The 144,179-nt window shown below is 43.4% G+C and overlaps 3 protein-coding genes across 7 annotated transcripts; 2 read left to right on the top strand and 1 right to left on the bottom strand.

Moving 5' to 3' along the window:
* Positions 1-13,019: 13,019 nt before the first annotated feature.
* PATZ1 (POZ/BTB and AT hook containing zinc finger 1) lies at positions 13,020-45,841 on the bottom strand. 5 transcript variants are annotated; one of them, XM_089653263.1, is made up of 7 exons: positions 45,705-45,841; positions 41,970-43,153; positions 29,209-29,272; positions 28,806-28,871; positions 24,682-24,853; positions 17,022-17,159; positions 13,020-13,949 (listed from the first exon to the last, which is right to left on the bottom strand). In XM_089653263.1, the coding sequence occupies exons 2-7, from the start codon at positions 43,112-43,114 to the stop codon at positions 13,426-13,428; spliced, it is 2,109 nt and encodes a 702-aa protein (XP_089509389.1). In that variant the 5' UTR covers positions 43,115-43,153; positions 45,705-45,841; the 3' UTR covers positions 13,020-13,425. The 5 variants fall into 5 exon arrangements, with proteins under 5 accessions (XP_089509389.1, XP_089509390.1, XP_089509392.1 ...); XM_089653264.1 differs by having other exon boundaries at positions 45,691-45,802; XM_089653266.1 differs by lacking the exon at positions 17,022-17,159.
* An 8,407-nt stretch (positions 45,842-54,248) lies between these two features.
* On the top strand, positions 54,249-113,036 carry DCST2 (DC-STAMP domain containing 2). Its single transcript, XM_089653166.1, has 14 exons — positions 54,249-54,708; positions 86,973-87,143; positions 93,416-93,517; positions 94,792-94,980; positions 95,359-95,424; positions 95,660-95,873; positions 96,055-96,212; positions 97,243-97,407; positions 97,525-97,692; positions 101,330-101,430; positions 103,990-104,120; positions 106,201-106,407; positions 112,141-112,374; positions 112,862-113,036. The coding sequence occupies exons 1-14, from the start codon at positions 54,249-54,251 to the stop codon at positions 113,034-113,036; spliced, it is 2,541 nt and encodes an 846-aa protein (XP_089509292.1).
* Positions 113,037-115,422: 2,386 nt separating this feature from the next.
* On the top strand, positions 115,423-142,805 carry DRG1 (developmentally regulated GTP binding protein 1). Its single transcript, XM_089653262.1, has 9 exons — positions 115,423-115,583; positions 121,053-121,176; positions 124,977-125,152; positions 125,237-125,306; positions 125,384-125,553; positions 130,311-130,441; positions 130,541-130,708; positions 131,668-131,790; positions 142,599-142,805. Exons 1-9 carry the CDS (start codon positions 115,542-115,544, stop codon positions 142,696-142,698), a joined length of 1,104 nt encoding a protein of 367 aa, XP_089509388.1. The 5' UTR covers positions 115,423-115,541; the 3' UTR covers positions 142,699-142,805.
* The last annotated feature ends 1,374 nt before the right edge of the window (positions 142,806-144,179 follow it).

The following is a 144,179-nucleotide window of genomic DNA, read 5'->3' as shown; positions in this document are numbered from 1 at the left end:
GAAAACTTCAGACGGGCCCAGAAATGTACTGGCTTAAGCAGGGGGACACGTCTGGCACTGCAGGATCTGAGTCCCTGGCGGCGTAGTGTGTTACTGATGGTAGCCTTTGTTACGTTGGTCCCAGCTCTCTGCAGGTCATTCACTAGGTCCCCCCGTGTGGTCCTGGGATTTTTGCTCACCGTTCTTGTGATCATTTTGACACCACGGGGTGAGATCTTACGTGGAGCCCCAGATCGAGGGAGATTATCAGTGGTCTTGTATGTCTTCCATTTTCTAATTATTGCTCCCACAGTTGATTTGTTCACACCAAGCTGCTTGCCTATTGCAGATTCAGTCTTCCCAGCCTGGTGCAGGTCTACAATTTTGTTTCTGGTGTCCTTCGAGAGCTCTTTGGTCTTCAACATAGTGGAGTTTGGAGTGTGACTGTTTGAGGTTGTGGACAGGTGTCTTTTATACTGATAACAAGTTCAAAAAGGTGCCATTGATACAGGTAATGAGTGCAGGACAGAGGAGCCTCTTAAAGGAGAAGGTACAGGTCTGTGAGAGCCAGAAATCTTGCTTGTTTGTAGGTGACCAAATACTTATTTTCCACCATAATTTGCAAATAAATTCTTTTCAAATCAGCCAATGTGATTGTCTGGATTTGTTTTCTCATTTTGTCTCTCATAGTTGAGGTCTACCTATGATGCCAATTACAGGCCTCTCTCATCTTTGTAAGTGGGAGAACTTGCACAATTGGTGGCTGACTAAATACTTTTTTGCCCCACTGTAGTAAGAGGAAAGTCAGAGATGGATTTCAAAGTAGAGGTTGGAGTGACCCACTTGCAGCCCCTGCGGTCTGAGGTCTCCAAAAGGGCTAAAAGTCTACCCAATAATTCAGACATAATGGTTGGGAACTCCTCTCTGGATAAACAGGATATGGGTGTTCCTGAAGAATGGCTTGTATGGGGGACAGCAGTCATCACTAACAAAATTGGGACCTTTTGGGGAGATATCAGAGCTGTTAGCTGAGAGTAAGCTGGCATGGCTCAATGACCCATTCCCCTTATGCCTATGATGCCACCATGTATAGTGAGGAATATCCCATATGGGTGCTCACAACCAGTATTGCAGAGTAAAAAGGGTTAAGCCTTCTGCTACCAGTCACTGTAGGCAGTGGCAGCCCAGATTTGTTCAAGAATTGCTAAGCTGTATAGCAGTAGTGAGAAAGGAAGTAGAGAAGAAGCTGGCCACACGCATTTGTAGGTAGAATGGCATGTTTATGTGTTGTTAGTCACCATAAAAAGGAGGTTGCGCAGGCATAATGATGACCCGGGCCTGGAGACCGAGGCAAGCAAACAAAATGGTGAAAGCTACAATCATATCATACTGCCTATTCTGGATGTAGGTTGCATTCAAAAATTTCAGGTGGTGCTCGATAGGGACTGTAGCATCAGCACCCTGGGCTCCCAGATAGAGATGTAGTCCTCCCGGCAGTTGAGGAAGGATGTTAGGGACCAAGCCTCATCCAAATCTTTGCCCTTCTGGAGGCCTACCTTTTAAATTGTCTTCAGCAACAGGGTTCCACCTGCAGATGGACCATGCCTTGGGCCTGTACAGCACCCTACTGCTAATCCATTAATGCTTAATTTATTACTTTCTGTGGTGAGTGCCTTACATGGGATCCAGTGCCTGAAGCAACATTACAGGCAAGCTGCCATTACAGGCCACATCTTCTTGCTGGTGGGGTCTTTGTACAGTCCCCCAAGGCTCAGCCAAGGAGTCAACCGACATTAAATGCTATGAAGAAAAAGCCATAGTGGCTTTGTAGCAGCTAAAAATCTTGCTTGAAGAGTCTTGATGAAAATATATTAGAAGGAAACAGTTTGCTTTTCTCAGAGCAGAGAGAAGACATCTGTTGACCTAAGGACTCTTGGATTGAACTCTTGGACCCTTGGATTAAACTCAACCTACAATCTCAAACTAGAGAAACAGGCTAACATTCTCCAGTGTAACTAACAGATCGATATTTTATCTACCTTTTCATCCTCGTTAGAAGGACTGTAACAATGCATGGTGGACTAAAGATTACCTATTTTACACCCTCCTTTCAGGTAGCTGCAGAGGACCAATTCGAGTGCGGGACAGTGAAGGAGTGTTTCCCTCCTTTGTCCACCATGGAATCCCCTCCATAAGAGCTTGTAGGTCCTTTACTGTTGTTAGAGTTGCTGCACTAGGAAAAATACTTGCATACTCGCTGATAGTTTTGGGTATTTTCTTTTAACATATGAAGTTCTCAATGCGTTCTTCTCAAATCTATGCATGTCTGTGCCAGAGGGAGTCTACATGCCCTCTCTTTCAAAGGATCCTTTCCAGGGCTGTTTTCTTGGAGAGTCTCCTTTACTCCTGGAACTTAAGGTTCCAGGTCAGGTAGTCAGCATGGGACAACCAAATGTTCATTTTATGTTAAAACATTTTTTTGTTGATCTGGCACCTGTTGCTCTACAATTCAGGTGTCTTGTTACTAATCTCTCTATTCTTTCTTCCAGCCTTTCTTGTTTCTCTTCTTTGAGGGCTGCTCCCAGGTCTCGCAAGCCACTACATCACTCCCATCTAAGGAGGGTCCATATAGGTAAGTACATTCATCTCTTTCCACACATCTCAGCTAATACGATCTTGCATAATGTGCAGAGTCTAAACTCCCCCACCAAACAGATCAAAATCTTCACTTTCTACCGATCCCTAGGCACAGACATTGTAGCTTTACAGGAAACAAACTTTCCTCAATCTTTTTACTCAAAGTAGAAAGCAGTTCTGAAGCTATGAAGAGATTATCAATCCTGGAGTATTGATGTCCCTCCTTATCTCTTATCTCCTTATCTTAGCAAAAAAAACAAGTAGGGAGATTTTTATGAAGATATTTCAAACATTACAGAGTGTCTCTCTGTCTGTCCAAACGAATATCTTTCACTGGAAAAAAAAGTCATTAGAGATAAGGAGGGACATCAATACTCGAGGATTGATAATCTCTTCATAGCTTCAGAACTGCTTTCTACTTTGACAGCGGCTGAGATTATATCAACCCCTTGGTTGGGCCATGATCCAATCTTTATGTCTCCTTTTAACCTAAAGTTCATGGTTACAAGACCACATTGGTGTTTGGATGAATCCTTGTTAAATAACAAGTCCTAATGCTTTGGTATAGCTTTATAAATGTGTTACTAAAGGCAGATTTTTTTTCCATTAAAATAACAAACATATTATACTCACCTGCTCTGTGTATTGCACAGAACAGCCCCAATCCTCCTCTTCTGGGGTCCGCCGCCGGCGATCCTGGCTTCTCCTCTTGTCTGTCCTCATAGTAAGCCATTTGCTAGGTGACACATGCTGCATGCTCGCTCTCGACCTATGTGTCTACATAGACACACACAGCAAAATGTAGTCCCACCCCCACCTCCTCTTCACCTCATTTAATTGACAGCGGCTCCTGCTTCTATTCGTTTGCCTGTGTGAGAAGGAAGAGAGGGGAGAAGAGATGCAATCGTGCATAGCGCTGATCTCTTCTCCCCTCTCTTCCCCTTCACACAGGAATGAGGGAAGACAGGGAAACTGAAAACATTTTTTACCCCAACTACTACTATAAGAAATGCTCGTATTACCTAATCCCTCATATTGTTCTTTATTTTAACCACTTAGTCTTAGAGGATCTCCAGTATCCCACAGAAAAATTAAAAGTCAGCAGCTACAATAACTGTAGCTGCTGACTTTTAATATAAGAACACTTACCTGTCCAGGGACCCAACGCTGTCCTCACCTGAGCTGATTCTTCAATTGGCTTGAGGCCCCCGGCACCAGCATCTTAATTAAGAGAAGCCGACAGTGAAGCCTTCCGGCTTCACAGCTGGTTCCCACTGTGCACACCGAGCTGCTCTGCGTTTTATGAATGGTCCTGCAGTCTTCTGGGACCTGTGATGTGTCTGCAGGGGCATGCTGCAGCCTGCAGGGGAAGGGGGGCCAACTTCCGCTCAGATCGCCGCAGTGATCTTAGCGGAAGTGGGAGAAGGTACCTGTCAAAACCAAGTACCCGCTCCCCCCACCCCCCAAAAAGTGGCAACAGTTAAATAAGAGGGGGAGGATGCAGAGAAGCAGTACTTTCCCTTTTAGGAGAAGTACCGCTTTAAGAATCAGAGGGGCTATACCTCAAGATAAGAACAAAACATTTAGTGTTTTACCAAAACCCAATACAGATACAACAGATGTCCTTTACTATTGACCGATCTTTTTGATTAATTGCGATTTAAATATTCCCACTAAAATCCTTGCTCTATGACTTTACTCCTTTTTAGAGCAATATATGCACAACAACCAATCAGTCTTCATTCAATATCTCCAGATGTTAGACCAAATATGCAGAACCCTAGCCTTAATCTCTGCTATTCAATCACAGTGAGACTCGCGGAGAGAATTCTCTGTCGCTAGAATTACACAAGGCATTTGATAGTCTATCGTGGGAGTATCTTTTTCAAGTCCTAGAGACTGTTGGGTTTGGCACCTCCTTTCTTACTATGCTGCAGGCCTTATATCATTCCCCATATAATTCTTCTTTGATTCCCATTCAAAGGGGCATCCAACAAGGCTGTCCACCTTCTCTGTTGCTCTTTGCGCTAGCTATGGAGCCTCTAGCTATAGCTATACGCTCTAACCCAGATATATATGGAGGATCGTCTGCAGCCAGCAGGAGCATAAATGTTCTCTGTTTGCCAACAGTGTCCTCATGTACATTTCATCTCCACATACAACGATACCCAATGTCACAGTCGTGCATACAAGAGCCAGGCACGGCTCTCACTGTATTAAGAAGTCTTCATGTAGCCCCTCATTCCCCCTCCCTCAGGAATGCAATCAGCGTATGATGCTGAGCCCCTGCCCAACAAGTCTTTTCCAATTAAGGCTTGGCTTGTCCATTGTGGGAAGAGACACCCAGTTGATTTTGTGTAGAAAAAGAAGCTGTTATGCTTTGTGTGTAGTCAGAGAAGTGAGGACTTTCGGCGTTTTACCATCTAGCAGACCGAGAGCAAAGGAGAATTGCGCTGTACCAATGAAACTGAATGCGAGACCAGAAATCCCTTTTTAGCTCATCAGACTTGAAACTGCTTAACCCCAGGCATTTATTTGGCAAGTACTTATTTACCTAAACTTCTTTCTGTTATCTGTTTGCTGTGCTGTTGTGCTCTGTATATTTTTATATATATATATATATATATATATATATATATTGGTTACATCTTCTTTCTGTAAATATTTTTACTGCACCCTTTTGACCTTTTGGTAATAAATCTTACTTTCTAAAAGTGTTGAACTGTTTCTATAGCTCCTGAATGTAACTTACGAATCCCTGCCGCGGAAGAGCACTACTATGAGTGTTTAACCCTCTGTAGAGATAGCGGAATACCGACGATTAACCAATCATCCTAGTGTATTACTGAGTTTCCTCTTTCTCTGTACAAAAAGGAGGTGGTGGCAGTGTGAAGGGTTAATTGCGTAATTAACCTGACCCAGTAAAAAACACTCCCAGGCTGCAGGTACGTCGATTGGGGTCCAATTAGCTGGAAAATCGGTGTGCAGGGTGCCGCTGGGCATGGTATTGTTACGCACGTGATATCGCGGTGTTAGATTGGCTAGTCCTTCGGTCACGAGTTTGGGGAGAAGGTCAGGGGTCTGACGCCGCGCCCGTCACACCCAATCTGGTTAAGTTATTATAAAACTTTTCAAAGCTATCGGGCCTCTTGTTAAATCAAAACAAAACTGAAGCCTTAAATGTTTACTGCAAACCATGGTAGACCTACTATGCAAAAATTCTGACTTCCAGTGGGCTTTTAAGTCTATTCCTTACCTAGTGATTCATTTGATGCAGTCCATAGAGACTTTCTATGCTGAAAATTATCCAATGCATTTTAAAATACTTCTGGAGCAACTAGATAGATGGTCTAACTTTTTCCCTCTGTTGGTCTGGAAGAATTCACTGTGTTAAAATGAACTTGTTACCTAGACTAATTTTTAACTTTAGGACACTCTCTATAGCAGTCCCCATATAGGAATTATTACAAACGCAGAACAAAAGCAATTTATCTGGCCCAATAAACATTCTTGGATAAATAAACTGACAATATATACTCTGAAATCTCGTGGAGGCTTGGGACTTCCTAACCTCTTATATCATCAGGATGCTTAGATAATTCAGTTGGCCTATGCTACTGTAAAAGGTCCCTCACCCCAATGGGTGTCTATAGACCTCTAATGCCCTTTTAGATCCATTGGAGCCTTAACCACTTGCCTACCACGCACTTACACCCCCTTTGTGCCCAGGCCAATTTTCAGCTTTCAGAGCTGTCACATTTTGAATGACAATTGCACGGTCATGCAACACTGTATCCAAATTAAATTTTTATATTTTTTTTCACACAAATAGAGAGTTCTTTTGGTGATATTTAATCGCCACTAGGTGTTTTAATTTTTGCTCTATAAACAAAAAAAGAGCAAACAATTTGAAAAAAAAAAGTTTTTCTTTATTTCTATTATAAAATTTTGCAAACATGTAATTTTTCTTCTTCACTGATGTGCGTCGATGAGGCTGCACTGATAGGCAGCACTGATGAGGTGGCACAGATAGATAGCACTGATGGGCACTGATAGGCTGCACTGATATGCAAGCAATGATGGGCACTGATAGTTGGCAGTGATGGGCGACACTGAATGGCAGCACTGATGGGTGGCACTGCTGGGCGGCACTGATCATCAGTGCCCTGATGATCAGTGCCGATCTGTTGTCTGACAATTGCCAGTTATCGGCAGTAATTTCCTCACCGTGTGACAGCGTGAGGAAAGTGCTGCCGATAAGTGGCAACTGTATTTATATTGTGATTTACTGTGTCATTGGACTCTGCCGATCACGTGGTAAAAGGCCACATGTGATCAGCTGTGTCTGTAGGACACAGCAATCACGGCCGCTGGGAATGTGCGGGAGGGCATGTTCTTGGAGGACGTCATATGGCGTCCTCCCAGAACTGGACAACCACACTGTAAACGTCATTTGGCTATAGCGTGGTTGCCAAGTGGGTAATGTGGATTTTTTAGTAAGTTGTGGCCCTATATCTTATGCTGCAGGGCCCAGAATTTCAAGTCCTGAGCTACTAGCCAGGACTTAAGTTACTTGCCAACAGTTGCCCCACCCAACCCCTAGTCTGCCCCACCCTTAATTCTGCCCCTAAACACACCCTCATAAATTATCTCATGAGATGGCACTGTTTTGTGCAGAATGAAGTAAGGAAGAAAGCAAATGGAAGGAAGGGAGAAAGGGGGGGAGCTGTGGAAGGAAAGAAGGGAGAAAGGGAAGGAGGGGTGGAAGGAAGAGGGAAAGGGAGGGAGGGAAAGGAGGAAGTGAGGGGTGGAAGGAAGGGAGAAAGGGGTGGGTGGACAGAAGGAAAGAAGAGAAGGGTGGGTGGAAGGGCGGGTGGAAGGAAAGAAGGAAGGGAGGGAGGGGTGGGTGGAAGGAACGGAGGTTGGACTCACATGCACAGTCAAAAGCATCAGAGCTGTCGGCTGCTCTGTTTATAATTTCCCACCCACACATCCTCTTCTGAGAAGCTACATGGACTGGAGTGTGGGAGGGCACAGTGGGAGGCAGAGCAGATTCAGCCTCTCTCCCCTCTTCTCCTATTGGTACGGAGGATGGGGGAGGGGCTGTGCACTGAGGAGCACACAGCAGGGGGGCCAGGAAAGAAATGGAATGATTGGGGATGATCAGTACAGTGTTCACGGCAGTGACAAGCAGCTATCTCCTATATGTCTTTCTATGAAGCTGCTGGAAGCTGATTCTCCTCTCACTCCCACAGCTTTCAGCTGCTTCATTGAAAGCCATACAGGTCCTTAAAACTGCCCCCATTGCCGCCCCTCTCACACACGCCTAGTCCAGGCGCTGCTCGCCCCCACTTTATTTCCACTCACCCAATGCGAGCAGTCGAGTGGAAATTTTGCAAGCTTCTCTACTTTATTGCACTTGTTTGCCGTTTGGGACAGACAGAAAGCCAGAATACCTTTTTCTTCTCCCCACGCTCCTTTAGCTCCCATTTTAAACAACCAGGAATTTACTCCAGGTTTAATTCCACATCAATTCCACTGGTGGGAAAATAAGGGCCTCTTAAGGATAGGGGATTTTTTGAATGGCAGTTAGCCATACTCCCTGGTACATTATCGCAATAACTTACAATTACCCCCTACGGACTGTTTCGATACAATCAAATAACTTACACCTTATATTCAAACTAAACTTGAACATTGAACCGTTCCCCTGACACTGACGTAGTGTAAGCTATTCTACAAATCCAGAGATCTGACAAAAGGATGTATCTCTACCTTATACAATCTATTAACAGATCTGAATCACAAGCTTCCATACATGTAACTATGGGAAAGAGATTTGGGCATTAAATAAAATTGATCAGACTGGCAGGATTTTGCCAACAATCTAAAATGTATATCAAGATGATCCTAAGAGAATCCCATAAAACATTGCTGATTTGGTATCCGATGCCAACTAGATTGCAAAAATACCCCCACCTGGGTCCTCAACTTGTTTTTTTAGACGGTGTGGCCAATTAGGCACCATGTGCCATATGTTGTGTTAATGACCTAATGTTGTAAAAGAGATCTTTTGAACCTGTGTATGTGATGTATATTGGGTTGTTAAATGTTATTATTTTTGTATTGGAAAACAAAATAAAGAAATAATAATAACACAAAAAAGAATACATATCAGCAGATTAATGAGGCCTCGGGAACACCCTCTCTACAGGCTTTGGCAAACTTCTTTTGTTACTCTCTCCTCTCATATCTTTTCTCGTTTCTTATTTGGACTTTAACGTGCTTTGAATTGTAATGAGCTGTCTGATTGTTCCAGGACCTCAATATTACTTGTAAATGTTCGATGACCAACCCAGAGTGCAATACACCCATTCATTATGCATGTGATGTTGACAGAGAGCCTATAGTTATCACGATTGGGCACATGGTTTCTTTCTTATCTGCTGGAATTTCCCTGATCCCATTTGAATCTGGGGTGACTACAACTAATACAAGTTTTGTTTACTCAAATTATGAGGATGTGGGTATCTTTTCTCCTGCCGGGAGAGTTATAGCTTTGCACTCCTGTACTTTGTTTATTCTAAAACTCAAATAAAAAGACTGATCTAAAAACAAAACTGACAGTAGTTAACCCTTTCCTACTCTATCCAAAATAAAAAAAACCCAAAGTATTGGCTTTAGATATACTTTAACAAGAGGCATGGGGCAGCTCAGCTGAGGAGAGATTAGAGGAACTGCACTTATTTTCTCTTGAGAAGAAGAGATTAAGGGGGAATATGATCAACATGTATAAATATCTAAGTGCTCCATATAGTGAACTTGGTTTAGTTATCCACTTTAAGGTCATCACAGAGGACAAGGGAGAACTCTTTTCTTTGTAGGAAAAGAGATTTAATCTCCAATCATGGAAAGGCTTCTTCACAGCTAGAATTGTGAAAATGTGGAATAGACTGGTTCTGGCCAGCTCAGTAGATTGTTTTAAAAAAGGCCTGGATTTTTTCCTAGATACACAAAATATAACTGGATACTAATATTTATAGGTTAAATTGATCCAGGGTATATCCGATTGTCTCTTAGGGGATCAGGAAGGAATCTTTTCCTCTGATGGAGCAAATTGGATCAGGTTTTATTGGGGGGGGGGGGGGGTTTGCCTTCCTCTGAATCAACTGTGGTTATAGGATTGTATATCATTTTCCTCTTCCATTGGTTGAACTGGATGTCTTTTATCAACCAGACTATGTAACTATGTACACAAGGTCAGACTGATAACCAGAGGGAGGATTCAGGAATGGCAGACTCCAGATCATACGAGGTGGCTGCATGCCAGGAATCTCCATTTATGTTGAGATAGGCTCTATTTTTGTTTAGCCTACATTCACACAGGCGATTCTAATGGCCAGAATTTGAGCATTCTTTCAGTTGGAATGACATGTACTGTATGTGGAAAGAGCTCTGCGCTCAGACTATACAATGTAATGACAGGCTGACGGTGGCCGCAGTTATCCATGAGTGTTTGCACAGCCAGTGCTTACCTGGGACAGATGAATGTGGCTGAATGCAATCATTTTGCATCCAGCCATTACCAACATAAGTCATTGTTGGCTGTATTAACAATCACAGATAGCTGTACCACCATCAGAATGTGTGTAGGCTGAACAGCTGCAGATCTTCACACACTTGTCATTCCAGCCAGAGGAATCCACTGGTGATCACCTATGTGAATGAAGCCTTAAAGTTCCTTGTGCTGCAAAGATCTCCATCTTCTGCACCATGTAGTATTTTATTGTGGTGTTTTGTGTGCTTGCCATCTGAAGACAAGACACATGAGACAAGCTTGGTGCATCCACACTGTACATTATCATCTAGCAAACAAATTGGTATTCAGACCCACCCCTATCCAACTATACACATCAAGATTGTAAAGTCTTTAGTACAACCTGATGATGACCACAGTATGTTACAGACACATTGCACTTTGGGATGTAGGGGGTGTTCCAAAGGGTTGTTTGCTTTCCATGTCAGTTCGTGGCCCCTAAGGTACACAAGAGCAGCTTTTCCGTATAACAAAAATGTGCCTTGAGGGCCCTACTGTTAAGGATATACATTACTTTAATTACTGTATTTTATAACATTGACAAAATGACAAAGGCTTTTCTACTTTCTTTAATAAGTAAACCCTTGATTCTGGTGCTGCATGGAGAACCATACAGTTCATCCATGATGATGTAACAGTATTCATAGTAATTCTGCTACACTGGCATAGTTTGGCTGTTACACAGTATGAGTAGATCCAGTGGTCCTAAACCCATACTGAGTCCTCTCTGCAGCTTCCAACCTGCATGAAGACACATCTAAACTGAGAAGCTAGATCAGGATTGGTTGCATCACCACATAGTAAAAGCAAAATATTCTTTTATTAGAGAAGCATATTGGATATAAAGAAATATCTCACACCACATGGATCTTTATTAAGTTACTATAAAGGTTTTTGGTCAATTTTGTTTGTTGGTCAAAAGTATGTATAAACTCACATTTTATCTTATTTAACACATAAAAAATTTCATACGGGATACATCCAAAGGATGGTGGTCTTTTTACAAAAGACCAACACTGCCTGAGAGCTACCTACAAGTCATCCTCTGTATGACTGACAAAGGATACTGCTAAACATAAGATGACAGTCAGGCTGTCCAGTTGTTTTGTCAGAATTGGGTAATGATCACACATCTGTTGGAGGCCCCCCTGACTGATGCCTTTTTATGACCATTCCATTAGACAGGTTAGAAAAGTTAAAAATTTGATCTTATCATTATTTATCCTCAATGGGATAGGCAGCGTGAGAGTGCTGCTCAATGGCAAAACACATCACACTTGGCAAAGACAAGCTGTCATGTTTTAAACTTGTTGCCTGAGGCTGCTGGATCAAGCATACAAATCTAACTTCACTCATATTACTAAGCCAAATGGTCCCACATCTGCTAAGAGAGAGCAGGAGTAACTCTCTCTGCAGTTTGTGTAATTGTATCTCCCTGCTATTCAGATTTATAGATTGCCTTTAGAATAGCATTTTGCTTATATATTGTGGTACAGCCCTACCACCTCTTTATTGGCTAGGCTGCAAGTGGAGACATGTGACCTCCTCAGGATTTCTCCACAGGAAGAGCAAAATCAGGAGTTAATGTTTACAAGGAAAATCTAGGCCACACTTTTATTAAAGAGGTATTAAACCCAAAAGCAAACATTTATTATATTGCAGCTTACCAATTCTTAGATATGATGGCTACATTGGTTTTCTTTTTAAAGCTTTCTTTCTTCTGTTTCCATCAGGTGATCTGGCCAGTAAGTCTGTTGTTTTTAAAAAGAACAAGCTCTCTTGCAGATGAATCATTTACATGAGAAAAACCATTCAACACTGGCAGGAGAACTTAAAATGATCAGTTTATTTATGTAAAACCTTTATCTAAAAAGGAAAAACAGCTGTTTGCTGTAACTGCCTATGATTGTTAGTGGTAGTTTGGCTTCAGTTTGTTAGTGTATTTAAATCTGCTAGTCTGTGTAACACTCCCCTCCCCCCTCGACTGACAATGCTGCTGTCCAAAGGTGCCCCCTGTATTCCTTCATCCAGAGTGGGGGTACTTTATTCCAGGAGGTGCGATACCTGTCACAGAGGGGAAAAATACCTAAGGCTAGGTTCACACCTATACAGGTTGCATTTGAGCCATTTCTGCATTGTGTTTTTGCTGAATAGTTGATGTTTTTTTTCTTGTTGCTAGTAAGATTTAAAACGCAACAAAAACGCATCAAAAACACAATACATGCTTTTCTGCAGCGTTTCCATTGAAGTCTATAGGACCAAAAACGCAACTTTTTGCATTCAAAAAAGTCCCTGACCCTTTCCAAAAAATGCACCGGGTGAAAACGCACAGATGTGAACATGTCCCATAAGAAATCATGTTAAATGGACTGTACTGCATTTCTGCAAAATGCTGCAGAAAACGCTTAGGTGTGAACCTAGGATGAAAAAGGAAAATGAATGCAGGCACCACATCTAATGATCAGTAAGCTGCAATATATAACATTTTTGGCTTTAATACAGCGTTAAGTTATTTTATTAAGCCTTTTAGTGAGGATTTTACCTTTTCCCAAAATCGTTTAGGTGTAAGGTGGGAAAGTGGTAAACTCTAAAAGTCTGGAAACAGCAAGAAAGGAAGTCTTTTCTGCCAACAAGGAATGTTTATTAATTCAATCTGAAGTGACTTTTTCAGTTCTAACTGAATTTGCTGGATTCCTATGACTTGATTTCCTCATTTTTCTCAAATCGCCAGATGTGTTTCTTTCATGTCTACATTGATGAAGACATTAAACTTCAAATAAAAGCAGCACCTTATGACTCGTGCAGGAACCCATGTGAATTTGTTTATTTCAATGTGTGACCAGTTTTGTGTATATTCATATTCAATATCTGAAAATCTACAAAACATTCACATAGAAACAGTTCAGTGTGTGCACCCTGCGTAGACATGTGAACCCCAGCAGTCCAGGAGGCAGTGCACAGTTTTGAGCTCAGTGAAGCGGACAGTGTTAGAGAAAGGTCTGCATCTTTCTCTTGGTCTGCTATTTTCCACTCCTATCCTCTCTTAAAACTATACAGTTTATGGTGTCCACAACATGTGTAAACACAGCTTTTCAGGTGTTTCAGTACTTTTTTAGGGAGTTTTCCACATTCATGCATACGGTGCTTTTTGCATGAATTTCCCACATATGTAAAGCACTACCCTTTCCCAGATGTATTAAGTGCTATCGCTTTTACTTCCCTTCACTTCCCATTGCCTGCTGATCCACCTCAGGCTCCACAAGAGATGAGGCAAAAGCTGACTGCACAATTTGAAAACCAAATGACTCCAAAAGAGACATATTCTGCTGTGGGGAGAAAGGAGAGGCCAATGCTGACCCCAGTGCTGGCCCAAGGGAGGCACTAAGAGTGGGGCCAAGAGAAGGACCAAGAGCAGGGCCTAATGCAGGACCTAGGGCAGGGCCTAGTGCAGGACCTAAGGTAGCCCCCAAATCTCCGAGTGGTGTCCCCATTGGCCTGGCATGAACTTTCTGTATGTGCTTGTTGAGATAGGCCTTTGATCGAAAAAAGCTTCCACACTCTGCACATGGATAGCGCTTCTCGACCTCTCCCTCAATTTTCTTGGGAATCACCAAGTCACATGCAACATATGCTCCATTAGAATTTGGCTTCTCAGGGGACTTGAGGTCACTCCCATCAGACAGGTCACCAAATGAATCAGAACTCTCTTGTTCTCCATGCTGACATTTTTCCCCCTCTGTAAAGCAAGAGAACAAAAAAAATATGTTTAGTTTCCTTTGAATTCCCCTGAAAAGTCAGTGTTTTATTTCATGCAGGTAACTGCCCAGTTTCTGTATTAGCGAACGGTCACATTGTAGCTTTCATTTTTTTGTCATTGCTCACTCATATTTGATACTTCAGACAATTTTCACAGCCAGAGAGACCATTCTAGACCTTACTGTGCACTACCTTTACTTCCCGGTGTTTACGCCTTGTGTCAGCATAGGAAGGGATTTATAATGTAAGATTAGCACATGATACAAACTGTAAGTAAACAAAGTCTGGATGGCCTGCTTGTAAGAAATCGTTTCTTTTGTATACCTAAGAGCACATGTGATGTTTCTAAAGGATTAATATGACTAATTGTTTAGCAAAGGATTTCCTAATTTTCTTGAGACTAAGGGGCATATTTATAAAGGCATGTGCAGAAGTCCTATGTCGTATTTACTGTTAATTTATAAACTATTTTATATTAATTTGCATGCAAATATATTATTAAACAGTACAGTAAGATTTGCACCCAGAATAACTTTGACAATTCAGGAAATTACTTCTTTTGAACATAAATCTTTCTAAAAGAATAAAGAGAAAAAGAGTATTAGTTTTACTTGCAGTCCAAATGCATTAATGCTATGCTGGGTGACCACACTTTTTTCCATTAAAGAAAAAGCTTTAGTTTGGTAATTCAACATTATTATATAATAAAGCTCTATTATTCTCCACTTTGTGGGTGGTTTGATTCGCCTGCACAATCGCCAAATAAAGTAACATACATTAACATTTGTTCCTCAAATGAGAATGGTGCTTTCTGTTCTGAAGTGGAAATACATTTTTCAACAGAAATGCAATCTTTTCCATTGTCATTAGTACTTTCCTGGAGCGTTATATTTTCTTTTTTAATAAAAAAAAATCTTTTTGTCTTATAAGACATTAAGGCTTATTCACTAAAGCAAACAAGCAGAATGCAAAAACCCACAGCAACCAGAGTTCATCCAGACATAAATAAAACTGAAATTTGAGTGGTTGCTACATTAACTATGAGTTTATTTTTGTGCTACTCTACTGAATAAGCCTGTTTACCATGCAAAGCCCGAAGCCTTCATCTACATAACCTGTTTGGGAGTCCAAGTATGTACCTATATGGTAAACTTTATCTGGCTCTGTCACCTGAACTTAGTGAACTTTAGTGAATAACTATGCATATAATGTTTTTGTCTGTATGCATTCCTGGTCCATGACTTATTAGCACCCTTAAAGGAAAACTCCACATTCACATAGATATAAGTGATATAACTGTATCACTGATACACAAATCATTTTGTAATTTTTGTAATTTAATATTACCTATCCATTCAATCTGCAGCCAGCTATCATTTTGTAAAACTGACCAAAAATTCAAACAATCACAACCTTGTATGTGTCTAATTCCCTGCTTATGCCATTGGCTCGCTGATTTTCCTAGCTGTCTACAGTGTTTGATTTAAAATTTCAGGTATGTCCTGCCCTCTCCTGGATTTGATGTGGCAAATCTTTGGTAAAATACTTGCCATGGGTATTTTACATTTAGTGAAATACTTGCCAAGGGTGTTGTACATTTGGTAAAATGCTTGCCAAGGGTATTGTGCATTTGGTGAAAACCTTGCCAAGGGTATTGTGCATTTGGTGAAAACCTTGCCAAGGTATTGTACATTTGGTGAAATACTTGCCAAGAGTATTGTGCGTTTGGTGAAATGCTTGCCAAGGGTATTGTACATTTGGTGAAATGCTTGCCAAGGGTATTGTACATTTGGTGAAATGCTTGCCAAGGGTATTGTGCATTTGGTGAAAACCTTGCCAAGGTATTGTACATTTGGTGAAATACTCGCCAAGGGTATTGTGCATTTGGTGAAATGCTTGCCAAGGGTATTGTACATTTGGTGAAATGCTTGCCAAGGGTATTGTACATTTGGTGAAATGCTTGCCAAGGGTATTGTACATTTAGTGAAATACTTGCCAAGGGTATTGTACATTTAGTGAAATGCTTGTCAAGGATATTGTACATTTGGTGAAATGCTTGCCAAGAATATTGTACATTTGGTGAAATGCTTGCCAAGGGTATTGTACATGTAGTGAAATACTTGCCAAGGTATTGTACATTTGGTGAAATGCTTGCCAAGGGTATTGTACATTTGGTGAAATGCTTTCCAAGGGTATTGTACATTTGGTGAAATACTTGTCAAGGGTATTGTGCATTTGGTGAAATGCTTGCCAAGAGTATTGTGCATTTGGTGAAATGCTTGCCAAGGGTATTGTACATTTGGTGAAATGCTTGCCAAGAGTATTGTGCATTTGGTGAAATGCTTGCCAAGGGTATTGTACATTTAGTGAAATACTTGCCAAGGGTATTGTATATTTGGTGAAATGCCTTCCAAGGGTATTGTATATTTGGTGAAATGCCTGCCAAGGGTATTGTACATTTGGTGAAATACTTGCCAAGGGATATTGTACATTTAGTAAAATACTTGCCAAGGGTATTGTACATCTGGTGAAATGCTTGCCAAGGGTATTGTACATTTAGTAAAATACTTGCCAAGGATATTGTATATTTAGTGAAATACTTGCCAAGGGTATTGTGCATTTGGTGAAATGATTGCCAAAGGTATTGTACATTTGGTGAAATGCTTGCCAAGGGTATTGTATATTTGGTGAAATACTTGCCAAGGGTATTGTACATTGGAAGACATGCGAAGAGTTAGGTTTTCTCTTTCAATAACCCTGAGGCTGACTGTGTTGTGATTACAGCAGTCAAACCCTCCCATTTACTCATCAGTTTAAGTGGATTGTTTTGTTATCTAGTCATAGAAGATAGATAGATTAAAAAAATGTGAAATGTATTTTTAAAATCCTTGCAATATATACAATTGACTTGAAATCTATTTCTTTTGCTCAGCAAAAGTGGAGTTTCCCTTCAACATCCTGTTTTACTTGTGTGGGTAATGTACAGCTAACACCCCTCCTATTTCCCACTTGCGCCCCCCTCTTCACGGACAGCCGGCTGTGCAACGCTTGCCTTTCACGCCACAGGTCCGGACACATTGGAACAGTGCTGCACCATTTGGGGTGGATTCCGGCCGGTGAGGGCCTGCACTGAGGAGGGCGCCGTGATGTGTTTTTACGTGGACTTTTAAGTAAGAGGCAGAGGAGAAACCTAAACAAGATAAAAGCAGATGAGACACTGCCACACACAAACCTCTGACTCCTTAATAGCTATATCATTACCTCTATACATGTACATTTTTTCTCTCCTTATTCCTGACCCTGCAATCATCACACACATGGTCACAAATTGTTCACACAAGACACATTCCATCATTATTTCCCCACAGCCACTAACAGGATTCTAACATTCGCATTACACTATCATTTTCCAGGGCATGCTGCTCAATCACTGATCTACAACCCATTGGAGTGCTGCACCAACTTGTTCAAGTGTGAATTAATGCTTTCCTATTTTGCTTCTTGATACAAATGTGGCTGTTTATGGCAAGGATAATTAATCACAAAAATGTCTTGCAAACAAAAAATCAGCACTAGTAAATTGTACATACCTGTATACCATCTGTGCGTGGTATACTATATACTGTACACGCACACTCACAATCTTTTTAAATATTTGTATTATTACATGACAAAGGATCCTCAGGCCACTATGGTTTATAAAAAGGAAGAACTTCACAGTAGTTTCTCCCTTTCAGGCATGTTGTCGCTCACTGAAACCTGGGATGGAATCATGTAGAGAAAAGGAGAGGGAAAGATTCACTTCTTTGGCACATTCACTTATGTGTGTAAATTTCAGCATGAGATAGGAGCTGTGTGGAGGGGCTTAGGAATCTCAGGAACACATGTTTAACCACCTTCCGCCCGCCATATAGTAACCTGATGGACACAAGGTGGTTCTCTCATTCTGGGAGGACGTCATATGACGTCCTCCCATTCTCAGCGCGCATGCGCGGCTCAGGGAGCACGCAGAGCGGCGATCGGCGGTGCGCTGTGTCCCTTGGACACAGCGGTTCACCGATCATGGAAAGAGCTGAAGGTGTCGGCTCGGTCATGTGATCAGCTGTGTCCAATCACGGCTGATCACATGTAACAGGGAAATGCCGGTTATCAGCATTTCTCTCCTCTCAAGCTGTCACACTGACAGCTCGTGAGGAGAGGAAAGCCGGTAATCAGCTTTCCACGGAGGGGACATGTACACAGATCAACAGGGCACTAATGATCAGGGTGCCCTGATGATCAGTGTAACCCCAGAAGTGTCACCTGTCAGTGTCCATTGTGTCAGTGCTCATCAGTGCCTCGTGTCAGTGCCACATCAATGCCACATATCAGTGGCTACCAGTGCACATCAATGCCACATATCAGTGCTACCAGTGCACATCAATGCCACATATCAGTGCTACCAGTGCACATCAATGCCACATATCAGTGCCCGTCTGAGCTGCCTTTCAGTGTCACCCATCAGTGCCAGTCAGTGCCACCTATCAGTGCTGCCAATCAGTGCCAGTCAGTGCCGCCTATCAGTGTGCATCAGTGCTGCCTATCAGTGCCTGTCAGTGGCGCCTATCAGTGCCGCCTATCAGTGCCAGTCAGTGCCACCTATCAGTCCCATATATCAGTGCCATGTATCAGTGCTGCCTTTCAGTGCCCATCAGTGATGCCTGTCAATGCCCATCAGTGCCACCTACCAGTGCCTCCTCATCAGTGCCACCTATCAGTGTCAGTCAGTGCAGCCTATTCGTGCAGCCTCATTAGCGCATATCAGTGAAGGAGAAAAATCACTTATTTACAAAATTTTATAAAAAAAACTAAGAAAAATTTTTTTTCTTTAAATCTTTTCAGTGGTTTTTGGTTTGTTTAAGAAAAAATAAAAAACCCAGTTGATTAAATACCACCAAAATAAAGCTCTATCTGTCACAAAAAAATGATAAAAATTTCATATGGGTACAGTGTTGCATGACCGTGCAATTGTCATTCAAAGTGTGACATCGCTGAAAGCTGGAAATTGGCCTGGGCAGGAAGGGGGTATAAGTGCCCTGTAGGCTAGCGGTTAAAGGAGTCTAAAGATCCTTCTGCTGGCTGAAAAGAATGCACATTTAATCACTTGCCCTCCAGAGGATTTACCCCCCTTCCTGACCAGGCCATTTTTTGTGATACAGTACTGCGTTACTTTAACTGACAATTGCGTGGTCATGCAACGCTTTACATAAATGAAATTTAAGTCCTTCCCCCCCCACAAATAGAGTTTTCTTTCTGTGGTATTTGATTACCTCTGCAGCTTTTATTTTTTGGGCTATAAACAAAAAAAGACCTACGATTTTGAAAAAAAAAAAATCCAGTATTTTTGACTTTTTGCTATAAAACATAACCAATAAAAAAAATGTCAAAATCAAACTTCGTCATAAATTTTGGCTAAAATGTATTCTACTACATGTACATTCTACATGTGTCTTTGCTAAAAAAAACCAACCAATACGTGTAAATGAATTGGTTCATGTGAAAGTTATAGCGTCTACAAATGGCAGTATACATACTGGAATTTTAATTTTTTTTATACAAGTAATGGTGGCGAACAGCAGGTATTAGCGGGACTGTGGGACGGCGGCAGGCATTTTGACACAAGGTGGGAACTGACTAACTGCCACTGACATCCCCAATGACACTAATACAATGATCAGTGCTAATAAAAAGCACTGACACTGTACTAATGACACTGGGCAGGAAGGGGTTAACTTTAGGTGATCAAAGAGTTAACTGTGTATTTTCCTGTGTGTGCTATTTTACTAGAGAGACATGCTGCTTTTATTTCTTTGCTGTGGAGACAAATACAAAGCAGCATGTCCTTGCTGGCAGGATAGAGACCTGTGTTGTTAATACACAGGTCTTTCCCCTGTCCGTTTTGCACGGCGATCGCCGAGTACCAGTGGGGAATCTCCGGCCAGGACCCGGTGATTGACATGCCTAGCCGCCAATGGCGGCGCGGGTTGTGCGACGCGTGTGCGCCCCCTACCTGGGAATGCAAAGCACTTATATATATGTGATTTTGCACAGCCCTGCCACATGATGTTGGATTCTACTGATTGAATCATTTGCAGTACAAAGCAGCCCTGCACTGGAAACATGAGTTTAATTCTGATTATTGATAATAAATTCTGTATTTTGCTAAAATCTGTTTAAGCATGTAGTTATTGGAAGACTTGAAGACTGGTCACTACTACTGTTTTTTTTAAATAATTTGTTGTATTGCACATGTACAGTATACAATAAAATCACTAAATGGATATGTTTTATTATTTGGTTGGTGTGGCTCTGGTTTCCTAGTATCCTTTGGCTTTGTGTGATTTTTCACTTTTAAGTCAAAGTGATTGGTGGCTGTGAGGAAATAACTGCAACCTGCAGTAGTAACGCTTATACAAGTCTGTTGAATATCACTGGCTCTCTTTGTTCCCAGATACTACTGCGGCCCAGCCATATACTAGGGCCCATCTATTATGATGTGAATAGTGCACTCCTATACAGTGCCAAATATTTGAAAGTGATGCAGGCACCACAAAACCAGTCAGATGCCATGTACAGGACCCCCACAGTGACTTCATTTAACATCATGGATGTGAACATCTGTTTAGAGGCAGATTGTATTGAATATATGAGCATGTTGTTCTGTGGAGAGACTATTTTTGGGTAGATTTTAATGAAAATTCTACCCTCCTTCACCATTACCTGATTTATGATACAGTATGTGACCATAAGAGTGATTAGTGCAGGAATTTCCCATTACGACAGAGCTGGAGGTGAATGGTGTTTGTTTTAGATCCAGTGGATATATTGGATGCTGCTCTAGCTCATATGATTTACTGACTATCTGGCATGTCAGATTCCGTTTACAGGCATTTTTTAACCTTTTGTATACACCTTTGTTTTCATCTGCCTGAGATATGACTTCAGCACAGGAGTTCATTAAAAGTTTTCTTTTATTTGCTCACTATATATATATTTATCAACTGTTACATCATCTTGTAAGGCATATTGAGCAATGGTGGCATTTGGATATTTGCTCATTGGAGTGATTTCTCCTTATGTTTTAAAATCACTATTGAGTCACCTTAAATAATTGCATGTGTGCACCCACTGAGTGGATAAAACAGCATGTTTTGTTGATTCAAGCACTTTGTGCTGCTCCTAATATGATTTAGTCATTACAGATATGTTTTAAGTTGAGATGGATTTACATCAACATATGCACTGTGGATGTATCATTAAGGAACTGAAGCATTGTTCAAATCTTACATTTAAACTTATGATGGCAGTATATTTGATTACAGTACCAGATTTCCATATAGCAGTGTGTTGAAATATACAATAATAGAAACCAAGTTATTTGATGCTATCACCACCTGCCATAGTGCCACCTGTGATACATATTGCTTTGTAATAATGTATCAATATAGAGGTCCAACGTGATACTGTAACTGACATTCAACACATTAAAGATACTAATGTTTCCTCACTGGAACAGTGAAGTCACACTTCAGGATATCTGTCACCTTTGGGTCTGCTGATGATATTAGATCAATTCGCAGTATTTTTTTACCCTGTACGTGGAATGTACATTTATGGAAAATGATGGGATCACTTCCCAACCTCCAATTATTACAGTCTATCCCTACAACATATGCATTGACATTATGCTTACTGTATACTTCTCCTCAGTTCTTTAATATGTTATATGAGCTACATCCAGGAATTTAGGACTTTCCAACCACTTGTCTTCTTTTATTTTATATTGTGTGTTACGTTTTGCTAAGTTTAGAATGTGTACTGATGTTCATCTCCAGCAACAAAGACACCCAGTGATCCTGATATTTAATTGGGATAGTTCCAGAGGATTTTATCTGTTTTCTTCTAATAAAACATCTTCTTCATTGGGACACAGCTGCTATTATGCTTTTCTTTACAATAATCTTTTGTTGTGCTTGATTTGTTGTTTATATATATTTTTGGTTCCATTGTATTCTATTGTACAGGTGCATTGCAATAGGATTAATTTGTAATTATAGTGGTGACTCCAGACCTGGGAGCCGTTTTTTGTATTTATTGTATTATTGTTAATTGTTATTGTTAAGCATGGGCCAATCATAGCAGTGCTGATGAAATATGAGCAGTGTAAGGGTTAACACCCTTGCATTAAAAATCATGTATAAATCAAACATTTTGAAACATCTCTGTAAATTTGGGATCCCTCTCATGCATGCGTGCCGCAGTGAAATGTCACATGAGTTATGAAGAAACTTGCTGAGGATGCAGCAATTCAGCTACTTGGATGAGTATAAGTAGATCATTCTCTGCTTGCTTTATGTGTGATGCTTCCAACATTGCAAATGCAGCTTGCTTTCAGGTGCTTGGAGAGTAGTTTGAGATGCTTCTGAGATTGTATGCAGTTTATTAAGAAGTGCATTTGAATTGCAGTTAACCATCTTCTAGGCAGCATTGAGGCTCGAGATCGAGATAGGTCCCTAAGAGTCTTTTAAGCAGTTTTAGGAAATGATGCATGTAATTTGAGGATATCATTTGTCTTAAAATACGAGAAAATTTAAACCTTAAAAAGTGAGCACTTAATAAATGACCTTCACATTGCTAAACAATTACCTACAGAATATGGAATGTAAATACATAAAGCTGAACATTTGGCCATTTTCTATGCAAAAATTAAATTACCTCTAATGATGGTTGTCTCATGCATGGATACTGCTGTGCTAGGTAAAACTCTTCGTTTCATTCATTCCATACACCACTGTAAGCTCAGAACTTTCAGCACTGAAACTTACAGATTGGGCTATAATACAGTGATGATAAAGGGTCACTGGCTCTCCACATTATCCATTCACAAAACATCTTGTATTCTTTTTGGGTGGGGGGGTTTGCGGTAAACGATCACCACACTCTCCCCTCATCCATTCACAGAAAGCCGTAAAAAGGATACAACATGTTTGGTGAATGGACAAGGAGGAGACCAAGCAACCCACTATCATCACTCCACAGTAATAATGCTCTGTAAATGATCTGCAAGTGAAATGTCATTGGCTAAATGGTAAGCCTAATAGATTCCTTAAGCAATAATCACCACCAATAGGGCAATTAACCTAGCTATGCAAATGATAGTTTTCTACAGTCAACTGCAGAACTGAGAAAATTCTGGATATAAAATGATTTGGCTTAACGGGCAGCATATGGAAACCAGGATGAATAATAACTGCAAAACACTGTACATGTATGCTGATTTTTCTATCATATCACTGCAACTGATTTACAAAAACTGGAACAATGAAAACCAGAGCATCTACCAACTACAACCATTAGGACTTTGTTCACACCAGTGTTCAAAGATGTGAGTTTTTCTGCATGCGATCTGCAAGGGCATAAAAAAAAACTATTGTTCTCTATGTGCCCTGTTCACACAACACTGGTATTGTGTGCAGATTTTTTTGTACGCAGGAATCTTCAACATGTATATAACTCACTGGAATGCGCTTGAAAACTGATGTAAACTTGTGTCTCTTCAAGTGATATCTGTGTGCCAGTTTCCATCAGTTTTTCTGCATGTATGATATGAATAAGGCCTGAAAGTTTCAGCATTCTTCAAATAAAAAAAGAATCTGTCAGCTATTGGTAAATGTTCTGCTTCTTTCCATTTTTCTTTGCTCCAGTAACCTACTAGCATTGCTGTGCCAGTAAGTTTAATATAAATTCGAAGGGCACCTAATAGATTAATTATGATTAATTTAAAATTAAATGTGTAACTTAAGCTTGATGTTTAGTTAGATGCCATTCAATCATGATTGTCTCAAGGATTTAAAATGATTGGCTTGGGGTGAAGCTGGCTATGAATAGGCAGGCCTTTCACTGCTTCAGTCAGACAGATTTGGCTGTCTTCTCTATGACTAAAGCCCCAACCTTGCTGTAAATGTTTCTGTTTTTTTCTTCAGTACTGGAGCATTGAGTAGAATCTACCCTTTTTATTGTGGAGGAACCATAGTGTTTGCTTAATTTTTCTAAGTGGCACAGTTTATCACGAGAATGGTGACTGCCATGCTGTTTGGCTAAGTCAATATTCAAAGCAAAGCTATATGTAAATTCGCTAAGAAGTAGCGACACTCAGATTGTATTTAATAGGAGCACGTTGGCATAATGTAACAGTCCAGAGTTTACCATTACTAAGTTCTAAATGTCAGATCAGTGAAAAGTGATTGCTGATTAGTTGCTAGTTTACTTACTATACCACCCAGTTTATCTACGTTCATTATTTATATATTTGCTTCTATATTTCCATTTGGGAAGAATTTTGATCATATAAAATTTGTGTATATATTTTTAGGTCCCTGCTTGTTGTTTTGGGAAGCACTGTTTCCTATAATGACATATAACTTGATATTTAGTGGTATAGTAGTGATTCTCTTCCAAACTAGAATCTTATTTTCAAGCCTTATAACAGCCATTCCCACCCACACAAATGCACTCATCCTGTCTTGCTTTGTAATTGCATTATCTTCATTTGTCACTGAACAAAAAATATTATTACAACAGACAAGGCCATTGTGGCTCCTTCATTTTACAAACCATTTCCCTTTTTCTGGCATAATTGCATATACTAACAGTTCTTCCTACTTTATAGTTACCTCGATTACAAATGGTACAGAAGTTGCTAGGACCCTCGCTGTGCTTTTTCAGATGGTCTGCCATATAAGCTGCCCGCAGGTATTTGCCGCACACCTGACATGGTACCTTATCCTCATGACATGCCAAGTGTGAGCGCAGACGGTCACGTGTGGCGAAGGAAGCGTTACATGTCTGAAAGCAGAGATAAAGACACTATCTTAAAAACTGGTTGGAAAAACACAGCATGGCAAAGAAAAGAAATTGCTATTAGCATTCCCTACTTTTGTCTTTGTGTAGAAAAGCGTTAAAGTGGTTTTCCCATGAAATGTATGTGTATGTAAACCCTAACAATGAAAGTCTCTTCCTTGCTTCCTTTTAGTCTGTAAAATATACCATTAAAAGCATTTGTTATATTTGTTCAAGAAATGCAAACAATACCTCTTGATCCTTGCAGACACCTAGTGAGCCGACAGCTTCCCATGTTCTATGCCTCTACTGCACTGGTATCAGCTACTATGGTACTGCCTCCCCATGTTATGTATATAAGGAGAGGGGAAGGTGTCCTGTAGACCAAACACACTTCTTGTCGTATGGTGACAATGCAGATCCTCTATAGATACAGTAAGGTGAGTAATTGTTGTCACCCTAGGGCTGAAAGTGTGTCTTACTGGAAGGATCACCAGGTAAAAAAAAAGAAAAAGTTCTGATAAAGGAAAGCTAATGCAGATAAGCTGCAATATATTAAATGCTACTCCTTAGGTTTATATACACTTTAATGTCAATATCTACTGGCTATATACTATTGCAGTGTGTACCTTCCTGCTTGTGTGATGGTAATCAGTATACTGATCATAGTTACAGGTTTACTTTACTGTGGGGAATCTAAGGAGTATGTACTTACCTTCCCTGTGACCACCTTGCCAGTCTGATCAATTGCCACACCAAGTTCATTTTGACTGTGGAGATGAGCTATTTTAGGGTGGTCATACATGGGCCAGGATTTTCAAGTGATGTTCTTGATTTGACATGTGCTAGGAAACCTTTGCATTGCCAAGTGCCAATCTTAGAGGAGTATTAACGTAGTAGTAAACTCTGCTTTTTAACTTGTACCTACAGGTCAGGCTATAATGCTTACAAAGAAAACTCACCCAAGCTCTACTGTTAATCAGAGAAATGTGAGTGGGGGGCTGGTGCTCAGGCTGACCTTTCAATCCAGAATATGTAGCAATATAGCTGGCAACTCAGTAAGTCTATAAGGCTTACTTGTACATATAGTGAATGTCTCCTAAGCTTGCGGTGTGTAAGAGATATTCATGCTTGAAGCAGAGTGTGCCGTCCATTCAGAGTGCTGTGCCGCGACCGTGACTCCTGTGCGCCATTCAAATGCACAGAGACTGCAAGCTCAGAAGGAAGACTGGGTGCAGATGAAAGAACCAACAGCAGTGGCAGCCCACGGCTGGAGAGCTTCATTTTACGGTAAGTCTGTTATTGTGCTAGTATGTGGTGCATACTAACATATTATGGCCTAAACCACCCAGGGGCCCACATTTTTTTTTCATTGCCGGAGTTTACTACCGGTTTTGTCACAACTTAGTTAATTACATTGGCTACCAGTTCTCCTGAGACATGACATAGGATACACGGCTGTGTCCCTGCTCCTAATGTCACCCTAATGCTAGCAACATTTTGTTTAGTCTTGTTACATATTCCATTTCCATACTAATTAGCTTCCAAAATGTAATATTTAAAATATATGCAGTATAGGTGTTGAAAACACCTATTTACTAAAGCTGGTTCACTCTGAATCTGGTACACCTGTGCATGGTAGCCAAAAAGCTTCTAATCTCCGCTTGATCAATTAAGCTTTAGCAATAAAACTGGAATTTGATTGGTTTCTATACAGAAGTGCACAAGAGTCTGAGTGAACCAACTTTAGTAAATAAACCCCTCGATTACAATATAATTCCTGTAACCTTGTCAGCAATGTTACTCAACCCAATCTCACAAAAACTGATTAAAAATTTTATTAAAATCTTTTTAAAAATGAAAGTATGTGGACACTATAGGAGATATTTCTAAAGCCATGACTGTGACATTCACCAAACATTCAGTGCATTTGAAACATTTACTAATTTAAAACACCTGCTCCAGGTAAATACACCTGCAATGAATGTTTAAGGAATGTCACATTCACCAATTAAGGGCTCTGTCACATGGGACAGACCCGTTTAGCGGACCACTTGCTCAGCGGGGGATCTCTCCGCTGAGCAAGCGGATGACAGCTCTGTGTCCCCTCTGCTGCTGCAGAGCAGACACAGGGCTGCTCGACTCTCAATGGGCGGTTGGATGAAAACGGACCGCCTGTCCGTTTTCATCTGATCCGATGGACAGAAGGGGAATTGGATCCCCATCCGTCCCTTTTTGGTGGATCAGATGTCGGCAGGTGTAAATGGACACGTCCGTTTACACCAGCCGCTCCATAGAGGAGAATGGAGGTTTCGATCGGGTCTGCCTGAAAAACGGGCAGGCGGACCCGATCGGAACTTTCGTTTGAAAGAGCTCTTATAAGGCCTGGTTCCCATCTCTGTAATATGGTAATGCACACTCATTAACAAGCACTATGCTGTCTATTTACATCAGGCATGTCCAAAGTCCGGCCCGCGGGCCATTTACGGCCCAAGGGTCGGTTTAATACGGCCCTCCAACAGCCCTTCCTGCTCTGTGTAATGTGGCCCTCCCACGGCCCTCCCTTCTATGGCAGACAGTTTTCTGCTTGAGAGCAGAGGGCAGTGCGCATGCCTGACTGCGGCGCGTTCTCCCTGGTCTGTGTAAATGCGGCTGGCGCACGGCCCTCCCTTCTGTGGCAGACAGTCTTCTGCTTGAGAGCAGTGCACATGCGTGACTGCGCCGTGCTGGGAGCGACAGAGGGCGGTGACGTCAGGGCCGGGCTTCCAGCGTGAAGTGTGTTTCTCTTCCCCTCCCGGCTGCCGAGCAGAGACTTCAGCTCCAGCTACCTTTTTCACCCTTCACATTAGTGCAGGTAAGTTTTTTTAAAATTTATTTTCAATACATTGTGAAAACTCAGCTGTCAGTTGATCTTAATGTTATGAAATGAAAAGTATGTTGTTTGCAATTAACTTGGCATAAAATAATTTATTTGCATTTAATTGTAATGGTTCAAAGAATGTTCGGAAAAATGTTCAGCCCTCCACCATGTTCACTTCATCCAATCTGGCCCTCTTTGAAAAAAGTTTGGACACCCCTGATTTACATGCATTGCATTAAGGCAGCCCACTCATTGTGAATCGGCTGCTAATGCATCCCAACGCAGATAAAACTGCAACTCTTTTTCGGGAGCACACTACCCTGCCCTGTACCTCACAGACGTGAACCCACCTTATAGAGATCTTACTGTTTTAAATCAGGTCAGGCCTAAACCATAGACTTGCAATGAAAGTCACTGAAGGGGCATTAAAGAACAGTGATGTCCCATCGTGCAAACATGCTAAAACCATACAGAAGCAAAATAATACATGCATTTTTATGCATTTACAATTAATTTCAATGGGCCTACTTAACGCACACTAATGCACAAAAATTCCACATATCCTATAGCTTAAAAAGTGCTAAGCTGCAGCAATTACCCATGAAATAGCATTCTATTTAAAAAGGGGATTTCTACGTTATATGGTAAGTTTCCTAACACTGCTATTTAAATTTCTAGTAGATGCTGGAAAGTGAAACCATCTGTCCTTTTCCTGTATCTTTTAGGCACTCTATTGGTATCTGCATCTGAGTTTCTGCCCACCTGCTGAGGCTATAATGAGGGGTTCTCACTTTACCTGCTGGATACAAGAGAAGGGAATGGAACGCACAATGGAGGGTAGGAACACCCCCCCCACCCAAGTTTGAATCATCCCACTAGTTTCCACCTATAACTAAAATATCAAAAAATAAAAAAAACACCCTGACAATAGCTTACATTAATACAAAGACTTGCTCACAAACATACTAGATGATACATGCACACAGACAAAACGTCTGAATAATGCCATACACTTTTTAGGCCCAATTAAATCACCAGTCCCGCTTCTTTGCTCCAGAAAGTATATTCAGGTTGTGTTTCATTTTCATTTTGCATTACCTGTCCTCCTCCTCCTCCTCTCTCCTGCTCACTGTGCACTTGGCTGGCAAATCCTTCTGCAGATTTCTAGTTTGGAGAAAAATGGGTGTAAAATCATTTTTGTGGGCCCTTTCAATAGGAAAATGTGACTTGTCAAAACGATATCAAATTCTGCACAGCAGATCAGTCTAGTTAGGAAATAAAGGCAGTGAAAGTATTTATATATTCAAAATGTTTAAAATGTAAATCCTATTACCCTTTACCTGGATTTGTAGATGCAATAAATGGACAATTAATAATATATATACTGCAGAAACAGTGCCTGTAAAGTGGGACTGGTGCTTTAAGTCGCACAGGGAAAATGTTGACATTCGATCACTTTCACAGGACTGTAAACCACAGTCCCCCATCCCCAGCGCCATACCTCACACTTGTGCGGCCTCTCGGATGTGTGAACCTGTTTAATGTGCCCATTAAGGTGGTCTGGCCTGTTAAAAGAAAATAAAGCAAAGATCATTACAAAGGAAATAACCAAGAATTATTCCATGAATTTTAACCAATGTATTTTTTTGTCCATATAAGTTTCTGTTCACAAAACCATAAATCATCTTGGCCAAGACACTATCTGCATGGAGTTTCCATGTTCTCCCTGTATGTATGGGTTTCCTCTGGTTTTCCCTACACTCCAAAGATATGCTGATATGTTTATTAGCTCCTGTCTGGAAAAAAAAATGCCCTAGTCTACTGACCGTTTCCAAGATGGCTGCCTCACTTATTGCCTCCAACATTAGATAAAGTGCTTTGAATTGCCAGGAAGAAAAGCACTATATAATAAAAGTCGATTCACAAAGTATAGCTTTAGGATGGTGAGCTTTGTTTAAGTATCTATTGAATAACGTAGCGATATCAGCAAAAATAAGCCTTACACTCCTAAACAATATTTACAGTATTTTTTAGAGACATTTATAATGCAGAAATATACCTAACAGAGTTACAGGGTATCTAAACTCATTTTTTTAGTTTTGGATAGGTTAGGGAGGGGTTAGAATTTCTGCCAAATTGTACAGCACATACATAAAATCCCAATTTTGGCGCAAGGAAGGCACAGGTGAAGCGTGCAGCTGCCAGGAACCTGTCAAAATCAATGACAGGCTGAAGTACGTGGCTGGACAACGTTCTTAGTAGTACTTGCATTTACAGCCATATGCATTCAGGGATGTATACCCCCAGCACATAATTCCTGTACATTGTATATATGTAAAATCATGCATGTGCACAAGCCCTGACAGTTGCCATCAGAACAAGACATGAGGGCAATTGTTCCAGTGGAGACATCTGTAGGCTGAAAACTGTTTAAAAGGGTCTTTTCACTTACTCCCAGTTTGTAGAATATTCCTCCCACTTCCTGGTGTGTCTCTTGGACAGGAGCAAACTTTTTAAATGAGACACAAACATCTTTATACTGTATATACTAATAAAAATACCTCATCTAGTAACTCAATTCTTACAATCAGTGGGATGTTATTTTTTATTTGCTGTTACAGAGAATCCACTGGAGCCAGATGTAACCACAGTGTTCAGCCAAATGCTAAGAAAGAAAGTCAGGTCTGTAACATAGGTTTTGGGGATGGGATGCCATTACTGTTGTTGCAAAAACTACTGGTAATTTCATCTAAAGCTTGCATTGTTCCATGCAGTAATTAGTTTGAGGTATATTTACCTTTAAAAAATAGTTTTCTATTAATTAAACATAGAGAATGACTTCTGAATTCTGCTTACATTGATTGCACACCTATTTAAGTAAACCTGGGTAATTCAAACTAGGCCTGTGATAAAAAATGCATAAGCAGAGGCCCCAACCCATACTGCTATATAGGCCACCCTTTTGATCCTTTATTGTGAATGGTAAGCTCAGCAGCCAGTAGGAAGTCTCAGAGGGTAAATTTGCATGTCATTTCAGCATACTGTATCTCAGGATCCATTCTTGTTTTGACGCACAGTATGCACTTACTGTAAGTACCCTCTGCTCACGTATTTTTCCATCACGTTTAGTTAGCCAAGTTTGTGACAGGTTAATTAGTAGTGCTCCACAAAGATATATCACAGACGTAAAATATATAACAGATCTATACAAAATTAATGTGCTGCGCCCAAATAATAAGCATAAAAAAATAACTGATTCTCTGTACTATTGCCTTGTGTTAAATGAATAAAGAAAGAATTGATTAAAAACAAAAACAAAGAATGTCAAATCAATAGCAAAGAAGCGCCTACTTGAACCAGTGCAAATATAGACATGTGAATAGCATACAATGAAATATACAAAACATCCATCTTAAATAAAATATAGTTTATAAAACATCTATCAGTCCATGATTAGACACCCAAGATACAAATGTATCTTCCTGCCACCGCTGTGCTGATAAAGTATAAATCGAAAAACACGCAGTGATTGACTCCATAGGAGAGCAGCTCACTGCCACAATCAACCCACAAAGTTAATGGAAGGTCTGAAATCGCCTTTGTATAATCAACTCCGCCATCCCCATATATGAATCTGGGTCACGGATGGATACCTCAAAAAGGAAATCCTATACCCATAGAAAAAGAGGCTTACAATAGTGAAGTAGCCCTGAAAAGTTTTTTATTTAAAAAAAAAAAGGTTACATTCACACTATGAACTCACACTCCTGAGTCACAAACCAGGCACTCCTGTAGCACAAAAGCATCCAAGCGTGAAGACGGCATTGGGAACCTTCCCCACATGTATGAGTTTTGTCAGAATGACTTCAGCTCCTGAGGAAGTCTTTCAGATGAAACTTCTGCACATAGGGCAAGTTTCCAAGGAGTGCCTTGTTTCTGAACCAGAGTGTGCGTAACCCCATAGCGATTTGTTTGATTTTTATATGTCGACACTTTTTCTGCCTATGTGAGTGCAAAACTTTTTCGCTATGATGCACTCTCCCTGTCTGTCTGTCCACCTGCAAGGTGGTTGATGTGGCCAGTCTCTGGGTGGAGACCAAACCTGATTTAAGCCAGTCAAGCCCGCAGTCTCATGCTTGTGATATTGCATTGATAACACATGCTGCAAGCTCTCTGTCTGCTCTGCTGTTTGGATTCCCTCGTTGACAACCTCGGAACGGATATCGACTATTCTGTGAACTCTGCCTGCTTTTTGACTACGGATCTGGTCCTGACTATCCTTTACCTAGCCTGCCTTGTACCTGGACTCTCATTGAACCACTCTGTCTGTCTGCCAAACGCAAACAGCAATACCTGTTTGCTGTGCTCACTTCGCACCTGCACCAACGTGGCAGCCAGGCACTATAGCGGGGGTCAGTAACCAGCAGATCTTAGTCAGGTGATTGGTAGATCACGTAGATCATGGTCAGGGCTTGCTGACCCACCATCCAGAGAATCAAACAGAGTGCAATACAGAGGGACTTCTTGTAAAGTTGGAGCTGTAGTAGGGAGCAAGAGCTGCATAAGTTGTTGTCTCCTCTATAGAGCTGGCTCCTATGCCCTGTCATGGTTGAGGTTAAACAGGCAGCCGTGTGTTTCTTTCTCACCACATGCTTTAACCCCTTGGACCCCGCAGAAGCATGCAATTGTGAGGCACTTGCAGAGCGGCCCCATTTACTTGAATGGGTCTCAACTGACAGGCAATAGCACCCACCAAAAGCAACAGGGGATGTAATTCCTGCTGCGGCATGTGTATACAATTGGCTTCTGCCTCAGCAGCTAAAGGGGGTAGGGATTGGGGGCAGCAAAAGGGATGTCTCCTCTAAAGTGCTGGCTCCTATGCCCTGTCATGGTTGGGATTAAACAGACAGCAGTGTGTTGCTTTCTCACCACATGCTTTAACCCCTTGGACCAAGCAGAAGCATGCAATTGTGAGGCACTTGCAGAGCGGCCCCATTTACTTGAATGGGTCTCAACTTACAGACGGTAGTACCCACCAAAAGCAACAGGGGGGTGTGATTCCTGCTGCGGCATGTGTATACCTTTGGCTGCTGCCTCAGCAGCTAAAGAGGGTAGGGATTGGGACGGTAAAACCATGACTCAACAGCAGGGTTTTACCACCCCCCAACTTTACATGTGAACAAGCCCTAAGAGTTGGATGCAACTAAGGGCTCATTCACAAGTGCAACAGACACTACTGCTACTCTGCAAAGTGATCCAAGAGTGTTTGACAGGTGGTGAGGAAGCGATATGTTGCCTCCTCATTACCTGATTTAAAATCAAGATTGCCATGGAAATCATGCAATTGTGACACAGTAGTAGGGCAATTAGAGGTTTAAATCCAGTATGAGGAGGTGACGCTGGCTGACACTGTGCCTGGTGATCTTTGACTTCTCCCATGTTGTTCAGATAGATCTCCACCTCTTTAAGGTTGCCTTCCCCTGCACTATAACATTGTGTATAAGTCCTGGGGGCAACCAAGTACCAGTAGGCCTGCTTGCCTTATGGGAAGACATTGGAAGGAGAACTGTATAGATTCATTAATCTGAAAGGGTTACAAAATAAAAAGGGTTCCAAAATAAAAAGAACTTGGGCTTCCAACAGTTTACAGCCAGGAAGGCTGTACACATGGAGTAAAACTAAGAATCTGCAGGCATCTCTTGTACATCTTTATTTACATCTAGATACATCTACAACTATATTTAGGAGTTTATCATAAGAAAAACACTGAAAAAAAGTCATATTCATATATTTGCTGCTACCTGGGTGCCACCTGATGTTTCATAGCACTACTGCAACAATGGCCTATTAACAAATGAGACAAAAGTTGAATTTTCTAGTAAACAGAGTTTTGACTAGAGAAACTAAAACACTTGGCAAATTCAGGTAGTTCTTACTATTGACATTTTAAGAATCTGTCGCTATGGCAGTGACAAATTCCTAAGGGCCCATTCATGCCACATGCAGTGCAGTGCTTTTTTCTGCATCAAAAAAGCATGGAAAGAAAGTTATATGGGTTTCAATGGCATAGTTCACACCAGCGCAGTGTGGTCCAGTTCTTTTCAGTTCCAGAAAAAAGTACAACATGCTGCCCTTTTGCTGCACAGAACTGTCCTGGAATTCAGTAGAAAGCATCAAAAACACATCCAAAAAGCACCAGACCCCAGTACAGTGAACAAAACAGGTAAGGGAAGCAAAGGAAAAGCACTGTCTTGATGAAAATAAAGATTTTGTAATTGAAATAACCCAAAAAAGGATGAAAAAAAGCATCTGGACCGCATCCAGAAACACATCAAAAACACACTAGAATGCATACAGAAGTGTTAAAGTGTATGCAAAAACACAACCAGAATGGATCTGGTGAACATTGTTGATGTGTGAACTACCGCCACATCTCAGATTAGGACACTGGCGGTAATTAAGACCTACTCTGAGCCTGACCCCCCAACAATTGGCCAGTGGATATCTGGTAAACAAGATCAATTAGAAAGAACGCTTGACGACTGCTATGATGCATAAAGACGAGCAGTTCCATAAAACATGGTATTATTTGCATGATTTTCAATACTCGCTGGATTATAATACATACATATCTACCCTGGTTTCTCAAATGTCACCTCCTCCATAGAGGTGCTTTTCAATGAACTGATACTGCAGGCCCCTGCTAACCTTTAGATGTCCTGCACCATAGATCTCAGTTTCACTCCCCTCCCACCCCCTTTTTTTTTTTTTGCATTCCTATATCCTCACTGTTCTCCTACCCAATTAGCCTTTAGCTATCCTATTACTCTTTAACACTCTTTGCTCGTCCTGGAGCACTTTCATAAATTCTGGAAAAAAGTCAGTGTGGCAACACTTCCTGAGACCCTAGTGCAGTGGTGGCGAACCTATGGCACGTCTGCCGCAGTCGACATGCGGAGCCCTCTCTGTCAGCACGTGAGCCAAGTCAACCCAGCATCGTCCCAGAAGCCGAGCATCGCATAACAATACACATAGGTGCCCTACGTATGCTCGGAAAGGAGTAGCAGCATCAGGCGATGAAGTCAGAAGCCGTGACTCATTAGCCTCGATGCGTCCAAGCTTTCACATGGCTGGTCAGTGCATTGCCAACGATATATAAATATATATATTGGACTGGCTGTGAGTTTTAATACATTGATTTTTATTAACACAAGATTTTAGCTTGTACTGGTGGTCAGTGGAACTTTGCCCCCTTGTACTGGTGGTCAGTGGAACTTTGCCCCCTTGTACTGGTGGTCAGTGAAACTTTGCCCCCTTGTGCTGGTGGTCAGTGGAACTTTGCCCCCTCTGTGCTGGTGGTCAGTGGAATTTTGCCCCCTTGTCCTGGTGGTCAGTGGAACTTTGCCCCCTTGTGCTGGTGGTCAGTGGAACTTTGCCCCCTTGTCCTGGTGGTCAGTGGAACTTTGCCCCCTTGTCCTGGTGGTCAGTGGAACTTTGCCCCCTTGTCCTGGTGGTCAGTGGAACTTTGCTCCCTTGTGCTGGTGGTCAGTGGAACTTTGCTCCCTTGTGCTGGTGGTCAGTGGAACTTTTCCCTCTTGTGCTAATGGTCAGTGGAAGCTCTGTTATTGTGTTTTTCTATGAAGACAAAAGATGTTAATGTATGGGTTGTTTTTTCTAAACTAAAACCTCAGTATTCAGGTTTAATTGCAGTGTTGGCACTTTTGCAATAAATAAGCGGGTTTTGGGTTGCAGTTTGGGCACTCAGTCTCTAAAAGGTTTGCCATCACTGCCCTAGTGTATTATCTGAGTGTTTAGGGCCAGGAGATCCTAACCTTTTATGAAGTTACAAAATATGTAAACCCAACATTGCATATTCCTGATATTTGCCTGCTGTACCATGTACTTGTATGAAAAAGTATTCTGTTCTCTTTGTATTGCTTCCTGTGTGTGGTCACTTTGGCTATGCAGGCCAACTTACTATAAAATGTTGTGTATGTATTGCTGAAGGATGAAATAAAACTTATAAATGTCAAAGACCAACTCTGAGTTGGTGTACAGCGGTACACAAGAACTCAGAGCAGACAGTGCTAGGAAGCTGTCATATACAGTATGTGACAGCTTCTTGCACAGTGCTGTATCCCGGCCCTATTTGGCTGTTGGTCGGGAGATCCCTGGCAGAAAGCTAAATGTAAACAGTATACAAGTGATGTCAATGCCCAAATATGAGCAATGCCCATTTTTGGGAAATGCCTTGTCATTTGGTGGGTGCAGCCTGATGGGAAACTGAGAGACTAGTCCGCTTTACTTTTTATTGACAGCGTATAGCAGTGGGAAGATTCGAAAGCCACTACTGGACCGAATAGGGATATGGATCTGCCTACTCCCATGTGCTGTCAATTAAAAGTGAAGTGAACCTGATGGGGAACTAGTCATTCAGTCCACAGTCAGGCTTCACCCACCCCAGTACAAAACTTCCCAGCCATGGGCCTGTCAGTGTGACGGGTGCAGTGGTGAGGAGGGAGAGCAAGAGTGAGTGCAGTATGGACCCTCCTTCCTCAGTGCAGACACAGAAATGGTCTGTGACAGGTACATGAATAAGGCACAAGCACCGACAATTTCACTGTTGTGCTCCAACAGAATTCTAAAACGGGTCAATGAATTCCCTGAACTTATATTTCGGTCTGTACGCATCGGCCCTTTAGTATTCCTTCAATAAAGATATGGAAATATTAAAGTTTTAGGTTGTTTGTCAAGGACTGCTAAATGTGACTGTGGTGAAGATCAGACCACACCCATTAGGAACTCCAGAAAATACAAATGTTCACAATTTTTTTCTAACAACTGCATATAGGCAGCACAGTGGCTAAATGGTTAGCACGTCCGCCTGGCAGTACTCGGGTCGTTGGTTCGAATCCCAACCACGGCACCACCTGCCTGGAGTTTGCATGTTCTCCCTGTGCCTGCGTGGGTTTCCTCTGGGTACTCCGGCTTCCTCCCACACTCCAAAGACATGCTGGTAGGTGAATTGGCTCCTGTCTAAATTGGCCCTAGTGTGTGTATGTATGAATGTGAGTTAGGAACCTTAGATTGTACACCCCTTGAGGGTTAGGGACTGATGTGAATGTACAATGTATATGTAAAGTGCTGCATAAATTGAGGGCGCTATATAAGTACCTGTAATAAATAAATAAAATATGGAAAGTGATAGAAAGCAGTCTGCCAAGACACATCCAGTTGTAGATCAGAACAGGAAGCATATTACAGTACGGAAGTACGTCTCATCTCTTTCACTTTAAATATAACTCGATATAAAAGCCAATGTTAAAAAAGTCATTCTTCCAGTTTAATACAGCTCAGTACATGTCTAGACTGATGTATTTATCCCTGATGAGATCTGCGAGAGTGAGCCTATTTCCCAGCTGCTGTAGCCTCATACACCCACACACGTTCAATGATGGCTGCAGCCCCTTCCCTTCCACTACCACCTCCTCCAGCTTTCACTGTCCCCTTCCCTTTGCAGGGGGGGGGGGGGGGAGGGAAGACGGAACATTTTCCTGGTGGGGGTGGAGAGTCTGGCCTTGTAGTTCTTCTGGCACCCCTCCCTATATCGTTCTGTCCAATCACTGACTAGAATCCTCAGTTTAGGAGGGGGTGATGTGTGTGTGTGAGTGGGGGGGGTTCTTGGTGCAGACATTGTGAGATGGCGTCCCATGAGTATATAAAAAGAGGGGGTGTGGGAGCTGATAGCATCTCTATGTAAACAGCCATGTTGGTGATATACTTTAGAAATAAATGTCAGAAAAAGAACCACGACAAGATGAGAACTGGCACCTGCACAGTGTATAAAACAAAGACTGATCTAAAATACTAAGTGTCGGTAATTTAGAAGCCAATTAATCCTTGCATGTAATCACACCTTTTTTTAAGGTTAAAGAGACTTATTTAACACACCTAATGCATTCTGATGATGTACATGATATACGCTGCCTCCTAGTCTGAGTAAATATTTAGCTGGGTATGTAATGACATTTTACTTCAAAAGTTTGTGTCTGGAAAAGAATTAGAACTCCTGTCAGGTTTTTACCTCTCTCTGTTACAGAGATTACACCACAATCAGGCCCCTTTCACACGGGTGTTCTAGCAGACTGACTCTGACCTGTGATTACATCAAAAACAGATCGCAATGTATCCCTATGCGTAGCCAGGTGTGGATGTGCACCTACCTATATCCACCCACATGGGGTCCATTCAGTTTAGTTGGCCCAAACTGAAAAAGTTTGCATCCAGGCTTTGAGGGCAAGTTCACACTAGAACAAGATGCAGATAACCCACATTCCCGTACCACGTTCAAATGCACTGCGCTTGAGATCTGCAGCGTGTCAATGCAATGCGAATGAGATCCCAAATGCAAGTGGCAAATACAAAGCCTCTGACTGCACAGGATCGCAGGGCACAAAAATACCGTGCAATTCAGTTGCTCTTCAGATTGTAAAGTACTGCATGCACTACTTGTGCTGCGGTCTGGTGCAATTTCGACCCATTCAAATGAATGGGCTGAAATCACACTGCACCTGGATCACATGTGAATCACACAGGAACACACAGCGCACTCCTGTGCAATTCATGGTATGAACTGGCCCTTACTGACCTGACAAGATGTAGGTGGACATGAGTAGATGCACGTCCACTTACATCCAGCCACCCATGTTACATGAGTAAACTTTTTTCTCCATCACATAATGGAAGAAAATTCAGAATAGGCATGGATGTCACATATGGACACCCATTTCCATTCTGATCTAGCTTAGCAAGGGATCAGTCTAGGATGCCATGCTGGGACGGAATGGAGGGCACCTGAGGGAAAGAGGCCATAAGCTGGCCATAGATGGATCGAAATTTGTCTGGTTCAGCAGAGACCAGCCAAATTGCAATCAATCTATGGCCATTTTCATTCATGATCAAACGACTGACTTCTCATGAACCAGCTTGTTGGAAAATTTTGCTTTGATAAGTGCTGCAGCCAATTGGCTGCAGAACCGATCAGCGTATTCTGATGGCGGGGGAATCCCACTATCAGAATTCAACGACACAGCAGGATTCCCGCATCCACCTGGGATGTTTCGATGGGGGAATCGGTTCAGTTTCTTCGCTCAGCCCACTGGCTGAATGCAAAAACTGGGCCATGTGTGATGGTCACAGTGATTTTTAACAAACAGGAAGTGAGAGCAAATCTAAAACAACACAGAAAGGAATAAAATTGTTTTTCTAAGTTAAGAACCCCTGCCAACGTTTTGTTGTTTTCTGTTCACAGTTGCTTAGCTTCCATCAATTCCTGTCTAGTAAAGTGGGAAGTAAATGAGCATATCTCTATGGGAGCCCCCAACAACAGTAAAAACCTGACAGGGTGCTAATCCTTCCACACTTTAAATATTCCTCCAAAGACATGCGGCAGCTTGCTTTATTTCCAATTAAACACATATGGACCTAAATTACACTGAACAGAGGATATTTTTTATTTTAGACCTGGTTTATTAAGTGGTCAAAGTATCAACAGAACACTGGCACCTATTTAAAAATCAGAAGACAATTTTATCGGCCACTAGGACAATTGCTCAGGCCTGGAAGAGTCCGTTTGTATTTTTCCAGGGGGTGCGGGATCGTATGACTACAATGATGCTCAACGAACAGATGTCGAGTATATGCAACGACTCTCAACATAAATTTTTGAAAATATGGGAACCGTGGTTGCAATACGCATTTCCCACGCTCCCCCTGGCCAGTGTGGGGAGGTAATGGAGTTTTGATATTGGCGCTTGTGGACCCCTGCTTTTTGGTGTTTTTTTGTTTTGTTTTGTTTTTTCTCTCCTTTCTTCTCTGCTCTTCTTCTCTCCTTTTCTGTTTGTTTTGATGTGACAGTGGACAGCTGTCTTTAGTTGCGATAGTCAGAGTCTCACTGATATTATTGTAACCTATGTGCCATTGATAGCCCCTGCGTGGGCATACGTTTTGCTTTATTGGAATTAGAGTGTTGTCTGCTCTATTTTGCCTTTTTTATCAGTGCAATTGATAGCCCCTGCGTGGGCGTGTTTTGTTGCCTCTGTTTTATACTGTTTAAAATTAATAAAAACCATTGAAATATAAAAATCAGAAGACAAAAACTGAACAAATTTAAAGAGCAATCTGAAGCAGAGAGAAATTGCATAGAGATTTGTTTCCCTCGTGTTCCAATGACTGCTTTCCTCTTATTTCTCGTCCTTGTGTCACAAAGACAAAAAGTGAGGGGAAATCTGTCCAATGAAGTGGCAAATAGCAATAAAAACATGCCAGATGTGCTAACACTTCTTCAGCCTTTTCGAAGCTAAAAGAATTTGGCTGGGTATGGGTTTAATGAACAATTCCACCCAGGCTGTTACTGTTGTTCAAATTCCAGCGGGAAGATCTCCCACTATGCTTCTAATAGGCCAATCCTCTGGACTGAGCCTTTCATAAATTCCTAAGGAGAGTCCACCAGGAGGGTGCAAAGCACAATATATGGTATTATGAACTATAATGGAGACTTCTTAGGCAAATATAAAAAATTCAAAAACAATAAAAGGTAACACTAAGCTCTGATTACCATGTCACAGCCAAGTCAGAGGTTAAAGTGGTTCTAAATGTTCAAGGTTTTTTACCTTCATGCATTCTATGCATGAAGCTAAAAAATCTTCTGTGTGTAGCGGCTCCCCCAGCTCCCCCTAATACTAACCTAAGCTCCCTCTCAATCCAGTGATGTGCACTGAAGTCTCGGCTACCCCAGGACTTCCTCTTCTCATTTGCTGAGACAGAAGCAGGAGCCATTGGCTCCCACTGCTGTCAATCACAGCTAGTGAGCCAATGAGAAGAGAGAGGGGTGGAGCTGAGCCGCGGCTCTGTGTGTGAATGGATACATGGAGCAATGGGTGCCCCCATAGCAAGCTGCTTGCTGTGGGGGCACCCAATAGGAGGGAGGGGCCAGGAGAGCCTGTGGGGGACCCAATAAGAGGATCCGAGCTGCTCTGTGGAAAACCACTGCAGAGAGCAGGTAAGTATGGACATGTTTGTTATTTTTTCTATAAATAAAATAAGCTTATAGAATCACTTTAAAGTACATTTCTGGACTGGTACCTGTGACAATGGCTGAGTGATCGTGTACCTACTCTCATCCAATTAAGATAGTTCTGTTTTAGCTGGAAATTCCCATGACAGCATCTTTGACTATTTAAAGTCACAGAATGAAAAAACTTTGCTGAGCTTGTGATCATTACACTACCTCAGTGTGAAAGGTAAAAGGTCCCCGCAGATTAGAACTTCTTGTGCAACAGGATTATGGTTTCCTATTAATTGCCACAACGAGACATACCAGCTACATAAGGAGCTTGTACAATATGATGAAAAAAAAAATAACAAATACACCATGAAAGCTCGTCTGACCTTAACCTAAAAGGGCTTCTTGGCATAGCTAACTCTCACCCTAAATACAACAGAATGGAAAAATGTACACTGCCTTTTTTCAATTGGTTTCTAGTGGACTGTAAATGTTTGTATAACGCTGGAGAAAAAGTGCACATTTCCAGAGTTAAAAAGTAATCAAAAAGAGGGGACGGTCCAACACTCAAATGGGAGCATGACATTATGGTAGCAGCTTGCTTAAAGGTACATTTATGTAAATATCTGAGTACTGGTCAGCTACAAATACAGGATCAGGCCTGCTCTTCACTCCCATGCGCACAGCCTGCCACATTCATGACAAATGATGAACAAATGATCTTGGTAGGGCATGCTTTCTGTTTTTGTGCTAAATCCAATGCCTTTTTCCAGTTGTTTAAAGTATAACTGAAGGCATAAAAGTTTTGGATGGAGTGGAGAGGGATAAGGACCACTCTTCTGGTGTCTGTTTTCCCATTAAGCTGGCCATACACTTATTTTATTTTTTTTTCCAGCCAATGGACCCCCGAAATACCAAGGAGGTGGATAAGGAATTCACCCCGCCCTCCAAGCCACTGTCAGAATTCACTGATCAGCAGCTGCAGCAACTGTGGTATATCCACTGATCAACGGAAAGTGAAAGGAAATATCCCCAATGGGGCACAGATGGGAAAAGAAACCCTGACAGGAGTTACAGATAATCCATCCTAACTCTATGCAAAATGAAAAGTAATGTTTTCCTTTCAGCTCTCTTTTTTAATCCATGCCAAGACAATTTGCACAAACAGAAAGTATTTATTTTTATGTTTTCTTACTCACCTAGAAAATCCCTTTCCACAGCTTTGGCAAATGTAGGGCTTTCCTACTGAACCGTCATGTGATCGGACATGGTATGACATTCGGTCTTTCCTCTTAAACCTCAGTCCACACACAGGACAAGAATATGGTTTCTCTCCAGAGTGAGATAGCTTGTGCCTATTCAGGTGGTACACATCCCGGAAGATCTTTCCACACAAATCACAAGCCACCTGTTTCCTTGCTCGGTTCCTCTTTCGAGGGGTTGCTTGATCGTCTTGTGATAACCCATTCTCCCCTATTCGAGGTGTTTGAAGGTCAGCGTATCCCAACTGTAGACTTGTGACTCCATGCTGTGCTTCATGCTGGCGGAGTCGCAATGGATCTGTGAAGACTTTATCACAAAGTCCACAAGGAAGTACTGCGCCATCACGTAAGCCACCGACGGCACCAAAAAGGACAGAGTCTAATACACTTGGCTTTCTTGGCCTTCCACGGCCACGTTTGCTTCCAAGTCCTTGCATCCCCATCTGGTACTGCGAAGGCAAAATTTGAGAAGATCCCCCAAGTGCTATAAGAGAAGCCTGACTTGGCACAGCTGGCCCTGGCCGTACAGAGTCCTCCTCCTCGTCCCCTATTGACCCTGCGATACCTGACCCACCCATCACAGAACCATTTGTCATGTCCAATGGAAATCCAAGATCAGAGGCCCCTGATCGAAAAAGCATGAGTTCTGGCCTTGTAGGAGGCACCAAAATTTGTACATTAGATTGCTTGATCACCTCCTGGCATATGTCAATCACTGAGCGCATCAGTAAGAACTTAGCAGCTGTCATTAGCTCTGGGAAACTCTCCAGTCTAATAATGATGCGAGCTGTGTAGGCAAAGTCTAAAATGTCCCCGAAAACCTTGGAACTGATGGTGTGCATCTCAAGCTCGCGTGGAGTTGGACCGTCTGCCTCTCCAAGCACCGACTCAAAATACTGACTGCAGGCAGCCAAAACAGCACGATGGGCTGGAAAGCTGTCCTCGCCAACCCGGAGAACCACATCACAGAAGCGACCTCCACTCTTGCGTTGCTGGTTGAGTTGATTGAGTACATCTGAGCTGTGCTGGCTCACTTGATAGGTGTAGTAAGATGGTCCGCATCCCTCCGCCAAACGCTCCATGCTGATGGGATGATGACTCTGGGGCTTGTAATGCTAGACCTACAGAAGGCAGCAAAAACCAAAATCACATAACAACTTTGCATATAAGCACATATACTGTAAGTGTACCTGGCCATAGACCTGCAGAATTCTGTTCGCACATTCCTAACAATATTCAGAAAAATTGTTAATTAGTGCATTCAATAGTTGCACTATGGTCTTGGCAAATTTTGGTAAGGGTAAGGGTTCTGACCAACCTGTGTTGGTCTCTAAAGTATTGTGGTGGATAGTTTCAGAGAGCGGTGCAGGTACAGCTGACAGGCATTCGGGAGGTGGTACTGCCGCCTCCAGAATTTTTTTTTTAAGACCCAAGCAGGATTTTTGAATGGAATTATTGCATCACAACAACAGGCCTAGTGTTTGGGTTGTGGTACAGCCCTATTTTCTTACGTCGGGTTCAGCGGTAGTACTGCCTGTTAAACGCAACAAGGTCATTTTTGCCATGCTATGAAACAAAGCATCGTGGCCGCAGCATGTGTGCAACCCCGTCTAGTTACCTCTGCTCAACTACCAATTTTTACACCGCCCCCCCAAAGTTAAACGTAGCACTAGAATTTCGCTAGCTTGAGAAAGATTTTGCATTCTTCTCCTTCGATTTTTCTTGTCCCTCTGGTCAAAAACAATGGCTGACTTGGCCTCAATAACAATTTTTAAATAGAAGAGGCATTCCGAAAATGAATATTTTGGGACTAACCCCTACTGTGTATGCTTTTTCAGTGGCCTCTCTATGACCATTGCAATAGCAGGGCTCTGAGGCCTGGGGGTCTGATCTAAATCAGGAGGGTCCCTATTTGTCCAATTGTTGGCTGTCCATATTGTAGTAATTTTAGTGGGGATATGGGGCCTGGGAGCACAGAGGGGTCTGGTCTGGACCAGGAGGGTCCCTGTTTGTCCATATTGCAGTCATTTTAGTGGGGCTGTGGAGCCGGGGGGGTCTGCTCTGGACCAGGAGGGTCCCTGTGTCCTGTCAGTGGCTGCCTGCATTGTAGTAATTTTAGTGGGCCTATGGGGCCTGGGGGGGTCTGGTTGAGACCAGGAGGGTTCCTGTTTGTCCTGTTGCTGGCTACCTATATTGCAGTTACTTTAGTGGGGCCATGAGGGGTCCACTTGGGACTAGAAGGGTCCCTGTTTGTCCTGTCCCTGGCTGCCTATATTGTAGTAATGTTAGTGGGGCTATGGGGCCTGGGGGCACAGGGAATGTAGTCTGGACCAGGATGGTTTCTGTTTGTCCTATCACTGACTGCCCATATTGTAATCACTTTAGTGGGGATATGGGACCTGGGGGGGTCTGGTACAGACCAGGAGGGTCCCTGTTTGTCCTGTTGCTGGCTGCCTATATTGCAGTTATATTAGTGGGGCCATGAGGGGTCCACTTAGGACTAGAAGGGTCCCTGTTTGTCCTGTCCCAGGCTGCCTATATTGTAGTAATTTTAGTGGGGCTATGGGGCCTGGGGGCACAGGGGTGTTGGTCTAGACCAGTAGGGTTCGTTTTTCCTGTCACTGACTGCCCATATTATAGTAATTTTAGTGGGGATATGGGGCGTGGGGGGTCTGGTTGGAACCAGGAGGGTCCTTGTTTGTCCTGTCGCTGGCTGCCCATATTGTAGTTACTTTAGTGGGGATATGGGGCCTGGGTGGTCTGGTTGGAACCAGGAGGGTCCCTGTTTATCCTGTCGCTGGCTGCCCATATTGTAGTCACTTTAGTGGGGTATGGGGCCTGGGGGGTCTGGTTGGAACCAGGAGGGTCCCTGTTTATCCTGTCGCTGGCTGCCCATATTGTAGTCACTTTAGTGGGGATATGGGGCCTGGGGGTCTGGTTGGGACCAGGTGGGTCCCTGTTTGTCCTGTCGCTGGCTGCCCATATTGTAGTAATTTTGATGGGCCTATGAGAACTGGGGGGGTCTGGTTGGGACCAGGAGGGTCCCTGGTTGTCCCGTCTCTGGCTGCCAATATTGTAGTAATTTTGATGGGCCTATGAGAAATGGGGGGGGTCTGGTTGGGACCAGGAGGGTCCCTGTTTGTCCTGGCGCCCCACTGTACTGTACTGTGGTAGTTTTACAAAAGGAACCATAGATACATCCTGTATACAGAACAATGAAGGATCTACCTCATGACTTCAAACTTCCCAAACTGCATATGTATAATACCTCGTGCCTTAAGGGTTCATTGTAAATTCTGTCCCCCCAGCCCCCCCCCCCTTTATCAGGAACAATGCGTCAAGTAAGCACCTAAGGCTCTATAGGTATTGAGGTAACCATATACACATTATATATCCCTGACTGAGCGTTTCCCAGGCTCAGAGGAGTTCCATTAGAGTACACTTGACTTGCAGTGAGGTTCCGGTGACCCCACACAGAAGACAAGTGCTAATGTGTGTGCTGAGGAATGAATGTGAGGGAAGAGTTATAGGGGAGGGGAGCCCAGAGGATGATGGGAGGGTCCAGTGCGGCCGCAGCATAAAAGGCCGACAGCACTGCTGGATGGGGGAATAACAAGGGGGATCCCTACTGCACATTAGGGGTTCGGGGTGATGTCACCTGGGTGCGCGTACCCGCCTGGCTCCTCCCCTCCGCCTCTCGCGGGTGCGCGCTCTTCCGGAGCCCCGGTGGTGCGGGCTGTCGGTGTCGTGTCCGTCCTCTGCTCAGCCTCTCCGCCCCCCCCGAAAATGAAACCCCCCCCACCGGACTCCGGGACCCCCCCACTCCAGAATGTGGGGCAGCTCTGACCGGATCCTCCGCAGCCTCTTTGTGTCTGATGCCCCCCCGGGCTGAGAATCTGTGTCCGCCCCCCGGTCCCCCCTCCCTGTGAGCACTCCCCCCGCCCCTGTAAGCAGACTGGGAGACCCCGCACATGCCGACCCCCCCTCCATACACTCTACCCCTCCCGGAATAATATGCATACACAGTGTGGTCACAGGCTGATCAACTACAATGTTCCGTCATATATACTCCCCCCCCCCATATTTCCTGTCCCCCCCCCCCCCCCCCCGTGTACTGTGTACAGTGCCGTATACCAGGAGACAGCCCAAATATCACTGAAAGTGCAACATCAGGGGCCATCTCTGCTCACATCCGGGGGGGGGGGGGGTCATATGTGTGCAGCACACCCCAACACAGGGACAGGGCACACTATGCACAGGGAGGGGGCACACTATACACAGGGAAGGGGCACACTATGCACAGGGAGGGGGCACACTATGCACAGGGAGGGGGCACACTATACACAGGGAGGGGGCACACTATGCACAGGGAGGGGGCACACTATACACAGGGAGGGGGCACACTATACACAGGGACGGTGCACACTATACACAGGGAGGGGGCACACTATACACAGGGACCGGCACACTATACACAGGGACCGGACACACTATACACAGGGAGGGGGCACACTATACACAGGGACGGGCACACTATACACAGGGAGGGGGCACACTATACACAGGGACGGGGCACACTATACACAGGGAGGGGGCACACTATACACAGGGACGGGACACACTATACACAGGGAGGGGGCACACTATACACAGGGACGGGGCACACTATACACAGGGAGGGGGCACACTATACACAGGGAGGGGGCACACTATACACAGGGACGTGGCACACTATACACGGACGGGGCACACTATACACAGGGACGGGGCACACTATACACAGGGAGGGGGCACACTATACACAGGGATGGGGCACACTATACACAGGGAGGGGGCACACTATACACAGGGACGTGGCACACTATACACGGACGGGGCACACTATACACAGGGACGGGGCACACTATACACAGGGAGGGGGCACACTATACACAGGGATGGGGCACACTATACACAGGGAGGGGGCACACTATACACAGGGATGGGGCACACTATACACAGGGAGGGGGCACACTATACACAGGGACGTGGCACACTATACACGGACGGGGCACACTATACACAGGGAGGGGGCACACTATACACAGGGACGGGACACACTATACACAGGGAGGGGGCACACTATACACAGGGACGGGGCACACTATACACAGGGAGGGGGCACACTATACACAGGGAGGGGGCACACTATACACAGGGACGTGGCACACTATACACGGACGGGGCACACTATACACAGGGACGGGGCACACTATACACAGGGAGGGGGCACACTATACACAGGGATGGGGCACACTATACACAGGGAGGGGGCACACTATACACAGGGACGTGGCACACTATACACGGACGGGGCACACTATACACAGGGACGGGGCACACTATACACAGGGAGGGGGCACACTATACACAGGGATGGGGCACACTATACACAGGGAGGGGGCACACTATACACAGGGACGTGGCACACTATACACGGACGGGGCACACTATACACAGGGACGGGGCACACTATACACAGGGACGGGGCACACTATACACAGGGAGGGGGCACACTATATATACAGGGATATGGCACATTATATACAGGGTCAGGGTATGCTATATACAGGGATAAGGCACACTATATACAGGGAAAGGGTACAATCTATATGTTCCTTGGAATGTGTAACCATGTTATTCCATCCATAATCCCCATGAAGAAAAAAATATACCCAGGTTAAATATGTTCAGTGCTAGGTGTAAACATGATATGCCACCCATAACCCCCATGTACAAAATTGTTTATATGCATATTATCAGAAATAGGTGAAATATGTTCCTTATTAAGTGTACACATGACATTCCACCCATAATCCCGTGCAGAAAAATAACTATTCTTATGAGAAACAGGTCAAATGTGTTCCTAGGCATGTTTAACCATAATATTCCACCCATAATCCCCGCGTAGAAAAAAAACTATAGCCATATTCTTATCGGAAACAGGTTAACTACGTTACGTAGAATGTGTAATGATGATATCCCCTCATAATCCCTTTGGGGAAAAATAACTATTCTTATATTCTTATCAGAAACCGGTCAACTATTCTTGGCATGTGTATCCACAATAATCCACCTATAATCCCCATGTAGAAAAATAGCTATTCTCATATTCCAATCAGAAAAAGGTCACATGTGTTCCTAGGCATGTTTAACTACCATATTCCACCCATAATCCTGATGTAGAAAAATAACTATTCTTATCAGAAACCAGTCAAATATGGTCCTTGACATGTGTATCCACAATAATCCACCCATAATCCCCATGCAGAAAAATAACCATTCTCATATTCTTATCAGAAAGGGGTCAAATGTGTTTCTAGGCATGTTTAACCAAGATTTCCACCCATAATCCCCATATAGAAAAATAACTGTATCCATAGTTTTAGGAGAACGAATGTTTTATGTCAAACATGGTCCTTGGCATGTCTATCTGCAATAATCCACCCATAATCCCCATGTTGAAAAATAGCTACTCTCATATTCTTATCAGAAACAAGTCAAATGTGTTCCTAGGCATGTTTACCTTGATACTCAACCCATAATCTCCATGTAAAAAAATAACTATACCCATAATCATTTTAGAAATAGGTGAAATATTGTCCTTGGCATGTGTATCCACAATAATATACCCATAATCCCCATAATGTAGATAAATAATTATTGTCATATTTTAACCAGAAAGGGGTCAAATGTGTTCCTAGGCATGTTAAAAAAATCAATATTCCACCTGTAATCCCATGTAGAAAAATATCTATTCTCATATTCTTATCAGAAACAAGTCATATGTGTTCCTAGGCATGTTTAACCATGTTATTCCACCCATATTGCCCATTTAGAAAAATAACTATTCCTATAATTATTTCAGAAATAGGTAAAATATAGTCCTTGGCATGTGTGTGCACAATCATCTACCCATATTCCCCATGTAGAAAAATAACTGTACTCATGCTTATCAGAAACAAGTCAACTGTCTTCCTAGGCATGTTTAACCATGATATTCCACCCTTAATCCCCATGTAAAAAAAAAAAACTATACCCATAATCATTTCAGAAACAGGTTAAATATTTTCCTTGGCATGTGTGTCCACAATAATCCCCATGTAGAAAAATAGCTATTCTCATATTCTTATCAGAAAGGGGTCAAATGTGATCCTAGGCATGTTTTGCCATGATATTTCACCCATAATCCCCATGTAGAAAAATAAGTATTCTCATATTCTGATCAGAAACAAGTCAAATGTGTTCCTAGGCGTGTTTAAATATGATACTCCACCCATTGTCCCCAGGTATAAAAATAACTATACCCATAATCATTTTAGAAATAGGTCAAATATGGTCCTTAGCATGTGTGTCCACAACAACATACCCATAATCCCCATGTAGATAAATAAGTATTCTAATATTCTTATCAGAAACAAGTCAAATGTGTTCTTAGGCATGTTTATACATGTAATCCCCATGTAGAAAAATAACTATACCCATAATCTTTTTAGAAATTGGTCAAATATGGTCTTTGGAATGTGTATCCACAATAATCCACCCATAATACCCATGTGGAAAAATTATTATTCTCATATTCTTATCAGAAACAAGTCAAGTGTGGTCCTTGGCATGTCTAACCACAATAATCCACCCATAATCCTTATGTAGAAAAATAAGTATTCTCATATTCTAATTGGAAACAAGTCAAGTGTGTTCCTAGGCATGTTTCACCATTACATTCCTTCCATAATCCCCATGCAGAAAAATAACTATACCCATAATCTTTTCAGAAATAGATCAAATATGATTCTTGGCATGGGTATCCACAAAAATGCTCCCATAATCCACATGTAGAAAAATAGTTATATGCATTTGCTAATCCCCATATTTAAAATTAATTTTACCCATATTTGTATCTAAAAAGGTGAAATGTATTTTGTATAGGATGTGTAACCATTATATCCAATCCATAATCCCCAAGCAGATCAATAATAACCGCATTGTTATGAGAAATTCATTAATTTTTTCCTTGGCATTTGTAATTTTGAATCTTAATTTTTTAACCGCCTTCCGCCTGCCATATAGTGTAATGACGGGCGCAAGGCGGTTCTCTCGTTCTGGGAGGACGTCATATGACGTCGTCCCATTCTAATCGTGCATGCACGGCTCTGGGAGTGCGCAGCGCGGCGATCGGTGGTGCGCTGTGTCCCTCGGACACAGCGGATCACCGATCAACGGAAAGAGCTGAAGATGTCGGCTCGGTTATGTGATCAGCTGTGTCCAATCACAGCTGATCACATGTAAACATCGAAATGCCGGTTATCAGCATTTCTCTCCTCATGAGCTGTCACGCTGACAGCTCGAGAGGAGAGCCGGTAATCGGCATCCCTCAGAGGGGACATGTACACTGATCATCAGGGCACTGATGATCAGTGTAGCCCCAGCAGTGCCACCTGTCAGTGTCCATCAGTGCCAGCTGTCAGTGCTCATCAATGCCACCTGCCAGTGCCCATCAGTGCCACATCAATGCCACATTTCAGTGCCTACCAGTACACAACAATGCCACATATCAGTGCCCATCTGAGCTGCCTTTCAGTGTCACCCATCAGTGCCACCTATCAATGCCAGTCAGTGCCACCTATCTGTGCCCGTCAGTGCTGCCTATCAGTGCTGCCTATCAGTGTCGCCTAACAGTGCCAGTCAATGCCACCTAACAGTGCCAGTCAGTGCCACCTATCAGTGCCACCTCTCGGTGCCACCTTTCAGTCCCATATATGAGTTCTGCCTTTCAGTGCCCATCAGTGATGCCTGTCAATGGCCATCAGTGCCACCTACCAGTGCCTCCTCATAAGTGCCACCTATCAGTGTCCATCAGTGCAGCCTATCAGTGCCCATCACTGCAGCCTCATTATCGCACATCATTGAAGGAGAAAAATCACTTATTTATAAAATTTTATAACAAAAACTAAGAAAAAACTTTTTTTTTTTCAAAATTTTCAGTGGTTTTTGGTCTGTTTAAGAAAGAATAAAAAACCCAGAGGTGATTAAATACCACCAAAATAAAGCTCTGTCTGTCACAAAAAAAAATGATAATAATGTCATATGGGTACAGTGTTGCATGACCGCGCAATTGTCATTCAAAGTGTGACAGCGCTGAAAGGTGGAAATTGGCCTGGGCAGGAAGGGGGTATAAGTGCCCTGTAGGTTAGTGGTTACACATAATTTTCCAGGTTCCTAATAAAACAGTCCAAAATGTAGTGCTTTGCACATATATGTATGAAATCAGTAAATTTATTCCTATTAATATATTGAGTAATGTTTCCATTATTTCTGTATAATTTACTATGATGCCTTTTTCCAGCTACACATATACCAGTAAGTGAAGAGTTAAACATTAGCCACTACTACTTGCAACATAGCACTGCAGAAAAGAAAAACATATTTTGAGTAACAACAAAATCATTACCATATACTGTATGTGTGTAAAAATATACTGACACCTAATGAGAGTGCTGAGCATTGCAGCCAATAATCCAATCATCCCATCATCCCAATACGCAGTGTAGTACATCCCTAATTCCAACCTTTAGGGACGGTTCACACTACATGCGTTTCAGTTGCTTTTTTTCTGCATCCAAAATGCACAGAAAGTAGGTTATATGGTTGTCAATGTTATAGTTCACATCAGTGCTTGCAGTTCCAGTGCGTTCCAGTTGCAGGAAAAAAAGTAGGACATGCTGCATTTTTTCTGCACAGAACTGTACTGGAACGTGGGAAAAACGCACTGGAACGTACATGTCCCTATTTAAATTGAAGAAAAAGAGAGGGGGAAATGGACTGGAATGCATAAAAAACCCACCGGAACGGACCAAAAATGCACCGGGATGCACATGTCCCTGTTTAAATTGAAGAAAAAGAGAGGGGAAAAATTAATTGGAATGTGTCAAAAATACACTGAAATGCATCACAAACACATCAAAAATGTGCATGCAAAAACGCATCTGGACTGCGTTTCTATAATGTGAACCGGCCCTAAGGGCTAGTTCACACCAGATGCAGTTCAGTGCATTTTTTTTCTGCAACAAAAATACATGCACAGTGTTTTCCATGTATTCCAATGGCCCTGGTTCACACCAGTGCGGTCAGTTCCAATCAGTTTCCGGTGCAGAAAATAAAAGTCGAACAAGCTGCATTTTTTCTGCACAGAACTGTACTGGAACACACTATAGAACCGTTGTCCAGATGGGTTCCACATACGTTTTTACATGCATGTTTTTGATGCATTTTTGGTGCGTTCCAGTCAGGGGCGGACTGACAACTCATGGGACCCCCGGGCAATAGGGGATCATGGGGCTCCCGTGTCCTTGCCCAAACTCAAAAAAGTCTATGAAAAAGGTACCAGGGGCATCTCATGGGGCCCCCTACTGACCCCGGACCCTCGGGCACTGTCCGAGTTTCCAAATGGTCAGTCCGCCCCAGTTCCAGTGCATTTTTATGCATTCCAGTACAGTTCTGTGCAGAAAAAATGCAGCACGTTCTACTTTTTTTTTCTACAACCGGAATGCACTGGAAATGCTGGCACTGATGTGAACCATGACACTGACAACCATATAACCTACTTTCTGTGCGTTTTGGAAGCAGAAAAAAAACAACTGAGACGCATGTAGTGTGAAGTGGCCCTAAGGCTGGTTCATACCAGATGCAGTTCAGTACGTTTTTTTTTCTGCATCAAAAATGCATGCACAGTGTTTTCCATGTATTTCAATGGCCCTAGTTCACACCAGTGCAGTCAGTTCCAGTCAGTTTCCAGTGCAGAAAATAAAAGTAGAACAAGCTGCATTTTTTCTGCACAGAACTGTACTGGAACATAGCAAACTGCATCGGAACTGCGCGTGGTGTGAACTGTAAGCAAAAACGTATCTGGAATGCATTTTTGTAGTGTGAACTGGCCCTAAGGGCTAGTTCACACCAGATGCAGTCCAGTGCATTTATTTTCTGCATCAAAAATGCATGTACAGTGTTTTCCATGTATTCCAATGGCCCTGGTTCACACTAGTGCAGGCAGTTCCAGTCAGTTTCTGTTGAAGAAAAAAAGTAGAACAGGCTGCATTTTTCCTGCACAGAGCTGTACTGGAATGCATCAAAATTCCCCAAAGGAACGCAAATATCCATATTTAACTTGGAAAAAATAAACCAGAACCAAACTGCACCGGAACGTGTCAAAAACTTGCATGCAGAAATGCATCCGGAACGCATCTGGACTGCGTTTCTATGGTGTGAACCGGCCCTTATAGGCCTGGTTCACACCAGATGCAGTCCAGTGCATTTTTTTTCTGCTTAAAAAATGCACGCACAGTGTTTTCCATGTATTCTAATGGCCCTAGTTCACACCAGTGCAGTCAGTCTCCAGTGCAGAAAAAAAAGTAGAACATGCTGCATTTTTCTGCACAGAGCTGCAATGGAACATCAAAGCTGCATCGGAACTGCGTGTGGTGTGAACTGTAAGCAGAAACGTATCTGGAGTATGTTTTTTTGGTGTGAACTGGTCCTAGTCTGTTGGATTATGTCTCTAATAGGGGCGGACTAACCATTTGGAAACTCAGGCACTGCCCAAGGGCCCGGGGTCAGTAGGGGGCCCCATGAGATGCCCCTGGTACCTTTTTCATAGGCTTTTTTGAGTTTGGGCAAGGACACAGGGGCCCCATGATCCCCTATTGCCCAGGGGCCCCATGAGTTGTCAGTCCGCACCTGGTCTCTACTAACTTTGCACAAATTTTTTTGCTTTGCTGAAATATTGCGTTCGATCAATATCTCACGACCTACAAACTCTGCAACGCCTGTAATTTTATTCCCTGGATCCTCCCCCCCAACACCCCCCCCCCCCCCCCGCCCCCTTTCAGAAAACAATTATTTAGGGAATCCTAGGTCATTTTCTTAGTAAACAAAGACAGAATTAAAAAAAAAGGCAAAGCTGAGCACCGGACAGGAAGGGGTTAACAAGATTGCAATTTCAGTTTGCAGATTCCCAACTGCCGCTTTCCCTCTGCTGTTTAGCTCCCCCCCCCCCAGCGATGACATCACAGCCCAGGCAGAGGTTTTGAATCCAGTGCAGGAGCTTGTCAGTTGTGTGTCAGAGCAGGGAGAGTATTCCGTTGGCATTTTTTTCTTTGGTAATTTGCCCACCCAGCCACCATGAGGGGCGGCTACCAGAGTCTCAGTGAGTATGTGTACAATTGTTGGAGGGCGTTCTGCTCCCACATCAACCCCTGCGCTCTGTTCTGTGCTTGCTTCCGCATATGTACCAAGTGCTGTGACTGGGAGCACTGCCCAGATTGGTGCCTCAGAGGCGCTGACCTGAAGGACCCCACCAGTGTCACGGTATTCGACTACTTCTACTATGACCCAACCAATGGGAAAGGCCGGCTGAAGGAGAGGACCCAGGTGGCTGAGTTCAAACGCAGCGTGGTGGCGTTCCTGGTGGGCCTGGCGCTCATCTGCCTCCTCAGCTACCTGGTCATCTTCTACAGGAGCTACAACATCTACTTCTGCATCATCTCCATCGTCTCCATGGGCTTCTTCCTCTGCATCGGTATGGCCTTCTCTGTCCGGATCCGGGTCACCGTCTTCTTGATGATACCCCATCTCTTTTCTGGTGCGTTCTTCTCAGCTTTAATAGGTTTGGGTTTTCGGTGCGTTTTTGAGGCATTTTTTTTAAATTTTATTCATTCCAGGTACTTATATAGCATTGTCAATTTATGCAGCACTTTACATATATATTGTACATTCACATCAGTCCCTAACCCTCAAGGGGTGTACAATCTAAGGTCCCTAACTCACATTCATACATACACATACTAGGGACAATTTAGAGAGAAGCCAATTAACCTACCAGCATGTCTTTGGAATGTGGCAGGAAACCGGAGTACCCGGAGGAAACCCACGCAGGCACAGGGAGAACATGCAAACTCCAGGCAGGTGGTGCTGTGGTTGGGATATGAACCAACGACCCGAGTACTGCCAGGCGGAAGTGCTAACCATTTAGCCGCTGTGCAGCCCATTTTGACACGTATAATAATCACGGTGGCGTGACGTCACTGCGTATGGCTCCTCCTTGACGCGTTTTGTGCTAAGCACGTATTCATAAGGGGTGTGCTCGTACGCAATGTAAAACAAGCAGTCCATTCATAGCAGACGCGGCATGTGCGCACATCGTGTCCGCCATTTTGTCGAAGTCTGAGATGTCTGCACAAATCCTTAGTTGCTATAAATATATTTACTGCTATGGGTCATGGGTATTTACAACACAATCAGGTATAATCATTATTTAAAAACATTATGCAAAAATAAAAAAAATTATATAAAGAATATATATACTGTAAAGCCAAAAAGGGCTGAAATGTGAAAACATCAATAATAAAATAATCCAATACGTAAAATGTCATCAGATAAAAACCACAATAAAGACATTCTTGAAAATATCTTAAAATATAAAATACCCACAATAAGCACAGAAGGTCTTAAATAGAATAGGATAGCCCGAATAATATAGAATAGAATGGCATAAAATGCATGAAATGCATAAAAATATCTCAAAAAAGATAAAAAGTTTGTAATGATGAATATGTATATAAAAAATGATAAAATGTATGAAATAGAAATACAACAAATGAGTAATAAGCGCAGATGAATGTGCTAAAATAAACATGAATATACGAATATGCTTAAAAATGCATATACACGGCCTAAAAATGGAGATATATAGAAGGCTAAAAAGAAGTAAAACCTGAAGCAGACTAGGACTCAACTATTGTCAATAAAGCAATTCAAATCCATATCAATGTTAAGTCCTTTCGGATAAGAAGTACCCATCTCAAATATCCACTTCGATTCAAGTTGGGAAACAGCTCTTTTCTTGTTAGTCCCCCTCCAGTGCATTTTAATAATATCAATTCCCACAAAAGTTAGGGAGGAAGGGTCTCTATTATGGCATATCCTATAATGTTTGGAGAGCGAGTGATCTTTAAAGCCTATTTTTACATTGTATACATGCTCCCTCAACCTATCTCTTAACCTCCTCGTGGTACGTCCAACGTACTGTTTCCCGCATGGGCACCCTAATAAATAAACGACAAATCGACTATTGCAGGAGGTAAAATTGCCGATATTATACTTCCTGCCTGTAGATGAAGATGTAAACTAATTCATTCTTTTTTTTCGCTGGTTATTGCACAGGCATATAACACACTTGTTACATGGAAAGAACCCCGTCATTTCAGAGAAAAACGTAATGTTAGAAGGCGGATTCAAAAACATTGGGTGCTATCCTATTTCTCAATGCCATAGTCCTCCCAAATGTAATTTCTGGTTTATCAGGCAAGATCTTAGCTAAAACCGGGTCACCTTTCAAGATTTCCCAATCTTTATTAAAGATCCTGGAAATTGTCTTGTGCTGGACCGAAAAGGTGGTAATGAATGGACATACTTTAGGTTGCCTGTCTTTCACTTCATTACTCAGCATGTCATCTCTATTGCTATTAGCCACAGCTTCAAGCACCGGATTAAGTTCCAACTTGTCATAACCTTTTTATAAAAACCTTTTTTTGAGTATAGAGGCTTTAGTGTAATAGGTGTCAAGAATAGTACAATTTCTCCTCACCCTAAGAAACTGACCCTTGGGAATGTTGACTAACCATACTGGGTGGTGGCAACTATCTGTAGGAATATAACTATTTTGCTATGTAATCTTGAAATATGATTCAGTGACAATCTTACCCCCTTTATTTAGTAGGGTTAAATCAAGAAAATTGATTTCATAAGGACTGTATTCGAAGGTTAATTTGATATTCAAATTATTGTTGTTTAGGGTGCAGAAAAAGTTTAAAAGTGTTCATCTCCATTCCATAATAAAAAGATATCATCTATGTAGCGCTTATAAAAGGAGAGCTCAGGCCAATCTCTAGCATAAATGATGTCTTCCTCCCACCTGGCCATAAACAGATTGGCCAGGCTGGGAGCGAATTTAGCTCCCATGGCTACTCCTTTGGTCTGTAAATAAAACTTGTCGTCGAACCAAAATAAATTCCTCATCATTGCAAACTCTAAAAGTTGTAAAATAAAATCTTTTTGTATGGTAGGCATATCGATAAAACCATCCAAATAAAAACTAACCGCCTCCATCCCATCATTATGGTCAATGTTGCTATAAAGAGAGGATACATCCGCGGTAACCAACAGGGTATTAGGCCCGATTGTTAGATCTTTAATATCTCTAAGCATCTGCTTCGTATCCCTCAAATATGATGGTATATTTGTTACTAGAGGCTGTAAAAAAGTATCTATATATTGACCTACTTTGGAGCAGAGTGAACCTATTCCACTAATAATGGGCCTGCCTGGGGGGTTGACAGCATTTTTATGTATTTTTGGCAAAATGTATAAAATTGGCAATATAGGAGCAGCAGGGCATAAGAAGTCCCTTTCTTTTTTGTTTATAATATGCTCCTGATATCCACTGTCGATGATAGTTTATAGAGATTTTTTGTACTGTAACATTGGATCATTGTGTAAAGGCAGGTATGTACTAGTATCGTTAAGTATATTATATACTTCAGACATATAATTATTTTTGCTAAGAATAACCACACCTCCACCCTTATCGGCTGGCCTAATTACCAAATCTTTCTTTTCTAACAAAGACTTATTAGCTTTATTGAGATGTTGGTGGTCATGTGGAATTTTAACTTTCACTGCCTCCAGATCCTTCAAAACCATTTCTTTAAATACATTCAGATATGAATGCGTTTGTTGTGGAGGATTAAACAGGGAAGCGTTCCTTAGGTTGGAATTTAAATTCCCATTTGTGGAGGTAACACGTGTAGCGGGATTGCTAATAAAATATCTTTTTAGCGATACTTGTCTTATAAATTTATGGACATCAATGAATGTCTGGAATTTATTTAATCTGGCTCTCGGGGCAAATTTAAAGCCTTTATCCAACAAGTTAAGTTCCTGTGTCGTCAGTTCTTTTCCACTAAGATTAAAGATACCTTTTCCAGCTACGTGCGTCTTTTTTTTTGATCTGTTGATCCTATTTGATCCTCTTTCCTCCTCTCTTTTCTCTGGTATTGCGCTCCTTTTTCTGGGTCTGCCTTCTCCTAAAAAATGATGGGATGGTGTATGCTGTTCATTCAATCGTTCCTGTTGGTAGTCAAACCTTAAAGTAGGTGGGGGGGCTTTAAAATTTCTAAAACGTTGAGGCGGGGGTCGATACGAAGGTTCTTCCCGCTGCTGTCTTTGTGGTGTCCCTTTAGTGAATTTAGGAGAAAAATATTGTGGTCTATGCCTGAAATTGGAACCATTTCTAGAAGCCTGCCAACCTTGTGCATACTCAGTGCTCCTCTCTCTGGGTCTAAAATTGTGTGGGGTTGGTTTCCTGTATTGATAACCCCTATCATGTTCAGAGGACCATTGAAAATCTCGTGAACCGATGTTGTAATCAGTTACACGGTGTAAAGGGCCAAACCTATTCTTAACCAGCACATTAAACTCCTGATCAAGTGTCCTTTCTGGTGATCTAGAAGGGCCAGTTGGTCTATATGGTTGAAAGAAACCCTTATTCCGTTTCCGGATAGTTCCAGAGGGTTTATAAGGTTATAAGCAGATGCTTAGAGATATTAAAGATTTAATAATCGGGCCTAATACCCTGTTGGTTACCATGGATGTATCCTGTCTTTATAGCAACATTGACCATAATGATGGGATGGAGGCGGTTCATTTTTATTTGGATGGTTTTATCGATATGCCTACCATACAAAAAGATTTTATTCTACAACTTTTAGAGTTTGCAATGAAAGAGGAATTATTTTTGGTTCGACAACAAGTTTTATTTACAGACTAAAGGAGTAGCCATGGGAGCTAAATTCGCTCCCAGCCTGGCCAATCTGTTTATGGCCAGGTGGGAGGAAGACATCATTTATGCTAGAGATTGGCCTGAGCTCTCTTTTTATAAGCACTACATAGATGATATCTTTTTATTATGGAATGGAGATGAACTTTTAAACTTTTTCGGCACTCTAAACAACAATAATTTGAATATCAAATTAACCTTCTAAACAGTCCTTATGAAATCAATTTTCTTGATTTAACCTTACTAAAAAAGGGGGTAAGGTTGTCACTGAATCATATTTCAAGAGTACGGACCAAAATAGTTATATTCCTACAGATAGTTGCCACCACCCAGCATGGTTAGTCAACATTCCCAAGGGTCAGTTCCTTAGGGTGAGGAGAAATTGTACTAATCTTGACACCTATTACACTAAAGCCTCTATACTCAAAGAAAGGTTTTTATAAAAAGGTTATGACAAGTTGGAACTTAATCCGGTGCTTGAAGCTGTGGCTAATAGCAATAGAGATGACATGCTGAGTAATGAAGTGAAAGACAGACAACCTAAAGTATGTCCATTCATTACCACCTTTTCGGTCCAGCACAAGACAATTTCCAGGATCTTTAATAAAGATTGGGAAATCTTGAAAGGTGACCCGGTTTTAGCTAAGATCTTGCCTGATAAACCAGAAATTACATTTGGGAGGACTATGGCATTGAGAAATAGGATAGCACCCAATGTTGTTAATCCGCCTTCTAACATTACGTTTTTCTCTGAAATGACGGGGTTCTTCCCATGTAACAAGTGTGTTATATGCCTGTGCAATAACCAGCGAAAGAAGAGAATTAGAGATGAGCGAATCGAAGTAGGCGAAGTGGAATTCGTTTCGAATATTGGAAAATTTTCGAAATTTTTCCTAAAATGGCGGCGACATGTGCGGCGACGGAGCGGGGATGTCTGGGAAGGCGCGCAGACAAGGCGCGCTGACCCATAATGCATTCATTAATGACATGTGATCGCATTAGCCAATCAGCCGCCAGCCAGCCAGCACTGTGTAATGGTCGAGCTATAAATGGCGGCCATTTTAGAATTCTCCATTTGCCTCCAGTCATTCAAGAGAGGCAGACCGCTCTGTATTAGGGACAGAGTTAGGGCCACAGAAACGTTACTTAGGGACAGAGAAACGTTACTTAGGGACAGAGAAACGTTACTTAGGGACAGAGAAACATTACTCAGGGACACAGAATTGTTACTGAGGGCCACAGGATCGTTACTTAGGGACACAGAAACGTTAGTTAGGGCCACAGAATTGTTACTCAGGGACAGACACAGAATTGTTACTGAGGGCCACAGAATTGTTACTGAGGGCCACAGAAACGTTACTCAGGGACACAGAATTGTTACTGAGGGCCACAGAACTGTTACTTAGGGCCACAGAAACGTTAGTTAGGGCCACAGAATTGTTACTCAGGGACAGACACAGAATTGTTACTGAGGGCCACAGAAACGGTACTTAGGGCCACAGAAACGTTACTCAGGGACACAGAATTGTTACTGAGGGCCACAGAACTGTTACTTAGGGCCACAGAAACGTTAGTTAGGGCCACAGAATTGTTACTCAGGGACAGACACAGAATTGTTACTGAGGGCCACAGAAACGGTACTTAGGGCCACAGAAACGTTACTCAGGGACACAGAATTATTACTGAGGGCCACAGAACTGTTACTTAGGGCCACAGAAACGTTAGTTAGGGCCACAGAATTGTTACTCAGGGACAGACACAGAATTGTTACTGAGGGCCACAGAATTGTTACTGAGGGCCACAGAACCGTTACTTAGGGCCACAGAATTGTTACTCAGGGACACAGAATTGTTACTGAGGGACACAGAACCGTTACTTAGGGCCACAGAATTGTTACTCAGGGACAGACACAGAATTGTTACTGAGGGCCACAGAATTGTTACTTAGGGCCACAGAATTGTTACTCAGGGACAGACACAGAATTGTTACTGAGGGCCACAGAATTGTTACTGAGGGCCACAGAACCGTTACTTAGGGCCACAGAAACGTTACTCAGGGACACAGAATTGTTACTGAGGGCCACAGAACTGTTACTTAGGGCCACAGAAACGTTAGTTAGGGCCACAGAATTGTTACTCAGGGACAGACACAGAATTGTTACTGAGGGCCACAGAATTGTTACTGAGGGCCACAGAACCGTTACTTAGGGCCACAGAATTGTTACTCAGGGACACAGAATTGTTACTGAGGGCCACAGAACCGTTACTTAGGGCCACAGAATTGTTACTCAGGGACAGACACAGAATTGTTACTGAGGGCCACAGAATTGTTACTGAGGGCCATAGAACCGTTACTTAGGGCCACAGAAACGTTACTCAGGGACACAGAATTGTTACTGAGGGCCACAGAACCGTTACTTAGGGCCACAGAATTGTTACTCAGGGACAGACACAGAATTGTTACTGAGGGCCACAGAATTGTTACTGAGGGCCACAGAACCGTTACTTAGGGCCACAGAAACGTTACTCAGGGACACAGAATTGTTACTGAGGGCCACAGAACTGTTACTTAGGGCCACAGAAACGTTAGTTAGGGCCACAGAATTGTTACTCAGGGACAGACACAGAATTGTTACTGAGGGCCACAGAATTGTTACTGAGGACCACAGAACCGTTACTTAGGGCCACAGAATTGTTACTCAGGGACAGACACAGAATTGTTACTGAGGGCCACAGAATTGTTACTGAGGGCCATAGAACCGTTACTTAGGGCCACAGAAACGTTACTCAGGGACACAGAATTGTTACTGAGGGCCACAGAACCGTTACTTAGGGCCACAGAATTTTTACTCAGGGACAGACACAGAATTGTTACTGAGGGCCACAGAATTGTTACTGAGGGCCACAGAACCGTTACTTAGGGCCACAGAAACGTTACTCAGGGACACAGAAATGTTACAGAGGGCCACAGAACTGTTACTTAGGGCCACAGAAACGTTAGTTAGGGCCACAGAATTGTTACTCAGGGACAGACACAGAATTGTTACTGAGGGCCACAGAATTGTTACTGAGGGCCACAGAACCGTTACTTAGGGCCACAGAAACTTTACTCAGGGACACAGAATTGTTACTGAGGGCCACAGAACTGTTACTTAGGGCCACAGAATTGTTACTCAGGGACAGACACAGAATTGTTACTGAGGGCCACAGAATTGTTACTGAGGGCCACAGAACCGTTACTTAGGGCCACAGAAACGTTACTCAGGGACACAGAATTGTTACTGAGGGCCACAGAACTGTTACTTAGGGCCACAGAATTGTTACTCAGGGACAGACACAGAATTGTTACTGAGGGCCACAGAATTGTTACTGAGGGCCACAGAACCGTTACTTAGGGCCACAGAAACGTTACTCAGGGACACAGAATTGTTACTGAGGGCCACAGAACCGTTACTTAGGGCCACAGAATTGTTACTCAGGGACAGACACAGAATTGTTACTGAGGGCCACAGAATTGTTACTGAGGGCCACAGAACCGTTACTTAGGGCCACAGAATTGTTACTCAGGGACAGACACAGAATTGTTACTGAGGGCCACAGCATTGTTACTGAGGGCCACAGAATTGTTACTGAGGGCCACAGAACCGTTACTTAGGGCCACAGAAACGTTACTCAGGGACACAGAATTGTTACTGAGGGCCACAAAACTGTTACTTAGGGCCACAGAATTGTTACTCAGGGACAGACACAGAATTGTTACTGAGGGACACAGAATTGTTACTGAGGGCCACAGAACCGTTACTTAGGGCCACAGAATTGTTACTCAGGGACACAGAATCGTTACTTAGGGCCACAGAATTGTTACTCAGGGACAGACACAGAATTGTTACTGAGGGACACAGAATTGTTACTGAGGGCCACAGAACCGTTACTTAGGGCCACAGAATTGTTACTCAGGGACACAGAATTGTTACTGAGGGCCACAGAACCGTTACTTAGGGCCACAGAATTGTTACTCAGGGACAGACACAGAATTCTTACTGAGGGACACAGAATTGTTACTCAGGGCCACAGAATTGTTACTCAGGGACAGACACAGAATTGTTACTCAGGGACAGACACAGAATTGTTACTGAGGGACACAGAATTGTTACTGAGGGCCACAGAACCGTTACTTAGGGCCACAGAATTGTTACTCAGGGACACAGAATTGTTACTGAGGGCCACAGAACCGTTACTTAGGGCCACAGAATTGTTACTCAGGGACAGACACAGAATTGTTACTGAGGGACACAGAATTGTTACTCAGGGCCACAGAATTGTTACTCAGGGACAGACACAGAATTGTTACTCAGGGACACAGAATTGTTACTCAGGGACAGACACAGAATTGTTACTCAGGGACAGACACAGAATTGTTACTCAGGGACACAGAATTGTTACTCAGGGCCACAGAATTGTTACTGAGGGACAGACACAGAATTGTTACTCAGGGACACAGAATTGTTACTCAGGGCCACAGAATTGTTACTCAGGGACAGACACAGAATTGTTACTCAGGGACACAGAATTGTTACTCAGGGACACAGAATCGTTGAATTAAAGAGTATGTGAGACAACATGCAGAGGAGTGGCAGAGGAGGCAATGTTTTAGGAGCGAGCAGACGTGGCAGCAGAGGAAGGGGTCGAGGCAGCACTATTCGCAGCCAGAGGCCAGTGCTCCCGGTGTCATCCAGCGGTCGTGTCTCCACCGACAACCCTGCCGTCATCGATTGGTTGGCTCGGTCGTCTTCCTCTTCCCAGGTCACCTCTGACACCTACAGCCAACGGTCGGTGGGTACGTCAGACACAACCGTTAGTTGGCATGGCCCGGGACCAAGCCCACTGAAATCACGTATCCTCTACCTGCCCCTGTCCTTTGGTGTTCCCTCACCAAGCGAAGTATCGCATGCTGTGGGCTCAGCCCCACTGTACAGTGAGGAAGAGCTAACAGAGGGCGGTCAGGAACGTGGGGAGACATCCGCCTTTTCAGCAGCCAGGCGAAGAAGTACTGGCGAGGAGAGTGGCTCGGTAGCCGGTCTAGAGACAGGTCTGTCTCCTGACCCAGACGCAGCCAAGGGGGCTAGTAGTGAGGCGGAGACCCTACTTGATGATGAGGAGGTTGATCGCACTTGGCAGCCTCGTCGTCATCAGGCAATTTCTTCCGCATCATCAAGAGAAGAGGGTGGCAGCTTGGCAGCGAGCGAAACAGTCGGTGGGTTGCCCAGGAGGCAGCAGGGTCGCAGCAGTGTCAGTGGAGCCAAACGGCCATGGAGTACAGCACCAGCTCCACTGCAGCCTACCACCACGGCCAGTAGTGGTGCCGGTGTGCACGGAGGAAGCAGCAGTCAGCCAGTGAGGAGTATCGGGGGCAAAGTTTCCTACTCGGCGGTGTAGCAATTTTTCGTCAAGCCGCCCGAGGAAGTAAACGTAGCCATATGTCGACTATGTGGCCAGAAAGTCAAGCGTGGCCAGGGGGCCCATGTTGGGACTACAGCGTTGCGGCAGCATATGCAGCATCGCCATTTGGTGGCCTGGGAAAACCGTGATAAAGATACGGCGGTTCTGCCCGCCCCAGCCCCCGCTCCATCACCCGCTCCGTTACTTGCTCCGTCACCCGACGTCAATCGCCCTCCATCAGCCAGTCAAGGCTCCAACACCTCTGCTGAGGGGAGTTGTCGCTCGTTGGCATCTTCCGCTCGTTCAGATGCTCCTTCTCCTGCTACTCCTCTTCACGGATTCCGTCAGCAGTCTTTCTTGGAATCCGTTTCCAAGAGACAACAGTTTGCGAGCACGCACCCGACGGTGCAAAAGCTGAACGTCCTCCTGTCCAAGTTGCTGGTGCTGCAGTCCCTCCCTTTCCAAGTGGTGGACTCAGCACCTTTCCGAGAAATGATGGCTTGTGCCGCGCCGCGGTGGAGAGTGCCAAGCCGTCATTTCTTCGCCAAAAAGGCAGTGCCAGCCCTGCATTCACATGTAGAAGAGATGGTGGGCCAGTCTTTGAGCATGTCGGTCTCTGCCAAAGTGCACGGCAGCGCCGACGTGTGGAGCTGTAACTACGGTCAGGGACAGTACATGTCATTTACGGCCCACTGGGTGAACGTGGTGCCGTCACAGCCGCACCAGCAACTTGGACAGGTCACGCCGCTTTTGCCTCCACGTTTGCACGTCCTTGGTCCACAAAAGATGTCCGCCTCTACCACCTCTTCTTCCGCCGTGTCCTCAGCCGCCACCCCCGTGCCAAGTCCCATTACCCGACCGGCATATCACATGTGCAGGGCGCAACGGTGTCACGCTGTGCTGCACCTGGTATGCCTTGGCGAACGTAGTCACACAGGGGAGGAACTTCTCAGTGTAATGAACAGAGAAATCGACAGATGGCTGTCTCCGCGCAAACTGAAAATCGGAACCATGTTGACCGACAACGGAAAGAACATGGTGTCTGCTCTGCGTCAAGGAAGGTTGTGCCATGCGCCATGCATGGCTCACGTGTTCAATCTGGTTGTCAAGCGGTTCCTAAAATCCACCATCCCACTGCAAGACATCCTTAAAATGTCACGTAAACTTTGCATGCATTTCAGCCATTCCTACACCGCAAAGCACACCCTCCTTGAGCTGCAGCGGCAGAACGGAATTCCACAGCATCGCCTGATCTGCGACGTTGCAACAAGGTGGAATTCAACCCTACACATGTTAGACCGCCTTTATGAACAGCGAAAGGCCATCACCGATTTCCTGATGTTACAAGCGGATAAAGGTACTCCCCTGTGTAACTTTGATGTCAGCCATTGGCAGCTCATGCGTGACACCTGCCGCTTGCTCAGGCCCTTTGAGGAGGCCACGCTATTCGTGAGTCGGCAGGACTATGGGATGAACGACGTCATTCCTCTGTTGCACGTCCTGGAACAAATGCTGTTAACAATGGCTGGTCAGGGTGCGGTAGACGTGGCGCACAGATCTCAACGCCACATGACCCCTGTGGGGGCAGGACAGGAAGAAGAGGAGGAGGTAGAGGAGGACATTTGTGCTCAGGAATTATTGAGTGAAATGGGTGGTTTTTCCACTCAGCGGACAGGAGTGGAGGAGCAGGAGCATGTGGTAGAGGAGGAGGAGGAGGAGACAGAGGACCCAGACGCACCGTGGCAGTATGCTGTGGAGATGGAGGCAGGGAGTCCCTCGCATTCCTTGGCACAAATGGCCCATAGCATGCTCGCTTGCTTGCGTAGCGACAGCCGAATAATAACCATCAGACAGAGGGATGACTTTTGGCTGTCCACCTTGTTGGACCCTCGCTACCGTTCAAAAATGGTGGCCTTTTTCACACCTGCTGAGAAGGAGGCCAAAATAACGTACTATAAAAACCACCTATGTAGTCAGTTGGTCTCTGCCTTTGTGCGTCAACGTCCATCCTCAGACACTGTGGGCCCTGTGCGCTCGCGTTCCGCTGCCATGGCAGCAGGGGAGGGGTGGGGTGGTAGGAGCAGTGGCAGCTCCACCAGCAGCGGCTGCCTCAGTCTGCAGTCGATGATGAGTAGCTTTCTTCACCAGCGCAGTGAGGAAACTACTAACCAGCCGCAGCAGCAGCAGCATCAGGTGGACCTGGAGCAGGACCTCAAACAACAGGCTTGGGCCTACTTGGACAGCACCCTGCCAACCGAGGTAGACAATCCCCTTGACTACTGGGCAACGAAACTTGACCTTTGGCCCCAACTAGCTGAATTTGCCCTTGAAAGGCTGTCATGCCCGGCCAGTAGCGTGGCATCGGAGCGCGTGTTTAGTGCGGCAGGAGGTATTGTAACTCCGCGGAGGACACGACTGTCCACCCAAAGTGTGGAGAGACTCACGTTTGTGAAAATGAATCAGGCGTGGATTAGTCTGGATTTCAAACCACCAGTTCCTGACACAACTGACTAAATCCGCCATGAATCATGCCCCTGCCATGTGCCACTTTCAGGTCTCCTCACACTGCTGGTGTGTTGAATTTTTTGACATAGGGTGCTGGCAGATTACGGGCCTCCCATAGCTGCTGCCAGGCCCCTAATCTGCCATGGGCCCCTATATATCGCCTCCTCATGCTGCTGCCAGGTCCAGAGTCTCTCATGGGTCCCTGTACGGCCTCCCATTGCTGCTGTCTCCATCGCCACACTCTGCCATGTGCCACTTTCAGGTCTCTTCACACTGCTGGTGTGTTGAATTTTTTGACATAGGGTGCTGGCAGATTACGGGCCTCCCATAGCTGCTGCCAGGCCCCTAATCTGCCATGGGCCCCTATATACCGCCTCCTCATGCTGCTGCCAGGTCCAGAGTCTGTCATGGGTCCCTGTACGGCCTCCCATTGCTGCTGTCTCCATCGCCACACTCTGCCATGTGCCACTTTCAGGTCTCCTCACACTGCTGGTGTGTTGAATTTTTTGACATAGGGTGCTGGCAGATTACGGGCCTCCCATAGCTGCTGCCAGGCCCCTAATCTGCCATGGGCCCCTATATACCGCCTCCTCATGCTGCTGCCAGGTCCAGAGTCTGTCATGGGTCCCTGTACGGCCTCCCATTGCTGCTGTCTCCATCGCCACACTCTGCCATGTGCCACTTTCAGGTCTCCTCACACTGCTGGTGTGTTGAATTTTTTGACATAGGGTGCTGGCAGATTACGGGCCTCCCATAGCTGCTGCCAGGCCCCTAATCTGCCATGGGCCCCTATATACCGCCTCCTCATGCTGCTGCCAGGTCCAGAGTCTGTCATGGGTCCCTGTACGGCCTCCCATTGCTGCTGTCTCCATCGCCACACTCTGCCATGTGCCACTTTCAGGTCTCCTCACACTGCTGGTGTGTTCCATTTTTTGTCATAGGGTGCTGGCAGATTAGGGGCCTCCCATAGCTGCTGCCAGGCCCCTAATCTGACATGGGCCCCTGTACCGCCTCCTCATGCTGCTGCCAGGTCCACAGTGTCTCATGCCATGTGCCACTTTCAGGTCTCCTCACACTGCTGGTGTGTTCAATTTTTTGACATAGGGTGCTGGCAGATTACGGGCCTCCCATAGCTGCTGCCAGGCCCCTAATCTGCCATGGGCCCCTATATACCGCCTCCTCATGCTGCTGCCAGGTCCAGAGTCTGTCATGGGTCCCTGTATGGCCTCCCATTGCTGCTGTCTCCATCGCCACACTCTGCCATGTGCCACTTTCAGGTCTCTTCACACTGCTGGTGTGTTGAATTTTTTGTCATAGGGTGCTGGCAGATTACGGGCCTCCCATTGCTGCTGCCAGGCCCGTAATCTGCCATGGGCCCCCGTACCGACTCCTCATGCTGCTGCCAGGCCCGTAATCTGTCATGGGCCCCTGTTGTCGCTTGTTGGCATATTCCGCTCGTTCAGATGCTCCTTCTCCTGCTACTCCTCTTCACGGATTCCGTCAGCAGTCTTTCTTGGAATCCGTTTCCAAGAGACAACAGTTTGCGAGCACGCACCCGACGGTGCAGAAGCTGAACGTCCTCCTGTCCAAGTTGCTGCTGCCAGGCTCGTAATCTGTCATGCGCCCCTGTACCGCCTCCTCATGCTGCTGCCAGGTCCAGAGTGTGTCATGGGCCCCTGTACCGACTCCTCATGCTGCTGCCAGGCCCGTAATCTGTCATGGGCCCCTGTACCGCCTCCTCATGCTGCTGCCAGGTCCAGAGTGTGTCATGGGTCCCTGTACGGCCTCCCATTGCTGCTGCCAGGCCCGTAATCTGCCATGGGCCCCTATATACCGCCTCCTCATGCTGCTGCCAGGTCCAGAGTCTGTCATGGGTCCCTGTACGGCCTCCCATTGCTGCTGTCTCCATCGCCACACTCTGCCATGTGCCACTTTCAGGTCTCCTCACACTGCTGGTGTGTTCCATTTTTTGTCATAGGGTGCTGGCAGATTACGGGCCTCCTATAGCTGCTGCCAGGCCCCTAATCTGCCATGGGCCCCTGTACCGCCTCCTCATGCTGCTGCCAGGTCCACAGTGTCTCATGCCATGTGCCACTTTCAGGTCTCCTCACACTGCTGGTGTGTTCAATTTTTTGACATAGGGTGCTGGCAGATTACGGGCCTCCTATAGCTGCTGCCAGGCCCCTAATCTGCAATGGGCCCCTATACCGCCTCCTCATGCTGCTGCCAGGTCCAGAGTCTCTCATGGGTCCCTGTACGGCCTCCCATTGCTGCTGTCTCCATCGCCACACTCTGCCATGTGCCACTTTCAGGTCTCTTCACACTGCTGGTGTGTTGAATTTTTTGACATAGGGTGCTGGCAGATTACGGGCCTCCCATAGCTGCTGCCAGGCCCCTAATCTGCCATGGGCCCCTATACCGCCTCCTCATGCTGCTGCCAAGTCCAGAGTCTCTCATGGGTCCCTGTATGGCCTCCCATTGCTGCTGTCTCCATCGCCACACTCTGCCATGTGCCACTTTCAGGTCTCCTCACACTGCTGGTGTGTTCCATTTTTTGTCATAGGGTCCTGGCAGATTACGGGCCTCCTATAGCTGCTGCCAGGCCCCTAATCTGCCATGGGCCCCTGTACCGCCTCCTCATGCTGCTGCCAGGTCCACAGTGTCTCATGCCATGTGCCACTTTCAGGTCTCCTCACACTGCTGGTGTGTTCAATTTTTTGACATAGGGTGCTGGCAGATTACGGGCCTCCTATAGCTGCTGCCAGGCCCCTAATCTGCCATGGGCCCCTATACCGCCTCCTCATGCTGCTGCCAGGTCCAGAGTCTGTCATGGGTCCCTGTACGGCCTCCCATTGCTGCTGTCTCCATCGCCACACTCTGCCATGTGCCACTTTCAGGTCTCTTCACACTGCTGGTGTGTTGAATTTTTTGACATAGGGTTCTGGCAGATTACGGGCCTCCCATAGCTGCTGCCAGGCCCCTAATCTGCCATGGGCCCCTATACCGCCTCCTCATGCTGCTGCCAAGTCCAGAGTCTCTCATGGGTCCCTGTACAGCCTCCCATTGCTGCTGTCTCCATCGCCACACTCTGCCATGTGCCACTTTCAGGTCTCTTCACACTGCTGGTGTGTTGAATTTTTTGACATAGGGTGCTGGCAGATTACGGGCCTCCCATAGCTGCTGCCAGGCCCCTAATCTGCCATGGGCTCCTGTACCGCCTCCTCATGCTGCTGCCAGGTCCACAGTGTCTCATGCCATGTGCCACTTTCAGGTCTCCTCACACTGCTGGTGTGTTCCATTTTTTGTCATAGGGTGCTGGCAGATTACGGGCCTCCCATAGCTGCTGCCAGGCCCCTAATCTGCCATGGGCCCCTATACCGCCTCCTCATGCTGCTGCCAGGTCCAGAGTCTGTCATGGGTCCCTGTACGGCCTCCCATTGCTGCTGTCTCCATCGCCACACTCTGCCATGTGCCACTTTCAGGTCTCCTCACACTGCTGGTGTGTTCCATTTTTTGTCATAGGGTGCTGGCAGATTACGGGCCTCCTATAGCTGCTGCCAGGCCCCTAATCTGCCATGGGCCCCTGTACCGCCTCCTCATGCTGCTGCCAGGTCCACAGTGTCTCATGCCATGTGCCACTTTCAGGTCTCCTCACACTGCTGGTGTGTTCAATTTTTTGACATAGGGTGCTGGCAAATTACGGGCCTCCTATAGCTGCTGCCAGGCCCCTAATCTGCCATGGGCCCCTATATACCGCCTCCTCATGCTGCTGCCAGGTCCAGAGTCTCTCATGGGTCCCTGTACGGCCTCCCATTGCTGCTGTCTCCATCGCCACACTCTGCCATGTGCCACTTTCAGGTCTCTTCACACTGCTGGTGTGTTGAATTTTTTGACATAGGGTGCTGGCAGATTACAGGCCTCCCATAGCTGCTGCCAGGCCCCTAATCTGCCATGGGCCCCTATACCGCCTCCTCATGCTGCTGCCAAGTCCAGAGTCTCTCATGGGTCCCTGTACGGCCTCCCATTGCTGCTGTCTCCATCGCCACACTCTGCCATGTGCCACTTTCAGGTCTCTTCACACTGCTGGTGTGTTGAATTTTTTGACATAGGGTGCTGGCAGATTACGGGCCTCCCATAGCTGCTGCCAGGCCCCTAATCTGCCATGGGCCCCTGTACCGCCTCCTCATGCTGCTGCCAGGTCCACAGTGTCTCATGCCATGTGCCACTTTCAGGTCTCCTCACACTGCTGGTGTGTTCAATTTTTTGACATAGGGTGCTGGCAGATTACGGGCCTCCCATAGCTGCTGCCAGGCCCCTAATCTGCCATGGGCCCCTATACCGCCTCCTCATGCTGCTGCCAGGTCCAGAGTCTGTCATGGGTCCCTGTACGGCCTCCCATTGCTGCTGTCTCCATCGCCACACTCTGCCATGTGCCACTTTCAGGTCTCCTCACACTGCTGGTGTGTTCCATTTTTTGTCATAGGGTGCTGGCAGATTACGGGCCTCCTATAGCTGCTGCCAGGCCCCTAATCTGCCATGGGCCCCTGTACCGCCTCCTCATGCTGCTGCCAGGTCCACAGTGTCTCATGCCATGTGCCACTTTCAGGTATCCTCACACTGCTGGTGTGTTCCATTTTTTGTCATAGGGTGCTGGCAGATTACGGGCCTCCTATAGCTGCTGCCAGGCCCCTAATCTGCCATGGGCCCCTGTACCGCCTCCTCATGCTGCTGCCAGGTCCACAGTGTCTCATGCCATGTGCCACTTTCAGGTCTCCTCACACTGCTGGTGTGTTCAATTTTTTGACATAGGGTGCTGGCAGATTACGGGCCTCCTATAGCTGCTGCCAGGCCCCTAATCTGCCATGGGCCCCTATACCGCCTCCTCATGCTGCTGCCAGGTCCAGAGTCTCTCATGGGTCCCTGTACGGCCTCCCATTGCTGCTGTCTCCATCGCCACACTCTGCCATGTGCCACTTTCAGGTCTCCTCACACACTGCTGGTGTGTTGAATTTTTTGACATAGGGTGCTGGCAGATTACGGGCCTCCCGTTGCTGCTGCCAGGCCCGTAATCTGCCATGGGCCCCCGTACCGACTCCTCATGCTGTGATGTTGCAACAAGGTGGAATTCAACCCTACATATGTTAGACCGCCTTTACGAACAGCAAAAGGCCATCACAGATTTCCTGATGTTAAAAGCGGATAAAGGTACTCCCTGTGTAACTTAGATGTCAGCCATTGGCTGCTCATGCGTGACACCTGCGCTTGCTCAGGCCCTTTGAGGAGGCCACGCTATTCGTGAGTCGGCAGGACTATGGGATGAACGACGTCATTCCTCTGTTGCACGTCCTGGAACAAATGCTGTTAACAATGGCTGGTCAGGGTGCGGTAGACGTGGTGCACAGATCTCAACGCCACATGACCCCTGTGGGGGCAGGACAGGAAGAAGAGGAGGAGGTAGAGGAGGACATTGGTGCTCAGGAATTATTGAGTGAAATGGGTGGTTTTTCCACTCAGCGGACAGGAGTGGAGGAGCAGGAGCATCTGGTAGAGGAGGAGGAAGAGGAGACAGAGGACCCAGACGCACCGTGGCAGTATGCTGTGGAGATGGAGGCAGGGAGTCCCTCGCATTCCTTGGCACAAATGGCCCATAGCATGCTCGCTTGCTTGCGTACCGACAGCCGAATAATAACCATCAGACAGAGGGATGACTTTTGGCTGTCCACCTTGTTGGACCCTCGCTACCGTTCAAAAATGGTGGCCTTTTTCACACCTGCTGAGAGGGAGGCCAAAATAACGTAGTATAAAAACCACCTATGTAGTCAGCTGGTCTCTGCCTGTCTGCGCCAACGTCCATCCTCAGACACTGTGGGCCCTGTGCGCTCGCGTTCCGCTGCCATGGCAGCAGGGGAGGGGTGGGGTGGTAGGAGCAGTGGCAGCTCCACCAGCAGCGGCTGCCTCAGTCTGCAGTCGATGATGAGTAGCTTTCTTCACCAGCGCAGTGAGGAAACTACTAACCAGCCGCAGCATCAGCAGCATCAGGTGGACCTGGAGCAGGACCTCAAACAACAGGCTTAGGCCTACTTGGACAGCACCCTGCCAACCGAGGTAGACAATCCCCTTGACTACTGGGCAACGAAACTTGACCTTTGGCCCCAACTAGCTGAATTTGCCCTTGAAAGGCTGTCATGCCCGGCCAGTAGCGTGGCATCGGAGCGCGTGTTTAGTGCGGCAGGAGGTATTGCAACTCCGCGGAGGACACGACTGTCCACCCAAAGTGTGGAGAGACTCACGTTTGTGAAAATGAATCAGGCGTGGATTAGTCTGGATTTCAAACCACCAGTTCCTGACACAACTGACTAAATCCGCCATGAATCATGCCCCAAACATGTGCCACTTTCAGGTCTCCTCACACTGCTGGTGTGTTCCATTTTTTGTCATAGGGTGCTGGCAGATTACGGGCCTCCCATAGCTGCTGCCAGGCCCCTAATCTGCCATGGGCCCCTATACCGCCTCCTCATGCTGCTGCCAAGTCCAGAGTCTCTCATGGGTCCCTGTACGGCCTCCCATTGCTGCTGTCTCCATCGCCACACTCTGCCATGTGCCACTTTCAGGTCTCCTCACACTGCTGGTGTGTTCCATTTTTTGTCATAGGGTGCTGGCAGATTACGGGCCTCCCATAGCTGCTGCCAGGCCCCTAATCTGCCATGGGCCCCTATACCGCCTCCTCATGCTGCTGCCAGGTCCAGAGTCTGTCATGGGTCCCTGTACGGCCTCCCATTGCTGCTGTCTCCATCGCCACACTCTGCCATGTGCCACTTTCAGGTCTCCTCACACTGCTGGTGTGTTCCATTTTTTGTCATAGGGTGCTGGCAGATTACGGGCCTCCCATAGCTGCTGCCAGGCCCCTAATCTGCCATGGGCCCCTATATACCGCCTCCTCATGCTGCTGCCAGGTCCAGAGTCTCTCATGGGTCCCTGTACGGCCTCCCATTGCTGCTGTCTCCATCGCCACACTCTGCCATGTGCCACTTTCAGGTCTCCTCACACTGCTGGTGTGTTCAATTTTTTGTCATAGGGTGCTGGCAGATTACGGGCCTCCTATAGCTGCTGCCAGGCCCCTAATCTGCCATGGGCCCCTATACCGCCTCCTCATGCTGCTGCCAGGTCCAGAGTCTCTCATGGGTCCCTGTACGGCCTCCCATTGCTGCTGTCTCCATCGCCACACTCTGCCATGTGCCACTTTCAGGTCTCCTCACACACTGCTGGTGTGTTCAATTTTTTGTCATAGAGTGCTGGCAGATTACGGGCCTCCTATAGCTGCTGCCAGGCCCCTAATCTGCCATGGGCCCCTATACCGCCTCCTCATGCTGCTGCCAGGTCCACAGTCTCTCATGGGTCCCTGTACGGCCTCCCATTGCTGCTGTCTCCATCGCCACACTCTGCCATGTGCCACTTTCAGGTCTCCTCACACTGCTGGTGTGTTCCATTTTTTGTCATAGGGTGCTGGCAGATTACGGGCCTCCCATAGCTGCTGCCAGGCCCCTAATCTGCCATGGGCCCCTATATACCGCCTCCTCATGCTGCTGCCAGGTCCAGAGTCTCTCATGGGTCCCTGTACGGCCTCCCATTGCTGCTGTCTCCATCGCCACACTCTGCCATGTGCCACTTTCAGGTCTCCTCACACTGCTGGTGTGTTCAATTTTTTGTCATAGGGTGCTGGCAGATTACGGGCCTCCTATAGCTGCTGCCAGGCCCCTAATCTGCCATGGGCCCCTATACCGCCTCCTCATGCTGCTGCCAGGTCCAGAGTCTCTCATGGGTCCCTGTACGGCCTCCCATTGCTGCTGTCTCCATCGCCACACTCTGCCATGTGCCACTTTCAGGTCTCCTCACACACTGCTGGTGTGTTCAATTTTTTGTCATAGAGTGCTGGCAGATTACGGGCCTCCTATAGCTGCTGCCAGGCCCCTAATCTGCCATGGGCCCCTATACCGCCTCCTCATGCTGCTGCCAGGTCCACAGTCTCTCATGGGTCCCTGTACGGCCTCCCATTGCTGCTGTCTCCATCGCCACACTCTGCCATGTGCCACTTTCAGGTCTCCTCACACACTGCTGGTGTGTTGAATTTTTTGACATAGGGTGCTGGCAGATTACGGGCCTCCCATAGCTGCTGCCAGGCCCCTAATCTGCCATGGGCCCCTATATACCGCCTCCTCATGCTGCTGCCAGGTCCAGAGTCTCTCATGGGTCCCTGTACGGCCTCCCATTGCTGCTGTCTCCATCGCCACACTCTGCCATGTGCCACTTTCAGGTCTCCTCACACTCCTGCTGGTTTCCATTTTGTCATAGGTTGCTGGCAGATTACAGGCCTCCCATAGGTGCTGCCAGGCCCCAAATCTGCCATGGGCCCCCGTACCGCCTCGTCACGCTGCTGCTGGGTCCACAGTGTGACATGGGTCCCTGTACCGCCTCCCATTGCTCCCACTCTGCCATGTGCCACTTTGAGGTCTCCTCACACTCCTGCTGGTTTCCATTTTGTCATAGGTTGCTGTATGGCCTCCCATTGCTGCTGCCTCCACCGCCACACTGTGGCTCCAAACACTGGTTTTGGCCCCGTGACTGGCCAAATGAGTGAAGTGTGCGGTGATTCTAAGATCGACGGCACTCATCTGCATGTCATACTGACTAACAGTATTATTTCTCTTCCCCAGCAGACTCCAAGGGCATTTAAATTAAAGGTTCAGTGTTCTGCACTAATATTAAGTCTCTCTGAAGCCTAGAAACACCCTTTTTTAAGTTAAATTCACAGCGAATATATTCGACTCGAATCGAATATTTTCCACGAATTCGCCGAATCAGTCGAATCAAATTTTTGAATACTTCGCTCATCTCTAAAGAGAATGAATTAGTTTGCATCTTCATCTACAGGCAGGAAGTATAATATCGACAATTTTATCTCCTGCAATAGTCGATTTGTCGTTTATTAGGGTGCCCATGCGGGAAACAGTACGTTGGACGTACCACGAGGAGGTTAAGAGATAGGTTGAGGGAGCATGTATACAATGTAAAAAGAGGCTTTAAAGATCACTCGCTCTCCAAACATTATAGGATATGCCATAATAGAGACCCTTCCTCCCTAACTTTTGTGGGAATTGATATTATTAAAACGCACTGGAGGGGGACTAACAAGAAAAGAGTTGTTTCCCAACTTGAATCAAAGTGGATATTTGAGATGGGTACTTCTTATCCGAAAGGACTTAACATTGATATGTATTTGAATTGCTTTATTGACAATAGTTGAGTCCCAGTCTGTTTCAGGTTTTACTTCTTTTTAGCCTCCTATATATCGCCATTCCATATCTCCATTTTTAGGTAGTGTATATGCATTTTTAAGCATATTCATATATTCATGTTTATTTTAGCACATTCATCTGCGCTTTTTACTCATTTGTTGTATTTCTATTTCATGCACGTTATCATTTTTTATATACATATTCATCATTGCAAACATTTTATGCATTTTATGCCAATCTATTCTATATTTTTCGGGCTATCCTATTCTATATAAGACCTTCTGTGCTTATTGTGGGTATTTTATATTTTAAGATATTTTCAAGAATGTCTTTATTGTGGTTTTTATCTGATGACATTTTATGTATTGGATTATTTTATTATTGATGTTTTCACATTTCAGCCCTATTTGGCTTTATATATATTCTTTATATAATTTTTTATTTTTGCATAATGTTTTTAAATAATGATTATACCTGATTGTGTTGTAAATAGCCATGACCCATAGCGGTAAATATATTTATAGCAACTAACGATTTATATATTTGTTGCACTTATACATGCATAATAACTATTGCATTTACTCTGAGTTGAGGAGTTCTAACAAAGCACAATTTTAGCTTATTTGTTTATGTATTTGGGCATCTTCTATTGTCACTTCCCCCAAGTTAAGAACTATTTAAGAGCCCAATCACATTCTTTTATTGATTGGTTTTGAACATTCCGTTATTGTAAACATGATTGTCACCTTCATGATATCACTGCTGCTTCGGTATGGCTATTTGTTTAATGCCTATGTATAAAATCTATTGAAAGATGGCGCCCGCGCATGCGTGCAGACATCTTGGACTTTGCCAAAATGACGGACACGATGTGCGCACGCGCCGTGTCCGCTATAAATAGACTGCTTATTTTACATTGCGTACGAGCACACCCCTTATGAATACGTGCTTAGCACGAAACGCGTCAAGGAGGAGCCGTACGCAGTGATGTCACGCCGCCGGGACCACGAGGAGGTCAGGCAGCCATCTTTTGGAATCTCATATGGTCAGTGTGTTATATGTTTTTATGCTTATTATCTGGGAATAAACAAGTACCTTTTAAAAAACATACTACACTATGGACATCCTTCTTTCTGGCTCTATATGAGCCAATACCATCACAGAGCCCATTCTGGAGGACGGCTGAGTGGCGGCAGTTGACCCAGGGGAAGTGAGGTTTTCTGAGTAGACCTGGCTGTACATATCCTTAAGGGACCTTCGGCTGACATTATACATACAAATGCGTATTTTGCTTGCGCATCTGGTGAGTGCGTAATCCTAACATATTCACGGCACATCACCTGAATGATTACTTGTTTGGAGCACTTACCTGAGACCAATTTGGATCTTCACCATTTATTATCTGTGGACACTTGTGCAATATTAATTGATACATAGATTTATCAAGCACCATTGTGTGCTCACAATTGTCATTTTATCAGCACCTTATTGTGATTATTTGCACTTTATTTGCACTTTGCCACTTGTGATTCGTTTATACTTATTATCATTTTGTGACAATTTCGATGTTTTAGCGCTGCACCTATGTTTTTATGTGAGTACCTTGGAAGGTTGTTTATGGTTGCCTTTTATTGGTGCAATAGCTGCTGATGGTTTTAGCGCTTGCTTTTCTTCTGTTTTATGGAAAACACTGTGCATGCATTTTTGATGCAGAAAAAAAGGCACTGAACTGCATCTAATGGGAACCAGCCTTAGGGCCAGTTCACACTACATGCATTTCAATTGCTTTTTTTTCCTGCATCCAAAACGCACAGAAAGTAGGTTATATGGTTGTCAGTGTCATAGTTCACATCAGTGCTTGCAGTTCCAGTGCTTTCTAGTTGCAGAAAAAAAAAGTAGAACGTGCTGCATTTTTTCTGCACAGAACTGTACTGGAACACATCAGAAATTAACTGGAACGCATCAAAACACACCAAAAACGTATTGGAATCGTCCCCATTTAAATCGAGGAAAAAGAAAGGGGGAAAAAATGAACTGGAATGCATAAAAAACTTAATTGAACGCATCAAATACGCACCGGAACGTGCCAAAAATGAATCAAAAACGTGCATGCAAAAATGTAAGCAGAACACATCTGGACACAGCGTTTCTATAGTGTGAAATGGCCCTTAAGGGTCTGCTCACATTACAACTGCGTTCTGATGCATTTTCAATGCGTTTAGGTGTATTTTTTTGTTTTTTTTGTTTTTTTTATTTCGAAACTTAAAAAATCTTTATTTTCATTAGAATAATGTGCATTCTGGTGCTTTTACATGCATTTTTATGCGTTCTGGACAAACCAATGTAGCATTGACCACACTAGTGTGAACTAGGGCCATATGCATACACAGCATTTATTGTGCATCTGGATGCGGTTTCAGAAACGTACTAGGAAGCATCTGCTGTGGACAAAGGCAAGTACAGCACACTACCACAGTAAGGGTCTGCTTACATTGCAATTTCTGTATTCTGGATGCATTTTCACACGTTCTGATGCAATTTCAATGCGTTTTGGTGCATTTTTTTTTTTCCTTTTGACACTTGAAAAATATTTATTTTCATTAGGACAATGTGTATTCTGCTGATTTTATTTTATTTTTTTTATTGTTTTAATATTTTATTCAACTTTTTTTCCATTACAAAAACACCCTCAGCCAAACCCCCTTACAATTTACCCTGGTCCATGTAGTTCTTTCCTTCTCTTTCCAACTTTCCATTCTATAGCTGTGATCTTTCTCCTCAGTCTTCACTTCCGACTCTTCCTTTTTCTTACTATTCTTTCTTTCCCTCCAATCTTTCTTTTCCTTCTCCTATTCCTGCTACCACCTTACAAAACAGTCTCTTTATTATCCTACCTCAAATAAGATCCCTGGGCCTCCCACTACTTCCATATATTTCCCAGATGCCTTGAAGTCAGACCATCTTCCCCATTCCTTTCTAAATTTACCCATATTACCTTCGTCTATATGGTATAACTCCTCCATCTTATTTATATATTTCACCCTGTCTAACCAGTCCCTCATTGTTGGAGGCTCCTGTACCTGCCAAAATTTAGGAATAAGCCGTTTAGCCGCACTAATTAGATTGTATTATACACTATTTTTATACTGCTTCATGGTACTTCTGTCCTATAAAACAAACACACCCACGGATCCAGCGCTGCTCTTAGAAACCACGGGGCCCCGCACAGCCAACCTTAACCCCGCCAACCCACACACAGTTATGAACGAACACAGTGAGTGATCAGTACTGATCACTCATTGTGTTCATTCAGGACAAGAAGGGCCTGGTAAATGTGACATATTTACTAGACCCTTCCCTCACTCTCCATCCTGATTGATCCTATTGTGTGCTTACAGTTGCCAGTGGGAAGGAGAAGAGGAAAGGTGGCAGTACTGTGGGGGTGGGGGCACACGGGGGGCCTAGGCAGTAGGGGAAATGTATGGAGCACAGGGGGGGTTATGCGTGCAGTAGGAGGGGCAACTACTGGGACTGATCCCCTGTCTCTCTCTGTTTCAGCAGTAGGAGGGGAGAAGAAGCCAGCTTTCTGTTCCAGTAATTGCTCCCCCAGCCATGCCGATCACCATTTCTGCCCACATCCAATTCACCAATCTGCCTGGGCCCCCTGCTGGCCTGGGCCCTGTACAGGAGGACTAGTGCTACCCCCTTATCCACGGCCCTGCACGGATCCTTCTGTATAGTTGTCCCCAATATCTCTTGTACAAACTGGATTACATTTTGCCAAAACCCCTATATATATGTGACATTGTTCCCTTAGACCCACATCCCCTCCAACATAACGGTGAGACTTCTACTCGTTGTTTATGTGCAACAGTCAGTGTCAAATACCACCGCGTTAAACATTTATAATTAATTTCCACCGTGTTCATGTTAATCACCCGATGTGTTAATTTAAACATTTTATTTTTCTGTGATTCATTCATATTTGTTCCCAGTTCCCTTTCCCATTTCTCTAAGAACAGCGGAGGACCTGCCCCTCCCCCCAATTCAACAAGAATCTTATATATCCCAGAAGTAACAAGTTTTGGCCCCATACTGGAACCCAACATCTTTTCAAACTTGTCCTCCGTCATCCTCAGTGGTTGTGGCAACTTCGCAACAAAATGTCTCAATTGATAATATCTCAGTTCATCTAATGACACAACTCTTTTTTACTCTTTAAGTCTTGAAAAGTGCCCAACTTCCCTTTGACTACTATGTCCCCCAAACGTGCATCTACATCTTTAAACCATTTCCCCGAAATGTTATCCTTCCCCGCCAGGAAAAACTCAGTTTCCACCAGGGGAATCAACAGTGAATTATACTTCCAATCCATTGATTGTGCATTCTATCCCATACTCTTAATACCTTCTGTGTCAATGTACTACTAGTCTCATCCATAGTGCGAAAGTTTTGTGGTATCCAGATAATCCTCTCTAATCATGTATTACTTAATATACCTTCTATTTTAACCTCTTCCCCTGTGAGTTATACAGTGAGGAACAGAAGTATTTGAACACCCTGCGATTTTGCAAGTTCTCCCACTTAGAAATCATGGAGGGGTCTGAAATTCACATTGTAGGTGCATTCCCACTCTGAGAGACAGAATTTAAAAAAAAATTCAGGAAATCACATTGTATGATTTTTAAAGAATTTCATTTGTCTTGCACTGCTAAACATAAGTATTTAAACACCTGAGAAAATCAGTGTTAATATTTGGTACAGAAGCCTTTGTTTGCAAGTACAGAGGTCAAACGTTTCCTGTAGTTCTTGACCAGGTTTGCACACACTGCAACAGGGATTTTGGCCCACTCCTCCACACAGATCTCCTCTAGATCTGTCAGGTTTCGGGGCTGTCGCTGAGCAACATGGAGTTTCAGCTCCCTCCAAAGATGTTCTATTGGATTTAGGTCTGGAGACTGACTAGGCCACTCCAGAACCTTGATATGCTTCTTACGGAGCCACTCCTTGGTTATCCTGGCTGTGTGCTTCGGGTCGTTGTCATGTTGGAAGACCCAGCCACGACCCATCTTCAATGCTCTGACTGAGGGAAGGAGGTTGTTGCTCAAAATCTCACAATAAATGGCCCCATTCATCCTCTCCTTAATACAGTGCAGTCATCCTGTCCCCCTCGCAGTAAAGCACCCCCAAAGCATGATGTTACCACCCGCATGCTTCACAGTAGGGATGGTGTTCTTGGGATGCAACTCATCCTTCTTTTTCCTCCAAACACGACGAGTGAAGTTTAGACCAAAAAATTCTACTTTGGTCTCATCTGACCACATGACTTTCTCCCATGCCTCCTCTGGATCATCCAGATGGTCATTGGCAAACTTCAGACAGGTCTGGACATGTGATGACTTGAGCAGGGGAACCTTCCGTGCAATGCATGATTTGAAACCATGACGGCGTAGTGTTCTACCGACAGTGACCTTTGAAACTGTGGTCTCAGCTCTCTTCATGTCATTGGCCAGCTCCTCCCTTGTAGTTGTGGGCTGATTCCTCACCTTTCTTATCATCAGTGATACCCCACGAGGTGAGATCTTTCATGGAGCCCCAGTCCGAGGGAGACTGACAGTTGTCTTTAGCCTCTTCCATTTTCTAACAATTGCTCCAACAGTTGATCTATTTTCACCAAGCTGCTTGGCAATTGCCACGTAGCCCTTTCCTGCCTTGTGGAGGTCCACAATTTTGTCTCTGGTGTCTTTTGACAGCTCTTTGGTCTTGCCCATGGTAGTAGTTGGAGTCTGACTGACTGTGGGGTGGACAGGTGTCTTTAAAGAGCTCAGACAGGTGCTACTAAGTTAGATTAATGAGTGAAGTAGAGGTGGACTTTTTAAAGGCACAGTAACAGGTCTTTGAGAGCCAGAATTCTTGCTGCTTCTTAGGTGTTCAAATACTTATGTTCAGCAGTGCAAGACAAATAAATTCTTTAAAAATCATACAATGTGATTTCCTGAATTCTGTCTCTCAGAGTGGGAATGCACCTACAATGTGAATTTCAGACCCTTCCATGATTTCTAAGTGGGAGAACTTACAAAATCGCAGGGTGTTCAAATACTTCTTGTCAGGGATCTCCTCGATCCCTGCCGCGATGGTCCCGGCGCAGGCGCACTGCTCCGCCCTGTACACGGGCACTAGGTCCGGGCCGGCCGCGGCGTTCGAGTTCGCGCATGCGCAGTAGAAGCCGCGGCCGCCCGCTGGGCACCAATGGCAGCGCAGGGCGGGATATTTAAAGGTCCCTGAGCTGTCATTTCTTTGCCTTCTGGTCTTACCTGCTTCCTGTGATCCTGTACCTGTGCCTAGTAAGTTTATTGACCCGGATTGTTTATTGACCTGCTGATTTCTCCTGCCCAGACCCTTGCTTGCCTGACCTCTCTCCCTGGATGCTCCCCATTAGATCTGACCTCCTGTTGCTCACCTGGCGTGTGACCCGACGATTCTCTGCCTGCTCCCTTGTACCTTACCGTCCTCTACTTTACCGACTCGGCCTGTCTGACTACGCACTTGCTCAGCCATCCATCCATCCATCCCATCGGGGTCACCCGACCTCCTCACATCTGGCTCTCCCTGGTTGGAGCCCCTGGCGAACACCCCTACCACTGACAGGTGTGCTCAGTAGAGGCGACCTGGTCTCGGGGTACTACAAGTCCATCCCCACCATCAGGGGCCCTGGTGAACAAGTACCCTGGGGCTTAGACTCCGCGCTCTGAGCACGCCTGACCAGTGGAGTGCTAGTGGTGCCGCTCGGCGGTCCCTCACACTTCTGTTCCTCACTGTATGTCCAATCTACAATTCGTGACAATATCACCGCAGTGTAATAATTCTTAAAATTGGGCAGATTTAATCCTCCTTTTTCTTTTTTATTACACAGAACATCATACCTAATTCTCAGTTTCTTATTAGCCCATATATATTTAAGTATTAGTTTTTTATTATCCCAAAGAAGGATTTTGGGATATGGACTGGGAGCATGTGGAATTTATATAAGATATTTGGGACTATAACCATCTTAACCAAATTTATACGCTTGGTCCAAGAGACCCTTCCCCTTGAGAGTCTTCTCAATTCATCCTTTATTTAATTTATTAATGGGATATAGTTTACCCAGTATATATTATTTACAGAAGGAGCCAACTCTATGCCTGGATAACCTAATTCCTTCTCCCTCCATGAGAATGGGAAGTCTTTTTGTAAAGTCTGCATCACAATCCTTGGAACATGATCTGTTTTGAGGGGTTTATTTTCAAGTTTGAAAGCTCTCCGTACCCTTTTAGTAATCCATTAGGTTAGGCAAAGTTAACCCAGGGTTCACAATATAAAACAACATATCATCAGCATATGCTGCTACCTTATGCTCTATTTCACCTATCTTGATTCCTCTTATATCGACACTCTTTCTTACCGTCACCAGCAAAGGTTCCAGGGATATTACAAATAATAACAGGGATGCCTTGCACCATTGTACATCTTAAAAGACCTTGAGAGGGACCCATTTACCTTCACCGCCGCTGATGGGCTGTTATAGAGCTCCTTTATCCAACTCATCATCTTAGTCCCTATTTCCAAGGCCTCTAGGGTATTTATCATAAACCCCCAGTCTGCCCTGTGAAAAGTTTTCTCGGAGTCAATGTACAATAAAATTGTTGGTAACTTTTCTCTCTTTGCCTTCTGTAAAAGAAGCAATGTTCTCAAACCATTATCCCTCCCTTCCTTTCCTGGAAAAAAACCCACCTGATCCAAATGTATCCATTCCGACATCAGCTCTTTTAACCTTATAGCTAGCAGCATCTTCGCAAACAGTTTTGTACCAGTATTTAATAATGATATAGGTCTATAGCTAACGCATTGTGAACTATCCTTTCCTTCTTTTAAGATGATCGTTATATACACTTGCAGCGATTCTGCTCTTATTCCCATTCCCTCTCCTAAGGTGTTAATGTATTTACAAAATTTAGGGACCATTAAGTCTCCAAATTTCTTATAATACCCCAACGTATACCCATTGGGTCCTGGGCTTTTCCCTCCTGCTGTATTCTTCAGGGCCATATTAATTTCCTCTTGGGAGATCGCTTGTTCTAACAATACTAGTTTTTCTTTTGATATTCTTGGCAAGTCTGCTGCCTTTATAAATTCCTGCCGTTTCCCCCTCTTTTCTTCCTCTGTAGCTTTCGGGTTCCTAGGTTTTACATCATACTACCTACTATAAAATTTTTGGAACGTTTCAGCAATATCAGTGGTGGAGTAAGCCAGTATACCCTTTTCATCTTTAATTTTTTTTCAATATAATTTATTCTGCTGCTTTTACATGCGTTTTCATGCTTTCTGGACAAACCAATGTATCTGACCGTGCTGGTGTGAACCAGGGCCATATGCATACACAGCAGATATTGTGCATACATTCTGAATGCGGTTTCAGATTGTTTCATTATCTGTTCACCGGTGCGTTTTTCATGCATTCTTAATGAGTTCCATTGAGTTTTTTTCCTTTATTTATTTTGATAATTGAAAAATCTTTTTTTTCCATTAGCACAGGGTGCATTCAGATGCATTTACATGCATTTTGATGCCTTCTGGATGAAATAATTCCAGCAGGTTGCACTTTTGTTGACCACGCTGGTGTGAACTAGGATCACTGGAAAATACATGGCAAACACTGTGCATGCATTCTGGATGCAGGTTAAGAAACACACTGGAAATCATCTGGTATGGAGCAGCCCTTAGGGACCCCATTCAGGCTAGGTTCACACCAGACCGCACTTAAACAGGTGGCTGTGGGAATTGCACCTGCAACCATCCGCTGCTCTGTAGGGATGCACGGGGTTGCCATTTATTCATAGTGGCACCCCCACACATCTCAACCCCTAGCAGGTTTGTTAATGTGGGAACAGCAGGGAAATCGCATGGTGCAAAAGCACCATGTGATTTCCTTGGAGTTGCATTTTGAAAAAGGTGCATGCACCTTTTTTTTATGCGGGAAACGTAGGCATTCACATTTGTGTGTTTCCTAAAGGCACAAAAAAACACAGAAATGTGCTGCAAGCGCAAGTCATGCTTGCTGTGCCATTAACTGTTAATGGCACCCCAAATGCGGGTAGCAGACCTGTGTTTTGACAGGCATTTGTTGCAACAAAACATGTTACAAACATACCAAAACACGCACTCAAAAAAAACGCTTGATACCCCATGGCCAAAATGGTTCTGGAGCTACTTTGGAGCATTTGTTGCACATAGGGCAGCCCATTTAAGTGAAGTTAGCACTGTACCATGCGATCCGGTTCAATGCATTTTTTAAACGTTTTAGTGTGCGATCCAGTGCGATTTCAGGTTTTTCAAATGAATGGGTTAAAAATCGCACAGCACAGTCCATATTTCTGTGTGATTCAGGTGTGAACCGGCCCTTAGGTCCCATTCAGACCTTGCGTAGCTCACGATTTGCGAGATTCACATGTGGTAACGCATGTCGCGCATATGGCAGCCCAGTCATTGCAATGGGCTGCCCTATGCGTGTTTGTCACCCAAACGAATCTCCTGCTCCCTTTTAGGTGACAAGCTTAGAGTAGTATTTAAATGCGTTTTGCCACGATTGTCTCGCAATTCTGTCACACGACAATCATGCCACAATTAAGAATAATAGCACTCAAACGCGCTTTTTGCAGTAATTTGGAATCACAGGCTTGCGGCGATTCTGCCCATGATTTCAAATCGCATAGAGTCAATGGGGTATTGAAGCCCATTCACTCTATGCCAGTTCCTCACATGCACATTGGCAACTCTTTAAAAATGGTTATCAATGTGCCATAATGGACTGAAAATCAGGCCTGCAGCATTTTTTGGCATGCAAGTGTGTTACCTTAGTGCATTGAAAATGAATGACATCACAAAGCACTAACGCAAGTATGGTATGCTACCCTATTAACCGTGCATTAATACAAAGCAGGTAGCATGAATGAGCCCTATGGAGCAGACCTGTACCATTTAATGTTTATGTAATTTAATTTATGTAATTTATTCGTACTAGTAATTTTTCAATTTAAAGGGGCACACCACCTGCAACTGAGGATCTAGTTTTTATTTGGAGAGATTCACCAGCTGATGATTTCCTATATCCTTTTGGTAAGATCTCCAAGGTGTGCACACTTATTGCAGATTATTATGAGATGCTCCCATCACTTTTATACTATGGAGTAACAGTTAGAGTTGGGGACACAGTTCACAAAGAAAACATGCTCTACTGCAGATTACTTTGGAGAGTGGGAACCAGTGCTCTGGCCTAAATGCCTTTGAAATGTAGTAAGAGTCCTCTGATACAATGAAGCCGGATACTCGGTAACATCCATTGGAACAATTCTTTATTGGCTATATGACAGCAGTAACAACTAACGCGTTTTGGATGAAGCCTTCTACTATGAGTAGTTACCGAGTAGCCTGCTTCATTGAATCAGAGTTGGGGTAGGACCAAAATGGCAGGCGGGTCACTCAAAACTTCTGAGTAAAGTTGGGATTGGTCATATTACAACACAGAGATCTCCCTGTTGGGTGTATCCAAGACATAAGAAGCCAGTGCGCCCCACTCACAACTATATCACTTTTGAGTGGACTGGCTATTCTATTGGCCAACCTGCTGTAGATCGAGAACGTCTGATGGTGGGTACAGGGTCAATATTCTTGTGTTAGGCAGGTTTAGGTTTCTTATTCCAAAATATGTCTAATAAAAAATTTCTCTTTCTTGTAGGATGCACGAGGGCTATCATTCTGGTCATCATCCTTTCCTTGGCCATGCAGGGACCATCAGCCAACACCCTGGAGAACTTCCAGCGAGCCACGGGTTCCATCTCCTGTGGTGTGGAAGTGGTCAGGAATCAGAGCATTGAGATCCTCAATTGCGTCAAGCAACCACTAATGAGTAAGTAACACGGATCTAATGTGGCCCTTTGGGCCCCTTCACTACTAAAAGTGGTGCACTCAGAATCTGGTGCAGCTGTGTATGGTAGCCAATCAGCTTCTTACTTCAGCTTGTTCAATGAAGCTTTGCCAATAAAACCTGGAAGCTGATTGGTTTCTGTGCAGAGCTGCACCAGATTTTGCACTTTCCAGTTTTAGTAAATAACCCCCAGAGTGTTGATGTGTTGCGTTGGTGCACTGCCTCTCAAATGACACCCCAATGAATCTCAACAACATACGTACTGCAACGCACCACCATGCATGATGTGCATTTCAGTGCACTGAGCTACAAACAAAATTCAGCAAGGCCTATTTTTGGGGGCACTGAGCTTCATTGCTGCCAGTTCATTGTGTGCACCACAACACACCTCAATGCACATAAACACATGCATTGTAGTGCTTCAATTGGACTCATTCACATGGGCATGGCAACACAGTTGTTTTTTTTTTTGCTTTGAGGTGCGCTACAGTCCCAATTTTGTGAATAGGCCCTTACAACCATTTTTTCCACAAGGCCGTTGTCATTATTTTGGGAAATATAACCATTTTGAATGCATGTAAGTTACATATAGTTAGTCTGGCTGAAAAAAGACAAAAGTCCATCCAGTAATGTAAGGCTTAATTCATAAAGCTAACGCCAGGATCCTGATTTAAAAAATTTGATCTGTACAAGTCCAATGAGATTTAGAAAAAATTGCACACTCATGCATTGTAAAATGCTAAATGCATTTTTTGAAAATGCATATCACATTTTTAATGCGTTGTGTTAAAATTTAACCCAATGTGTACTGTCTTTTACATCGCAAAACACAAACCTCTTCACCATAAATTGACATTAATCAATATCTAAAGTGTTCATAAATAATTGTGTCATAAATAAATAAATATATAAATAAATGAAAAAGTCCTACTTCCCAAAGGTGTATATTAAATACAACAGATAAATCTTCTCCCAAAGAAATTGTGCTTCTCCTAAAGAAATTGTGCTTCCACCATCCACCAGTGAACCCCTCAGCATGTGCACCCCTCAGCATGCGTTCCTCTCACCGGAAGTGACGTCGATCGTATTGACGGCGGACCGGATGTATTGACAAGGACGCACTTCCGGTCCGCTGTCAATACGATCGACGCCACTTCCGGTGAGTGGAACGCACGCTGAGGGGTGCGTTCCAAGCAGCCATCTTTGAGGTGGAATACATGGTCATCCTCTGCAAAACCGCAAGTCTATGAGGTTCCTGCTACTACTGTGGATATGAGGATATGTGTGAGCCATTGAGGCTAATAAACAAATGCTTTTACCTTTCCTTGAACATGTGAGTGGCCTGGTATTACTTTTACTGTATTGAATGTTACTGGCAGTATTACGCCATGGTATTTCTTTTTCTTGCACTGTTGAGGAGCTCTTGAAGGAGTGAGTTGGAGGAGAGCATCATATCAGTCAAGGTGGATAAAGAGTTCTGGAGAATTTAGAGGGGGCATAGGATCCCTAAAATCCTAAAAGGCGCAATACTCACCAATATCTGGTGAGTGCGGTTGATGTTGATTTTTCACTGGTGGATGGTGGAAGCACAATTTCTTTGGGAGAAGATTTATCTGTTGTATTTATTATACACCTTTGGGAAGAAGGACTTTTTCATTTATTTATATATTTATTTATTTATGACACAATTATTTATGAACACTTTAGATATTGATTAATGTCAATTTATGGTGAAGAGGTATGTGTTTTGCGCTGTCTATATATTTTTTCTTTATTAATTGGTGTTTTACACTGTTGCACAGCAGCATACCGTTACCTTAATTTTATTTAGATCCATTTTTTTATGCGCTGGGGTTTGTGATTATTTTCTGTCTTTTACATGTCCTTTTCATTCCTGGTTACCTGGAAAAAAAATTGGCATGCAACTCAAACTGCACTTTAAAAAATGTGCAGTGAGTTTTTAGTGCGTTTCTATAGACTATAATGGAAGGTACGTTTTTTTAAACAGAGCACTAACGCACAGCAAACTGATATGAAGTTAGATAAGATTTAGGGGGTGGTGCACACTTTAATCATATAGGAACGGGGTGCACGTAATAGGAGTGCATGCACTACTTTTCAAAAACGTACCAAACCAAATTGCATGGTACTGCGGCACCACATGATCTGGTGAATGAAAACATCTGCATTTGGAGTATCTTTAACCACTTCCAGTCCGGACACTTTTACCCCCTTCCTGAGCAGGGCAATTTTCAGCTTTCAGCGCTATCACACTTTATTTTGGTGGTATTTATTCACCGCTGGGATTTTTATTTTTTTGATATGTAAATGAAAATGTCCAAAAATTTTGAAAAAAGGTGTTTTTCTTCTAAACTTTTACAAATAAATAATATTTCATCATAAATCTTGGCCACAGTTTGTTCCGTTATCTTTTTAGTAAAAAAAAATAAGCCAAATTAGTTTATAACCAAAAATTATAATTTTTAAACATTTTGTTTTACATTTTTATTTTTTTTATATTATTATTTTTTTCTTTTTTTTTTACATACTGTCACCCTAGCAGTACAGTGTCACCATGGTGACACTGTACTATTTTTGGGGGGTGATGAAGATTTTTTTTTTACACTGATTGCTTTTACACCCATATAGGATGTAAAAGCAATCATTTCTCTTTCTCTCTGTCTGCATTCTTGCAGCCATTAGTAACTACTGAGTGAGCTGTGATTGGTCACAGCTTGTTACATGGTACAAGGCTGTTGTGAATAGCCTTGTACCATGTGACCTCTGTGATCATTCACAGATTTCACACGTAGTAAGCAATGATGTCACAAGTGACATCTTGCTTACTACTTTGCATGTGATCACTGATTGGCCAATCAGTGATCACATGATCAGGACCTCGTACAGAGGTCCCGTCCAACAATCAGTGTTTCACTGTGTCCAGAGGACACAGCGGCAACGGATTGCGGTGCTGCGCGCTCCCCGGGAAGCGTGCACAAGCAGGGTGCGGGGAGGCCGTTTATAGACGGTCACCCGACCCTGCAGTGCCACCGTCTGGCCGTTTATATACAACGACCAGTCGGGAAGTGGTTAAGAATGTATTGACACACACAGTGGATCTCACAGGTAGTGTATTTTGAGCACGGTGCAGGAAACGGACATGGAGTAGACCTTTCCGTACCACCTTCTGGTGTGAACCGGCGGTAAAGACAGAAGTTGGCGAATAAATCTGATTTCTTTTTATGAGGAGGTGAGCAAAACCTTGGACAGAAGGGTGGCGGTGGACGTCGTATACTTGGATTTTGCAAAAGCAAAAGCAATTGACACAGTTCCCCACACACAGCTAATGTGTAAGGTAAAGTCTACAGGCTTGGAAAAACCTGTATGTAAATGGATAGAAAACTTGCTAAAAGATCGTATTCAGAGAGTAGTGGTTGATGATTCATACTCTGAATGGTCTAGGGTTGTTAGTGGTGTACCCCAAGGTTCAGTGTTGGGACCCTTACTTTTTAATATATTTATAAACGATATAAGGTCTGGGATGAAAAATATTGTTTCAGTCTTTGCAGATGACACCAAGCTGTGCAGTGGAATAACGTCCTTACAGGATGTCTCCAATTTACAAGCTGACCTCAATGCACTGTTTAATTGGGCAACTATGTGGCAAATGAGATTTAATGTTGATAAATGTAATGTTATGCACTTGGGGGCTAAGAATATGCATGCACAGGGGTGGACTGACAACTCATGAGGCCCCCGGGCAATACGGGATCATGGGGCCCCTGTGTCCTTGCCCAAACTCAAAAAAGCCTATGAAAAAGGCATCTCATGGGGCCCCCTACTGACCCTGGGCCCTCAGGCAGTGCCCGAGTTTCCAAATAGTCAGTCCGTCCCTGTGCATGCACCATATATACTAGGGGGGTACAACTGGAGGAATCAATGGTGGAGAAGGATCTGGGAGTTCTGGTAGATCACAAGCTTAATAATGGCATGCAATGCCAAGCTGCGGTTTCTGAAGCAAGCAAAATCCTCTCTTGTATTAAAAGAGGTATAGACTCCAGAGAGAGAGAGATATCATATTACCCCTGTACAAATCATTAGTAACACCTCATCTGGAATATGCAGTTCAGATTTGGGCACCAATTCACAAAAAGAACATTGGGGAACTGGAGAAAGTACAGAGAAGGGAAACCAAACTGATACGAGGTATGGAGGAGATCAGCTATGAGGAAAGATTAGAGGAACTAAATCAGCAATGGGCAAACTACGGCCCGCGGGCCGTATACGGCCCGGCGGACCTTTTAATCCGGCCCACGGAGCGTGGCAAACATCGGCTGTCAGAATGTGTGTAGGCGGGGCAGCGTGAGGAACGTGAGGGGAGCTAGGCTCCTCTCACAGTCCGCCCTGAAGACCGGAACGGCGCGGGAACACGGCGAGAGGAACGCGCGGAGCAAAGGTAAGTGAATTGACACAGGGGGGACTTGGGGACTTAATATGGGGGATGAATTAATATGGGGAATGAATTACTATGGGGGATGAATTACTATATGGGGGATGAATTACTATAGGGGATGAATTACTATATGGGGGATGAATTACTATGGGGGATGAATTACTATATGGGGGATGAATTACTATGGGGGATGAATTACTATGGGGGATGAATTACTATATGGGGGATGAATTACTATGGGGGATGAATTACTATATGGGGGATGAATTACTATGGGGGATGAATTACTATATGGGGGATGAATTACTATGGGGGATGAATTACTATATGGGGGATGAATTACTATGGGGGATGAATTACTATATGGGGGATGAATTACTATGGGGGATGAATTACTATATGGGGGATGAATTACTATGGGGGATGAATTACTATATGGGGGATGAATTACTATATGGGGGATGATTTACTATGGGGGATGAATTACTATATGGGGGATGAATTACTATGGCGGATGAATTACTATATGGGGGATGAATTACTATGGGGGGATGAATTACTATATGGGGGATGAATTACTATGGGGGATGAATTACTATATGGGGGATGAATTACTATGGGGGATGAATTACTATATGGGGGATGAATTACTATGGGGGATGAATTACTATATGGGGGATCAATTACTATATGGGGGATGAATTACTATGGGGGATCAATTACTATATGGGGGAATAATTACTATGCTTACTATGGGGGAATATTACTATACTTACTATGGATGACACATACACATCATTCATCTACTCTTGGTCCGGCCCCCGGGTCCAATATATGAACCCATTGCGGCCCTCAAGTCAAAAAGTTTGCCCACCCCTGAACTAAATTTATTCTCTCTTGAGAAGAGGAGATTAAGGGGGGATATGATCAACATGTATAAATACATACCAGTGGTTCATATAGTGAACTCGGTGTAGTTATTCCCCCTGAGGTCATCACAGATGACAAGGGGGCACTCTTTACGTCTGGAGGAAAAGAAATTTAATCTCCAAATAAGGAAAGGTTTCTTCACAGTAAGAGCTGTGAGAATGCGGAATAGACTCCCTCAAGAGTTGGTTCTGGCCATCTCAGTGGATTGCTTTAAAAAAGGCCTGGATTCTTTCTTGGATACACAGAATATAACTGGATACTAACATTTATAGGTAAAGTTGATCCTGGGAATATCCGATTGCCTCCCGGGGGATCAGGAAGAAATTTTTTCCCCTGCAGGAGCAAATTGAATCATGTTTTGCTGGGTTTTTTTGCCTTCCTCTGGATCAACTGTGGGTGTAGGATTATAACTTTTTTTTTTCATGGTTGAACTGGATGTACTTTTGTCTTTTTTTCAGCCAGACTAACTATGGAACTTTATAAAGGGGACTATTTTTCATGCACTTTTACTGCGCTGTGGGGGGCCACGTTTTAGAGTGGCAAAAGCACACTAGTGTCAACAGGGCCTTAGGGTAAGCACACAAGTTACAATATGATTGTACAACATCTATAAAATCTCCTTTACGTAGGAGGTGGGGTGGTAAAGGGAGGGGGGCGAAAGAGCTAGGTCAGCACAGACAGGGGAGCAGACTATGATTGATAGATAGATAGATAGATAGACAAAAAATATATACCCATTTTCATTAGAAAATAAAAGGTCCATGGCCAGTATGAAGATCTGATCTCCGTGGTAAAACTTTTTGAATTGGGTCTATACAATGGAGCCCTTTAAAACTATAGTTTTTTGTCTCTTTTTTTTTCTCTTCTGCAGAGGCTTTGAATTTCCTGAAGGAAATGGCGGGAAAAGTAAAAAATGTCGCTGGAAAAGCTAAGAACTTTTTTGATAGAGTCAAGCAACAGATGAAAGTGATTAGTAAGTAAAACGATCAGCTTCTAGGTTGGTGGGATGATGGGGCTCCTTAAGTAGAGGAAAAATCAGACAGACATTGCTAGAGTGCTCTGTGATCTGTAAGAATGACACCATATTTATAAAGCATTTAATGTGACATTCACATAACGTTCACTGGTGAATCAATCACCGTAATTTAAAATACATGCAGAGAATGTTTGGTGAAAGTCACATGCTTTATAAATATAGCACCGAGAACAATTTTTTTAACCCTTTTCTTCAAGAAGTACAGCCAAAGCTCTTTTGGTTGTACTTCTCCTGTGGATCACAGAAGTGCAGTTCGTTCTGCACTCCTTTGACCCATTTTCATCTGAAACCCGCTATAGGCTGACATCACTCAGCCGTCCCAAGCTTGGGAAACATCCCGACCTTAAAGTTGGGATCCACCCCAGAGTCCGGAGCTGCACCTGGCTCAGCCTCTTAGTGAGCCGCTGGGGGGGGGGGGGGGGTGCAGACAGTGGTGACTGACAGTTACCGCTCTCAGCAATCAGCGGTCATGTGATCGCTGAGTTCTCACACTTAGAGCAGACGGGGGACAGATGATGATGATGATGATGAAGTATAGGTATACTTTGGCAATAAAAAAAGATACCATACTTCTCTTTCAAACGGTTAGTCTGCCTCAACAATGAGACCAGGGGTGGACTGGGCTGGGAGGCCAGGGGGTCATTTTCTAAAATAGCACAAAGAAGAATACCTTTTACCTTAGTTAGCCCACCTCAATTACAAGACCAGAGGAGGACTGAACTGGAAGGCCAGGGGGTCATTTTATTTATAAATATAGCACCAAGAACATTTTTTTTCCCTTTTCTTAAAGGGTTAATCTACCTCAACTACAAGACCAGGGGGTCATTTGCTTTATAAAATTAGTACCAAGACTTTTTTACCCTTTTCCTTAAAGTTTTAGTCCATGTCACTTACAGGACCAGAGGAGGACAGGGCTGGGAGGCCAGAGGGGTAATTTCTAGCACCAAGAACAATAGTTTTTACCTTCTTCTTAAAGGGTTAGTCCACCTCAACTGCAAGACCAGGGGAAGACTGGGCCGGGAGGCCAGGGAGTCATTTGCATATTAAAAATAGCACCAATTACCTTTTTTACCCATTTCTTAAACGGTTAGTCCACCCCAATTACAAGACCAGGGGAGTACTGAGTTGGGAGATCAGGGGGTCATTTATTTACTTCTACTGTCCATTCCTGTAGATGACATCTAGGTCTGACTCTGATTTCTTTCTTGTAGGCAAAATGCTCTATCAGATATGGGTCTTCATTTACAGCGTCGGAGACATCTGCAACGAAGAGCTTTTGAACCCATACAAGAAGTGCATCAAGGTATTCGAAGACGGCAAGAAAAACTGCCAAGACTTGGGAGTCGGCTTAATTTGCAACATCATAGATGGGTTCACATGGCTATGTGGAGTGGCCAAAAGTAAGTAGATTTTTATTATCCAAAAAAATTAGGGACACAACTGTCAGTGCAATAGACCTGGTCCTCTTCAGGATGGCCTATGTGCTTCTGGTAGAAAATCTAACGTAGCAATGGATGAAATGGGTTATATAATCCTTCATTAAGTTGTACATTTTAAGGGTCATGAGATCTTCCAAGAAATGTCACTTGGGCCTATCAACAAGTATGAAACTTTTTTCTTGGAGAAACAAGGCTAATGCATCCGACCCATCAAACTTCTTTTTGTTGGTTGGTATGGGGAAAACCCACCATATACTCTTATAACTGCAGTCCTAGGTGTCCATGAAGGATTACACGTACCTTACTATTAGGACTAATCTTCATTTTTTTCTTTTACAGTTGTCACTGTCATCTGCGTCATTCCATCCTATGTAGGAGAATACATTAGGAACCACGTTCGTGCTCGTAAGTACCACACAATTGCTTTGTTAATGGCTAACTCCATCTTTTGGACCATGTTACGTTACACCTGTTTTTAGGGTGTAACATAGTACAAGTGGGTCCTTCCACCTGCAAACCATCCAACCCTGTGACAGCATGTGGTGTCTTCTCTCTGGTTTGTAAAAGGTGGTCTTGGCCTTTAAAATTCTTGGCTACAAGTTTCAGCAACAAGTTTCTAACCTCCTCTCTCTTCCTGCAGCTGCCATCACCGTGCTAAATAACATCAAGAAGAAATTTGATTACAATATGACCATCTACTACGATCTTGGTGGAACGATCAACTCTAGCAAGAGTGTATTCACAATTGCTAGTGACATTATGGAGGAAGTGAAGCAGGATCTTGATCCTTACCGGGAGGTCTTGCAGATCTCCTCCTACTCCATCTTCCTTATCTCCATCTTCACATACGTTCAGTAAGTATTTTTTAATATTTTTTATTTTTTTTAGGAATGGGCAATTTTTGTCCTACCCTTTCAATTCTTGAGAGCTTAAAAGCTACTAGCTGGGACTTTTACCTCCTTAACAGTTTTAGAGTCACAGATTGACCATGGCCTATGTACACTGCCTCTAAGCCTTGCCTTTTTTTTTTTTCAGGGCTCTCCGTTATCTCAAACGGTATGCCACCGATGACAACTTTGACAACATCTATATCACACGGGAGTTTGTTGCTATGGATGTTAGGAGGGTCAAACAAGGCTTGACGAACCTTCTGCCTCTCTCAGAAAGGGAATCCTATGGGCTGATTCGACCAAGTAAGCCTTAATATTTTCTCTCTTTTTTTGTCCGAACATACACTTTAATCATATCTAATAGAAGTCAGGTCTTCAGCTTCAGGGTTAGACCCCTGCCAGTTTTTTTTTTTTTTTTGCTTTCTATATTCCTTTTACAAAGATTTACCATCTCTATTTGTCCTATTGACCATTGTCACCTGGACTGAAAGTAGAAGATCCTTGGAAATCCCCCAACCTCAATGCAGTGTAAATGAAAAAAGGATCACCCAGGCTATGGTCTATACCATAGGTGAGGCAGTCCTCCTTTATAAAGTTCAGAAATATGAGCACTTATGGTGCCCCTGGGTAACCCATTACTTGCCTCCTCACTTTGACAAATCCTTATTGCCCCAAAATTGCCATATTTTAGCTCATCAAGACCAGGCTGCAGCTTATTCCTGGGATACCCCTACCCTCCCTTCTTCTATTTTCTCCTACCCAATTTCTCCTCAACTTCTTTAACGCTTGCACTTGGGTGCCATGATTAGGCTCTGGGGCAAGGCAAAATACATTGGGGCGTGACTCTAGATGGATCGAGCTGGGGCTGCTGTTACCTGTTAATTGCATGGCTGGATAGGCGTGCAGCTGCTGGAATACCTTTCAATTGCTACAGCATATCTGTTAAGTCCCAATTTGTATTGGTGCCAAGTGTCTGTACTTTTCCAAATACAATGAAAAATTTTAACAAAAAAGTAAGGGAAGATACAAAACTCTGAGTTGTCATAAGAACAGTAATAGAGGGGAACTTTTCTAATGGGAGCACTTTTTCAGGTAACATGGTCTAACAGGGAATCTGCCACTTTGTGGACATTTCCTTTCACTTCCTATTGTGTCTAGAAAATAGGAAGTGAAGAAAAATCTCTCAAATAGGACAAAGATGGCAAAAATATCTGACAGGGAATTAAAAAAAACACTTCATTGAAATGGGAAAAAAAAATATATAGATATACATTAAATTTAATCATGATGTAATGCCACTCATCATTTTTTCTTTTTTCTGTTCTAATTTCAGAGGCCTTCCTATTGACAAGAAAGGAGAGAAAAGGATACACATTTGAAATCATGAATATATTCAGGAGCCTGCTACTCGTCTCCTTAATCGTTCTTGCCGACTACGGTGTGTTCTGGGTCATTGCAGCAATTTCTTCTATCTTGAACAGAGACATCATTATAAAAGGTAAGTATCCCCAACGTCTGCTGTACTAGAAGAAAAGTTCATCCCGGAGCACTCATGTAATCATAGTATAAATGCCAATATGACAATAATGATTCCTATTTCTTCTTTCTTCACTAGCACCATATGTTTTTCGTCTCAACGTTACTGGAAGAGGCTTTGTAAATGACATCCTTGCCGAGCTAGCGGACGCAATGGACGTTGTCGGGCAGAAAAACATCACTGTGATAGCCAAGCAATGTATCCCCAAACCTTCGGAGCCAGACTACTATGGCTATCTTATGATTGGTAAGTTAATATTTCCTACAAAGTCCTAGTGACATTTATTCTGAACAAGACACCTCTAATTGCCACACTGGGATTATATTATCTGGGGCAGCCTTTCTCAACCTTTTTATCTTTGAGAAACATTTTTAGGTCTTGGGGAACCCCTGCTAAAACCAATTTATTGGGGTCAATGTGGAAAAATGCCAGTTACATCAGGGGTCCCCATACTGCAGCCTGTGGGCCTGGTGTAGCCCCCTTCTTGCTTTTATCTGGCCCTTGGGGCACTATTCCTACCACTGACACCAACAATGCGGTACTATTCCTTCCACTGATACCAGAGATGGGGAATTAATTGTCACACTGACACCACTGTCCAAAACATTTATGGCATTGTGTCCTCCCACCAATGCTAGGGCATTTCCTACTCCCATTTGCCACAATCTGGCCCAGCTAAAAGTTTGAAGAGATGTAAACTGGCCCTTTGTCTCGAAAGTTTGGAGACCCCTGGTCTAAATGCTCCCCCTAGCTAAAAAGAGCATTGGTGTCATGACTGGGCCATGTGATGTTGACCCCAGGACTGTGTAGGAACCTTAGACCAAGGAACCCCTAGCAACCACTGAGGAACCCTAGAGTTCCATGGAACCCTGGTTGAGAATGGTTGGTTTGGGGGTATCAGTTGTTCTTCCTCTAATATAAGCTCATTACCAGAGGCACCCCCCTTAGCTAAAAAGAGCACAGGTGTCTTGACTCGGTGTAGTGTGGGTTTTGAACAGTTATTGATTTACAGGAAACCTAGTAGTAGTTTTGTGTTTTCAATTAGGTTATTGTATCAGTAATCATGAAAATATATATACAGTTAGGTCCATATATATTTGGACACAGGCACAATGTTCATACTTTTGGCTCTGTATGCCACCAGAATAAATTGAAATGAAACAATCCAAATGAATTTGAAGTGCAGACTTTCAGCTTTAATTCAAGGGGTTGAGCATAAATATCAAGTACAAATTTTAGGAACTGCAACCATTTTTATACTTAGTCCCTCCATTTTCAGGGGCTGAAATGTAATTAGACAAATTAATATAATCATAAATAAAATGTTCATTTTTAATATTTTGTTGAGAATCCTTTACTGGCAATGACTACCTGAAGTCTGGAACCCATGGACATTACCAAAGACTGGGTTTCCTCCTTTCTGATGCTTTGCCAGGCTTTAACTGCAGCTGTCTTCAGTTGTTCTTTGTTTGTGAGTCTTTCTGCCTTTAGTTTTGCCTTCAGCAAGTGAAATGCATGCTCAATTGGGTTGTGATCAGGTGATTGACTCGGACATTGCAGAATATTCCACTTCTTTTCCTTCAAAAGCTCCTGGGTTGCTTTTGCAGTATGTTTTGGATCATTGTCCATCTGTACTGTGAAGCACCGTCCAATCAACTTTGCTGCATTTGGCTGAATCTGGGCTGACAGTATATCTTTAAACACTGCAGAATTCATCCGACTGCTTCTGTCTTCTGTCACATCATCAATAAACACCAATGACCCAGTACCACTGGAAGCCATGCATGCCCATGCCATCACACTGCCTCCACCATGTTTTACAGATGACGTTGTGTCCTTTGGATCATGAGCTGTTCCAAGCCTTCTCCACACTTTTCTTCCCATCATTCTGGTACAGATTAATCTTAGTTTCATCCGTCTAAAGAATGCTTTTCCAGAACTGGTCTGGCTTCTTTAGATGTTTTTTGGCAAACTCTAATCTGGCTTTTCTATTATTCAGGCTTATGAATGGTTTGCACCTTGTGGTGAAGCCTCTGTATTTGCTCCCGTGATGTCTTCTCTTGATTGTAGACTTTGGCCATGATACGCCCACCTCTTGGAGAGTATCCTTCACTTATCTGGATGTTATGAATGGGTTTCTCTTTACAATAGAGAGGATCCTGCAATCATCCATCACTGTTGTCTTCCGTGGACGTCCATGCCTTTTTATGTTGTTGAGCTCACCAGTGTGTTCTTCTTTCCTCTGAATGTACAAAACTGTTGATTTGGCCACTCCTAATGTTGCTGCTATCTCTCTGATGGATTTGTTTAGTTTTTGAAGCCTTATAATGCCCTGTTTCACTTGGATGGACAGCTCCTTTGAATGCATGATGTAGGTTCACAGGAATAGATTCCAAATGCAAATACCACACTTAGAATCCACTCCAGACTTTTTACCTGCTTAATTGATCAAGAAATAACGAAGGAGTAGCCCACACCTGGCCATGAAACAGCTTTTGATTCAATTGTCCACTTACTTTTGCTCCCTTGAAAAAGGGAGGATGGCTACTCTTAAGAGCTGTAATTCCTAAACCCTTCCTCCAATTTGGATATGCATACCCCCAAATTAAACCTGAGAGTCTGCACTTTCAGCCCATATCCATTATATAACTATATGTTTTGGTAAATACCTAAAAAAACTACCTGTGTCCAAATATATATGGACCTAACTGTGTATATATATATATAAATATATATATATATATATATATATATATATATATAAAATATGTCTAGTGTATACTGAAACATATGGCCTCATGTATACTAAGACATATGGCCTCATTATCCTGTGGGGAGTTGTGAACCTTTGACCTTTTCATTCTGTGGTGTGGCTCAAACCAGTTTTGATGAGTTTTTGAACCACTATATAAATGCTTGTAATAGAAAGAGTTAGTTGGGGATTTGATTCATATTGAAGTATGGATCAAGGACTGTCACTTCCAGAAACTTTGAAAGAAGAAGTTGCAAAACCTCCCCTGGTGTGCAACAATGCTGTATCTATTTTTATCATCTGTAATACCTCTTTTAACCATGCTAAGTAAATTATTTTATTATTTTACGAGTTTGTCTGAAATTATTGTACCACATCAGCATATCTGAAAGAATAAACATAGGAACTTTTAAGTTTTAAGGCTAACCACTTATTACACTTGGTAATGCAGTGTTGGCTACTGGACTATGCAGGAGCCATGAAAGGGGTGGTCAGTTAGCCATGGATCCAAAAACCCCTAGCAACCACTGGAGGAACACTAGGGTTCCATGGAACCCTGGTTGAGAATGGTTGGTTTGGGGGGATCGCTTGTTCTTCCCCTAATATAAGCTCATCACCGGAGGTGCCCCTCTTATCTAAGAAGAGCACTGGTGTCATGACTCGGCAATGCAATGTTGGCCCCTGGACTATGCAGGGGCCATGAAAGGGGAGGTCAGTAAGCCATGGACCCAGAAACCCCTAGCAACCACTGGAGAAACTCTAGGGTTCCAGGGTTTCAAGGACCCTGGTTGAGAATGGTTGGTTTAGGGGGACCAATTGTTCTTCCTCTAAAATAAGCTCATCACCAGGGGTTCCCCCTTAGCTAAAAGGAGCACTGGTGTCATGACTCTGCCATGTGATGTTGGCCCCTGGACTATGCAAGAACCATGAAAGGGGAGGTCAATTAGCCACAGATCAAGGAACCCCCTAGCAACCACTAGAGGAACCCTAGGGTTTCATGGAACTCTGGTTGAGAATGGATGGTCTAGGTGATTAATTATGCTTCCTCTAATATAAGCCCATCACCATAGGTGTCTTCAAAAAACATAAGCAAGTATGACTAACTGTCTTCTATTCATTCTCGATTCACAGGTGGCTTGTACATTTTCGCCTTCTTCGCGTCTTTCTTTGGAGTGTACATCCACAGGCTGAAACGGACTATTTGTGCATGTTACTTTCCTCAACGGGAGCAGGTAAGTTTTCCAATCATCAGTTTATTCTTCAGGCCAATGTCATGTTCTGTTTATAACTTCAGCAGTGTCCAAGGCAGAATAGGAGTACAAAGCAGTCCTGTTATTTAATGTGTATATTCACTTTTAAAGGAGAATAACAAGCATGTTTATACCTACCTGCTGCGTGCAGTGGTTTTGCACACAGCAGCCTGGATCCTCCTCTTCTCAGGTCCCTCGCAGGCTCTCCTGGCCCTTCCCTCCTGTCGGGTGCCCCTACAGCAAGCAGCTTGTTTTGGGGGCACCCTCTGCTCCATGTGTCCATTCACATATAGAGCCATGGCTTGGCCCTGCCCCCTCTTCCTCCTCATTAACTGACTGGCTGTGATTGACAGTAGAGGGAGCCAATAGCTCCCGCTTGCTGTCTCAGCCAATGAGGAGGCAGAGACCCGGGACAGCCGAGGCTGTTGTTCACATCGCTGGATCACGATGGGGCTCAGGTAAGTATTGAGGGGACTGGGGGCATTGCTGCACACAGAAGGTTTTTTATCTTCATGCATTAAATGCATGAAGGTAAAAAACCTTGAGCATTTACAACCACTTTAAGTTCAGGATAAAGCAGGAAGGAGTTAGGACCACCTACTGGTTTTTATTATCTCCGTTAGTGCTTCATCCTATTTGTACTGATGTGACCATTGTCACCAAGACAGAAAGTAATAGGAAGTCTGAAGTATTATACTTGTCACCAGAACATGAGATGTTGGGAAATCTCCCATTGGAGATACTTGTCTAAGAGGTTGACTTCCCCTGCTTTGTAGAGATTTCTTCTCACTTCCTGTTGTATTTCTGGGACAGCAAGTAAAGGGAAATCTCCAAAATGGGGCAAAGACAACAACAACAAAAAAGGATATATACAAACGGTATAAAACTCCTGCGCAGCTATCTTCAATTTCTTCTACTGAGCTGCCGCTAACACCTGATCCTCTCCTTTTTGATGGATAAATGATAAATTGATGTGTGTATGGTGTAGCGCTGCTAAAATTAAAACATATATCCAAAAGTGTTTAACCTTATTGTGAACCAATTAAAATATTTATACAATAAACAAATAAAGATATTCGGTGATTATAGCACTCGGTGATTCCTTATGGTGAGATATATATCACTGTATAGGTGATTATAATACACGTGCAAATAATATCTTCAATATAGTGCTTGCAACACACACTGGTAGTAAATAGTGATAAATGTCCACAAGCAGAACAGTTTTGACCATGTGGAACTCAAAACAGCATGCACAACTTGTAAGTGCTGGTGATGGGTGAGAATCCTATAGTAGCTAGCGTGCCCCCTCACCTTCCCCCTGCGACCCGCAGGGGCCAAAAAGCCGTTTGGATCACTCCAGGATCCTACTAGTTATCCAAGTTAGAAGTGACTTCGTTGGCTCCAAACAGACTTACTCCTCCTCCTTCCACTTACCCTGCAATACCAAACACATGCTGGAGATGCAGCACAGAAGTAGACACGATGCTCCACATCTGGTGGGCTTGTGAGAAACTCCACCATTTCTGGTGACACAGTATTGTTTGGTTACTCTTCAACCAGTATTGCACAGCAAACTGGTTCCTCCATTTATTAAAAAATAAAAATGATATTTACTCAAAATAAAAAAATAAATAAAATTTACTCAAATTTAAAATTAAATTAGCAAATGAAAATTAAATTTGCTAAAATATTTTAAAAAGCTTTGGCTAAGCATACATTTCAGGACATGTTTTGGTAATATTGAGTTTTGATGTGTTTTTTTTTTTTTTTAATAAAACATCAATTGAGGCCGCCCATAGTAGATACACAATATTCCCAGATACTTTAGCCCTTCTGGTATATGCCATGATTGTCATATGGCCAATCTGAGCCTCTTGATGTATCAGGGAAGATACTGACGAGGGTTGGGTGTTTTTTAAGGCATTTGTAAGGGAAAGAACTGTTATAATTATGGGTGCCCTTTATAGGCCTGCAGAGGTGGGCAACCGCAGCCCTCAAACTGTTGTGGAACTACATGTCCCATGAGGCATTGCAAGACTGACAGTTACAAGAATGAGTCCCAAAGCAGAGGCATGATGGGAAGACTGACAGTTACTCCCAGAGGCAAATAGGACATGTAGTTCCACAACAGCTTGGAGGGCCACCGCTGCCAAGCTCTACCTTAAAGTGTATGCAAATGTATTTGACATCTTGCCAACTGTATACAGTTGTATTAGGATTTTTTTTTTAAGATGAATCTTTTGAAAAGTTTCCTTCTTGGAGAGCCTGCCAGTAACAGCACTTTGTTTGCAAGCTCTGCTCGATTAGCAGCATCGTTGACTGTTGGGCTTCCTATCTGTTAAACCCAATTTTCAGCCCAATGGCCAAATGGCAGGCTGACAATGCTTCTACTAATTGCAAGGCAGAAACTTAGCAATGTCAGCCTGCTACAGGAACTGATGTTACCTGTAAAGTAAGAAACTTTGCAGCAGATTCTGGCTTTATATTTAGTCATGACTAGAGTTGACTTTTTATTAAAAACATTTTTTATTCTTTTAGGAACGGATATGCTTTTTATTCAACAACCTACTCACCCAGAGGATGAATCTCGAAACAGCCTTGAAGAAGAACGTACGAAGAAACATTGAAGATGAGAGCCACTTGAATATCCTGATGATCCTTGCAGCACCGTAATTCTCATTTCCTGTACTGCTATGTAACTTAAAGGATAAATTCACTTTTCATAACTTTTTACACCCATATTCTTATCTCCTCCCTCCCAGCTGTCAAAATTTTTAAAAAACATGGGCGTGCGGAGCTATGCCCACCCAGCTGTATCACTTATTTACAGTGCTCTGTGAATGAGAAAACTACGAGTCCTGACAGTCTTTGAGGCTGTCGGCTTGTAGTTCTCAATAAACTACCACGGTACTGTGAGCGCTGTGGTAGTTCATTGATTCTTCCTGTCAGTATATCTGCTTGTCTGTACATCCCGTATGGACAAGAAGATATACTGACAGGTCTGCAGTATATCTGACTTGCTGATCGCTGATGCAGTGCTTTAAAGGCTCCTTCAACAAAAAATAATAAATGCATATTTTATTAACCTGCAAAAAAATGTGCTCTTATTTTTATCCTTTAATACACTGCTCAAACAAATTAAAGGAACACTTTGAAAACACAGATCTCAATGGGGAAAAATATCATGCTGGATATCTATACTGATATGGACTGGGTAATGTGTTAGGAATGTATGGATGCCCCATCATTTGATGGAAATGAAAATTATCAACCAACAGAGGACTGAATTCAAAGAAAATCAAGGTGAAAACATGATGCAGCAGGCTAGTCCATTTTTCTGAAATTTCATTGCAGCAGCTCAAAAAGGTACTCAGTAGTTTGTATGGCCCCAACGTGTTGTATGCATGCCTGACAGCATCTCGTCTCCTAATGAAATGACAAATGGTGTCCTGGGGTATTTCCTCCCAGATCTGGACCAGGACATCACTGAGCTCATGGACAGTCTGAGGTGCAGCCTGGCAGCGTTGGATGGACCAAAACAAGATATCCCAGAGGTGTTCTACTGGATTTAAGTCAGGTGAGCGTGGGGGCTATTCATTGGTATCAATTCCTCCATCCTCCAGGAACTGCCTGCATACTCTTGCCACATGAGGCTGGGCATTGCTGTGCACCAGGAGGAACCCAGGACCCACTGCACTAGCGTAGGATCTGACAATGGGTCCAAGGATTTCATCCTGATACCTAATGGCAGTCAGGGTGTCATTGTCTAGCATGTAGAAGTCTGTGTGTCCCTCCATGGATATGCCTCCCCAGACCATCACTGACCCACCACCAAAACGTTCATGCTGAATGATGTTACAGGCAGCATAATGTTCTCCACGGCTTCTCCAGACCCTTTCACGTCTGTCACATGTGCTTAGGGTGAACCTGCTCTCATCTGTGAAAAGCACAGGGCGCCAGTGGCAGACCTGCCAATTCTGGTGTTCAATGGCAAATGCTAATCGAGCGCTATGGTACCGGGCAGTGAGCACATGGCCCGCTAGATGAGGTCGGGCCCTCAGGCCACCCTCATGAAGTCTGTTTCTGATTGTATGGTCAGAGGCATTCACACCAGTGGCCTGCTGGAGGTCATTTTGTAGGGCTCTGGCAGTGCTCATCCTGTTCCTCCTTGCACAAATGAGCAGATACTGGTCCTGCTGATGGGTTAAGGACTTTCTTCGTCCCTCTCCAGTTTTCCTAGAGTAATTGCCTGTCTCCTGGAATCTCCTCCATGCTCTTGAGACTGTGTTGGGAGACACAGCAAACCTTCTGGCAATGGCACATATTGATGTGGCATCCTGGAGCAGTTGGACTGCCTGTGCAACCTCTGTAAGGTCCAGGTATCACCTCATGCTACCAGTAGTGACACTGACCCTAGCTAAATGCAAAACCAGTGAAAAACAGTCAGAAAAGATGAGTAGGGAAAAAAATGCCAGTGGCCTCCACCTGTAAAACCATGCCTATTTTGGGGGTCATCTCATTGTTGCCCATCTAATTAATTTCATTAACAGCAAAGCAGCTGAAACTGATTAACAACCCCCTCTGCTACTTAACTGACCAGATCAATATGCCAGGAGCTTACTTGATTTGATGCTATACTCTGATTAAAAAGTGTTCCTTTAATTTTTTTGAACAGTGTATACTGTATTTCCGCCCCTGTTAGAGAATATGACTAACATGTTCTTCTTTCTATTGGATTCCTGGATTTAGCTTCCTGACAATGTTTTTCGGAAAAACGGAACAGTATTGCATGGCATGTGCCAAAATGACTACATCTTCCACCAGTGAGGACTTTGTCCCCTGCGTTACCAACGGCTGCAAAGGTCTGTACTGCCCAGCCTGCTCTGTGATCCTACATAACATCTGCGTCATCTGTATGGGTCCATTGGCCTACAAAGAGGACATCGAGGAGGAACTGTAAGTTTTGTCTTTCTAGTTTTAGCACACTGAGATTCATCACATATCTGACATTATTAACTGCTTAAGGACCACCCTATAGCAGATATACTGCTACTGGGCGGCCCCTGTGCACAAAATCACATATATGAACGGAATTTTGCATTTCCGGGTAGGGTGCATGAGCGAGCCACGCACGCGCCCTACCCTCACCACCATTCGCGGCCACAGGTGATTGCCCACTGGGCTGCTTTGTTTACCAACAGTCCTGCTCCCTGTTGGTTTGGGCACACTGCTCTGGATGACTGTGCACAGCCATCCAGAACAGTGTGCTTACAGTGAAGAACACCCGTCCCCTAGTAAAACACTCCCATCACACAGTTAACCCTTTGCCCCCAAATGTTAACCCATTCCTGCCCAGTGCCATTAGTACAGTGTCAGTGCTTTTTTTAGCCCCGCAATCCTGCTATAAGTCACTGATTGCCGCCATAAGTTGCTGATCGCCGCCATCATTAGTATATATATATATATTGGGATTTTTTTTAGCAAAAGCATGTCAAGAATACATTTTGGCCGAAATTTATGATGAAATTCGATTTTTTAATTTTTTTACTGAACATGTTTAATGATTGCCAGGAACACGCTCACATACACAATAAACATCCATTGCTAGTATAGTGTCTGAATGGATCAATATCTTTGATCAGAGTAGCACTATACCAGCGTTCACATTAGTATAGCGTCCCCAAAGACACAGCGTTAAAGGGATCAGCCCCCGCACCTGCCAGCACCTGAGTTTAGCCCCTACGCTTACCCCCCCCTTCTCCCCCAGCAAGTGCAGTGTCAATAGGTCACGGCCACTTGATACATTGCACACAGAATCAGGCCTGATCTCTGCTAGCACTTGCCGGTAAAGTTTGATGACTCTCATATGCAGCAGAGTGCCAGTACTAGTGCCACTCTACCATTTGGTGAACTAGCGAGCACCATAGCCTAGTACATTCTAGTCTTTCACATACCAGCACTGCAGTATCACATGGTTACGGGGTGAGTGCCATAAGTGCAGTACAAGCTGGTGCGATGGCGAGCACAAGTATTGTCCCGCAACCACCAAGAATTCGCACACAGGCCCGTAGAGCCCCTAGTATCCTTCCGGATGTGCTTGAAAATCCCAATTGGCAGCCCACAAATTCTGCAGCACCCGTACTTCCCCCATTCACTGCTGCCCAACCCGGAATTCAGGTGGAAACAGCAAATTAACTACTCCCCTTGATTTTTTGGAGCTGTTTTTCACGGTAGATCTATATGCATTGATTGTGGATTAAAGAAATTTATATGCACAGCAATTTATCGCCGCCTACCCAAATTCAAACCTTGCTAGACCATTCGCATGGAAACCCATTACGGTTTCCAAATTTACATTTTTTGGGGCCTAACCCTCAACATGGGCATTACTAAAAAATGAATTGCGGTTGTATTGGTCCACAGACCCGATTCATCATGTGCCTGTGTTCTCTGCTGCCATGGCCAGACGAAGATATGAGAGTATAATCTGTTTTATGCATTTCAACGATAACACACTCTGTCGTCCTCGGGTTACCCTGAATTTTCATGCTCCACAAAATTTGGCCCCTCGTAAATCACCTTAATCTAAAATTTGCAGATGTCTATACTCCCCAGCAAAACAGCTGCGTTGATGAGTCCCTCATTAATTTTTCTGGCTGCCTTGCATTCAAACAATTTCTCCCCAGCAAGCGTGCTAGATATGGAGTCAAGATGTATAAGACCTGTGAGACGGGCTATACATATAAGTTTCAGATTTACGAGGGAAAAGGTGGGGAGCAGTGGCAAGATAGTTTGGGAATTGGTGTCATCCTTTTTCCATATAGGGTACCACTTATACTTGGACAATTTTTATTCAAGCTTGCCACTAATTAGACATTTGTATAATCTTGGAATTGGCGCATGTGGCACCGTGCAACCTAATGTTTGCCCACCATTCGAAGTGGGTGGAAGCAGGGTGGTATATTCTAATGGTGGGCATACCACACACTTTTTCTGGCAGAGATTTCTTCCCTTTTTTTCATTCAGCCCACAGACTACATGAAAAAAAAAAAAACATAGCATATATACCCAACAAGGACCAGCGACATACTGGTACATCACTAGACTTTGAATGGTTATACCAGGATAATGCCTACAGCTGCAGGCATCATCCTGGCATCATTTTTTCAGCCGGCAATCGGCTTTCATGTAAAAGCAATCCTAGTGGCTAATTAGCTGCAGGATTGCTTTTACAAGCAGTGGGAGATGATGCCCCCCCTCCCCCGCTGCATTCCACAGCCTTGTCGGGCAGTTCCGTGCCATCGGGGGAACCTGAGAATGCAGATGGTGTTTCTGCTAGCTGACCATAGAGCTGATTGGAGGCTGGAATGGTGCCAATCATCTCTATAGTCTAAGAAATCGGAAGCTACGAGCATTTCATCACTTCAGTTTTACAGGATATAAACAGTGCCATTTGTAAATTGGGGAAGCTTCTGATCACACTGATCTTGGTTTTATTAGATAATGTAAGGGCAGAGGAGATATCTAAAGTCTGATAGACCACAGATTTCTCAATAAAGAATATATGACAATGCCCATTGAAGTTATAGGGGATATTTGCATTCCCTGTGATAGCATTAAAAGTGATAAAAAAAATGAAAGGGACAGTGTAAAAATAATTTAAAAAATCAAAATAACTTTAAAAAAAGCACCCTCGTCCTGACCCTGTGCCGGTATGTAAACAGAGGTTGCACCATGCATGTAAGGTATCGCCCCTAACGTCAGATCAAGGGCAGTAATTTTAGCACTAGACCTCCTCTGTAAATATAAAATAGTAGCTTGTAAAGGCTTTTAAAGCATTGACTATGGTTTTTTAAAAATGTATGCAGTTTGTCGCCATTGCACGGGGCATGCGCAGTTTTAAAGCATGTTATGTTTGGTATCTATTTACTCGGTATACCATCATCATTTTACCAAATAATTGGCCAATTTATTGTGTTTTTGTGCATTAAAAGTAAATAAAGTGTATTTTTAAAAAAAAATTCCATTTGAAAAATCGCTGCACGAATACTATGTGACATATAAAATTGCAGCACCCACTATTTTATTCACTAGGGAGTCTGCTTTAAAAAATATATATAATGTTTGGGGGTTCAAAGTAAATTCCTAGAAAAAAATACTGATTTGTTTCATGTGAACAAAAAGTGTCAGAAAAGGCTTGGTCTTCAGGTGGTTAGAAGAGTGAATGATGTGTGGCGTAAACTTCTAAGGCTGGTCATAAAATGCCCCCACCCCCCAAAATTACCCCTTTTTGGAAAGTAGACACCCCAAACTATTTGATGAGAGGCATGTTGAGTCAATAGAAGAATTTATTTTTTAACCACAATTTTTTGGAAAATGACAAAAAAAATTTTTTTTTTTTTCTTACACAAAATTATCACTTAAATGATTTATTGCTCACACATTCCATGGGTATATGTGGAATTACTCCCCAAAATACATTCTTCTACTTCTCCCGAGTATGGGGGTACCAAATGTGAGAGACTTTTTGGCAGTCTAGCCAAGTACAAGACCCCAAAATCCAATAAACACCTTCAGGCTTTTAAAGGGCTTTATTTCCTCATTACACTTCCTGACTACCTATCACAGTTTCAGAGGCCCTGAAATGCCAGGATAGCACCAACCCTCCCCCCCCCTCCCCAAATGACCCATTTTTTTTAAAGTAGACACCCCATGGAATTTGATAAGAAGCATGGTGAGTATTTTGCAGATCTTGTTTGTTGCCACAAGTTTTTGGAAAATGAAGAAAGAAAACAAAAACAGATTTTTTTCTTTTCTTTTTTTATATTTCAAAACCTTGTGAGAAAAAATGAGATCTGCAAAATACTCATCATGCCTCTTTTTAAATTCCTTGGGGTGTCTACTTTCCAAAAAGGGGTCATTTGGGGGGGGGGTGTTGCTGTCCTGGCATTTCAGGGCCTCAGAAACTGTGATAGGTAGTGAGGAAGTGAACTGAGGAAGTTATGCACCTTCAGGCTTTCAAAGTAGCCATTGGATTTCTGGCTCCTGTATGTGGCTAGGCTCCCAAAAAGTCTCACACATGTGGTATAACATACTCAGTAGAAGTAGTATAATGTATTTTCTGGTGTAATTCCACATATACCCATGGCTTGTATGAGAAATATATAATTTAAATGATAACTTTGTGTAAAAAAAAAATGTTTTTGTCATTTTCCAAAAACTTGTGGAAAAAAATAAATCTTCCATGGACTCAATATGCCTCTCAGCAGATATCTTATGGTGTCAACTTTCCGAAAAGGGGTCATTTGGGGGTGTTTGTACTGTTCTGGTATTTTAGCACCTCAAGAAATTATGGTCAGTCAGAAAGTAAAAGCTGTGTAAATTCCATTATCTATCCCATAGTTTGTAGATGCTTAAACTTTCACACAAAGCAAAATGTTTGGTCTTTTTTTGTTTATAGCACCAAAAATAAAAAGTGTACAGGTGATCAAATACCACCAAAAGAAAGCTCTATTTGTATGAAAACAAGGACATAAATTTCATTTATGTACCACATTGCATGACTGCGCAATTGTCCGTTAAACTAGTGCAGCACTGTATAGCACAAAATGGCGTAAATTGCAGTATCTATACCATAGTTTGTAGACACTATAACTTTCAAACAAAGCAATCAATATACACTTATTGGGATTTTTTTACCAAAAACATATACCGTATTTGCCGGCGTATAAGACGACTTTTTTGCCCTTGAAAACATGCCTCCAAGTGGGGGGGTCGTCTTATACGCCGGGTGCACTTCAGTTGGGATAGATATAGCTGCCATAGTGGCCTCCCGATGCCCGCCCGCCCACCTCATTCTACAGCGTGGCTGCGGCGAGCATCAGCAGCGATACGGGAGTGCCAGCCTTTTCTGCTCGGCGGGAAGCAGCGGCGCTCCGGCCCGCCCCTTGTCTATGCAGAGCTCGCACATGCGCACTAGTGCCAATTACAGGGAGATGCAGGGACTGGCCGGAGGCGCTGCGGTCGCGTACAATGGTGACAATGACAGGTACTGTAGTGGCACTAATACTAATGGCACTCATGTGAAACCGGTAACAATAAATGCACACAGGGGTATATTGCGAATATAAATTAAGATGTTGAAATCAAATCTGATGTTCTTTTACGTTTTATTTGGTGTGTGGAAGGTGTGCGGAAGAGGGGGTAGTCTTATACGGCGAGTATATAACAAACTCTATATTTTGAGTGGAAATGTTGGGGGTCGTCTTATACGCCCAGTCGTCTTATATGCTGGCAAATACAGTAGCAGAATACCTTTTGGCCTAAATTTATGACTAACTATATATAGTTTACTATATATTTTTTATAGCCGAAAGTAAAAAATATAATTTTTCTTCAAAATTTTCGATCTTTTTTTGTTTATAGTGCGAAAAATAAAAAGCGCACAGGTGATCAAATACCACCGAAAGAAAGCTCCATTTGAGTGAAAAATAGGACATAAATTTCATTTGGGTACAGCATTGCATGACCGCACAATTATCAGTTGAAATAGTGCAGCGCCGAACAGCAAAAAGAGGCATGGTCAGGAAGGGGGGGGGGGTAAATCCTCAGGAGGGCAAGTGGTAAAAGCAAAATTTGAAGTATTTGTTTTTTTCTTGCTTCAGTGCTCTATTTTTTGTGATTCCTTAGAGACTCCAGTGATGATGAGCAGCTTGAGCTTTGGGTCGAGGCAATGAAGAACCTGAGAAGAAAGAGGGCCGAGAAGAGGAAGATGAAGGTGGCCCTGAAGAAGCGCCTGAAGAACATTGTTAAAAAACGGGGAGTGGAAGCGGAAATAGTCCAGAAATACATTGAGGCCAGGCAGCAGGACAGTGATGAGGAAAGCTCGGGCTTCACTGAACATGGATCTGGATTGGAGTCTGAGTAAGTATATCTTATAGAGCAGCCTTGGAAAAAAATGTTGTCATATAGTAGTATAGTAGGCTTTCTCAACCTTTTTACCCCAGAGGAACCCTTGAAATAATTTTTATGGGTGGGTGATGATTAGTTTGCCATTGCTCACTGCTCGGGGATCTTCCAACAATCTCTGGAGGAACCTTGGTTGAGAAAGCCTGTTGTATAGTATGTATATCTTATAGAGAAGCCTTGGAAAAAACATTTAGTCACATATAGTAGCTTTTCCCAATATTTTTACCCCAGAGGAACCCTTGCCATTGCTCACTGCTTGGGAACCCCTCTAATAACCTCTGCAGGAAATTTTGATGGGAGGGTGGAAGATCAATCTGTCATTGCTCACTGCTTGGGGAACTTTGAACTGGAGCAACCCTGGTTGAGAAAGCCTATTATAGAACATAGTCTAAAGGTAGTTTGGGGTCATTACTAATATCACATTTTAATTTTCGTATTACAGAGTCACAGACTACGAATACCAGTACAGACTGGAATCCAGCGATTCAGAGAAAGAAGACTGGCCAGCTCCTGAAGAATACCGAGAGCCTCCAGATCTCATCCCCCGACGGCTTGTATTACCTGAAGGCTACAGAAGTGGGATCAGGGAACCGGAGAGTGAATCTGGACTATCATAAATGCCTCATGATAAAAACCCACCAGAGGAGACGAAGAAGACTAAAGGAAGCCCCTTAAAGGCTAAGTTCAACTTTTAGAATACGTTCATATTTAGACAAAATGTGCTGCTCTTGGGTGCCAATAATTTTATTGGCACCTCCAGGCACCTGAAAATGCAGGACATTTTCGGGTGCATGAAACTGCATGGTGCAAAAGCGAAGTCCACATAGGTCCACATAGTCCATGCGAAGCCCACATAAGTCTCCAAGTGCTGGTGTTTGGAAAGAAGAAACAAAGACAGAAGAATCCTTGAATATCCACCCAATCACGCAACTTCTTTCCAAAGGATCTGACCAACTGAAGGATTGGTCAAATAGTGCAGTTATCAGACCCAAACAATATAAAGCAGACTCCCAAGTAAGACTTCTCAAATGATTCACTTTCACCTGATTCTCCATGTTCTCCTGATTTCAAGCTCTTAAAAACCAAGACTTTCTCTGGGCAACAGACATCACAAAAGAGAAGAATGCCAGCTCGTAGTCTAGTAAAAATAAAAAACAAAATGTATTCACAGTAATGTACATTCATTCAGCATGATAAAAGACAGCATGTCAATACAGTGTTTCTAACCTACAAGATGCCATCACATGCCGTGACTTCACCTTATGCGTTTCGTCATCAAAACAGCATCGCCAGGGGCATGACTGGCGAGCAGTATCACACAGTATATATAGAGACCTGAAGGACCTTCCCCCTGGATCACTGTGCTGTCCAATCACCGGAACCGCACCCATGGACAGGAAGTGAAAGGGGTTCTAATGGGGCCAACATAGACCAAAGGTGCTAACTGCGCTCCAAACATTGAAAATGCGCCCCAGAACACAAAAACACATATATCCCATACACCGGTTGAACAAACCAGCTCAGTATATATAAAAAACTAATAAGTGGCCATAAACTATGCTATAAATACAAATTATAGGTTCAATATTGCTGACTCTCAAACCCAAATAAAGTGTATAAAAAGAGAGACAACATTAAAGTGTTACTAAACCCAGGACCCTGCATTCACTATATCTGGTTTCCCACGGTACACAGAACATGGAAATGCAATTGTTTTATTAAATATAAACTTCTAAATACCTTTTCTCTTCAACAGTTAGAGTAGTCTTGTGACTTTTACCAGTGACCAGCAGAGCACTAGTTAAAGTTTGTAGGAGTTTTCATTCTCCCCCGATTGTCCTATGAGTATGCATAACCCCTGATCCTCTGGACAACGCTGATTGGCCCTGTGGTGGGAGGAGGTGAGGGAGGAGAGCGGACAAATGTCTGCTCTCAACCCCTTCTTGCTGTGACCCAGAAAGCAACATGTATGACGTCTTTTCCAAGTCAACTGTCACTTTCCCCGGCTAGAATAGCCGGGAAGAGATGTATTGCAATGCGCTCTGCATTGCAATACATCCAGTGGAGCCCAGAGGAGACATGCAGGGTCTTTTAGACCCTGCATGTCTCATTAAAGAGAACCTGTCACCTAAAAATCATCACACAGGGGACTTTGTGTCTCCTATGTGATGAAAAAAAGTTAAGCAAAAAAATGAATTTACTCCCAAACACATAAAATACCCCGTCCCAAAAAAAAATTTTGCAGGCCCTCCCACCCCTGCATATATGCACATAAGAACATAAACATACACGTTGGGGGGGGGGGGGGGAGGGGCGCCTACTCTTGAAAATGTCAATTGCAATATACATGTTACAAATCACCATGCATGATGGAGTGAGAATATTTTTAGCACCAGATCTCCTCCGCAAAACCAAACTGATGACCTATAGGGGGCTTTTGCAGCGTCACCTAATCAAAATATAGGGTACTGAAGTTTATTATTGGGGGTCTCGCGTAATCTTCAGACCTACAACGATTTTTAAATGTGTGCAAAAAAAAAAAAAGAGCAAAAATGGATCTGGCAGCGAAAGAGTTAAACTGTGAAGTCACATATTTCCTGTCAAAAGTGGAGCTCCAGTCTGCAGAGGGATACCCTTGGGAAATGCACCTGACAGGAAACATGTGACCTCCACTTCCTTGAGTTGGGTCTATTGGTTGTTTGTTAAAGTTCATAAAAAAAAAAAAAAGTAGAGTGGAGGTCACATATTTTCTGTCGAGTGGAGCTCCAGTCTGCAGCCATTGGTTGTTTGTTAAATTAAAGTTCATTAAAAAATGGTGGCATTGAGGTCACATGCTTCCTTTCGAAAGCGCAGCTCCAGTCTATAGCCAGACTGCCTTGGAAGACTCAGGAGGAAGTACCATAGAGGGAGCGGCAAGAGGGTTGGAGTGGCAAAAAAGAAAAAAAAAAAAGCCTGGTGACCTCACGGCCCATCGTCTCCTCCCGCTAGCTGCCTAGTGCGCATGTGCCGTTCGGTTTGTCGGGTCTTAAAGTGGCGCATGCGCAGTTGCTTCAGGGGATACCGGTTTTCATCTTGCCGCTACAGCAGTTTGTCGTTGTCGGTTTCGCGAACCGTGAGCCACCATGAGCAGCACGCTAGCCAAGATCGCCGAAATAGAGGCCGAGGTGATTAGCCAAGGTGTATGAGGGAGGAGGCCGGCGACACTTGCAGCTGTTGGCCGGAGAACGTAGGCCCAACATGTGCTTGTGTTGAAGGGACAAATGCCGGCTCTTATCAGGCCCGGAGGGAAGACGTGTCGCTGAATGACATTACAGGGCTCATTTTACTCAAGTAGAACTAAAACTTTTTTTGCCCATTTGAATATAGTAGAAGGGGGTTATAACCCCTGGCAGGTTTTTGTACACCATCTGCGCCCTGTTGGGGAGATTTCCCTTCACTTCCTGTCTCGTAGCCACAACATGCAGTGGGAGAAAATCCCTCCAAAGTGAAGGAATCCTGGAGTGTCATCAGAACCAGTGTCCCCATTGGAAGATTTCCTCGCTATTCCTGTTGTGGCGACAACTGAAAATGTGGGATGTTCATTTAGATTCAGCCATGACCGCAAGACAGGATGTTGAGGGTCAATCGCCCTAATGGGGACAATGACGGCAATATAAACCTGACAGGTGTTTAACCCCTTGCCTACAGGGCACTTGTGCCCCCTTCCTGCCCATGCCATTTTCCAGCTTTCAGTGCTGTCACACTTTGAATGACAATTGCGCGGTCATACAAAAAAATGATAAAATGTACCCATATGAATTTTTTATCATTTTTTTGTGCCATATAGAGCTTTATTTTGGTGGTATTTAATCACCTCTGGGTTTTTTATTTTTTCTTAAACAAACCAAAAACCACTGAAAATTTTGAAAAAAAAAATGTTTTTTCTTAGTTTTTGTTATACAATTTTTTGTAAATAAGTGATTTTTCTCCTTCACTGATGTGCGCTAATGAGGCTGCACTGAAAGGTTGCACTGATGGACACTGATAGGTGGTAGTGATGGGCACTGAAAGGCAGCACTGATAGGCGGCACTGATTGGCATTGATAGGTGGCACTGATGGGTGACACTGAAAGGCAGCTCAGATGGGCACTGATATGTGGCATTGATGTGCACTGATGGGCACTGGCACAAGGCACTGATGAGCACTGACACAAGGCATTGACAGGTGGCACTGCTGGGGCTACACTGATGATCAGTGTACATGTCCCCTCCGCGGAATACATCAATTGATTGATACACGATACATCTTTGATTGCGGCATTGATGGGCACTGGCACGAGGCACTGATGAGCACTGACAGGTGACACTTCTGGGGCCACACTGATCATCAGGGCACACTGATTATCAGTGCCCTGATGATCAGTGTACATGTCCCCTCCGCGGAAAGCCGATTACTGGCTCTCCTCTTGAGCTGTCAGCGTGACAGCTGGAGAGGAGAGAAATGCTGATAACTGGCATTTCCCTGTTTACATGTGATCAGCTGTGATTGGACACAGCTGATCACATGACCGAGCCGCCATCTTCAGCTCTTTCTGTGATCGGTGATCTGCTGTGTCCGAGGGACACAGCACACTGCCGATCGCCGCGCTTCGGGAGCCGCACATGCGCAGTGAGAATGGGAGGACGTCATATGACGTCCTCCCAGAACGAGAGAACCACTTTGCGCCCGCCATATTACTATATGGTGGGCGCGAGGTGGTTAATCCAGCTCCACACTCCAAAACTCAAAAAAAGTTTTAGAAATAGTATTTAAAAGAGAAATATGGGCTTTTTTTCCCCGAAATCTATACATACCTAGGTGGATGCAGTCTCATTCCAATGCTGCATTCTTCCCCCGCCAGCTCTAAGGGTGAGAACTCAGTGATCACATGATTGCTGAGTTCTCCCCCCCCCCCCCCGGAGCACTGGGCTGTGGATGGGGAGGGAGCAGCTAGCTGAGAGGCTGAGCCAGGTATCGCTCCAGACTCGGGTCTATCCCGACTTTGACGTTGGGATATTTCCCTAGCCTGGACTTCAGTCTGCTGTCAGCTGAAAATGGGCCACAGGAGTGCAGAATGACCTGCCCATGTATGATACACATGAAAAGTTTTGGCTATACTTCTCCTTTAACCGCTTCAACTCTGGAAGATTTTACTCCATTTATGACCAGGCCATTTTTTGCTATGCAGCACTGCTCCAATTTAACTGGTAATTGCGTGGTCATGCAAAGCTGTACCCAAACTACATTTTTATCACATTTTTTTTAATTTTACGCAAATAGAGCTTTCTTTTGGTGGTATTTGATCACCACTGGATTTCTTTTTATATAAACTAAAAAAGACGAAACGTTTTGGGGGAAAAAAAAAATATTTTTTACTTTTTGCTATAAAACAAATCAATTAAAATCAAATTTATTCGTAAGTTTAGGCCAGAATGTGTTCTGCTACATTTGGTTAAAAAAAAAAGAATCCCAGTAAGTGTATATTGATTAGTTTGAATGAAAGTGACGGCATCTACAAATGATTGTGTGTATATGTATGTGTGTGTGTGTGTATATATATGTATATATATATAACACTGGAATTTTTATTTATTTTTTATACTAGTAATGACGGTGATCAGTGCCTTATAGTGGGACTGTGATAGTCTGACATTGGGGGGGAACTAACTGCCACTGACATCTCCAGTGACACTAATACAGTGATCAGTGATACTATCCACTGTCACAGTACGAATAACTCTGGCTGGGAAGGGGTTATCTCAGGTAATCAAGGGGTTAAATGTGTGCCTGACAATATTGTAATGTGGTTATGTGCTGCTTCTTACTAAATAAACACAGAACTCTGGGCTGTGATTGGACACAGCTGATCAGCAGGTCCCAGTCATGAATCATTGGCTGGGATCTGTTGACTAACAACTGCTGTGTACAATCACAGCAGGAGTTGGCGGGTGGAGGCGCGCGTGCACCCTGTACCTGGAAGAGGCCAGCAACGTCCATGTACATCGCTGTGCCTGTACAGGCTGCCCGTATGCAGTTGGCGGGTGATCCGCAAGCGATTAATTTAATCAGTGTTAAACGCAAAAGTATACCTATATTACAGCTTACCAATTCTTAGATCATATGGCTGCATTCATTTTCTTTTTTGGCTTCCTTTCCTCTATTTTCACCTGGTGATATGACCAGTAAGTCTGTTGTTTTTCAACAGCCCAAGCTATCCTGCAGATATAGCAGTTGGAGGGACGAAACAATCCATTTACCACTGACGGGTGTTTACAGTGATCAGCCTTTATGTAAAATCTTTAACCCAAAAGGGAAAGAACTGCCGAAACAGCTTATAAAGTGTGAACTGGAGTTTGGCTTAAATTTGTTAGTGTATCTAAATCTGCTATTACATCTAAGACTGAGAGTGCTGTGCCCCCCGTGTTCCTTCATCCGGAGTGGGGTTATTCTAATACAGGAGGTGTGTTACTGGCCAGATCACCAGATGAAAACAGCGGCATCTAATGATTGGTAAGCTGCAATATTACATTTTTGTTTAATACCGCTATCAATTCTTTGCTTGCCTCTGATAGCTGAATTGTGGCTGCTTTAGGTTCTTGTACAATCCTTTTATTCTTTGCACGGCAGTTTATAAATGAATAGGAGCTGTATTAGGATCTTTCAATAGCAGAATGTAACACAATAGGTTCAAATCGCTGGACAAAGATACCGATCCTTATTTTAGCCATATGACTGCAACTTACAAACCTTAGAGGGTGCTACTGCAGTGATTCCTATGATTTTCTGGGTTCTGTGCCGAGTTGCTGTCTTTGTGGGTCGCTCGTTTGGCATTGCCACCATTTACAGGGCAGTACGGTGATGATATGTTTTCGTATGCTTGCTAAGTAAGCGACCCCCCTGTATTCACTATGTAGAAGGCCAGGCATGGGACCAAGAGGACCTTGGCGATCACTGTAGTAGCACCTACTCCTATAGTGATTCTTCTCTTCCACAGAGGTCCCACAGGTATGAAGTATGTATGGTTACATTGCTCCAAGCTGGGCCTATGTGACTATGCAATACCAACTATACCTGGACCTTCGCTGTTGCTGTTAGCTTTGTAAATTTAGCCTGATGCGCAACGTTTAAACTGATTTCTCCAAAGGTATTAAAACTATCTCTTGACTATGTATGTGTAATTGATGCCTTACGTCCTATTTGGACAGGTTGTCACCCTGTCAGTACATTTATTGCAGCAGGATGGCACATGCAGGCTCATTCGTGTGTGTGTGTGTGTGTACACGTGATTGAGCCTGCACCTCTATAGGAGTGGATCACTGTTACCAGTGACCGGGTATCATGTGATCAATAGCAATGTCAAAAATCTGTTATGAATTTTGGTTCCATTCATGAACAGCTTACTTACTGTTGTGATCTGCGATTAGCCCACAGCAATCACGTTAGCTGGCTACTTGTACCATGTGATTAGCTTAGCCAATCAAAGCCAAAAGCAAGCTGTTCATGAATGGGAAAATCATGACAGCTAAAGCTATTGCTCACACAGTAATGTGTGATCCTGCAGATCTGATGGCCATAGAACGCACAGGGTGTGCCCCGCCCCCACCCCCTGTTCTCTTTATTTTACTGTGTGTGTTCTACCTGTTTGGTGGTGCCTGCTGCACGATGGCCACTTGTTCTGTCCTGCTGATAGCTGGAAAAAGCTGCTATAGATGGTGAGCGTGGTGTGCTGCCCTTGTGTCTCTGCAGCTCGTGCAGTGTTACCTGGGTGCCGGGCCAGGACCACACCAGGCTGACACCCCCCTGCGTCATGCCACGCCACAGCCTGCACCGCAAGTGTGAACCCAGGCTGAATGGGCTGACAAAAGCACAGTCATCATGTGATCAGAAGGGCCAATCACAGAGCCCACCTGCCGATCGGTGGTGTGCTGTGTCCAGGGGGCACAGGCATCACCGGAGCACGCAGCTGCTGGCTGTTCTGAGAGGATGTACAGGCATGTCCCCTCAGAACGGTTCTTGTCACACCCAGCTGTTTATGTGCAGTGGCCAGGTGGGAAGCAATTAAAGCAGTATTCCAGGATATACCTAACCAATCTTAAAACTGCCCCTTCCTTCTTCCTAACACCTATACTAAGAAAGATGTGTATACTTGTACTTATTTGAGGCCGCTCTGGTCCAGTCACGTCATGGATGGGCTGTCATAAGCCTATGGGTGATGTCACTGGTCAGGCATTACCAGCCATTGTGGAGTACTCTCTTCTCTCTCCTGCAGCTGGCGCTGACTGACATAGGGGTAGACCACGTGACTGGACCACAGCAGCCTGACAATAGGTAAGTATTCAGATCTTTCTTCCACAGGCTACTTAGTATGGATGTTAGAAGGGGTAGGAAACCGAATGAAAATGAAGAAAATAAATAAAAAAAAAAAAATATACATATATATATTCTTTAGGCAAGTAAAAAAAGCACTTAAAAAGAAAAAAAAGTGCTATGTGACTGGGAACACATAACAAGAATAAACCTGAGGTTTTCCCAATTTGGTGTCAAAAATGGAAATACAATATAATTTGCTGATTCAGAATAAAACAAAGTGACCATGCTGCTATCTACTTTCCAGATGGCCCGAACTCAGAAGAATAAAGCTACGGCACACCATCTTGGGTTGCTGAAAGCTCGTCTCGCTAAACTCCGACGAGAGCTGATCACCCCCAAAGGAGGTGGAGGAGGTGGTCCTGGTGAAGGTACATTTTAATGGCTTGATGCTGACCATGGTTTTACCATTCTTGCCTGCAGATAAATTCCATTTGCTGATGTGAACACTGTAGTTTAATTTTATTAAATTTTCAGAAACGATACAAACAAAATTATATTATTCTTCGTAGTCCTTTTGTGCCATACACTGTAGTATGTAATTCAAAAGACACAGACAGCATATATCAATGGTATCTAAAATTAGTATTGCCACTTTTTTAGTATTGGTATGCTGCATGTTCTCTGTAAATTTTACCTGCCCTGAAATCATTGATAATGTATCTATTATTTTTTTCTTTTCATAAGAAATTGTCCAGTGTCACTTTCGCCTAGGAAAGAAAGGGATAAGGGAAATTTGTTAGAAAACACAGGACATTGTTAGGGTAAGAAGTATAGGAAGAATGTAAGAGGGAAGGTTAGAATGGGAAGGAAAAATAGTTGGGGAATACCCCAATGATTTCCATCTGTTTTAACGTCTAAGTGTAGTTTAAAATAAAAAAAACGAAATTAGCACAAGGGACCTAAAGGAGAAATACAGCCAAAGCTTGTTTGGCTGTACCTTTCCTGTGGATCACACTATAAAGTTCACTGTCGGCTGACATCACTCAGCCGGCCTAGGCTGGGGAAAGATCCTGACCTTACGATTTGGATCCACCCAGATCCCTTGACCAGCACCTGGCTTAATTTCTTTTTTTTGTTTACAAACGATTTTATTGTACATGAGTAGACAGTAAAACAACAGCACACTTTAAAAGTGATATTGTCAGCAAAAACAAGGCACTTTTGAAAAGTACAATACATAAAAGTATATTAACATAACAAAGAAGATAAGAAAAAAAGAGGAAGTTACAAGTGCATGAAGTACGTAAACGACAAAGTAGGTTAGGTGATACACCTGTCAATAGTACATGCCAGCCAACTCTTACTGGGGATGTTATTAAGCATGTAATAAGTGTCTGCAATCTCTCCATGACTCCCATTTTTTATCGTATAAGTGCATCTTATCCAGTAGGGTATAATGAATGCGTTCCATAAGCATTACAGTGTCAATTCTGTGTAAAACGGAGTCCAAGGGTACAACATTGGACCTCCAATGTAGGGCAATAGACCATAAAGTGGCAATACATAATGTGTGTATCAATCTCAGATTGGCATCAGAGACCCCTGGGATATGGGCCCCCAATAAACAGGTCTGCATGGACAATCGTATCGGGGCACCCGACAATAAGGCAGCGACCTCAGAAATCCTACGCCAGATCAAAGATATGGTCGGGCAATCCCAAAATATATGAACCAAAGTACCCGTGCAGTCACAGCCCCGAAAACAAAGAGGGGACGTTTTTGGAAACAGTACATGTAGTCTTGACGGGGTATAATACCATCTGGTTAGAACCTTAAGGGCCGTCTCACGAACCGAAAGAGATCTAGAGCTCTTGCATATATTATCCACCATGGAATCCCAATCCTCATCCGAAAAAGTGACGCCACAATCCTCCTCCCATTTTCGTCTGTACAAAGGGGGAGCATGAAAAAGACAGATCAAAAATTGGTGATAAAGATTTGAGATAAGACCCCTACCCCTGGGAGAGTCACGGCTGATACGTTCAAAAAAGGAAATCGGAGAGGATGGGGTAAGGCCAAAGTGCGCCTTAAAAAAGTGCCTAATCTGTCTATAACGAAGGTACTCACGAAGAAGAACATCAAACAACACGCGCAGCATATCAAAGGTAATATAAGATCCTCCTCTTTGGAAATCAGATAATCTGATAAAAGAACGATCATACCACCAACGAAACATATGAGGGGAAGAAAAGGCTACAACAAAAGTAGGATCCCCAAAAAATGACACACCTGGGGGAATAGGAGAGACTAAACCCAATTTAGATTTGTGTTTGGACCAAAGCGTCAGTGAGTGAGTCACTATGGAGTTATGAAAAACAGTCGATCGGGGGGAGATGTTAGACCATAAAATTCCCGGTAAATAAAAAGGGCGTATCGACTGAGACTCAAACTTGATCCACGGGATTTGAGAGTTAATAGTAGCCCATTGTGACAATTGCGCAAAACGAGCCGAGAGATAATATAGCCAAAAGTTAGGAAGACCGAGACCTCCCGACCGTTGTGAGCGATACAAAATGGATGAGGCAAAACGTGGATGTTTATTTCCCCAAATAAAATTATTAATAGTCCGCTGAAAATGATCCAAAAACGTTTTTGAGACCGGAACTGGAAGTGCTCTAAAAAGATAAAGCAATTTGGGCAAAATATTCATTTTAACCGCCGTGACTCTACCCAGAAAGGAGATATGATAACCGTGCCAGATCTTCAGTAGAGTAGAGAGACGCGATACACATGGTGGATAATTAGCCGCAAATATATCCGAGTATCTGGGAGTGAGGTTAATCCCCAGATAGGATATCCTGTCCTTGACCCAGCGAAATGGGAAAGAACTACGGAGAGATGCATTTAGGGAGTCAGGAACATTAACAGGCATGACCACAGATTTGGTAAAATTAACGGTGAGACCTGACACTTTGGCAAAATCGTTCAATACAGCACACAAGTTAGGTAAAGAAGTCAGCGGGTTAGTAATAAAAAGCATAACATCATCAGCATACATGCTCAATTTAAAATGTGAAACTAATAATGAATAGCCAGAAATGTCCGAATGTGATTTAATCGCCAATGCCAAAGGTTCCAACACCAGCGCAAATAAAAGGGGTGAAAGAGGACAGCCCCAGCCCAATGTAAAGAAATCAGAGTTACAGCCAGGAAGCCTAATTCTCGTTTTAGGAGAGTCATACAGGGCATGTATGCCTGCCAAAAACCCCTCACTGAAGCCCAACCTGGCTTAATTTCTTAGCGACCTGCTACCACCACAGCCCAGCGGTCCAGTGAGTGCTGGAGTGGTCAAAGTAGATAGCGGAGACTGACAGTCACCAGCTCTCTGCTCATGGAGCACTGAGTGATCAGCGGCCTTTGATCACTCAGTTCTCAGTCTTGGAGCTGTTGGAGGACAGATGCAGCATCAGACCGATGCTGCACTCACCTTGATAAGTAATGATTTCTTAAAATAAAATAAAAAAACACCTTAACTTCTCTGTTAACTTAGGATGTGTCCCTTGTGTTAATTACTCTTCTGTAAAATCCTGTGTTCATGGACCCCCGTTGTACTTTTTTGTGCTGATCGTACTATTGTTATATATTTTTCTTTTTTAATTTTAGCTACACTTAGGTTTTATGGTTTTATTTTATTTACATTCTGTATTTTGTAAAATGTACAAAATCATTTGGAGTGTATATAAAGATCTAAAGTCACAACCCTCTTTTTCTTCTTCCTTCTTTTTTTTTTCATAGTTTTTGATCGAGTGGGGAACAGTTAAAATCTTTCTCAGGATTTTATTTTTCTCCCTGCTGCAGAGATTTCCCTCTTCATATTATTTTTTTTTTTTATTTATTTATTTTTTTTGTGACCTTTTGTCACTGGGAGAGAAAATCCAAATAGTTTTACTGGTCACTGGAACATACTGTATGTAGAACATTAATAGTAATCTTGAAATGGGGACATCAGTTCTGGTTCAGTTGTCTGTGGGACAGGAAGTGAAATATCCTCAATCAAACAAACAGTAAAAAAACAGACAGGTGTTTAACCCTTCCCTACTCAATCTTAAACAAAATAAGTTTTGATTTTAGATGAGCTCTATGTTGTTCATTTATAAGAAGTGCACATGTAATAATACATGCTCTTAATGTTTTGTGTATGTATAAAACAATGGCTCCTTTCTGGTAGGTTTTGATGTTGCGAAGACTGGCGATGCTCGAATAGGGTTTGTAGGATTCCCTTCTGTAGGGAAATCAACGCTTCTCAGTAACTTGGCTGGTGTTTATTCTGAAGTGGCAGCCTACGAGTTCACTACTCTGACCACAGTTCCTGGAGTTGTGAGATACAAGGGAGCCAAGATTCAGGTATAGATAATTAAAGCAAAAAGGAAATGCTGAATGTCATCCAAATGGCATTGCTCTATTGTGAAGTACTATTTGTTTTGACAGCTGCTTGATCTCCCAGGAATTATTGAAGGCGCTAAGGATGGTAAAGGCAGAGGCAGACAGGTCATAGCAGGTGAGCTAGTTATTATTACCTATTCGTGTATTGCACCTATGGTGACCAGTTTATAATTTTTTATTTTTGTATAACAGTGGCACGCACTTGCAATTTAATCCTCATTGTCTTGGATGTGTTGAAGCCACTGGGACATAAAAAGATCATTGAGAATGAACTGGAGGGTTTTGGCATCAGACTAAACAAGAAGCCGCCAAACATTGGGTTCAAGAAGAAGGACAAAGGAGGCATAAATCTTACAGCGACAGTAGGTTTTAGTTGCATACACACGTGTAAATCTTATAATGTGTAATAATGGCATAATACTTGGTTTTTATAATCTTTATGCCAGTTATGGGCATACCCTTCTCTTTTTTTTTTTTTTTTTCTTCCCCCCCCCACACTGAATTTTTAACTGCTTAGTGGTCAGAACATAATAAAAACCAAACGTTTTCCATTCATGGAATGGTGCTGTGTCCATATCAGCCAGGTTAGGTTTCTGCTGTCGCTTCTCTACTCATGTTAGAAAAATGAACTAACTTCTGCATATCCCGACTACAACATATCCATTTTTTTTCTTTTCCAGTTTTATAGAGTACATCTGATGGGTGTGTAGACAGCATTGATATCTGCCTACTAATTAAGCTATTAGTATTGACTTGTCAATATTGTCAGAGACACGAGACGTACAATCATAAACCCTTTAAAACTGTCCCAACAAAGTAACCTTTTAGAGTAGAATGCCATTCTTCTAGCAAAACCGTACACCGATAGGTTTACTGTAACTGTACAAAAATCCTTCATTTTTGGAACCTCAATCATAGTGGATAGGTGAACCTCACTTATAATGCTTAAGAAACAGTAGCATTACCACTTTGTGTATTTAAAGAGTGTTCTCGGTCACCCACTCCCTCAGACTTATATCTTTCAGCCTTTTTTACAGAATATTCTAATGGCCTAGCGTCAGGGTTTTTTTTCATGTTAAACCCCAACTTCATCTAAAACTAGAAAATGTTTGGGCTGAAGTGGGATGTGGGAGAACCTCTGTAGATTCCTTATTTAGGAAATTATTCCTCGCTCTCGGTCTCTTTGGTGGGTTTCAGACAGAACAGGAAGTGAGGTGCAACCCCCCAGTTTCCCAGACAGCAAAAAAAACCTCGAATTGTATATTAGAGCAGGGGACTCCAAATGTTTTAAACAAAGGGCCAGTTTACTGTCCATCAGACTTTAGGAGGGCCAGGTTGTGAAAAGTGGTGGTAGAAAATGTCCCGGGCCAGCATCGGTGAAAATAAAGATGGCCTTGAGGGTTGGTGGTCGGTAGAAGGAGGAATAGTGCCCCATCATTGGTGTCAGTGGGAGTAATGGTGCCCCATTGTTGGTGTCAGTGCCATTTTCTTGTTTCCTGGTTTCTGGTCTAGGTCATAATGATGTCATACATCCCATATTTTTTTTATTTTTTTTTTATCTGGAGGAGGGGCTTTCTCAGCTAAACATACCATCCTACCTGTGTGCTTGGCCTGAGGGTAGGTGGATTCTAGGAAGTAAATGCTACATGAATCCACTGCCCTTACTTAAGATGACCACGGCTAGAAATGCTAGCGGGGTGTTTTCCAGTGATTTCATATAAAACAGAGACATGGATGGATGGGTGGGTGACTTTGCTGTTAAAAATTAAAGTAGTTGTAAAGGCTGAAGGTTTTTTAACCTTCATGCATTCTATGCATGAAGGTTAAAAACAAAAAACCTTCTGTGTGCAGCAGCTCCCCCAGCCCCCTCAGTAATTACCTGAGCCCCATCGAGATCCAGCTATGTGAATGACATCCTCGGCTGTCATGGCTATCTGCCACCTCATTGGCTGAGACAGCAAGTGGGAGCCATTGGCTCCTACTGCTGTCAATCACAGCCAGTCAGCCAATGAGAGAGGGGGCTTGGCCAAGTCACGTGTGTGTGTGTACACACTGAGCAGCGGGTGTCCCCATAGAAAGCTGCTTGCTGTGGGGGCACCTGACACACAGGAGGAGCTAGGAGAGCCTGTGGGGGACTCAAGAAGAGGAGGATCTGGGCTGCACTGTGCAAAACCACTGCATACAGTAGGTAAGTATAGACATGTTTGTTATTTTACAGAAAAAAAAAAAGATTTTATGAATAGGTAGGCGCTAATTCATTAAATCATATGACAAATAATAACAAAATGATCTAATGGCAACATAAAGTGACAGTCCCAAACAGAATAAAATAAATATTGGACATATGAGTGACAGTCCCATGAAAATATAATCCCGTAGCTCAAAGGATTTTCTTTTTACCATGTGTAAAGAATAAGTCTCAACAGAAATTATTGACCCCGGTTAAGGTGGTCAAAAAGCGCTTTGTGATCATGTAATATGTTGACCACCAGCAGCAAGCTCTCATGGGTCGGGCTTCCTGGTCTCCTAGTATGGAATGTGGATTCAGAGGACCAAAGATGGCGGCCCCCAGATAAGTGGTCATGAAATTCTGGGTGCACAGATATTGGATGGATTCCTAATCCCAGACTCTTCTCAAGATAAAGATATTGTTCCAAGTAGCGCGAATAAATTAAAATGCTCTAAGTGTAGTGCTCATTAAAGACCATGGTACAGATAACTAAAATACCAATGCACTCACATGTAATGGTGCCCAGATACCAGCACCAGTATATGCAGCCTGTGTGTCATGAATCTCAATGGTGATGGCCAGCATGCGTTCCAAGCCTCGCTACCCGCGGGCCGGATGTTGGGTCATGGCGACCCGGGAAGTGATGGGATCACGTTTCTACGTACGTTTCACCTGGCGGTGTCTTCAGGAAAAAAAAATTATCCTTTTAGAATAGTGTTAAAAGCAGGGCTGTGGAGTCGGTAGATAAATGTTCCGACTCCTCAGTTTTTTGTACTTCCGACTCCTCAGTTTTTGTAACTCCGACTCCTCTGTATTAATATGCGAATGTATTTTATACATTCCTTGAAGGAAAGAAAGGCAACATACATGTCATTACCACAGGACTACTGGCTGGGAAGCCAACAGTCTACTGTATTGAACAGTTTACGTAAAAGACAAACACAATGAAAACAACAAAGTTTTATTAATTTTTTTTTTACTAATCAAGTGGCTGGATAGTAGCAGCAGGCATAAACATCAGGAACAGGAACTTTACCAGTCCAAAAATACAAACCACATTATTTGGTTGTTTTAAAACAAAAACAAAGCTCATCTATATGAACCAAAAACAAAATCTGTAAAACCTAGAAATGGTTTATATTAATCTTGAAATGTAGTTATAGGCTTAGCAAATGCAAATCAATTCAATGTAGAGTTCTAAGGAAGAGAATTGCCTCTGCCAGATCCTCTTTCATAGAGGCTCTTAAGTCAGACTTTATTCTTTTTAGGGCTGAAAATAATCTTTCGACACTGACTTGGGTGGGTGGCATTGCAGTAACTATTCTGGCCACATCACTAACGATCTCTGGATAAACAAGGATGGCTTCTTCAACAGTAAGTTTTGATGAGCGATCATACTTTTCAACTTCTTCTAGTGCTTTATAAAACTCCTGTTGGAATTTTTTTATTTGGACATTTACTGGTTCTGTAACGCTTATGCAACGTCGCTTTCGTTTAGCAACTTCTATTTTGTTTAAGAAGGAATCAAAGTCTAATTTTTCGTTTGAAGAAGATGATCCTGAGTTACCACTATTGCTGCTAGTGCCATATAGTGAAGCACATGAAAAGCATGCTTCTTCACGGTCACTTAACGTGTTCGTTTTGCAGTTACGTGAGGCACTGCATGCATTGGTCTTTACAGTAGAGAAGTCATTAATTATAACTTTTTGTGAATTGGGACATTTTAAACTTGCTTTTTTTTAAATTCCAATCTAAATTTAATCGGAGTCGGAGCATTGTTTGCCGACTCCGACTCCAGGTACCCAAAATTTCCTCCGACTCCACGACTCCGACTCCACAGCCCTGGTTAAAAGGGAATTAAATTGTGTTTTTTTTTGTTTTTTTTGTTTTTTTTTTTGTGGTGCTCCAATACAGTGTAATTCCGCTTTAGGGTTCATACAGATCATTCAAAATAAATGAGCAGCTAAACATTTTTACAGGACAACAGGAAGTGACAGAATATCTTTCAAATATGAGGAATATCCCTTCCCTTGATAGTTGTCTTAGGAACAAATGTCCCCATTGGAAGATTTATCCTTAGTTTCTGGTTGCAGCTCAAAAGTTTGGATTTGCCTTCTTTTCCATTCCAGGGAACCTTGGTGATCCAGACAGAGTGAATATCCCTAAGGGGGATGCAAACTACCACTAAACTTGATTGTGGTTCTAGCCCCTAGGCACTCTATCCAAATCTTAGAAAAAAAGATTCTTTAGTTCTGCTGTAATGTCATGTTCCTCAACCCATGAAAGTGCATGACATGGTGTGAAGGAGTCCAAAACGTAGCACATGTATTAATTACCTCTCAAGGAGATCACAGTACTTCTGACACTATTATCTTTTGACCCAGTTTTTTCCAGGTATCATTCAGGGTCATCCTCTACTTCTGCACTGCGATGCTTACTCATTGAGGACACAGTCATGTAAATTCTAGTACCTGCTTAGTAGCTTTTATGTTTTTAGCTGTTCCTACTTTTATCTCCCACCTGAGCTGCTAAAAAGTTAATCTTACAAGAGCTGCAGCTAGTGATCACTAGACAAGGGGATAATGAAGAAATCCATTTCTTCAACCTGCAGCAGACTGATGACATCACTCCTTGACAGACTTAGGCCTAGGCACTGGAGCTCAAGGACCACTTTTGATTGACCAACAGTATTGTTGCAGTAACTTCCGGAGTTTATTCATACATGAGAAAAATAGGTTTGCTTTAAATCACTCAGCCTAAAAAATCAAAACCTAGCATATAAATCATCAATCACCTTACCATTATATCATCCTGCATAGCTTCACTTTTGGGGTTTTTTTAACCATAGTTTTACAATTTTTAATAACATGATTTTTTTTATTTTTATAGTGTGCTCAGACTGAGTTGGACCTTGAGACTGTAAAAAGCATCTTGGCAGAGTATAAAATCCACAACGCAGATATCACCCTTCGCAGTGATGCCACAGCTGATGACTTGATAGATGTAGTTGAAGGAAACCGGTATGTGTATAGACATTTGACTACATGTATGTGTATAGACATTTGACTACATGTTACATTTATAAGCACCTTTGTTCATTTATAATTTGTGTTTTCCAGGGTTTATATTCCTTGCATCTATGTGCTAAATAAAATTGACCAGATTTCCTTGGAAGAGCTAGATGTGATTTACAAAGTGCCACACTGCGTCCCAATTTCTGCCCATCATCGCTGGAATTTTGACGATCTTTTGGAAAAAATTTGGGATTACCTGAAGTTAGTGCGAATGTGAGTAAAATTTCATTTGAGTTCTACAGACGTTCAGTCTAGTAAGTTATAGCCTTGTATCAGTAGGATAAATGCATTACGTTTATTTCGGCTCAGAGTATCCCTTACAATTAGAATTCTATACACACAAAATTTGGAGTCTTGACTACTTTAGGACCAGTCATTTTTAATGCAGTGGCTGGGTGGCACTGTTCTCAGTGGCCATCTTTAAATGTCTTTTTTGGTCACGTTGTCCAGTGACAATTGATTGGGCACAGCAACCACAAATGTAAACCATGCATATAATTGCATTTGTGAATGATATCACAGTTGTTTAGTACAGAGACAATGAGAGGGGTCTGTGCCTTGTGATCGCTGTGACTAATCACAGCAATCACAAGTGTAAACACTGTGCGATAAGCAGCTAGCTGTCGCCTTCCCCTGTTGTAGGAGGAAAGGGAGAGCTGGCTGCTCATTGTAGCTGATGTTACAGGGCACAAATCCCCTTGCCTGACTGCAGGCATTGCCAGTTTTTCTAGTGTTGCTGATTGCAACCAGTGACAATATTTTACCTTTTCACCTTGGAGTGTTTGCTTTCCAACATGTGGCATTTTATGGGTGTTTCTACTGTTGTGTTACTTCAGGGTCTCTGAAAATATGACAGATAATCAGGAAATCAGATTTTTCTTGTTTTGTTTGTGGTGCTCAGATGCAGTGTAGTTCTGCTTTAAGGGGAGGTCAGGCAGGAATCTTTTCCTGCAGACTTTTTCTTTTTTTTCCTCTTGTGGAATGTAATGTCCCCCTGGCGTAGTAAGCACTATATCAGCCAAGCATGGAACCCATTGTAAAGGCTTGTTCTTTTCAGAAGAAATCATTTATCTTATATTTGATGAGAGGATTTGTAGCTTTTGAAACCATACTGTTTACTTCCAGCTTTGCTAAAATTTTATGTATCGGTTGCTGTTTTTATTTTTTTTTAGTTATACAAAGCCAAAGGGACAGTTACCTGACTATACTGCTCCAGTTGTCCTTCCTGACTCTCGCACAACAGTGGACGATTTCTGCACCAAAATTCACAAAAACCTAATCAAAGAATTCAAATAGTAAGTACTAAATATAGTGTGATGTAGCTTTGTTTCAAACACCATTTACATTTTTAATTTCAATATAAAATGTTAACGTTATGCATTACAATTATTGGTACATTGTATCACCAGAAGTATGTGGACACTCCACCAATATTAATTTAGGTGTTCCCAGGAAGGTTTACGGTTAATGCTACACCATATAAAGACTCTTTAGACAATTCTGCACTTCCAACCTTGGGCTAACAGCTTGGGAAGACCATTTATTTTGCTCCAGCATGATTTCAACAGTAAACAAAACCAGATCTGCAGACCTGATTTGACAGTCTTATTATGGAGGAACTTGAGTGTCTACTAATACCTCTAGGATAATTTGGAACACAGATTCTGAGCCCAATTCATTTTGTACAACATCAGTTCTTGACCTCACAAATGCTCTTTTAACCACCTCCCGTCTGGCCGTTGTATATAAACGGACAGTGGCAGTACAGGGCCAGGTGGCTGTTTATAAACTGCCTCCCCGCACCCTGCTTGTGCGCGCTCCCTGGGAGCGCACAGCACCGCGATCCGGTGCCCGCTGTGTCCTTTGGACACAGTGGAACACCGATCATTGGACGGGACCTATGTGCGAGGTCCCGATCATGTGATCACTGATTGGCCAATCGGTGATCACATGCAGAGTAGTAAGCAAGATGTCACTTCTGACATTGCTTATTACGTGTCAAATCTGTGAATGATCACAGAGGTCACATGGTACAAGGCTATTCACAACAGCCTTGTACCATGTGACAAGCTGTGACCAATCACAGCTCAGACAGTAGTTCTCAATGGCTGCAAGAATGCAACCAGAGAGGAGGAGAAATGATTGCTTTTACACCCATAAAGGCTGTAAAAGCAATCGGTGTAAAAAAAAAAAAAAAAAAAAGAAATTTTGATCACCCTCCACAAGTAGTACGGTGTCACCATGATGACACTTACTGCTAGGGTGACAGTATGTAAAAAAAAAAAAAATTAAAAAAAACAAATATAAAAATAAAGTTTAAAAATTTTATAATTTGTGGTTTTAAACTAACTTTGGGTTATATTTTTTTTTGTTTTTTACTAAAAAGATAACCGAATAAATTTTGGCCAAGATTTATGTTGAAATATTATTTATTTGCAAAATTTTATAAGAAACACTTTTTTTCATAATTTTTGGACTTTTTCATTTACATAGCAAAAAAAAAAATAAAAAGTCCCAGTGGTGAATAAATACCACCAAAATAAAGCTTTATCTGTCTCAAAAAGATGCTAAAAAATTCATATGGGTACAATGTTGCATGACCGCGCAATTGTAATTCAAAGTGTGATAGCGTTGAAAACTGAAAATTGGCCTGGACAGGAAGGGGGTAAAAGTGTCCGGACTGGAAGTGGTTAATTGAATTGGTACATATTACAACAGATGCTCCAAAATTTGTTAAAAGCTTTCCCAGAGGCGTCTACTGCTTTTTTTAGCTGAAAATATGTATGTGGTAATCTAATCCATATCAATGTCCATTGAGGAAGGGGGGTGAGATAATCCATTTTGGAAATGGATGTGCAACAAGCTCATACAGGTATGATGGTCAGATACCTACAAATTTATAGTGTATGTTTTTACAGATAAGTAACTTTTCCCATATTAATTAAAGGATATGTAAACCCTCACCTTGTAAAACGACCCATATGGTTTAAAATAGAAATGAAAGGTAAAACAATTGTGTATAGTTTAAAAAAAAAAAAAAAAAAACATTAGAATACACTTTTTTTTTTTTTTTTTTTTTCCCCCTCCTGTATGTGATCACATGCCCTCTGTTCTGCATACAGAGGTGGGGATGGAGAAACAGCAGTACACCCTGTGCTGATCACATCCACTCTCCCAAGAAAAAAACCTCTAGCAATACACACCAAACTGAGCATGTGCAAAGTGACTCCACACTGTCTTATCAAAAGATAAGAGGGGAGGCCCTGGAAGGAGAGGATCAGAGAAGTCAGGATCAATCAGTGTTTTTACACAATTTAAAGGATTAACCCCTTAGGTTCCATAACGAGCATTCTTTACTGCATATACAGCGAGGAACAGAAGTATTTGAACACCCTGCGATTTTGCAAGTTCTCCCACTTAGAAATCATGGAGGGGTCTGAAATTCACATTGTAGGGGCATTCCCACTCAGAGACAGAATTAAAAAAAAAAAAAAAAAAAAAAAAAAAAATTCAGGAAATCACATTGTATGATTTTTAAAGAATTTTATTTGTCTTTCATTGCTGAACATAAGTATTTGAACACCTAAGAAACAGCAAGAATTCTGGCTCTCAAAGACCTGTTACTGTGCCTTTAAAAAGTCCACCTCTACTCCACTCATTAATTAACTTAGTAGCACCTGTCCATCCCACAGTCAGTCAGACACCAACTACTACCATGGGCAAGACCAAAGAGATGTCAAAAAACACCAGAGACAAAATTGTGGACCTCCACAAAGCTGGAAAGGGCTACGGGGCAATTGCCAAGTAGCTTGGTGAAAATAGATCAACTGTTGGAGCAATTGTTAGACAGTCGTCTTTAGCCTCTTCCATTTTCTATCTCCCTCGGACTGGGGCTCCATGCAAGATCTCACCTCGTGGGGTATCACTGATAAGAAAGGTGAGGAATCAGCCCAGAACTACAAGGGAGGAGCACGGAAGGTTCCCCTGCTCAAGTCCTCACATGTCCAGGCCTGTCTGAAGTTTGCCAATGACCATCTGGATGATCCAGAGGAGGCATGGGAGAAAGTCATGTGGTCAGATGAGACCAAAGTAGAACTTCACTCGTCGTGTTTGGAGGAAAAAGGATGAGTTGCATCCCAAGAACACCATCCCTACTGTGAAACATGCGGGTGATAACCTCATGCTTTGGGGGTGCTTTTCTGCCAAGGGGACAAGACGCCTGCACTGTATTAGGAGAGGATGAATGGGGCCATTTTATTGTGAGATTTTGAGCAACAACCTCCTTCCCTCAGTCAGAGCATTGAAGATGGATCGTGGCTGGGTCTTCCAACATGACGACGACCCAAAGCACACAGCCAGGATAACCAAGGAGTGGCTCCGTAAGAAGCATATCAAGGTTCTGGAGTGGCCTAGCCAGTCTCCAGACCTAAATCCAATAGAACATCTTTGGAGGGAGCTGAAACTCCGTGTTGCTCAGCGACAGCCCCGAAACCTGACAGATCTAGAGGAGATCTGTGTGGAGGAGTGGGCCAAAATCCCTGTTGCAGTGTGTGCAAACCTGGTCAAGAACTACAGGAAACGTTTGACCTCTGTAATTGCAAACAAAGGCTTCTGTACCAAATATTTAACACTGATTTTCTCAGCTGTTCAAATACTTATGTTCAGCAGTGCGAGACAAGTTCCTTACAAATCATACAATGTGATTTCCTGAATTTTTTTTTTAAATTCTGTCTCTGAGTGGGAATGCACCTACAATGTGAATTTCAGACCCCTCCATGATTTCTAAGTGGGAGAACTTGCAAAATCGCAGGGTGTTCAAATACTTCTGTTCCTCACTGTACAGACTGATTTTACTGTTGTGGGTTTAGTAACCGTTTCAAGGTTGCCCTCTAAATTTTTATCCACTGGGACCTTGAACTCCGAGTTATCCTCCTACAAGGACTGTAAGCTTCTTGCTAGGACAGGAGATGGTGGGGGTTTACTACAGGTACCATCCATTTTTGCATGAAGCTCTTCTCAGCAGGATATGGTTGAGCAAAACATTTTAAGCAGAGCAAATAGATTTTCAGGCTGATGCCTTATCTGATGGACTCTTAAGAGCAAGTGGACTAGAAAGATCTTGGGTGTTTTATAGGGACCCCATGTGGGAGACCTTGAGGTGAACAGACCCAGGTGGCGCTAACGCTAAACAGGATAAATACGGGTAGCAATATTATTCTTCAGCTTGAATGAACTTTCAGCTGAAGGCAATTCATCCTGGTTCAGTTCCTCCAAAGAAGAGTGGGGATCTTCCTTGTCTACCTTCTTACAGTATATCAGCAGCCAGGGCAAAGTCAGAGATTCCCCCCAGGAGGGGAGACTAAAGGGGCTTACTTTTGACCCATCTACATCCTCTAAAAGGACAGAAATTCTGCCTCTGGACATTGTGGTAGAAAATTAATTCATACATAAAAAGGACTGGGAGCAACTATATACAAACACTGGGTACTAGAGTCTTGTGGATAAAGATCTCTACCTTCCCCCTTCCATCTTGGAACAACATGCTGAGTCTGACTAGTGAGGCCATCTGCCCCTTACCCCTGCACTTGTGGTGTAAGTGTCTTCACAGGGTTATTTATGACCTCTACTGCTGTGTGGAGGCAAGGCACTGTAGGCTGCTGCACCCAGGGTAGGCATCAAGGGCTTGCTGTGCTGTAATATGGGTGGAGCCTTGGTTTGCTGCTACCGGATAGGAGAAGGCGTGCCCAGAGAAGGATCTTGTCCTGCACATGCTCAGTAAAGTGGCTGACTACCAGATGTGAGAGACTAGTCAAATTTCGGGCAAAAAATGGCATCAAATTTAATCACCCAGTGCTCCTCGATGACTCGAGCACCTAGGGCCAATTTAAAGGGCACAAGCCTATATCTACTGTGGCAATTATCATTGTACTCTGGACCGGATACAAGAAATGAGACATTATCCTGGCTTTTGTCCTCCAGTGTGGGCATACCCCTTAAGGGGTCATCTAAGGGCTTCACCACTGGCAGACCATGGGATTTGACCTGCATAGCATCCTACAGCTCACTCAACATGATGCACCATATACCAAGATAAACACCTATCTCTGGATCCAGTGCCTGAAACATTACAGTCTGGCCCCCGCATCTTCATCCAAGTGTGGCACGATTTCCCCCAAAGCTCCACTGTGGAGCCATCTGATCCAGAAGCTGCAGAAGGAGACACAGTGGCTACAGCACCACCCAGAATGTTTATAGAAGAATCATCATAAAAAAAAAACCTCCTATAGGGGAAAGAGACTAGCTTCTCTCAGTAGAGAGAAGAGGCCCATCACCCAAGGATAAAAAACTGAGGCCAACTGTGAATGAGATGGGATGTCCCCTCAACCCTTTTGTTTGTTTCCAACAACCTACCGTTCTACCACAGGGTTTTTTTTTCTTTTGCTAATGCCTGTAGTAGAGTGGATGTTTCCTTCAGCACTGCTGTCCTCTGTTCCTTTTTGGAAGATTTTTCTGGTGTTGAAAGCTGCTGGTAGATTCATGAAGGATAAGTTAAATACTTGAAGCCAGCCAGTTCTCTCTGCAACAGTCCTGAATTTCTCCAGTCATCTACAGCTACTGGAATAGCCAGATCAGATATGAAAGTCCTGGACAGCTCTCCATACAGGCTCCCAGTTCATTATCTGTACTGGTGTTTTCTCTGCAACAGTCTTGCAGGTGGCAGTGACTATTAGTGGTGCACCGAAATGAACATTCTGGTGCCGAAACAAATACCGAAAATTCAGAATGCATGTGGCCAAAACTCGATCCGAAACCGAAATGTATGTGGGGAGGCTCCAAATTTTTTTTTTTTTTTTTTTTTTTAAACTTATGATTTTATTGCTATTGCATAGGGGACCAATAGTCCCCTATGTGATAGCATATAAGTGACAGGTCCTCCTTTGTGGGGGGGGGGGGCAGTGTGTGCAAGGAGGGGGCAGGAGAGGAACAGAGTGTATACAGTGAGATAGCAGTGTACACAGAGAGGCTTCCTCATTGGCTGTCACTATATGTCAGTGCTGGGTTTTAAATGCAATTGTCAGCTTTTTTTTTTTTTTTCCCCCCCCATAGCTGTTACTTTCCCCAGAGCTAAAGGAAACTTTTTTTTTTTTTTTTTCTTTTAGCTTGGGAAAGAAACTAAAAAGAAACTTTTTTGTTTTATCTAGCTCAGGAAAGAAACTGTTTTCTTCTAGCTCAGGGAAAGTGACAGCTGATTCTGAGCTGTAGTGAAGGGGAAAAAAAAAACTTGGTAATTGTATTTAAAAACCGGCACTGACATATAGTGATAGCCAGTCACTGTATACACTGCTCCTTTCCTGCCTTTCTCTGCCCCCCTCACATCTGCAGTACACACAGTCCCCTGTATTGGCTAATTTTTTCCTATCTTCAGCTGATATTTCGGTGGCCGAAATTTTGGTGCATCCCTAGTGACTATCCAGGTTCCAGTTCACCATGCTATTCAGGAAATCGTGTGTGTGATAAAATATGGATTATCGGTCCTGAACTGTCCCGCTATCTGCAACCTACTGTTGTATGTCCCCATTTGTGGGGAATTCAAATTTCTCATTTTGGTGTTTGTTTTTTTTTATTTTTTTTATTGTGGCAGAGAACATCATCCTTCCTCCTCATATGTATGTTCTCCGCTTCTTATCACAGCTCAGTGGGAAGCTGATGATTAAGTCAACACAAACAACCAGCTGAATAAGGTGTAATCTAAACACCTGATTGGCCATTTTGTGAAATTTTTGTTTCTCTCCCTGCTTCTCCACCTCAGGTGGCAATAGCAGGGAGACAAGAGAGAAATGGCAGTGATGTGATGAGGAAGCAGCCCTTGTAAAATGTAAAGCAGGTGGTGTGGGTGGGTAGTCTGATTCAGTATAAGAGCTACTGTAGCTCAGATTGCTGAAAAAGGTAATGCTGGTTCTGATAGGTGTCGCAACACAGTGCATTGCAGTTTGTTGCATATGAGGTTTGAATAGCCGTAGACTGTGGACATGGGTATCCATGGGAACCCTGACCAACCAAAAGCACTTGCAGTGAGCATGTGTGCATCAGAACTGGACCATGGAGCAATTAAAGAAGGGTGGCTTGGTCTAATGAACTCAACAATGGTTTGAGGAACACAAGGAGTTTGAGGTGTTAACTTGGCCAAGGATCCCTGAGGTCTAGTGTGGGTATATAGAGCCATATTTCCACATTTAGACCACAGTATATTCCTTATAATAAAAGACCTAGGTGAGACACCTAAACGCCTCAGAAGCTAGTCTAGCTTCCTCAAGATTGTCAAAATCTCTAGTCTCGGATTCCATTTATTTTCTTCTGGTGCTGCTGAACTCTCCACTTTTGCATGAGAGTCCTGGGCTGGACAAAAGTCTCCTTCAAGGCACTCAATATGCTCAGTTGCAGTCAAGACCTCTACAACATTCTGCCATAGGAAAAGTCTGTCTGGTCCCTGCACAAATTTTTTTTTGTTTTTGTTTTTTTTCTTCACCAAGGAGGAATTTAGAGGTCTTGCCACAGCTAGAAGGGTAATTGGGATCCTGCTCTGGGGAGACATTCAGGTTCCCGTCTTCTTCAAAGTGCACATCAATAGACAGACTTCTGGGCTGGCTGTGTCTTGATCAAGAGGCGTGGTCCCTATGTCTGGAGGTGTACCAGGACTTTCTGTTTTCTAAGTTCAACTCTAAACTGGACAGGTTTGTCTTCAGGTTCAGGGATCCTCTAGAAGAGGCTTACTGGGATTAGTACACCCTTGTCTATGCCTTTCCTCCCCTAAAACTTCATTCTCGTCTGCTTCAGAGGATCTATGAAAATTCTTCCTGCGATCCTCCGTTCCCTGAACTGACCCAGGTGGATGTGGTATGGTGTATGGTATGGTATGCCAGCCTGCTAAGACATTTGGCAGACTGTCTGTGGGATCCTCCAGGTTGTCTGGATTTTCTGTCTCAAGGACAGGTTGCAGCCGTGGGGTTTAACAGTGTTGCTGTTTGAAGCCCAGGTTTTAAAAAGCAGAGGCATCTCTGAATCCGGTGGTTCCTATGATGCTAACAGCTGGGAAGTCTATTTCCGGCACGGTCTATCAGACTTGGGAGACATGCTTCATTTGGTGTGGATCTCTGAGATTCTCTGTAGAACAAATTCTTTCCTCTTTTCAGCTGAGTCTGGGCACTCAGCATTTGTTTTAGATCCCTTTTTGGCATTCACTCCTTGATTTAGACCTTTTTATACAGGTGTTCTCCATTGTAGCTCGCCCTGTTTATTTCACTGCCACTCCAAGGGATCTAAATCTGGTTCTCTTGCGACTCAGACTCTTACTTACAAGGTGGGATTTCGAGTAGCTATCACCTCTGTGAGGCAAGTGTCTGAACTGGTTGCCCCAGTCCTTAAAGAGCCCTTTCTGGTTTTGCATAGTGATAAGGTGGTGGTGAGACCCAGGACTTCCTTTTTGTCTAGGGTAGTTCTGCTTTCCACTTCAACCAAAACATTGTTGTCCCTTTCCTCTGTTTCCTATTCACCAAAAAAAAAAAAAACTCTCCCATGTCCTTGATGTGTCTTGGCAGTAAGAGTATCTCTCAGCCACTACTTCCTTCAGGAAGATTGTTGTACATTTTGTAATCCCTCTCTGTTTAATTTTATGCTCTTGGCTCTAATTTGCTACACAACTAAGCCCCCGTTCACACCAGGTGCAACTTGTCATGAGACTTGACAGATCAAAGTCTCATGACAAGCCGCACCCTATTTTGCCTCTATGGAACCGTACAAATTGGTTAAACTTGCGACGCAGCGACTCTGAAAAGTTCCTGCACTATTTTTGTGAGATTTCATGTTTGACTTGCATTGACATCTGTGTATGAAGTCACACAGATGTTGGCAAGCCACACATGAAGTTGCACTGATCGGCAGCTTTGAAATCGCACTGAAGTAGCATGACTTCAAAGCCACACCTGGTGTGAACTGAGGCACTTATGACCCCATCCATAACTTTTTTTTTTATTATTTATTTTTTTTTTATATTGCCAGTGTCTTTCTCCCATAGGGGTCAGTATATCCTGAGTAAGAATTCCTGTGTCCCTCAATGGACTCCAAGAATAGGATTTTTGCAGCTAGTACAAAAAAAAAAACCTATATTATGTCATAGTTTTCAAGCTATTGATTTCACATCACAGCCCCACTCCATTATACGCAACCATGCATTACAGTTGGGGCAAGATTTTGGTGGTTTTATTTTTTTCTGTCCAAATATAATGTGTGCATTTTATTTTTATTTTTTTTTTTCCTTCCATAGATTTTTCTTATGTTCAGTAATTTTTTTTTCTTGCAGTAGGCTCATCCCTCCTGGGATGGCTGATTCTTACATTATACATGCTCTACCTAGCTGTCTAATGGAGGGTGCTAGTCTTTAGAAATCCGTTGGTAACCTGAACATTTTCTGAAGAGTTGATCTTGTACAGCTGCAGTTTTTTGATAAGACCATATTCATTTGAATACTTCCATATTTTTTTTTAATTTTTTTTTTTTATGTAAACTAGCAACTTCAATACCAGACATTTTCACCCCTTTCCTGCCCAGGACAAATTTCAGCTTTCAAGCTCCATGCACATTAACTTTAAAAAAAAAACCCGCTGCTCCTCTGATTTTAGAATTTATTTTTTTTACCTGTGGAAACAACTGTTATGTGGGTAGTGTAGTGGCATTTTTTAAGCTTTGTGTTTAGAGGCAGAAAGGGGGGGGAACCTTCAGTTTTTTCATTTTTGAATTTTTTTTTTCTGGCAGAATAAAACTTTAAACTCTCCTAAACGCAAGTAGAAAAATACTCAAATGTTTCGTTGTTTTTTTTTTTTGCCAAGATCACTGGAATTTTTTTTTAAGCCGGCGTGCATGGAGCCTTAGCGCTGTCACGCATTGAATGACAATTACTCATGCAACACTGTACCCAAATTTAAACTTGTATTTTTTTTTTTTTTTCCCCACACAAATAGAACTTACTTTTTGTGGTTAATCACCACTGGGTTTTTTATTGTATGCAAAGTAATCGCCACTGGGTTTTTTATTTTTTGCTAAATAAATGAAAAAAGATTTGAAAAGAAAAAAAAAAAACACTTCTGAAATTTAAATCAAAATCTATACTGCAACATTTCTTTGGTAAAAATAACCCAAATCCATTGGGTGAATATTATTTGGTCTATAGCAGTAGTCTCCAAACTGCGGCCTGGGGGCCAGATGCAGCCTTTTGCTTGCTTTTATTTGCCCCTCGAGGTATTAGTCCTCCCACTGCAAGCAACAGTGTGGCATACTTTCTCCCACTGCCATCAACAATGGGGCAATATTCCTCCCATTGACACCGATGTCTGGCCCCCCTAAAGTTTGGATAGTAAACCGGCCCTTTTGTTTAAAAAAAAAAAAAAAACTTCCCTATAGACCAGGGGTCTCCAAAATTTCTAGAGTCCATAAACTTTGTGATATTTGAAAATCAGTCAGTTCTGAGGGCCTGTGACATTTCTTAAGGCTCAAAAATGCCAAGACAGTACATTTACCCCCAAATCAATCCTTTGGTATTTAATAAGAGGCACGGCAAGCTTTTTTTTTTTTTTTGGAAGTTGAAACGTTGTCAACATTTTTGTTTTGGAAAATGAAGAAATTATATTAAAGTGTTATCACAATTGTTTTACATCCCATGCAGTACAGTCCATGTTGAGGAACACTGACCGGTGACAGCGTACATTTTTTTTTTGGGGACACTGTACTATGGCAAGCTGATTGTGTGTGCTGTGGCGGGTTTTTGTTTTCTTTGCTTCTGATTGCTTATAACAATGAGAATCACTGTAACATCATAAAACTTAGTCTCTGCGCAAGTGTGTTTTTTTTTTTTTTATGCTTTTGGGCCAGTTTTGATTTACAAAATAAATATACATCACTGTTTACCATCAAATGAAAGCCCAATTTGGAAGTAGTTGTGAGTAAATGTAGTTTTACTAACATGTCAACGCTGGGAAAACTGTTCATGCATTAAGATTTGTTTTACCCTCTGTCATGAAGGAGAGAAAATATAATATGTCTTTCTCTGCAGTGCCTTGGTATGGGGATCCTCTGTCAAGCATAACCCACAGAAAGTTGGTAAAGATCATGTCCTAGAAGATGAGGATGTTATTCAGATTGTGAAGAAATAATCCTGACCTTCCTCCATATTTTATCATCGACTGTCATCACAGAGCTTAAATATTGTAGCTGTTCCATTTGTAAATATCATTGTCAATAAATTCTGCTTTAAATGGTATTTTGTCAATTGTCTGGGTGGAGATTGAGATGATTTGAGGCTGCACAGTACTTCTGGAGAATATTGTAGGCCTGTAATTGTTTGGACAGATTTAAGTGAGTTATTCCTAACAAGTGTCTAGTAACCATTCTGGGTATGATTAAATTTGACACACAAAATCATATAGTTATTAAAAATACATTTAATAATGTAAGCAAACCAAAACACACAAATTTGAAATAGAGTACCAAGTTAGCACATCCCTGAGCTCAGTTGCAGAATCGTCACTTTGGGGTTTATTTAGCTGGAGAGTCCAAAATCAGACTCCCTTCTGCATAGAAACCAATCAGCTTCCAGGTTTCATTGCCAAAGCTTCATTGAACAAGCTGAGGTTAGAAGCCGATTGGTTTCTATGCAGAAGGGAGTCTGATTTTGGACTCTCCAGCTTTAGTAAATAAACCCCTTTGTGTCTGATGAATTTTCCCACAAATCACTATTGCTCAATTCTGCAAGTGATTCAAATTCTCTATCGCTGTTCTCTAGCTGGTCTAAAACTGCTTTGGACCTAAATGGATGCTTTTTGGATGCCATGGACTTTAAAGTTTCCAGGCAGAAAGAATGGTAAAAGTGCAGGCAGGGCACAGGACAAAACTGAGGTGAAATGGTTTTGATACAGTAATGCAAACCTAACATTACAATGTATTGTGTACGACATGTTTTTAAAAAAGTAATCTCCCACTGGTTACGCCCCCCTGTGACAGGACGCTCGCAGGGAAGGGAACTTGGAAGACTGATGCCAGCATTGGCTGGAGGACATTGGGGGGGATCGCAGGACAAGCTAAGTTACACTACAGCAGGGGTGGCCAAACTTTTTTCAAAGAGGGCCAGATTGGATGAAGTGAACATGGTGGAGGGCCGAACATTTTTCCGAACATTCTTTGAACCATTACAATTAAATGCAAATAAATTATTTTATGCCAAGTTAATTGCAAACGACATACTTTTCATAACATTAAGATCAACTGACAGCTGAGTTTTCACAACGTATTGAAAATAAAGTAAAAAAAAAAAAAAAAAAAAAAAAACTTACCTGCACTAATGTGAAGGGTGAAAAAGGTAGCTGGAGCTGAAGTCTCTGCTCGGCAGCCGGGAGGGGAAGAGAAACACACTTCACGCTGGAAGCCCGGCCCTGACGTCACCGCCCTCTGTCACTCCCAGCGCGGCGCAGTCACGCATGTACACTGCTCTCAAGCAGAAGACTGTCTGCCACAGAAGGGAGGGCCGTGCAACAGCCGCATTTACACAGACCAGGGAGAACGCGCCGCAGTCAGGCATGCGCACTGCCCTCTGCTCTCAAGCAGAAGACTGTCTGCCATAGAAGGGAGGGCCGTGGGA

This window comes from Staurois parvus, unplaced genomic scaffold, assembly GCF_062004578.1.
Source record: "Staurois parvus isolate SC_StPar_1 unplaced genomic scaffold, SC_StPar_1.0 ptg000704l, whole genome shotgun sequence".
NCBI classification, from domain to species: domain Eukaryota; kingdom Metazoa; phylum Chordata; class Amphibia; order Anura; family Ranidae; genus Staurois; species Staurois parvus.
The sequence above is the reverse complement of the archived record's forward strand: the minus strand, read 5'-3'. Positions and strand labels throughout refer to the sequence as shown.

What these genes read in the sequence shown, in the direction of transcription:
- PATZ1 (XM_089653263.1), bottom strand. Translation starts at nt 43,114, where the DNA reads ATGGAGCGTTTGGCGGAGGGATGCGGACCATCTTACTACACCTATCAA. An exon ending in TGTGGAAAGGGATTTTCTAG is followed by an intron (nt 29,273 to 41,969) that starts GTGAGTAAGAAA and finishes TTCTTTTAACAG; the next exon opens with GCCAGACCACCTTAATGGGC. An exon ending in CCGGACCTGTGGCGTGAAAG is followed by an intron (nt 13,950 to 17,021) that starts GCAAGCGTTGCA and finishes CTTGCTTTACAG; the next exon opens with AGGGGGAAAAATGTCAGCAT.
- DCST2 (XM_089653166.1), top strand. Translation starts at nt 54,249, where the DNA reads ATGAGGGGCGGCTACCAGAGTCTCAGTGAGTATGTGTACAATTGTTGG. An exon ending in GCAACAGATGAAAGTGATTA is followed by an intron (nt 93,518 to 94,791) that starts GTAAGTAAAACG and finishes TCTTTCTTGTAG; the next exon opens with GCAAAATGCTCTATCAGATA. An exon ending in ACTTTCCTCAACGGGAGCAG is followed by an intron (nt 101,431 to 103,989) that starts GTAAGTTTTCCA and finishes TTATTCTTTTAG; the next exon opens with GAACGGATATGCTTTTTATT.
- DRG1 (XM_089653262.1), top strand. Translation starts at nt 115,542, where the DNA reads ATGAGCAGCACGCTAGCCAAGATCGCCGAAATAGAGGCCGAG. An exon ending in GCATAAATCTTACAGCGACA is followed by an intron (nt 125,554 to 130,310) that starts GTAGGTTTTAGT and finishes TTATTTTTATAG; the next exon opens with TGTGCTCAGACTGAGTTGGA. An exon ending in GATGTAGTTGAAGGAAACCG is followed by an intron (nt 130,442 to 130,540) that starts GTATGTGTATAG and finishes TGTGTTTTCCAG; the next exon opens with GGTTTATATTCCTTGCATCT.